General features: G+C 38.8%; 3 protein-coding genes and 1 long non-coding RNA gene across 9 annotated transcripts; 2 read left to right on the top strand and 2 right to left on the bottom strand.

Annotated features, from left to right (window-relative positions):
- Positions 1-46,616: 46,616 nt before the first annotated feature.
- On the top strand, positions 46,617-71,726 carry ECI2 (enoyl-CoA delta isomerase 2). Of its 4 annotated transcripts, XM_017828766.1 has the most exons (12): positions 46,626-46,745; positions 54,046-54,204; positions 54,288-54,477; positions 58,853-59,015; positions 60,332-60,430; positions 62,056-62,247; positions 63,071-63,140; positions 64,981-65,083; positions 66,635-66,755; positions 69,311-69,400; positions 70,220-70,363; positions 71,189-71,726. In XM_017828766.1, exons 4-12 carry the CDS (start codon positions 58,893-58,895, stop codon positions 71,342-71,344), a joined length of 1,098 nt encoding a protein of 365 aa, XP_017684255.1. In that variant the 5' UTR covers positions 46,626-46,745; positions 54,046-54,204; positions 54,288-54,477; positions 58,853-58,892; the 3' UTR covers positions 71,345-71,726. The 4 variants fall into 4 exon arrangements, with proteins under 4 accessions (XP_017684254.1, XP_017684258.1, XP_017684255.1 ...); XM_017828767.1 differs by lacking the exon at positions 54,046-54,204 and having other exon boundaries at positions 46,643-46,745; XM_017828765.1 differs by lacking the exons at positions 54,046-54,204; positions 54,288-54,477 and having other exon boundaries at positions 46,617-46,745; positions 71,189-71,344.
- Positions 47,756-49,812, bottom strand: LOC108504126. Its single transcript, XR_001877005.1, has 3 exons — positions 49,472-49,812; positions 48,729-48,783; positions 47,756-48,641 (listed from the first exon to the last, which is right to left on the bottom strand). It is a non-coding gene; the product is annotated as an uncharacterized LOC108504126 (long non-coding RNA).
- A 6,545-nt stretch (positions 71,727-78,271) lies between the features above and the next one.
- On the bottom strand, positions 78,272-103,242 carry PRPF4B (pre-mRNA processing factor 4B). 3 transcript variants are annotated; one of them, XM_017828758.1, is made up of 19 exons: positions 103,124-103,217; positions 98,192-99,385; positions 95,083-95,256; positions 94,659-94,814; positions 93,846-93,927; positions 92,167-92,377; positions 89,799-89,872; positions 88,379-88,469; positions 87,859-88,006; positions 86,491-86,628; positions 85,184-85,337; positions 84,153-84,267; positions 83,550-83,701; positions 82,992-83,078; positions 81,536-82,312; positions 80,977-81,022; positions 80,367-80,453; positions 79,505-79,550; positions 78,272-78,460 (listed from the first exon to the last, which is right to left on the bottom strand). In XM_017828758.1, the coding sequence occupies exons 1-15, from the start codon at positions 103,159-103,161 to the stop codon at positions 82,109-82,111; spliced, it is 3,018 nt and encodes a 1,005-aa protein (XP_017684247.1). In that variant the 5' UTR covers positions 103,162-103,217; the 3' UTR covers positions 78,272-78,460; positions 79,505-79,550; positions 80,367-80,453; positions 80,977-81,022; positions 81,536-82,108. The 3 variants fall into 3 exon arrangements, with proteins under 3 accessions (XP_017684247.1, XP_017684246.1, XP_017684249.1); XM_017828757.1 differs by lacking the exons at positions 78,272-78,460; positions 79,505-79,550; positions 80,367-80,453 and having other exon boundaries at positions 80,750-81,670; positions 82,031-82,312; XM_017828760.1 differs by lacking the exons at positions 78,272-78,460; positions 79,505-79,550; positions 80,367-80,453 and having other exon boundaries at positions 80,750-82,312; positions 103,124-103,242.
- A 318-nt stretch (positions 103,243-103,560) lies between these two features.
- Positions 103,561-126,447, top strand: LOC108504090 (zinc finger protein 808-like). Its single transcript, XM_017828714.1, is given in 11 exon segments — positions 103,561-103,956; positions 104,038-105,133; positions 111,287-111,417; positions 112,965-113,218; positions 114,748-114,810; positions 116,044-116,162; positions 118,457-118,547; positions 118,550-118,582; positions 121,460-121,526; positions 125,080-125,092; positions 125,592-126,447. Coding segments are annotated over 8 exon segments (873 nt in total). The 5' UTR covers positions 103,561-103,956; positions 104,038-105,133; positions 111,287-111,417; positions 112,965-113,016; the 3' UTR covers positions 125,877-126,447.
- The last annotated feature ends 17,732 nt before the right edge of the window (positions 126,448-144,179 follow it).

Raw genomic sequence — 144,179 nt, 5'->3', positions numbered from 1 at the left:
CGATGGTGCTAAAAGCTGCCTGCAGGATAGTGAGTATCGTAGGGACACACCATAAAATGCCCTGAAGATTACAGAAAAGCAACAGAATGAGGAAAATCAGAGGTTAGGCTTTCTTGGTGAAACTTGCAGTTTGTACAAGTCATTAAAAATACAGGATGCCAGAAGAGAATCTTTGGGCTCGTACTTCAAAATTTTCAAAAGCTATTAGCTTTTATGGAATGGGAAAAACATTTTGAAATCTCAGAAAATTATACGAAACTGCATTTTTTTTCCCTGTTCATTTTTTTTCCTTGTATAAGAAGGAAAGATGAACCTCTGGGCTGGCATTCAAAATCCCTGGATTCAATTCCTGCTCCTCCTGGGGCTTCCTATGCAAATTCTCGTTCTCCTGCATTCTTCCACTTGCAAAAATGGGAATATTTCCTTTATCCTACCAGACATCCAATTTGCCTCTTTGCCTGCACACTTCTTTCTGTGTTTCCATTATGGTGTCTTTCTTGAAGGGTTCTGAATTTGGACAAATCCTTTATCCTTTCTTAGAAGTGTGTTGAGACCAAAAGGAATTTTAGATATTAGTAAGAAGAAATCAGTCATGCTCAGGCCACATTTCAAACTTCATATTGAAACAGAAGCATTGCATGAGATCATAAATCCATCAGATCTGCTGAGCTATTCATATTTGGAAGGATTCAGATATTTTCGGTTATCTCAATTATTTTGTATTTTAATAGCAAGAAAACTTGGATTGTTTAAAATTTATCCCCTTCTCAAAGCCATTCTGACTCACTGGTCGCAGATGTATCAGAGAAGACAGGTAAACCACATTTCTGGAACAATAAGTAACCCTGCTACAGCAGAATGTGATTCCAAATCCTGATTCAAGAAAACACTTAGACCTATATTTCAGTCCCTTTTTTGGGGTAACAAATATGATAACAAGCCCTCTCATGTGAGAATGTTCTCTGAGTTGAAGCAGCGTGTAGTAGCCTGATGTGGAAATGTGCTGAAAAGAGAACAAAATTGACCTTAAGCTTGAGTATAATACAGCTTTATCTGATGTCATCATAGCTACTGATTGTGGTATAGCTGCAAGCTAGGTCTGAACTTGATTCCTCCCTTACTGGCAGATTGGTATGTTATCTGGGACTGCTTCAAAGAGCTCTCCTGGCCCAGCTGTGGGTTTCCACCCCTACATTTACCCTGGTTCCTGTAGTCACACAGCTGCAAGTGGAGATCGCTTGTTTTGCTGCTCTGACAAATATTCATCCTTCACAGAAAAGAGAAAGAAAAAGCGGGGGGTGAGGGGGAAGAAGAGAAAGAAGGATAAAGATTTGGTTTGCCTCAGATCAGAAAGCTGAAGCATTTTGCCCCATGGCCACACAATCACTAGGTTGAAAGGAAGGAAGAGTGTGGGAAGTTACAGTTGCGGGTAATGGATGGGGACTGCTCATATTCTTAGCAGCCTGCAGTCACACTGTATTAGGTGTAATGTGAAACTGCACCCTTGGTTGCTAAGAGAGATCTCTGCTAGCTTTCTTTGAAATAGCATGTTGGCTAAACTCCTCAACAATACTAATGTACATCACACATGGGTGCTATTACAGATCTCTGCCATTCCGGCTTTACTAACCTGAGCAATTCGGTTAGCCAAATGTTAACTGCTGCTTCCTCTGCTGCTTCTTTTTGCTTTGCCATCATGACTTTTTGTGTCTTTAGTTCATACCACTTTAAGTAATCTTTTCTCTACCTTACAGAAAAATACTGATGCTTCAGCTAACTCTCTTGGGAATACGTCTGAAAGAAATCCACTTAAACTAGCAATGACCACAATAGAGTCCTAGGAATTTTCACTAAATGTGAGTGATGAATGGTCCCAAAAATGGTCCATTTGGTAAGATTTCCCTATCACTATTACAGAACATACATCGAAATTATAGACATACATCGAAAGACACGCATTGGAATCAAGCAGTGAGAGTACATGATTACTACAAATGATACCTTGATGGCTTTTTGGTTTTGTTTTTTTTCAGAATTATTTCTGATATGCATGCTGTCAGTGCGAATACTTTTCATGGACAAAATACCTCAGTCATTTTGGGTTCATTTGGTTAACCTATTTCAAAGTCAACATTTATGTACTTTCTTTTCAGATGCTCATTTGTTCTTGTATGTTCTTCAAATCTAATTGGCAAGTGATTACTCTTTAATAAAGGATAAGACTTTGCAGATGCAAAAGGGAAATTAAAACATGCTGCAGGTCATCCATTTTGTGATAATGAAATCATCACTTTGCATCAAAATGCAACGTTATTTTGCCTACTTGATTTTATGCTTAAGCCAGTTTTTCTGAAGTGTCCAAGTGAATATGCATTTCAACTCACTTTGATAAGTACATTATAGTAGGTAACATCACTGACAACAGTGGTCCAGATTGCAAGGTAGTTTCCATGTTATGACACTAATGCATTCACAGCTTTCTGAAAATACTCACTTCTTGAAGTAAAACTTCGTATTCTTAAATTTCTACCTGATGGTGGTCTGTCTCTATAGAGAAGAGTTATGAGGGAGTGTTGAACTGTGTGGAAAAAGGAAGATACAATAAACACATTTGTATTTGTGAGTTATTTTACTCACGTGCTTCTGAAACTCTCGGAACCTACAACCTAATCCAAAGCCCATGGGAATTAATAGAAATACTCACAATAACTGCAGTAAGCTTTAAATCAGGTGCACTGTATTTAACAGTTACCCTTGTTTGTCTTAAGAATATTACTTGGTTTTGAATCAGAGACATAGTGGACTAAAAGTCTGCTGTTGTGGAGATAATAGGGAAGATTGTGGTGGACCTATTGTTTGCTAAACCTGGATAGGTTGTTTGCAATAGACTTGTCTAGACACAGAACATCGTTATTTACATCACCAAATGTCACATCAGTCTATTTATATCAGAAAAAGCAAATTCACAAAAATGTCTTTCCCAAACACACACCACTTTAAAGTAATAGTCATGTTGGTACAAAAATTACATGCTCAACTCGGAAGCATGGAACAGCTAAAAATCCTTACTGACAATGAATTAATGTTTCTCTCATTGAAATTACCGGGCATTCATCATCAGTAGGAGTAGGGCAAGACTAATAACTAGTGCTTTTGCAAAAAGCCCTTTCCATATTTCTATTTTTTCATATTTTCTATCAGAAATATAACACTAGCTGAATAGCTATTAAACTTTTAAGTTCTCTGGAAAAGAGAAAGAACGAGACCATCAAGTTCTTCAAGCTGAAGAACTTTTGGGCAAGTCGTTACCCAAACATCCAACACTAGGGAAAAAAAAGAAATCTGTGTGCACTTCTCCCCCCACACACGTGGCTAGTCTATTATTAAATCCTCAATGAAATTTGCATAGTTACAAACACAGGCAGTCTCAGTAAATGCTAAATGAAAGGAACAGCACTTAAGGTGGCCATCCTTAAGACAGATCAGAACACATAAGGGGGAGAACATGAGCTTCTAGCAGAAAAGATCCAGCACCACAGAATTTTCTTTGCAGCCTTAGATTAGTGATTCGACAAGGATTCTCCTCAACACTTTGAAAATTCCAGCATCTAGTATACAGAAGTCATCTAGGTGCTTCTTTAACATCAGGAAAGAGAGACCAGTGCCTCCATAGTATTTATTCCTGCCTGTCACAGGATGAATGCCTAACCTACTGAAGCATGGTACAAGTCTAGATGACAAGACCACAGAGACGGACAATTTTCAGATGAAAGAGGAATTCTCCTTCTTCCCCTCCTAAAGACTCCCTGTTTCTTAGTCTTTCAACAATAAAATTATCCCTGACTACAAGAATAATGGCATCTCCCTACTACGTAGGATTGATTTCATAGAGTCATACATGTAAAGATGGAAATTTAAAAAATAGGTAATTACCTAGAGAAGACAGACAAACCTCGTAGCAGAATCCTGATAGAGAAAGCCTCTGTCTGTATGTCATCATATACATCCATTTAGAGCAGGAAGAACTGCTTATGTAGTCAAGCATAAGTATCTGGCTGAGTATTAGGTCACGTCACCAACGATTTTCCCTCTCTATCTTTTAGGTTAAATGTTTTGCTCACTACTGTTGTTAATCTATTCCCTAAGACATACAGCTACTGTATCATGAACTTTGTATATGCTGATATTACGGGAAACACTCATTTTCACACCTACCAACTGAATTATTTCAGCCTGAATGTTGTATTAACTTAGGTCTTTCCATTTAATATCATGTATCTAAAACACACAGTTCAAACTGAAGTTTTTAAATAAATATTCAGTACTTGGCAAATAAACCTTCTGAAACATATGCAGAGCAGTCTTTCAATGTAATTCATTTGATTATTTCTATAGGCAGATATTCAAGACAACATACTTTGTTCAACATTTTTGTACCTGAAAACTTTTACCTTGAGTCAGCAGATACAGATATTTTGAAAACTTTATGTGTGAAGAACAACACCTTGGGATATTAGTGGTATATTAGTACACCTCCAGAGCAGTATTATACAAACCTATTCAGTGTATTTTCAAATATTTTGATCCTTTTCAACTTTCATACAATGTTTTGTGCCTTGGAAAGTATCCCTTGGTTTTTTCGCCATGTTTTGCAGAAGTCAACACGTGCGCCTGTCTAAAATAGAGCAGGACTGTGACTGAAAGTAATCAAAAAGAAATACTTGAGACATCCTGTAAAATGACCCAGGATATCCTAGTTTCTCCATTTTCATTTCCAGTTTACAAAACCATTTGTATTCAAGAGCCCAAGCAAAATTCTCAAACTAGACATCTTTAAGTTAGTGGCTTAGCTTCAATTAGCAGCTAAATAAAAAAGTGAGATTTTCAGACATTAAATCAATAGGAACTCCAGATACCTGATATCATAGGTCTTTAAATCAGTCCTGTGTGTTTAGATGGTTGAAGATAATGACTAATTTTCAGAAGAGCTAAATGGTCTCAATTAGAAATAAACATAGTTACCATCTTAGGGAAGCACACCCTGTCATTATAATGTATTAACCTATTCCTTTATATTTGCCATCTTTAAGTTGGATAGCTAGGGTAAAAAGAAACATTATGTCTTCAGCAGAACAGATCCATCCAGCATGTATAGGGCAGTTCTAACCAGAACTAAATTGTGCCCTTTTGCACATTGATAAAAAGCAGGAATATGTTTGCTGAAGTTAATGGAATGACTTTCATACTAATCTAATCTAATATGTTAGACATTTTAGTGAATTTTCAATTAAAAAGTAAATACACGGTTCTAGAAACAGGATTGCTGCAATGTTTTTGAAATGCAAAGGGAAGAGAAGAGATAGCAGCAGGGAAGGCTTCAGCTGCAACATGAAGTTTGGAGTTTCTGCTGCAACATCTCTATAAATAATTCTCATAATCAAGGGGACGACTTGACTTTACAGGCATTGAGTTTCTTCATGTTGTTACCAAGACGTTCATACACAAAACAAGGCTAGAGAAATTTTGCTACCTATTAGAAAGAGTATCAGCAGGAAAGGAAGTTCCACCTAATTGATCATTAAATTTAGAAGAACAAAACACTTCATCAACCCCACTTTTCTTGCAACATACTGGACTTTCTCCAAGTTTACTGCAAAGCAGAAATGTGACACCTTTTGTCAATAAGTGTAGTGCTACCGTGTTCAGGGCACCAAAAATTTTGCTTCTAACAGAAAAAGGTTCCATGGAAACCAGTGAGCACCAATGAATATTTGACAATCATCTATTTTTACTCCTAGCAAGTCTAAACACCATAAAGATAATTTTGTCTCGTTTTTCTCAGAAATTATTTTTCTTAGCATTTGAAATAAAATATCGTATTTCTAATTTATCAACTGGATTTTCTATGCCAGGAAGTAGATAAACAAAGTTCTTAAACATATTAGAAATAATGATTTGGCCTGGAGACCTGGAATTTCTTTCAGTTCTACACAGCACTGGACTACTGTCAGAATTACATAAATAAGTAACTGTAAACCATGCAATTAAAATATGACAATACATATTCAGAAACGAGATGATTTCTTATCCTCCAAACATTTCTGAAAGGTTTTTATTTCAATGCACAAGCTATTTCAGTGAAATTGATTGGTCACACCCAGCATTAAAGGTTAATCTCTTCCAGTGTGAGGAATATAGCATGTACCTACTTTTCACTCCCTTGTATAGGTCCACATAAAGGTTGTCTCCTTTATTTTTATTGAGCGTTATATCTCTGCACAGAGTAGAATACCAGCATGTCAGCTGTGTTGCTATGTTATGGCCAGCATAAAAGTCCTCCTGAGTTTTTATACTGGATCTATGTAAAATAATAAACTACTTTGAAACATTAATAGATACAACAGATAGGGGCAGAAAACAAAAAGGGACATCTTAAGTTCTTATAGCCACTTTAAAAAACTGTATCTGATACACAGAGATTTAAATTATTTCAGTAACTGGTAATGGAAATCTAATTAATATAATGAAAGGCTTATCTTTCTCAGGCTCTTTATAGTTTCTCAAAATCCTAATCCAGTCACCAGTGAAGACAACGAGAATCTTTCCATTCACTTGAACGTGCTCTGGATTCCACCCCAACATCAAGCATCCCTGCTCACTTCAAGCTAGAATTTTTCTGGGAATTTTGAGTTTTGTATAATGCTTGGGCTGATTTCCCTTCTTATTTCCAAGCTAAAACATGGTCTTCAGTCTCAGATTAGTTTTCACAGTTATCTGTGTTTCACATAGTACACTATGACTACTGGATCTAGGAGAGGTTTATCCTCTCTAATATTGCCTATACTATGTAATAACTTCCAAGGATTCCATAGTTATCAAACTAAACCAGTTGTCATGGTTTAAAACCAGCTGACAACCAAGCCCCACATAGCCATTCACTCACTCCCCCACCAGTAGGATTGGGGAGGGAAGAGGAAGGGTAAAAGCTAGAAAACTCATGGTTTGAGATAAAGACAGTTTAATAGGGAAAGCAAAAGCTGTGTGCACAAGCAAAGGAAAACAAGGAATTAATTCACTGTTTCCTATGGGCAGGCAGGTGTTCAGCCAACTTCAAGAGAGCAGGGTCCCATCACACATGACACTGCCTTGGGAACACAAACACCATCACTCCAAATCCTTTTTCCTTCTTCCCCCCCACTTTATATACTGAGCATGATGTCCTATGGTCTGGAATATCCCTTTGGACAGTTGGGTTCATCTGTCCTGGCTATATCTCCTCTCGATCTCCCTTGCATCCCCAACTTCCTTGCCAGTGTGGCAGTATGGAAAGCAGAAAAGGCCCTGGTTCTGTGTAAAAACTGCTCAGCAATATCAAAACCATCTCTATATCATCAACACAGCATTCAGCACAAATCCAAAACATTGCCTCTTACAAGCCACCATGAAGAAAATTAACTCTACCCCAGCCACAAACAACATACCAGTTCTTTAATAAAAGAACTATAAATAGAGCCATTACAGCTGCATTTATTTTGTGCACATTTCATCCATATTCATAAAACTGACTCTGTGGTTCTTCTCCCAGATTATTATTTCATGCAACCTGTGCTTCCCCTTGGAGCTCTGCACCAGTTCTGACATGTCTGTACTGTTTCAGGAAGCAATGGCTCAGGAGTCCTTGTAGATGAGGAACTGGAGATTTTGTTTTGTTTTGTTTTGTTTGTTTGGTGTCCATTTTTTTGTTGTTGGTTGGTTTTTTGTTTAATTAAAACATGTTTAAAACACTGCATCATTTTAACTCAGTTAATTCACAGTGGCATAGGGTTCATGAGTTTATGTATTTTTCTCTCTGTTGTCTTGGTCTACCATGACCTTCATGTCTTTTTTTTTCTTTTTTTCTTTTTTTTTACAATATTAAGACATAATTTTTTTCGTAGAGAAATGCACTCCTGTATATATACACACCCTATAGCCCAGCATGTAATATTTGTGCTTCTACAATGCAGAAGGACTAACAAGATCTAATCAGTCCAATCAGTGACAAATGCATATCCACACACCTTGTGCTACAGACCACATAGAAGACATAGAAGTTAGTCACACTGTTTGAGAGGTTTTTACAATACATTTGTTCATCAGCACTTGCATAGATTTTAAAGTAACCATGACATTCTTCATGCAAGTTTAGAAACCTCTGCAAAGAAATCTAATCTAAGATACTATCTAGCCTAGGCTGTCTTTTCTCTTTTTATTAGGTTAATTGACCAAGGCCATGATAAAAAAGAGATCCCCCCAACACAAGGTTATGTTTTTCCAATGGAATGAAAAAGGTTACAGTAGAGATATTTCACTGGTTTGCATCCAGTAGCATGTATTATTAAAGCATCAACTCATATCTGTCATATGAAGTCATATTTCTTTTTAATTAATGAAATAAATTCAAGTAGTGTTACTGTGCCATGCCTTTCAGAAGATTTGTCAAGAAAGAGGCATCTTTGACTATTCACTTAGCAAAGGAGTTATACTGTTATATTCCTGGCAGTTTTGGGACAGGGGAATAAAACAAACTTCCCTCTTTTAAAGCATACTCGCATCCCCAGTAAAGCCCAAACCCTCTTTGGGCAGCTCCAGGGCTCAAAAAACACAGCTTTGAAAGAGTAATCTGCGCATTGAAATGTAAATATTCGCTACAGTGTACTGTACACAGGAATTCTGAAGGAAAGCAGGATGTTGAGCATATTTATTCATTCATCATTACCCAGAGTTCTTTGTCCGCTGCTTCACAGAAATGCTTTTCAGTTTGTTTGAGTTCTGGAAGAAACAGAGCTTAGGCATTGCTTTGGAATAGGCAAAGTTCTTTTCTTGCCTCTTGTAGAGCACTAAAACTCATTTGAAGGCTTGATTCAAGAACAGATGAGTCAGCACCTTTACTAACAGATTTTAGACCTTCATACAAAAGTTGCAGGTTTGGTTTTGTTGGGAGAAGTAACAGAGCTGTAGGCCCATTCCCTCCTCCTTTCCATTAGCACAGCTTCCATGCTACAGCTGTGGTTGTGTAAAGGATTTAAATCAGTTCCATTTGTATGTTCAGACAATGCATTTGAAGATGAAAGATGGGCAAGTAAATGCCAACATTGAACGCTGTTCCTGATCTATACAAGACATTAATTTTCATTTTTAAAGAGTCCATTTTAGATGACATTGGCAAACCAAAGAATAGAATTTTGCTATACCTTATTTCCTACTGGTCCTTTCAGAAAAGAAAAAACAAACAAACAAACAAAAAAAATCTATAGAAATTTAATTATATGTTAGCACAGAAGGACTTTTAAAACAGTATTTCATTCTGTTAAAAAGAAATATTCCTTTGGGGCAAATATGATTTTGTTTCAGCATTAGGCATTTTTTTAAAAGAAGGAAGTTTAAAAAAAATTACTAAAATTTCAAGAGAAAAATTATAATGTCATCTTTTAAGGATGCTGAAATAAAACATTGCCTTACATTCAATTAACAGTTTGGCAAATTTGTGAAACATGTTGATGTTACTCCTACTGTCTCCTCTGAAGGGAATTCTAGCTACGATAATGCTACTCAGTTCTAGTGGAGAGTCTTTAACGTAATGTAGTTTACGACTTTGTAATTTTTCTGCCAAATGGAAACAAATGTAAATAATATTCTGAATAATACGTGCAATTGTGATGGTGAATCATTCTTCTTTCTTTATGAAATGTTTAAGAAACATTAATACCTGTGAAATAAAAAAAAAAGATATCTTAATAAATCCTGAAAATTTTAACAGGACACTTGAACTGAGAAAATTATGGTCACATTATCTACTACTATAAAATCATGACAAATCCAAACCAGACTATTTCAATATAACTGAATTAGGTTATATTACTGTTCCTGAACTTGACTTGTTTCTTTCAAAATTATGGCAGGTTATCTTTCTTAGTAAACTCTACACAAATCCTTTCTTTTTTCTCAACAGCTTTTTCACTCTCATGTATTCAGAATCCATTTAGTGACTTTAATGACAAAAAAGCTTTCACTGTTACTAATAGTTAAGATTCCACAGTTGATTTTTCCTTCTTGTGAACAATGCACATAATTTTTTACAGCATTCAAGAGATGGAATAGGTCAGGAGAAGTAAAAAGCAATTCCGTTTGACCTTCACATGCCAATAGGGGCAGCACTAAAAGCCATCTGTATACTTTTAAACAAAAGGCAGTTTACTTCCTGGTGCTGTTCTTTGAGGTAGAATCTGTACCTTTGTGAGTCAAGAGCAAAGAGGCAATGGGAAAGTAAACAAACCCAGTGGAAAAATAAATTATCTGTGCTGCAGCTATGCATCTTTACACTTCTTAGTCCAGTGGCCAAAATTCAGTTGAGCGAACTGCAAAAGTGAAGAGTAAGTTCCTGCAGAACACACAACAAAATATAATGTTGAAGAGTGGGACAGAGTGGGTTTGAAAAAAAATGTATATGGGGACAATCTCCAAGTATCTTTTAAAGAAAAGAACCTTTTTAAAAAATAATGTTTAACACCATTTGTAACTAAGATAATAAAGTAATTAATTAGATTAATTTGGAGCAAAATTTGTGATGATCAATTTTACTACAAGACTGAACTGTTAAGAATTTCAATCTGGAACACAGTGAAACCCAGGCAGTGTAACAAGTTTTAAGAGAGTCAGAATTTAAAAAACCTCTTCCTGTTCTAATGGGATGATTATACACTGAGTTTTGACATGGGATAAAAACTCGTACTCTGTCTAAGAACAAATCCTGAAATTAACCTGATATTTGGAGATTTCAGAGGAGCTGATGATAGACTTGGAAAATTTGATGGTGATGGAGGAAGTACATGCACACAGCATGGATACTGAAAGAAAAATCTAAAAAACCTCCAGTTAATAGAGAAGAAGAACTACTGGACTTGTGAACAGAAAAAAAAAAAAACCCTTACTTCTGTGAAAATAATATACAGTGACTTCTGAAGAGTAGTTTAACCCAGCTGTAACATTTAATGTTCAGAAGAATTAAATCCTCAGCTTTGAATAACATTCACAGTAAATTAAACTGGCAGTTATGCAATGTCTGGAGTACATCGTAACTACCCCATGATTACCACAGCCAGCCAAACGCTGTCCCCAAGCAGGCAAAACTTCTAACTGGGATCAAGGTTTTTATCCAGTGTTTAGTCTCCTTTGACCTGATTCATTTCACCACCCTTACTTCGGAAGTACGAGGAAATTTTTTTTTCTGTGAAAGCCAGTGCAGATATTTGAGCCAAAACTAAACCTGATGCAACTCAAATGATGTCACACCAGGGATGGATTTGGCCCAAATTGTCTGGGGAGGTTAATGTTCTTCCTGAACTGGAGATCAGTGTTAATTCATCTCAGCTCTTTAGCTTTGCTGCAGCTATGAATGCAGGCCAGGCTACGGAGCTACATGATCTGGTTGCAGTAAAGAGGGGAGCACAAGTTTGCTGCTGCTGGACCAATAACCCCTTTTGTACTTTTACAATTGTGACAACCCCTTAGTTTCTTTGCAAAGATATATTTCTTTAAAAATGTGACAAAATCTTTCCTACCAGCCACTCTCTTTTGGGTCCCTTCTGCTCCTTTGGTTGGTAGCGTTTCAAGCCAGTCGCAGCTCACAAACTGCACCTCAACATTTCCTTAGCAATGGTTGCTGCCATATCTCCTGCACTAACCACCTTTGTAGAAACAGGGCTATCATATGCTATTTTAAAGGCTGGATTCTGCTCTCTTATCCCAGTTCATGAGAGGGAAATGGTGTGACACCATTATAACTAAGAGAGGAATTTAGAGCTAGTACGAAAAATGCCGTATGGCCAGGAGTGCTTGCCTCCTGCATTTCAAATGTTCCTTGTCTGAGCATGCATTCCAGTAAGAGCTCTATGAAAATACAGATGAGCAGTAATGACTTCTCATTTAATGACCTTTCCCCCCAAGACAGTTATTAATGGTGAAAACAATTTACTGCAAGTTTGACACGTAAACTGTAAGACAGCTACGGAAAGAGTCTGGATGTCCTGATGGCAATGCTTACCACACCTTGCAAAAAAGCTCAGGCAGCAGCATTACATGTCTCAATTGTGAGGCAGACAGGAGATGCTGAGTATAGAGAATGCTTATCTCTTCAGTCCTTGTTAAGGAAAATGAAGGCATTGACAGATAAACCTCTGGACCTCCTCTGTCACAGCTTCTTCCTTCCCCAAAACAGAAATCAGGAGGGCAGAACAGGAAAATAAAGATGGCTCTATGTTGTCTTTCTGCTTCCATCTCTGTGGGCTGGCTGATGAGCTGCTTTATTCTGAGACAAAGAATGATCTGCCCTACATCTGCCATCCCTGGAGCACAAAAGGGTGTTTTGGGCACACGTTGTGTACTTCCAAGAGTGGCCCCCTACTAGTGGGGTACTTCTAAGAAGGCTAAAAGAAAGATAATGCTGTGACCTACACACCACCCAAGGAAGTCCTGCTTCATGATCCCTGTCTGATAGCAAGGTCAATCATCTGTGCAGGCATAAATGAGTCTCATGTTGCTTTTAGCCTGAAAAATAGCTGAAAGGAAGCCTCACTTTTAAATTACAGTTGGACAGGGACACCAGATTAACTCACTAATACCAACAGTATTGATAAATTCAAATCATCAGAATCCTATCCAGCATTTAAATCATATTTTAATAGTATGGTTAATAAGTTAAGCTTCCAGTCAGCTGTAAAGTATGCAAGCTTTTGGTTTGCCACTGGAAAAGTTCCCAATTCTTGTTCACAATCAGTGTCAGATAAGCCATCAATACACCTTTTGCAATACAACATCCTTGTAATCTATTAAGTTCCTGCACAATCTCACCACATAAAATGCTGTGACATAAGCCAGTTGTTTTTCCTTTCAAATGAAACAAAGAACCTTTGGTTCTTCTGCTTCTCTCTTCCCTACTCCACACCAAGTATACATTTTCTTACTTTCCCAACCTTCAACTAAAATTCATGGGCTGCAATGCTACTAATTCCATCTGGTTTTCCCCTGTGTGATTTTCTTGATCTGCAGTATTTCTCACTCCATGATGCCCCTCCAGATCTTGAAAAAGGGGAGGCTTTTGTTGCTTCAGCCAGCAGTGAAAGAGGTAAAGCCATGAAAAACTTACAGATTTTTTTTCCCCATGTTAAATGAGTTTGGTTTGTCTTTAGGAGGTAGAGATCATGAGAAGCCTTCTTCCTCCTTCCTCTGAGAATACTTCTTAGAAAATGTCATGTGAATCCCTAGCATTAGTCAGAAGGATAAACAAAAAGTTGAGAATTACCAGAAAGGGTGTAAAGAATGTAACAGAAAGCAGTTTTATGTGCTATATGAATCCATGGTGCACTCACAGCCTAAATAGTGAAGGTATTTCTGATCATTCTAACCCATAAATACTATAGTAGGATAAGACAGTAGAGGGCAGAAAGGATGATCAAAACATTGAAAGGCTTTGCTCAGGCAGAGGCTGAGGCCCTTTAGTCCAGAGAAAATACAATCCAGGGAGATTAGCAGATAACTAAAATATCAAGACTGGCAAGCAGAACAACTATTTCATCTTTTCTCAGAAAAAGAAGGAAGCAAGAGGCTCCCAGTGCAAATTACCAAGCCTCAGGATTAAAAAATCACAGAGGGAAGTGCAGAATGCATTGCAGAATGAAGCAGTGGGAGTCACTGACACAGGATGTTACGGAGGTCAAAAGGAAGATTATTAAAAAGAACTAGATCACTTCATAGAAAGGTCTATAAAATTCTGTTAAATGTGACAGTCTGGATGTTAAGACACTAATCTAAAAATCCCTCATCCCCTGTTGTTAGAAGATGGAACAGTATGTCACAGGGAGAGCGTATTTACCTTCTATCCATTTCCCTAAACAACCAGCTCCTCTAACAGGCTGAAAGCCACCTTTCAGTCTCATCTGATAAGGCTCATCTTTGTGTTTCTTTCTTTTTTCTCCCAGTAAGACTGGAAGATATGGTAGAAGTTTCCCATCTCCTTTGCTGAGCCTTCCAAAGGAAGTAATGCCAGTGGGACACTTTGAAGGAGAGCCCTTGCTCTGAGATGCTAGTAAATGCTCTGGCTCGCTATATGAGAATGATGAATCCCAGAATACATAGGTTGCTGTCTCAGCTTTGCCCTTGGCCTGCTGCATGCCTCGCTTGGTGATTATCCCAAAGCTTAGTATATTCTGTGAAACAGAGATTTGTAAAGGAAAAAACACATCTATGTTACCAAGAAAATACAGCTCTTCCTATCATGGGTGTCAGTACCTTGGGAGAGACAAGCATAGAAGAGTAATCCAGAGATTTAGGGTGATACCGTAGACACAGATGTTTTCATGACTTTGGAGTCACTCATTTCTGTGCCTTGGTTCTCAGTCTAGAAGATAACAACAGTGGGGTGGGGGTTTTGATTGTTTGTTTGTTTTCTTTTGCTTTTTAATTCTGCAAAGGTTTTACGTGGCTAAATATGTCAGATATTTTGATAACAAGTGAGACAGAAACCATAAAAATACCTGAATTTACACTACATGCCTGCAAATGGAGCTGAAGCTAAGTCCAGCTCTGACATTTCCAAATGTCTTTTGCTCTCCCTGATTTAATGTATATAGTCTTTTTAAAAATATAAGTGGAATCTAGCATGGTTCACTAAGAGTACTTCTTTAGAAGCTAGAGGGTGAATTTGCCCCACTTCATGTCAAACCATTCATACCAGATGGTTGCAATGTCAATGTAAGGACAAAGTCAATGCAGATTTTAGAAAACAGCAGTGTTGTGGAAAGAGTGCTCCCTCTGGTTATTTTGCTGGAGAATTATTTGCTTACAGCAGAAGAGAAATAGGGCAGAGGGCAGTTGGGTTTACCTGCATTGTTTTCATCATTACAGTCAGGACGAGGGTTGTTTGTCAAATACCGGTTTCTGTTCCCCCATTCCCCAAGGGCACACGTCCCTGACACGCTGTGTTAGTTTTCTGGGGAGATGAGGGCTCTTTCTCGGGGGCCGTGCATTTTCTGGATGCAGTAGGGAGGGAAAGGACATAGTTCCTTTTCCAGTATGGGTTTCATTCTTTTTACCTGCTACTTCAGCCATGTTGTTTAGGAGCAGAGACTCAAAATGACAGACGTGACTGAGGCAGCTGCTGGAGCCAGCACAGCCTCCCTCAAAGCCCCCTGATCTGACACAACAACAGTGCAGCGTGCTGGCAGCCCTGGAGGATTACAGCATCACCGCAGAGTTTCTGTTAACCCTTTGGAGCTCACAACCTGCCGAACGATGGAAAAATATAGACAGCACCCAGCCCCGGAGGCAAAGCGTCTCTCCAGAGGCATCATCTTAAATAACAACACACTTGGACGGTACCTGTTGCTAGTGTGATGCAGTCAACTCTACGTGCCTTAATATAGTAAAAAAACTGGAAACTATCTTCAAAATTTTGCAAATGGAAAGAAAAAACCCAAAGAGGTCATGCCAAGACATCAAGTGGAGGTTACAGCAGTAACTTCAAGGGTTATTGCTTCAGGAGGAGAGTTAACACAAATTATTTGTGCATTCACACAGGGAAGTAGCGTGCCCATGTTCTGGGCACTAAGTCAGCAAGTACAAAATACTCAAGTGCAGTGTGCTTGATTGCTGAGAAGACATCTTCACAAACTATAAAACTATATATTGCCATGTTAAAAAAAAATAGTGCCCAAGAGAAGAAGAGAAGTGCTGAACTGAAAACCCCAGAGATTAATAATCTCAATATACATCTTTGGGACTGTGAGCTGGCGCTTCTGCTCCACAACCATGTCATGATTCTAGGGTGCTCTCCCAATCTAGGTGGATACTAATTGGTATCATTATGATACCTCCTAGTTAATGACAATCACACCTCTGACTGCAATACTCTTGCACTTCAGGGCAAACACATATTGACAGTGCTATGTCCACATTTTTCAGGGGATTATTACACCCTCCCTGTAATGACAGCTTCTTAGAGGAATACTCTACTAACAGCCTGACCAAGGACCAGGAAGATGGCTTTTTGCACATACCAACCCTGAGCTGCTTTTGACCTTGACAGTATAGGTTGTTTTTCTTCCAATACAGGTTAATCATTTTATCCCCTTTATGGTGGTGCAATAGAAAAAATCATGAACTTTCGTTACAGGCTGTACCTGCAACAATCTGCAATTCATGATCAGGAAAAAATGCCTGTTTTCTGGGACAGCCCATAAAAGGTTTACAGATAACAAACATGAAAAATCAAGACTATCCTACAGTCAGTCCTAAACCCCATTTGTTTTCAGAAAGTGATGTTTGCTGGAACATGGGATTTAACTGATACTTTAATTATTGTTTATTTTGCTCCTCATTCTCTTTCTTCCTCCTTTGACACCTAAATATCTAATATCAGGTCCTTTTAAGTCTGTCATTCAAGATCCTACCCCTCCTTTCCCTTCTTTAAGAAATTGCCACCTCTTCCCTTTTTATCAGGATGAGAACACAGATCATTCCCCATGCCAGCTTTTTTTTTCCCCTCTCATCTGAAACTACTTGTAAAGATGACATAGGTGACGTTGGATGGTGTTGGTTGAACACTAGTAATTAGTCATAGGCCATCTGACATCCAAAACTCTTTTATTCTTCTGTTTTTCTTACATTTTTATTTGAAAAAGGAAACCTTTTCCCCAAACTCCCAAATGTACTAATCCATGAAGCATTCCAACAATAAGGAAATGAATATTTAATTACTTTAATTCTACTATCTTATTGAAAGCACAATTTCAAGCAAGTTCATTTTACATGTGGTCATATTAACGCAGGCAGTTTCAGTCCCCAGGACTCATCATAAGTGCTGAAGCCATGAATAGATCTAGGTGTAAGTTGCATTGTTCCAGTACACTGAAATTCTGACTGTGTCTAGTTAGCACTGTTCATAACAAGTGATAACCAAAGCTCATCCTGGCCCTCCCAAGTAAAAAAAAAAATAAAAAATAAAAAAGCTTTGCACCTACAGCAAATAAACTAGATTTCAGTAGACATAGAACACAGCTACAGACTCTATATTTTGTCCAACCAAAATAGGTCAGTTAGGAAGCACTCCAAAGTTGCACAGAAGTTGGCATTTCTGATTATTCAGGCTGAACAATTACAACAGGCCAGTTGTCAAGCACAATTTGCAAAGGCTCTTGGCACTCTGGCCAGGGGGGAATTCCCCAATTTATGTTATAACACAGACAGCAGCAGTAACATTTTAATCAGGCTGTAGAGCCTGCTGGGAAGCTCTGTTATACACCATTGTTATGCCCAACAGGACTGCAGTTCAGTATGGCTGGGGAGTCTACAGTGGGCCATGGTTCCTTATTACAGCCACCACAGATGTCAATGAAAAATTAAAGAAAATATGCTTCCCCTCTCCCTTGACACTTACACATTACAGTAAGTGACTGTAGTAAATTACTCCTTCTGCATAGAACTCTAAGCTATTTTAAGACCTATCTGCTCTGCAAATAGATCAGGGAATACCTTGTATGTTAACAGGGGAAGTCAAAATTAAGAAGCAGAGATGAAGGTCTTAATCTGGAGGACTCACAAGACATGGGTGAAAGATAGATCCCAAGAGCTCACTTTGGGCACTTAAATGCATGTTAAGCATGAGTTCTCCACCTATACTAAACTTCTAAGATATGTTAGTGAACACATCTTTGCAATCAGGACTTTAAAATCAAAGTAGAGTTTCTGATTGGCTTTTATGTCAAAACCATTCTGTCTTTTAAAGACACCAAGGAATGGAAGGGCAACAATATTAGCTTTTATCTCATGGTCTAGTTGAGGAGGCTTCAGTATAAATCCAAAAATACTTCAAGGAAAAGAGAGGAGGAACAAGAAGAAAGAACCATAAATCTATGGATTTGGCAGAAAAAGTAGTGTATTTAAAAATGAACAACAACAAAACCACTGTTCAGATGGAATTAAAAATATATAACCTTGGAGTTTATATCCTATAATAGTTCCTATGTTCATGTTTTAAATACATGAACTAGTATCTTTCTTGAAGCAATTATAGTATCCCTAATTAAATTATGAGTCTTTTACAGTAATATCAATTAGGTCTTTAAAAAATCATTATTAATTTATCAAGGAGACAACTTGATAACGTGGTGAAGGCAATAAAATAGATCAGTCTGTAATGCCCACTACTAGAGGAAACAGACTTCATTTGAAAGTAAACAGACAGTGAATGTCCACTAACCTGATGAGCTGCACTGATTCACTCCTCTTAGGATAGCATCTGCCTTATTAACATTAAAACTTTCTTCTTTTTGTGTTTTTTTCCCTGTTTTCTATACACACAGCCATGAAAAAAAATCATATTTTCATAGAGTATGACCTGTATTGAAGCTGTGTTATAATGGGTTATTCTTTGCTGTAAAATGCATGTTAGTGTGTGTGGAAAGAAGATAAGGACATAAAATAAGTTTGGAGGGAGAATGAGAACTGAAATTAGAACAAACAAACTGAAACAAAATAACTTCTTAATCGAGAGGTATTTTAGTTACTGAGAGTGAAGTTTCCAGATGATCCAGAAAAGAAAGGAATATTGGGAAATACCTCTGCAAAGTATTTCTGAACAGCAAACAGATGATTGGGATGGGTTGTGTGTGCTTGACAGAAGCTACTCCGTGAAGCAATAAAGGAATACTAGACAACTAGTTGATCTGCTGGTGGGTTTGGATGGCAGAGATCCGTATGTACCCAATGTGGCACTTTATGGGAAGGAAAATGTACAAATTCTCTGAAGAAGAGGAATATAGACAAACATTGCATGACAAGCTTCCCCACTGCCACAGAATCATGCAGCTCCTTGTTTCCCAGGCTATTACAGTGGAAACTGTATTGATATATATATGTATTTTTAAAACAAACATTTAGTATTTCTCTCAGTTCTGCTTGTTACATCCCATCAATTTCATTACTTCTTTCTGCTTCGTCTTTTGATCATATTTCTTACATTGTTTCCTCTAAGCATTCTTCTAGAGACAATTTCTTCATCGGGGCCCAACAAACATCTTCCTGATTTGCAGAAGTGTCATCTGTATTTACATACATGTTCGTGGGTCAAAACCCAAGCTCCGAATCACTTCAGCATTTGCCCGCAAGGCCTTGGTGATGTCGACATACACCAGGGTTGGGCCGTGCACAGAAAGCATAAGGTAGAGCTCCATCTGCTGCTGGAGGGGCCTCTCGCTTGGATCGTCACCGCACAGATTCTTCCAAATGCATTTAGGGAAGGCACAAATCTCATGCCACTGAATGGTTTTTGGCAATTCTACGCAGTCTGCTGTTCATATAGGCTTCCAGATGAGCCTATCTGCTTTGCTCTCATGCCCGGGACACTTGGGTACGTCAAAAATACCCTTGATGAAATCAGCCTCTGCCAAATGAAATCTTCAGAATCACAGAATTGTTATTTTCTGCAAGGAAACAACTTGGAAGATTTCTCATTCATTTTAACAAAAAATTTGGGGTGTTTTGGTGACAAAAGTCATCTGAATCCTCTGAAATATGATATAAGAAAATGGTTCCCACTCTTCCAAGTGTCTTTGGAAGAAAAAGACTCATGCAGGCAAAAGCAAAACTGGTAACTAGATATTAGAGACTCACAAAATATTACAGTGGGAGCATGAATAATACAAGACAAAACTAACCAAAAATTTTAAATATAATTTTTCTCTGTTAAAAATTGTCTTTCTTTACAAGGAATCAGCTACCTCACAAGACTGTTCCCATTGTGCTACAGATATCTGAAGTGAAATAAAAATAAAGCTATAGAAGTTAAAAGCATAGATTTGGGAGCAAGGTTTTTGTAGTCTAACTGGTCAAAGCAATATTATTGAGGGAACTAGATAAAGTTTTTCTAGGAAAACTGGCATTTTGCAAGGCTTATTAAGAACTGTGCTTTATAAATTATAGTAATAATAAAGACATACACCATACCTAAGTAGAAAATTGTCTTCCTAGTTTGAAAATAATCGCAGTGTGAAACAATGATTTCAATATAGCTGAAACAATCTGTTATCCTCCATGACAACATTCCAGATAATCAGGTAAACTTAAAATAGTTTCAGGTTTGGATGAAAACTAACGTTTCCGGCAGGTTTGACCCGATATAGAATGTATAAAGGGCTGCATATTCAGGCCATGTATTGAAAAATATGCATTTAAGCTATCTCATTTTGCAGTTAAGTTCCAAAACATCATTTCTCATACAACAGGATCAGGACACAGTAAGACCTCTTGTGTAGCACACAGACAGTCACTATCATAATGCAGGAATCTGCAACAGAAGCTTGTGCAATACACCAAGAAAGGTAATAAAAAGAGAAGAAAGACCTACTAAGCTGAAATAAATGGGATAAGCACATAAATCAAATGCTCATTGATAAACTAGTTTGACCAAATCCAGGCAAGATGGAAAGAGTCTTGCAAATGGCAAACCTCCAAAACAGTGATGCCTTACATAAGGTTCAGAGAATGTTTCCTTTGAAGATAAAAGTCACCAAAGTGTGAAATCTGTGATCATATAGGAAGCAGAAGGAAAAAGCAAACCAGACACAAGCAAAAATTACTCATGGCATTTTCACTCATTCACATGCAACGGACAGCTCCAGGGGAAAAGACCAATAACTGTATGTACTTTAAATAAACTGCATGTAAAATATACAGTGTTCATCCTTGATAGAATACATGTGTCCCTTGTCAGTCAGGGACTACATTTGCATTTTCTCTTTATTCTCTGAAGTCTTGATAGAATGAGATTTTATAAAATTAAATAAGTTTACTCTTCTTTGCTAAGGAGTGTCACTGATCTTTTTAAAGAACATTCAGGAGCTTCATGTAGCATTTAGCAACTTCAGGAAATACCATCATTAGTTAGAAGAAGCATGTATTCAATTTTGAATTAGATGGAATAAAATTTCATACTACTCCTGCTGAAATTTCTTGGGTGAAATATTGGATATGTGATTTCAAGAAGGCCTGGCTCTCACTCATACAAATAATCCAGGTAGGGTAAGATTGGTGGATTTTCTGAAGCTGCTTAAAACTAATTTTCCCACTGCTCTATCTTCCAGAAATGAAGTATTACCAATCTTGACTAGGGACAGACCTGAGGAACAAAGCCTGGCTCCAAAGATCAATTATCCTCAAAACATGGCAAACATTTGTGTTTGAATCTCTGATTTGTTTTCCAATAAATGAGATACAAATTTAAATGTCTGAATATGATATCTTCTAGCTAATGCCTGTTGCGTTGGCATTTAGAAATGTGAGTGCTTCAGCACCTCAACTGAACACATATTTAATATTCTGTCCATTTTTAAGCAGGTGAACAGTCTCATCGGTTTCAGCAGGACTACAGTCAAAATAGTATCTCTTGTGTCTTTTAACAAGACAAAGAGCAGAAGAATGGCTGACCTCCCAGGGCAAACTCAAAACATAGACAGCAGTCCTTTCCAATATGCAGGAAGTTGAGTAGGCATGGCAGGAGGCTGTTTTGGCAAATGTCACTCCCATTTGATGAAGAAAGATCTGGGAAGTTACAGTTCTTGAGAAGAAAACACAGCAAATCTTCCTGAACATCATTGTTGGACAAATGAAGGAGACAAAGGTGAAGAGATGACTGGTTCAGTAAATAAGGGTATGAAAGTGGATGTCATTTACCTTGACTAAAAGGCTTTTGACACAGTCTTCCAAAGCATCTTTTCAACCTATCTGGGAAAGTATGGCTTGCGCACGTGTAAAACTAGACGGACGACCAGCCTTGAAGGACTGAAAATTTGAAGGGTAGTTGATTACTAGTGATGTTTCTAAGTGTTGATCTTGGTACCAGTATTTCTTAACATCTGCCTTAACAAACAGGACACAACCAATCACTGTCTGTTACCAACACACTACTGACAATAGGAATGGTCTTGGCTATAGGGATGGACACCATCCTAGCATAATGCTATTGACAGTGCCACCAGAGAGCACACACAATAATTGGATAAAGAAACACAACAGCACACATCCAATATGTAAAAAATGAACTTACTCAATATTGACTTCAATTTATTTGCTGTTCATCTGCCTAGACACTTCAGAGCAGGAAACAAATGTACTTTCTAGTTTTTTTGAGAACCATGTCAGTTGTGACTAGGACCTCAGGGAACTATCAGGTGGAGCACATTAAAGTACTTACAACCACAGATTAGGAAACCTTTCTCATTTCCATAAAATGGCCTCCTTGTATACAAGATTGGAAATCCAGGATGGGATTTTTTATGGCTAGGCAGACTCATCAAAAATGTTTCAGATTTGTCAAATTTTTAATATGTTATTAAATTTCCATTGTTTTAATACACTGTTTTGATATGTTTCTATTGCAGAAGTAAATCCTGAATAAGGTAGATGAAAATTATCACTTTCCCTTTGTCTTCCTTCCTCTATTCCAGACTTTTGGGTAACTATAGGTGTCTTAATATGATTTGGCACTGTGCTGTGCAAGTTAGGGTATCATGTTGAGTTCTTTCAAAATTTTTATTCCCAAGTTACCAAACATATTTGTCTAAGAATATATACTGTATATATGAAAATATATATGAAAACACAATGGATTTATTATTGCCATTTTTCCAATTCTGTAAATATGTGAATAGTATTCTGAGAGGTCCTATCAAATGTTAATGTAAGTGTTGGGAAATCTCTTTAGCAAAGCTCTTTTTTTAAAAATTAGAAAACGTTTTGTCTGGGAATACTCTTTATTATTCATATGGAAGTATAAAACATTTATAAAAAACAGCCAAACAAACAATACCAAAAGAGACTTCAGGCCTCCTGCTAGTGTCTGCCATGACTGAATGGAAGTTGTATGAGACATTCCTGCATGACAGATGGTGTTGGGCATCCCTCTTGACACATACCTCTTCAGTTTCTGACTACTGCAAGAAACCTAACTATACAAGGGCTTGTAGCCTAATAATTAGTGTAGGTCTGTGTGATGGTACAGGAGCACTGCAAGTTTTGGCTGTTCTCCTCGTTTCTGCCCTAAGCCTTCATGAAAGAACACATTGTGGGCATCAGATTAGCAGCTCCCCTATGCTATATGTATCCAGAAAGCCTTGAGGTGTGTGCATCTCCTCCCAAAGGCCTCCTTCAAGCCAAATACAGTCATCTACAATAACACTTACAACAAATGCCCTTATTGATGAGAAAAACCTTGGCCGCAAAACACAAAGCATCTGCTGCTGGATTCTACCAGAATGGAGCTCCCTTAAAATATAAAAAACCACTCCTCCTAATTTTTCTATCCTTTTTTAACTTGAATTCATTCCTTAAGGATGGAATTGAGTCTGATCATCCTAAATGCAAATAAGACTCCTGCAACTTACCACTAACAGCAAAACAAAAGCAACAGTAAACTGCCCAGAAAAAGCAATTGTACCAATCTTGTGGTGCACTGACTAATACATATACTGTAAAATACAGATTACCAAGCTTGTGCAATGAATTTTCAGATTCATTCTAACAACTGTCAAAAGCAGTTGCTAATACCACTAACATCCATTGACTTTAGCAAAAGTGTAACCAGGAGAAAATGAAGCACATCTAAGTAAGTGTATGTTGTCTATCAGGAGCATGACTACATCAAGACTGGAAACAGTGCACTGAACTTCTAATCAAAGTATAATTTGTTACTGTTTTGTCCTTTTCTAGTATATGTTAAGTATAAACACAAATGGTTAAACAACAATATATACAACAACGTACACTAAACAGTTTTTCAAGAGTTCCCCTTAAAATATAACTCTACATTTTTATGCATGTAAACAATATCTTATTACCAAACTTACTATTTTAAATGGGGTTCCTTCAAAAAGAACACCTAGACTTCAGCTGACAGAGTAAATTTCCTGTAGAACTGAGGAGTATTGAATTTTGGATCCTGTACAAGGCTATGGATTTATCTTTTAAAAATACTCAAAGGACTGACTGAAGTCACCGCCTTATTAATGAACATCAGGTTTTGTAATTATAGGTCAGAGATTCATTTTATCCTGTGAAGTTTGTTTTCAGAACAATGTCCTCTCAAATTAGTCCTGCAGTTTACCAACATTAGTACACTTGACCTTTAGCGGCTGAAGCTTGTGGCTTTTCTTAAAGGCCTTCCCTGTCAGCTAATGACTGGGGAGACAACATGCATTTGAATTTTACCATACTTTAAATATATTCTTTAAACTTAAGGCACAAATACCTTATAATTTGAAATATTGTCTTTCTTGCTTGCTCAAAAAGGATGCAAGGTCACAAATTGTGTTATGATTTGTTCATAAAACCATTCATATAAAATACAGTTATTACTCGTTTCAATAGCTGAGCTGGGTACAAGCCAAATTCTATTTAGTTGCATTTATGTAATCCTTTCAGAGTCAAGGGGAAGTCAAAGAATTGGGAAAGCCAAAGAACTAGGCCTTAAATTTTTCAAAAATATTAACACTCCCGGAAAGATAAACAATAAAGTAATCTGATTGAATCCATGGGACCATTTATAATAAAGTCTGCTGGCTCTCAAGATCTTGGCTCTGATACACTTCTACCAGCACCAATGATGAGTAATTCAACTGAAGGCAGTGTAAAATGGGCAAGAGAGACCACAATCATGCCTTTTGAGCTCAGTATCAACCTCTTCAATCTTTTATTTAAAACAAAAGTTTTTCCCCTTGATTCATATTACAGTTTTCTTCCCAGATATCCTGGCAGAAAACCAGTCTCTCTTACTCTTTCTTTCTCTTTTACTCTTTTTCCTTAGAGGTATATGGAAATTACATAGCACTTAGAAAAGCTGCCAAGGACAGTTCAGCTCTTAGTGTCTCAACAAGCATCACATTTCACACGTTTCTTAACCAGCCTTGATGTAATGCAGGAAAAATCAGATGATCTTTGGCATGTGCGAGTGAAGGACAGACCAATCTATCAGGTCAAAGCTACAGCAGAGGGAAGCTGGTGTGAACACAAGGAGTTTACTTTCCTGGAAATATTTCAGCCTTGAAATTCACCAATAGCACTCAGAAAGAATTTCAAATCTCAGAAAACCAGACAGGAAGCTGAATACTTACCTCTTTTGGACCTTCTGAATCTCTCTGTGGGCAGTGGTCTCTTCCAACCTTAACCATTCTGTGTGATTTACTGCCAAACTGGTACTGACTGGATGACTACGCATCAGATTGGCTCCTCATTTCTGCCTCTTACCTTCTCATGTACAGGTACTGAATAAACAAGGGGCTCCAGGAATCAGTAGGCCTGCAAAGAGGACAAGTCTATTAAAGGCCAGGCTGCTGGGAATCCAGATCGGGACAACAGAGAACCATGGTCAGCAACAAAAAGGAAACAGGGAAATGCCTGTGACCTCCATTACAACAAAGAGCACCTTCAACCTCCATAGTGCTGCATTAGTGACAGCTAAAGGTAAGCATTTGCACCTGGAGGAATCCTAGTCAAAATAAAATACAAACCAGCTGAGCCCAGTCTTTTTCCTTATCACCCTCAGAAAACTGGACTGGATCCCTTACCCCATCACTTCCTCTGTGCCTGTCAGGCAGAGCTCCATCATCAGGCTGTACCTGCTGTAAAAGTGGATGAATCCCACATTTAAGATCAGCATCAGTTTGCATTGCTGTATTTAGGAGACCTCCTTGTCATTCCAGGAAGTGGCAATTACTACTTGCATGAAGACAACCTTAACAATTTTTCAGAAAATTTGGAAGGAGGGTAAATAAATTAAGAAAGGACATTTTTAACTCTGGTCTGTAAAAACCTGAGCCAAAGACTGCCAAAGACAGCAAGAAAAACCTGGTGCAGAACCTCTGCTGGTGCAGCTAAACAGCTAACATCTGTACTCTAGGCAGAGCTGCAGCCTGCAGACAAGAGTGGCTCAAAGGACTAATTTGGAGTTATCTGTGGTATAAAGGAAGCTACAGATACAGATAGATTTTCAAACAGGGTTTTTCCTCTACAGTGGTCGTCAGTTGACAACAGCAGTTTTTTCCAGGAAACTGTATGAAAATTCAGGATAAAATAGGAGTGTCCTTACATTGATCTATTTGCAACATATGTCCCACAGCTTTTTTAGCATCTCCTCCCACTATAGATCTTACTTATTCATGTATCCAGTCTCATTATACTGCATCTCAGACTCCTGTAAAGGCTTGTGCACCTTCTTAAATTTCGTCATTCTAAACCCAGTTTTTAGGAAAAATAAGGTTTTGGTCTGCTTACAAGGGTCTTCCTACATGAACTAAGATTTTTAAAGTACTAAAAGTTCTGCAAATTTTATTCAAGTAAAATGTTGAGCCACCCACAATGAGTTCAGAGGTAGCCAGTTTCTGTTGTGACTTACTCCTTTGCACAATGGTTGAGATGGATTGAGACAGGAAGGGCAAGTTCTTACTGCACCAGCTAGAGCAGCAGAGAGGCTTCGGAGCATGTACGAAGGGAGGGAAGGAAGGCAATTAAGAAGAAGGAGTACAGTTTTTCAAGATGGGAGGAGGATAATAAACTCTTGTCTCCTTTAGCAGAGAAACAGAGGACCAGATGGAACATTGTAAGTTAATGTATTCGAGTGCCCTGGTAAGGCATTCCTGCTAACATCAAGGTTATTCTATTGATGACCAACTTATGCCTTTGTTCCTGTGGCAAGACTGGGAAGACACATATGCCTTTCCCTTATTTAAAGCAAGCAAGTGATTGCTTGTTGATAATAAAGGCAGATAAAACAAGATGTCTGTTTCATTCTTTTCTAAGCAACCCTTTTATCTAATTAAATCCAGTTCATGTGCTTTTCTTCCTCCCTCCCCCAAAATCTTAAGACAAAACCAATGTAGTCAAGACCTTCTTTTCATTTTCCCTTTATTAAAAATGTTGATTTAAAAAAAATTGGGATTTCCTTAAAATGTCACCGAAAGTTAAAAATAGGAAGATACCAAAAAGCCTTTTATAGTGCAATCATAGCAGTACCACATCATTGTCGGGCACCACAATTAAAGTGATCCATTATGACAGTGATGTGATACATCTCTTCATTTGGTCTTTTGAGACGTAGAAAAAAAACTAGTACAATTTTTGTTCTGTCAATCATTTTTTCAAAAGGGGTACTCATATACTTTGAGATGGTAAGGTATTCTTTTCCTTAGATGTTGTGATATGAGTATTTTTTAAACACATTTTGAGGTGGTAAAGTAACATTATTGTATAGCCACTAAATCTGCTAAGACAAGAAAAGAAAGACTAAGAGAGACTCTAGGATATATAATACTTCTAGCTGGGTGCAAGAACCACAGTTTGTTTGGAAGACTGTGGCCAGGATAGTTATGTTGCCTTCCGTGAATTACATAAGAGTTGCAGGTGTGAAATTACTTTTGATATTTAGATAATTAAATTAATTTAGGAGACAAATTCACGTTGACATTTGTGAATGTGGCTGCTGCTACAGTTCAGACTGATAACTAAATGTGAAAGCCCATTAAAGCTGAAACATCTAAAGAGGCATTCCTGAATTATATGAATACTGTGTTTTCTTTACAGTGAAGGGCCATCACAAGAGAACTGTTTTCTTCAAAAACCAATCCTGTTACATGATGCATAAATGATTATAGGAGTCCACCGTACACTAACATCTAAGTAAGTTAATCTCAATTTATAATCAGCCTAATTAAGATATTCATGAATACTTTGTTCCTTTATTCTATGTGAATTAAGATCAAGGAAAATTTCAAAGTTAAAGGAATTTTCAGATGCATTTATTAGGTAGATAAAAGGCAAAAAATTTACGATTGCACCAAATCTTGAATATGCAATGAATTATGCTTGTGACTATGAACCTAAGTTCAAGCACTTACAGGTATTTGAAGTACTGTGTTAAAAATTAGCAAGAACCCTGGTGGCCAGCTGGTAAGACACATGCTCATGAAGCTCCTCTCCAAGTTGATTTGGCCATGGAGAGGCCAAAATTGTGATGTTAATTGTAGTGGTAGGAATGACTGGAATACGGGACAGTATAAAGGCCATTTGTAGAAGGTGTACTACTGAAAACACACACAAATTGACCAAAGAATAAACTGAAACTAGTAGAATTTGCAGTTTTTCTAACACCAGACTCTGACACCCTGACCTGGACAGAAGATTGCTGTGCGAGACCTTGTCCTCCTGCTAAAGTCAAAGTTGACAACATCCATTGCTCCTTCCTCATCCATAGATCTAGTCATTTCATTATAACGAGAATCGGGTTGATCAAGCATATCACCCTTGGCAAATCCACACTGCCTGTGGGAAGTGTGAGAAGAAGTGACCTTCTCCTTCGTGTGCTGAGAACTGGCTTCCAAGAGGACTTGTGCCATAGTTTCCAAAGGACATAAGCAAGCTTGAGCTGTCTGGTCTCATGTATTTGTACAGGTTGAGATTTCTCAAGTGAATCCTGGCTTGATCCTCCAACACTACCTCTCGTTTTTGAACCTGTCTCTGGTCAAAAACGCTTGGGAAATGCTGGTAAAGGCAGAGGCATTTTTTAATCTGCTGGCACCCTGCACATTCAGCCATGGGGCTACATTTTCATCATTTGTTCTTTTTGCGGCTTATGTAGCAGTAAGCGTGCCCTTGATGTCTATTGTCTGTTTCAGCTCTAGCTGAATTTTCGCTATCCTACTATGACCCACGCTATGGTGGGCAACTTCTAACTTTTCCCTGCTTCTAGCCTGCTTCTCTCTCTTACATATGTTCTTTTTGCATTGGAGCTCAGGCACATGTTCCCTATCTTGTCAAGCCAGTCTTGTGATATGCATACTCATTTTCCCGAGTCCTGGTACGGCCAACACTTTACTCCTCATGAACAATATCCTGAACTCCTTTGCTCTTTGGTGGTGCCTTCTACAGGATCCCACTTACCAGCTCCTCCTGAACAAGCCAAAAATCTGCTCTAATGAAGTCTGTGTTCTGCCCCTTGTTCTTTGCCTACCTCACCCCCTCAGGATCTTGAACATCGCTGCTCCATGGTCATGGGGGACAAGGCTACCATTGATCCCACTAAGAAACTATATGATCTCAGTTAATAGCATTCAAAGGGCTAAGGTACTCAATCCTACAACAGAGGTAGTAAAGATTACTCCTGTAAGGCTGAAGTCCCAGGACTCAGCATACTTGCAAAAGAAGGTTTACTGTGCAGCAGAAAATGTGTTAATTTTCTTTTTCTTCTTAAAAAATATAAGAAATAGCAAAGGCTGTACAGCGTGTTTGTATGGATTTCATTATTTAGGGGAATTTATTTCACCTTTTGCAAGATACAGTTATCAATTCTGCCATGCCACATAAATACATTTATTCTTTATAGAATAGGGCACTGGAGGATTTTGAAGTCATGCTCTTATCCACTTTCCTTTAAATGCCCAGCCATGACAACTGTACCAGTCTCCTATGAATTCACTGGCAGCTGTTTATTTCTTTATCCTTCACTGTCTTTCTCCACCCCGTTGCCTCTTAAATTGTAAGCTCTTTGTGGCAGAAAAGCCTTTTGTTCATTGTTTAGTGGTGGGTTTTTCTGGACGTCACCCAGCACAATGAGGAATGAGGTTCCTAAGCTTTACCGTAATACTAAGCAACACATTCATAATTTTTTCCCCATTTTTATATCTATATATGTGACATTTTAGACCTTTTTTACCCAGCTCAGCCAGATTCCAGAAGCTGCTATATTCCCAAAGATAGCAGTTTCACCTACAGTGATTGTTCCAAATACTCTTCTTCAAATAACATGTAACATAAATGCTGACTGATATGTCATCTACAGATACAATCAACTTTCTGAAGAGAGACAGAGGCACAAAAAGATGACCATGCTATGGGCTGCTTTTGCCCGAGAAAGAAAACTGATCTTTGTTACAGTGAGTGGTTTTGTTCAAAAATAACAGAAAGTCTAAAATAATACGATGTTGTTCTTCATGATAGAGGAAGACAGTTCTTATTAACTGCCACTGAAGTACTGACATATTTGTGCTTAAGTTTTTACAGCATGCAGTTAGGCCCAAAGAAAAGTTACTTTTCACTTTTGAAAGCTTTGGAACACCAGAACAACAGTGTTTCATCATGCCTTCAGTGGCACACAATCATGAAGAATAAGCTTCACCTTTAAAAAAATTACATACTCCCCACAAACATAGGTGTACAATTTCATGGATGATGAAGAAAGTAAAAACAGGTTGTCTCTAAAGGCTTCATTTCCTCTTTTCACAGGTTTTCATGAACTATTTCTTCTACAATTATTTAGTAAGTTGACTTCCTTCCAAAGCTTAGCAAGTGCTACCTAAAATGCCACTAAAGTTGGAGGCATTTTAGAAGAGAAACAAATACATAACTCTTGCCTCTGGAGATGACACTACTCAGGCCAACAGAGAGGTGGTCCAACAGTACTGACAGTCACTCTCATGCCAAGTGCTTCAGTGTTTAATAATATGGTCTACAGCTACATAGTCTGTTCAAGCACAATCAAAATCATGCAGGATTTCAGGAACACTGATGAATGACTCTATATTCTCATTTGTGCCTATATGTCAGACCTGTTTTGTTGGGCTGATACTTTGAGTGGAACATCTTTTTGTTTCAGCAGTGACTATCTATTCTGAGCAAGATTAAATAAATTAGTCTCTACTTTCACCTATGTGAATAAATTTTCCAACACTTCTAAGCGTCTGCAAGTAAAAATTAAAAAAAAAAATTTCATCTTTCATGAAGCCTGACTTGCATAATATTTTTTACTTTGTGTGCATTTTTCTTGAGAGAACATCTTATGCTCTGAAACATGGATTTATGCCACATGAATCTGTCAAAATTTCAACCATTTAGTCCTGTAAAATGTATTAAATATGTCTGTAATAAACTTCAGAAGCAAATTCACCACGTTCACTTTACACTATGGTATTTTTTCAAAAATAGAAGAACTAAGAAACAAATATGTCTGAAGTGCAGCTTTAAAACTCTTGTGGCTTACACATGCAAAACGTTTAAGGTGTATGACTCAGAATTTGTTTCTTTTATAATTTAATTTTTTTTCCCAAGTCTGCTAGTTTTTCTGAGATGCTCATAATAACCACTTTAAGACACAGCTTCTTTTTATTGCATGTGAAAAAGAAATAGCTAGATAATTTGAGTTCATTTTTAGGGGATTCTGCAAACAGCAAAGGATTCTCGTGTATAATCTTACAAGGCTGGATTTTCTGGTTTGTTTTACAATGAGAATAGGGTCCCTCACATCTCTACTACTTTGCAGTAGCTATTTCAGCTGATGACTCACAAGGGGAAAGAGACTAATGAAGCAACAGTTTTCCACCTCACCTCATCAGTACTGGCTGTACCAGGACATCATGTGAGACAGAAGACTATGCTGCCTTTTTACAGCCAAGATCAAGTCCCTTAGACTGATAAAAATACAATTAATCACCAGGGGTGACAAGTCTATTTATACGGGTGATCAGAGGCTTATGGTATACAAGGTGGCTTTCCATATGAACAGCTTCTCGGAGATGGTCACCAAAATCAATAGAATGTGGTAAAGTTAGTGTTTTTTCTGCATCTACTGTTATTTCCATAACACTAACAAGTAATTGATGCTGTTTACAATAGTACTGAATGCAGGTTTGAAGGGTAAGTGCCAAAGGTATGAAAATAGCAATGAAGACCTAGTGCATACCATTCTAAATGTGAACATGTAACAGCTTCAGAAGATCCAGGTGTCCACCTAGTGTTACTCCAAAGCATAAATTTATGGGATATTCCCCTAAGAGCTCCGAGAGCTCCAATCGCATTGTAAATCCACATTTTGCCTGAACATCTGAACTAGACTTAAATAAAACAGATTCAATAAAGTGCTGCATCCCTGTTCTTGGTGAAAAGGTGTTAAAATATTATTGTGTCAGAAAAGCAAGACAGCTGCAATTCCAGTTAAGAATAAATTTCTAGGAAGTGACAAATTTCATGTGAAACAACAGCACGGAGACAAAATATTTCTTTTCTCAGACAAGAAACAAAAAAATTCAAGGTGCAAAGGAATCATGAAGAATTAATTACTTCACTGTTATAGTCTCCCTCAAGTGGACACTTCAATGAAGCAGCTGTACTTATGATGACATGTACCAAGAAAAATGTAATACTATATTTCAGAATTATTCATTTTCACAGATCACATGTTTACTGAAGCATTCTTTGCTTACCCATGAGATTGTAACACTGGAAACCTAATTTTTTTTTATGTTTCTTCTCTGGATAATGCCCATCATGACTGTATAAGTAGAGGCATTTAATAAAAGGAACTGGATGCTAGAAGTGTAATTACTGAGAGGGCCAGACAAGCTGAACTATCCATGATATCTCTTTGTCTACAATGTACATGCAATATCTTTGTCAGATAGCGATTTGGTTGCCTACCCGCATCGAAATAAAAGATTTCTGTTCAGACTGTGTTTCAAAGCCCTTTTGAAAGTACTCCCTTAGTCCAGGTTCTAAATAATGCTTCTCAGATTTTAGGGGTATCAAAAGGGTTTATTTTTATGAGAGGAGTAAGTATTTCACAGAGTTGCTGACACCAGAGTACTTGTATATAGACATTTGGATAAACACAATACAATTGAATAATTATTCCGAACTCTTGCAGATGACAGAGGCTTGGGATTCAAAGAGACCAAGAGAATGTTGGAATCTTGTTATAAAATACTCAAGAAAAACTGGATGGATCCAGCAAGCAGTGATTAGGCAGCTAATCACTATTAGCCTGTGAAATTAGTCCTGCTGTATTTTCTTCAGAGCAAAGAGACAGCTTCCAGATCTGCCTAGGAAGAAAAGAGAAATGTTGTACTAAAATACCTACTAGAACTTTACATGGGCTTGAATCCCACCTGAGAGAAAAGGGTGTAGGACTTTCAGGAAGTAATGCCATAGTCAAACAGAACAGGTTTGTTTGGATATGTTAAGTGTTGCTCTAGTGTTCTATTTATTGCTCCAAGAACCTCCTCCCAGTGTAGGTTCAATTTCTATAGATAGGGATTAAAAGCCCAGAATGAAGCAACCTCGGGAAAAGGAGCAGCAAAGAATGCAAGTTGTGCTAAAACCAGCCCCAGGCCAGGTTGGTATTATTGCTGGCATAAGTTTGAGCCAAAGAATAAACATTGCTAATACTAATTTGCAGTTTGTGGAAAGGGCCTGGTCACTGGCAAAGCAAAACAGTGCAAAAACCTAGAATTGATGTGGTAATCCATACATGCTGGGACACAGCAACAAAATGTGCTGACAGGTACAACAGAGACTTACGAAAATGTTTGTTTTAAGAACACATATGCAGATCGCAATATGATAGACTAATACTTTCTTGCAGAACTTCATCAATAAACTGCATTTCATTAAATGCTTGACTAAAAAGGACAGTTTAGAAGATATTAAAAGCATAAACATCACAGAGGTATCTGTAAGTATTTTATAGTACTTATAAAGTACTTAAAGCAGCTACTCTCTTTATGCTAGCCAAAGATCAATGTGAGGAAGCCTATCTCCTCAAATTATCTGTGGAGGAGAGATATATTCCTGTTATTTTGTTCTCAGTAGGTATAAACAAATCAGTCATTTCTGAAGACACAAATATCCCAATACTCCAACCAGGAGAGTGCAGCAATGAAATCTTGTATAAAATACCAGAAAAAGAGGGAGCAAGGGAAAAAAGAAACCAAAGTTTAATAAGAGAGTATGCTCCCTTGTAATCAATACCTGCAAAGCAGTGATCAGCCTTTGCAGGATTCCTGTTTACAAGTTGCATCAGCAGTGCAAAGGAAAAATGAAAATGATGTAGTTTTCGAAAGCAGGCAAATTTATCAGCAGGACTCTTATGAGCTTGAGGAAGTCTGGAGTTTACCCAGCTCTGTCTCAAAATTTGCAGGATTTCATATGGCATCTGTATCATAGAACTACAGAATGGTTTAGGCTGGAAGGGATCTTAACTTCCAATCCCTCTGCCATGAGCAGAGACACCTTCTACTAGACCAGGTTGCTCAAAGCCCCATCCAACCTGGCCTTGACCACTTTCAGGGATGAGGCATCCACAGCTTCTCTGGGCAACCTATTCCAGTGCCTCTCCACCCTCACAGTAAAGAATTTATATCTAATATGTAATCTAAACCCATCCTTTTTCAGTTTAAACCCATTTCACTTAAAGTGCAACAGTTCATATTAGTGAAAGCCATTAGCAACTCTTCCTCTCCAGAAAGTTTCTAGTTCACTCAAGACAGCTCCTGCTGTGAAAAACCTACCTTGTATCACCTTGCAGTCTATGCAAAGGTAAAGCTGGACTTGGGAGATTTCTGCAGTATTGGCCCATGGTATCAATTTCAGACAACTAAGCGGCTGGCTTGCAGCAAATGGCCTAGAAGACTGAGCTGTATTAATGATAAACTTACACTGTTCAAATAAACAATGAAGTAAAAGGTGCTAAAGATCACTTTAAGGTGGACTGGTGGGAAGAGAATTAGTAGGTTGTCTCAAATTTACATTTAATTCCTTATAATTAACTTACAGTACATCTAGTGGCCTTTCTCCAAGAAGACAGATACATGTTTATTTATAAAACAATGGGCATGTGTCATATTTCTTAAATTGTGTTAAGAATCTTTAGTCACTAAAGAAGCATGGTTTAAGCATTACATCTTGTGTTTGCCAGTAGGGAGGAGGGGAATGTCATTAAAAATACACATCAATGCTGCTATGTTCCAGGTTACCAAAGGCTACTAAATCCTGGAGGTAGAGTTGTATTTTCAGAGAGCATCATTAAATTTATGATTCAGATGTAACCGATTGCTAATGTTTCTGATTTTACTTCATTTACTTCTTGGGGTTGCATTGCATCTTGCAATCTGAAAATTATTCTACGGGAAAGCAAGCATGTAGAACACTCTTATTTATCTCCATTCTGTTACTTTACGTATTTGACAGACCATGAGTCATTTGATTAGGTTGGTTTGGTTGGGTTTTATATCGTATTTGATTATTTGTGCTGCTCTAGTACAAAGGATACCACCTTATTATCTTCCTTGTCCTCATTTTCCAGTGCTTTACCACCAGGAGGAGCTGTAGGGTGCCTCGTAATGAGATGGAAAACTCCCGGAAAATTTATCTTTGAACAGACCCGCAGCAAGCATTTGATCCAGACTCGGCCACTACAGGTACAAGCATTTCAGCCAACTGCTTACAATTGCTTTTATGATCAGAATAAAAGCTGCTAGACTCTTGTCCTCTAAAATTATCCAATGCAATTTCTGCCCCTTAAAAAATAATTTTAAGTTACTAGTAAAAAGATTTAGCTATTATTCCTAGCTTCCAATTCTTCTCCCAAATGTAGGATTAGTGGAACTGACTGTTAGTGTCACAGAATCACAAAATATGCTGAGTTGGAAGGGACCCACAAGCATTGTCGAGTACAATTCCTAGCCCTGCACAGGACCATCTCCAAGAGTCACACCATGTGCCTGAGAGTGTTGTCCAAATGCTTCTTTTACCTTTCTTCCAATTCTCCTCCCCATCCCATCAGCATGCGTGTGTGTGGGGCATACGTGTGTGTAGAGTGAAAGGCTTTTGTTGCTTAGTTGCCAGCTGGGGTTAAATCAAGACATACTTCCTGACTAAAATTGCATTTCAAACCCAAACTTGCCTTAAAGCAAAGAGACAAGGCAAAGAAGAATTACAAAGGAAAAATGTTGTGTGTTAGGGCAGCTTCCAAGAACATCATCAACACAGAAAAACATCACTAGTACACATTTAAGAAGGTATGACTAGCCTCTGACACCTGAGCTTTGCAGCCAGTTCAAGCACAGCTCCTGACATGGACCTACACCATACCCTCGTCAACAGGCTTGTGGTGGCTAGAGCCTGCTAGGTCATCTAAGCCCTGGGCTGTGGGAGAAAATTAATTAGCAGGACCCAGTCTTCAAATTACACTGGGTACCAGCTGAATGCCCCATTGCACTTATCTCCAACCCAGCTGTGATTTACTGCTAAAACTCCTTCTTTCCCTAACATGCTCTTAACTGTGTTCTAAGTTTTAGCTATATGAAGATTTTGATACATGACTATAGTCTGGGAAGATCAATTATACTTATACTAGAAGGCAATTCTTTCAATTTTGGATAAATATATAGAAAATGTCGATATTAATATAAACATCAAGAGTGAAAGAACACGATGGCAAATCAGCACTCAAATAAACCTAAATCAAGGCTGCTATGCTGCCATCAGACATGTATTTTATTTCGCTCTGCTGAACAATCCCACTAAGATCAGCAAAACTAGAGACCATGTTACAGCACCATATCTTACAAAATTGATGACTTCAGAAAATTAATCGATTAGGAAATGAGCTATACAACATAATTACGACCAAAATAAAAGACTGGTGTCTTTCAGTGAAAAAGGCTTAACCAAGATCTAGTGGCAATTTTGAGTTTTTAATGAATATTGAAATCCTTACCCAGAAGAAAAACAAATAACATTCATCTTCTCTTGAGCTTGCAATCCAGGCCAAATCTAAACCAGCTATCACTGCCTGAGACCCTGTTGCCATGGCCACCAGCCAGAGGTCCTTTCCAACCTGGCTGATTCTGTGATTCCTTTAACTTATCACAAGGGCAGCAGTAACTGGCCGGCAGGAGACAGGGCAGCAGCCACAGGCATCCTGCAGAAACCAGCTGTGCACTGCGAGCAGGGAGCTTGAAGGAGTCAAGGCTGAGAAGACAGCTCAGAACACAATTGCATGACATGAAGTTGCCCCATTCTCTTTTCCACCCACCTTATGCTATTTTTATTGCCATTAAAATCAGTGTAAGAGGACAGCTGGTACATGACTTAGGAGCTGTGGAAACTGCAGAATGCTTGCAAAGCAATTCTTAAATAAATTTCAGGGTCTTTTGTAAGAGACACAGCTTGAACCTAAGCCTATCAAAACCTGGTTGGGTGCTTTCACGTGTAAGTTACGTGTCAAATTTGGGCAAAGCCTACTTTTCTTGCTGTATCCCTTTCCATGCCATTTCCTTCACTTGGATGTTAAAATAAGAACAAGCTCTTTAAAAATGTCTCAAGAAATGAGGATGAGTACGTACCCTTGGGGGAATCCTATGGACACCATCCCTCATTGAGAGGTTATCCTGCCTGCAATATGTGTCACCTCTAAAGAGAAAAGGGACTGAAATGATTCCTCTAAACTTTGCAATTTGTACTGGTGAGATTTAGGCAACTCCCTAAAGAGCAGATACATTTTAATGTTGTCCTTCTGAGGTCTTATTCTCTTGGAAATTAAAAGCTGGGAAACAATAGGAGGTATCTCAATTTTTTTGAGGCATAGATCTCTCAAATGACAGCAAGTTATATGCCACTTTTGGATGCTGAGCCAAGCAGGTATATGCTACTCTGACTGTAGTTATAGATGCTTTTCTATTGAGAATGTTTTAAAAGACCAGGGCCTAGAAGTTAATTTGTTGGGCGGTTTATTTTTCCATCTGGTGAAAAAAATAATTGTGACCACGCAGGCCTATCTGCCACCACTTCCTCAAAACCACTGTTTTACTAACTCTTCCTAGTATCATCACCAGAACACCTCAGAACGGATTCAGTTCTCAATGTGAAATAAACTGAGACTACAAAAATTATAAAATAGAAGTATTTCAATGCTCTGTTTCATGCCTGACAAATACGAAGTGCCTGACATGCTGAGACCATAGCCAGCTCCTTTGACTAATGTTGTCACTGCTATGTCGTTTTACTCATTAATAACTGTATGTGGTATATTGATTTACAGTTGTACAAGACATTTACTCCTTTTGACATGGAAAGTCTTCTTGCCTTGTGTCTGTACAAAACCTAACACTATGGGGAGGAGGCCTAGGACTCACACTACCACAAGGTAAGCATTAAACAATGAAAAACAAAGCTTGGGCTTAACTACCCTCCAGAAGAGATGAATGCTCCACATAGTTATATATTCATTATTATATATTATTATGTATTTAAAAAAATAAAAATAAAAAAATCCTTAACTAGAAATTCACTACCATTCAAGGCCGTTGCTAAGCACTAAATATAAAATTGGGAGGATTCTAGTAAGCTACAGTGCAGTGGATGAGACCAGAACATTCTGACAAACATTTTTTCAGAAAAAAAAAATCCCAAATAACTCACACTAATAATCATTATTTTTCACACACATTGTGTGTGATTACTTTGGCTACCCAAATTAACCAAAGACTTTTCTACAAGTAAGCAAGAGAGATGCTATCAAGGAACGTGAACATCCTGGTGATACTCTGGTCTAGACAAAAGCAGAGAGAGACTAAGGGTTGTGGAGGTGCATTGTAGATATCAGTGAATAACCATCAGAGGATAGTATGAAACCTGTTTACTGAAGTGACATTATTTTATAGTTTATTTAAAACTTTTTGGTTTTCACCTTAGATTAATTGTCTGAATGTATTACCCAAGCCTTATGTCAGGAAAGGAGAGAAATGGTAGGAAAGCTTTGTAGCAGGTCTAGTAGAGTAATTATCCATCAGATAAAATGGGATAGTGGCATACACTAAAGATCAAAGCAATACAGATACATTTTGCTAGACTATGAAGTTACAGCTTGAAAGAATACCAACAGTTAAACTTTGTTGGGAGACTGTGATTACCTGACTTCCTCAAAGCTAATGCAGATAGAGATGGAAAGGAGTCTGTGCTCCTTCAGATGAGAAGGCCATTACTATCTCAAAGAGACCCATGAGAGAAGTTTTGAGGTGAATTTTGCCTTTACTGGAACAGAATTGCCCTACATGAAGAAAATCAGACCAGAAATCTTCCCTTAACAGAGGGATATATTAAGTACATGCTGAAGCATTTGGGGAATGTGCAGACAAAAACCATGTTGAATTATTCAGCAATCTAATTGAGACAATCCTGCAAATGGTGCAGGATGCAGTCTGCAAAGCAAATTACACACTGAGCAAACAAAAGGCAGCGTGTACATCCTGCAGTCTGGATGCTGGGTGAAACTGGGATTCTTGAAGTGCTGGAGCTGTAGGAGGTGCAGTCCAACACTGGCAAATCCGAGTCTTAGATAGTTTAACTGCTCTAAATTTATCCTGCCCTGAATTCAGCAGTTTGGTAGGAGTTATTAGATAATTGGTATGTTTCCACTAATGTTCATGCTAATAAAGCCAGGAAGAGATCTACCATAGTTAGACAGGTCACCACATGGAAAGTGAGATACATTAACCTAGCGAGGAAACTAAGTCTTTCTAACATAGGACGTAGTCCAAATATAACTGTTTCAGCAATCATGGCATCTCAGACAGTAACTACACTCTGAGTTGTGTCAGCTTCACTATTTTTGTAGAGAGAGTAAATCAAAATGGGAAACTGGTCCAGCTGATGGGTTTTCTTGCGTGGGTTATTTTTTAACTGGATCAGTTCTCTGATCTGGTTCACTGAATGCCCACACAAATACTGGTGTCAGCACTGCACAATGGGCTGTGCAATGGTGAACACAAACAAGCAGAAGTGGAGAATGCTGCCAGTTAAAATACATCAAGGCCCAAAGAATCCCACACATGAGAAAAATGTTTACTACAACAATTGTTTGATAGAGGGTGAAGCTCATGATGCAGTCTTTTGCTTACTGGGACCATTAACAGTTTCACTTTCTCTTTGTCAACCAAAAAAAGTGTAGGGATTTAATATCTTCCCCCACCCCTCTTTCAACTTTCATTTTTACATGCTAATTGATGCAGATTACTATCGCTTTATAACAAGCTTCCTAGAGGAGCAAGGTAACAGCCCCATTTATACCTACTTATAGATATACTTCCTGCAAAATAAAACATTTTAGCAATATAAACAGCCCAAGGGAGAAGGCATATCAAATCCCTCAAGGCTGTGACAGAAACTGAAACAAATCCCTCAGAGGTGGTGTGTTAACGCATTAATGTCATAAACTGACATCTCAGCACTGCTGCTGAGAGAAGCAATCATGCTGCCTGTCAGGCTCCCTTACATCTCTGTCCGTGGCACCAGCATGCGCATGCATTTATCTGTGTAATGAAAAGGATAAGGGGTTTGTTTGATCTGGGTCACAATTAACCTTCATTCATTTACTTACTGGTTTTTCCCTGGTTAATTGTAACTCAGATCAATTCCCTGAACTTGGTCAATGCTTGGCCATGAAAACAGCCATGTCAGCAGAAAAGAAGGTATGGGAGTGAACCAGGAGGGACTGAGGAAAATAGAAAAACTGCTCCTTTCAGTAGCACTGTTTGCTTATCCTGGCGTAAAGTTTAAACCGAGAAATGATGGCTCAAAATACTTTTTTCATTTCAAGCGAAAGCAAAAAAATAGGAGTACCAGTTCTGTGGCAAAAGTGTTGGCCAAGCTCACAACCAACACCTGCATCATTTAATGGTTCAGGAAACTAAAAGAGACTCCAGCTTAGGAAGATTTCAATTCCTTTAATTAACAACAATTCTGTCATTTGTTGATTCATATGTAAAATAAGACTTCTTTAACTACATGTCTTTATTGAATTCCTTCCAATAATGTTTCTTTTCCAGGTGCTGTTAGAGTGAAAACCCAATGCAACCCAACATACTACTTTAGATGCATTCAAACAGGATTTTCTCATTTCCTGCATTCCGCAGATTATTTTTAATTAATATCTTTCCAGTATTGACAAATAGGATATGATATGTAACCTTTCACAAATAGTTGTAGCACTTCAGAATAAGAGGATGAGAATGTACACATTCCACAGCTTGTTAATAGGGGTTGCAAATCCACAACATTTTAAAACATAGATCTTTCAAAAGCTAAATACACAGGTTTGCTGGTTACCATGTAAACCTCTACCAAATATCTTTGAGATTGTTTTGTATGTTATTTCCTAAAAAAACATTATTTGTAATTCTATTTTTGCTTCTGTTCTGGTTAAGTGTCTTTAGAATTATATTCCTGTGTAGTTTAAATGTTCAGTCAATAAACAGAGCAACCTGCTGAGGAAAGGGTAGCAACACCAACACACTAATTACAGAGAGAAGTCTCACAAGATTACCAAATAGTTTATTTAAACATGCAACTATGACTTGTAAGAGCAGCTAACTGCTGGTGATAAGAAGCAGAAAAGTTACTGTGATGACTACAGAGTATATAGCCTTCTTCTGTGTCTGAATACTGAAAGTAAATAGTGAACGACCAAAGTAAATAGGAATCTGCCCATGTTCTACTTAAGGAAAACTGCACTAGACCCTGCACTAGACCCTGCCCAACACAGACACCTCCTGCAACTGTATTGTAAAGGGATCACAAAGACTGTACAGTGAAATACTGAGAGAAAATATTGAGAGACATTACAGCACATAAGAGAAGTACTAAGCAGTAAAAATACAATCTGACAGCTGACTTGATGGCACACTTGAGGCAAGCCCTTCAAGAGCGGCAAAGTGCCTAAATAATTGTAGTTCTTCTCAGATAGGAGGCTTAGCCCCTCAGAACCTCATTTGTGAAAATATTTCAGTGAGGTAGGCCTAAACTTGTAGTCCAATACACAGGATTTTAATCAAAATTATATGTGTTGTCCAACTTAACTGAATGCTGAGAGTTTTGGAAAGATTCATGATTTGAGATAGAAGAGATTATGTTTTTATTACATAAGAATGATCTGCAGCTAGATGGGACAAATTAATTTGCATTCATGGTAAAAGAACTGCAATGGTTTGGAGTAACAAGGATGTTTTTGGATGGGACATTAGTACAGAGAGCTCAAAGCATGCACCGAGTGGTGAGTGGAGATGACTAAGAACTCTGTGTTAAGAACTTGGTATTTTAGATCCAGACTAAGCACAATGGTGCAAAAAGGCTATTCCTCCAGAATTACTGATTGCTTGAGAATGAACCAGCAATCCAGCCAAGAAAAGTGGAGTAGAGCACTGTAAAATTTGTTAGCTCCTGATCAGAGCTCGTGTTTGTATTTATTTGTTGGTAAAAATCTCTGCTTAAGTAAATAGGTCCAAGGCGAATTTCCTTTTGAGTTTCAAGAACTGAGCATACCTTTCATACTGAGGAAAGAACAGGACCCACCTAAACAGGAGGTTCCAAAATCAGACTTACAAAGATGTCAATGATTAATGCCCTTTGCTAACATTGTAGTTTTCTACACTATAGCAGCAAAACTAGGAAAACCCCTCTCTCACGTTTGTCATCATCAATACAAAACCCATGCTAACATCATCACAAGTAAGTCCTGCAGGATTTATTGAACTGATTTTCAAGAGGAAGGTGAACAAATCATCAAGCAATTTTTCTGTTAAATATGTATTAAAGTTCCCTGTAGTGATAATGCAAACCCATTTGTCATGGAAATCAAATTCTGAATAATAAAGTACATGACACATCTGCTTCCTGGATAAACAAGTTCTATTAAAGAGAGAACAGCTGCCTTGTCATGGTAAAGAATGGCAAATATTGAACTCCTTAATACTGAGTTCAGTTCTGTGACATTACCAAAACATAATTCAGAAAATTTACAGGAAAAACGGTTAAACACCCAACACAAAGACTACAGAAATTATTGTAAAGATGCAAGAATTATCATTACAGAACAAAACCAGAAAATATGATTGTACTGGTCATACTGTAGAATATTGTGCAATCTTGAAAAATGTGGAGATGCAAATGATACAGTTGTCATCTCAATGTATCAAAATCAGCTCTGATTATGTCAGTGTGGTTCCTCCTTTTCACCACAAAGTTACACAAAACACTTTTTGTTCAGGCTTGTATCAACATGTCAGAGAACCTGCAATTATGTGAAACACATAGCACATTAGTATAGATTACAACAGCCAATCATTCTGCAACCAAAATATCAGGATCCAGTGGTCTGAACACTTACTGTATGATTTTGTGTTTCATAATAAGGGCACAATATTTTATCTAGCACACACATACCTCATATTTATTATGACAGGACATATATGGCAAAATGCACTTGCGCACATTTATAAAGGGACAGAAAAAAAGTGTGTAACATTGAGACACATTGAAAGCCCATCCTGTGAGGTTTGTGACTTTGCTCCCCCAAGATCACACTTTTATGAGTAATAATACATTGCAAAGAAGAAATAGTTAAAAACATGCTAAGAAAATAAGTCATATCACCTATGTGAGGAAACAGTAACACCACCAATAGAATAGAAAGAGGTTTATGTGACGTATTCAGAAAATGGAGGGTTTTATGTTTTAGCTCACCTGAGCAGCCAGATGAATCCTAAGTAGTTTAAAGGAAGACAAGAGAAGAAAAAAGAGAAAAGAAAAAAGGAAGGGGTCATCTGGAGGTATAGGTTTCTAGAGACAGACACATACAGCAAATTGCACTCTTGTAGATACAATACATGGATTATGATATGTATCTTAGAGAGATGATGAGAAAAAGAAATCACTGAGGTTACTATTTCTCTATGTCCCTCTCTGGTGAGCACTGAATACTGTTGGTGTCTGTATTTAATCCTAGAGCATACGGTGTCTGTATTTAATCCTAGAGCATCTTTGAACACAGAGATGCCTCTTTTGCTGTCCTCAGGTAAAACTGAAAAATGCTGATGCTTTCTCAGAAGTTCCAGTGTGATTTTATTAAAAAGGCTGGCCTATTTAACCATCATACATTCAGCATAAAGAAAGCAGGCAAAATAAAATCTAAGTTATTTAATCTCAGATATTTAACAGCAAAAGCTTTCTGCAAGTGAGATTGGGTGAGAAGTATTCTCTCAAATAAAGCACAGCTGCTAAGCCTGGTGTTGACCTGCATAGAGACAAGAGAAAACACACTTCAGGAGACTATTTTTCCTTGGCATTTAAATGGGTGAGCTGCGTCTAATGGGTCTCTTTCATTACTGTTAGTTGTCTTCAACTAAGCAAATATAGAAAAGGCTTTTATGTTTTTAAAAGGATAATAATTTAAAGGCAGAGAAAATTCAGGAGAAGCACTTTTTTTTTTTCCTCCTCTTGTAGCTTCTACACAGTAGCATAAAAAAAAAGCTTTACTATTTTGAACTAAAGGAAAGAATATGAGAATTTTACCCAAGGATAAAAATGCAAGGAAAAACCTTCATTTTACCATTAATAACAAAATGCTAGAGAGATCTTTGCCATTGGGATTTGTTGGTCAAACAATAAATCTGAAGCAACTTACTAAATGAGTTCTCTAGGGAGCCCTCTCTAGATTCAGTACTTTAGTGCTAACAAGATTACTACAGTAAACTTTCAACTGATATTCATTACATTACATTTCTGCAATGATTTTTCTGGCCTTTTCAAATGACAGGACTAAAATCGTTGTGTGCGTAGGGTTTCAGTATAAAAAAAAAGTGCTATTTGACAAAACAAATGCTAGCATTACAGAGCTAAATTCTCCTCTTATTCACAGAAAACCTTGTTCCTATAACTCAGAGCAAAATTTAGCCTTTAGTTTGGCTTTACGCATTCAAAATACTGTCTCTAACAAGTTACGTACTTGTAAGACATGAGTTTTGCTTGATTCGGGGTAAATAAGGATATAGATCAACAAGAGCATTTCCTACAAGACTTTTGGGAGGGTGCTTTTAAAATCTTCTACAAATGTGAATGAATTTCACCTCACAGCCCTGTGTAGCAGAGAAGGAAATTGCCACCGAGAGGCTAAAACACAATTAAATACCTCCTTTAAGCAGGTCTGCTAGAAGTGCAAACCAGTAAAGGTTGTGCCTGAAATTGAGAAATGCTAGGCTTTTGGACCTGTAATCATGAGAAAAATTCAAGGTGTATCAAGTTCAAAGAAGAAGACCTGTACTTGAAATCCAAAGCTATGTTAGAAAAAGTCAGCAATGTCAGATTTGGCCCAGGTCACACGTCATGGGCTCTGCAGTATGAGAGGAAAAAAACATTCTGTCCTGATTATGAGTCTCTAACACTCACATACAAATTTGGAAAACTGTAATCAAACATTTAAGGAAGAACAACCCCACAGTTCATTAGTGGCTTCAAAACATTTATCCTTGATGTAGAACACAAAATCTTAAATGCATTTACTTTTGGGGAGAGGGAAAATAAAAACAAACAAAGAAAGGACTAAAAGTTGATTTTATTGGATGTATTTTGAAAGGAAACTAACAGAGCTGAGTATCAGAATTGTAAGGATTTTCACAGCACCTACCTAAACACAGAAACATCTTTCACAGAGCAGGCAACACTGTCAAGGAAAAATTAAATACACCTTCAGGAGCTGAAGATGAAAGGAAAAGCTTAGCAATAAATAGTTGTATCTTTTAAGTTAGACAGGGCAGACACCAGTGTTTATTCTGCCTTTACACAGCACCAGCTTCACTGAGATACAGGTACCAGGAAGACCGGCAGTCCATCATGTGATTTGTATGGAAAAACAACAATGCAAACATTTTAGGAGATACCGAAATAGAAAGCTAATACAATTAGTGGCCCTGAGTAATGATGTGATGACCATTACAAGGCACTTTTGGGTGAGCTAAGCCAAGTCCATGACTTTTGGCCATGGAAGTGTTCTAGTTCCATGTCCATTCATTTTCCATTGACCATTCTGGCGACCTTGGCTGCCCACTGAGTTTGCACCATAGCCAGTTCTATTTCTGACCACAAAGTGATCAGAACATGCAGCATGCTGAATGGCCAGGTCTTTGTTACCCTTGCTGTGAGTGAGTTTAGGGTCCTAAGCAGTTCCTGAAGCGCATTTGGACACTCACAAGTTTATGGGACTGGATGGGATTCATCCAGGGGAGCTGGAGCTGAGGGAGCTGGCAGAAGAGCTTACTAAGCCGTTCTCCATCATTTATTATCATTTAGTACTCAAGGAGCTGGGATTTTTTAGCTCGGAGAAAAGGAGGCTCAGGGGTGACCTTATTCCTCTCTACAACTACCTGAAAGAAGGGTGTAGCCAGGTGGGGGTCGGTCTCTTCTCCCAGTGACAGGATGAGAGGACATAGCTGGAAGGTGCGCCAGGGGAGGTCCAGGTTGGACATCAGGAGGAATTTCTTCACGGAAAGGGCTGTTAAACATTGGAACAGGCTGCCTAGGGAGGTGGTGGAGTCACTGGAGGTGTTCAAGAAACTTCTGGACGTGGCACTTAAGTGCCATGGTGTAGTTGACAAGGTGGTGTTCGGTCACACGTTGGACTCGATGATCTCAGAGGTCTTTTCCGACTTCAGCGATTCTGTGATTCTGCGATTTCGGGCATGGCTTCGGAGCGCTGCCACACACCTCAGTGCCCAGCTGCTCGTACCGACGGACCGCGACTTCGCCGCCCACCGCGCCCCGGCCTCGCCACTTCCCTCGGCGGCTCCCGTCGCAGCCCCGCCCGCAGCCCGCCCTCCCAGTGCTGGTGGAGGCGGTGACCCCCGAGGAAGAAGCGGGCGGCCACCACTGCCCCAGCAGATGGCGCGGCGGCTCCGGCAGGGCGGGGTTTGCTGTCTCCTCCTCCTCCTGCTCCTTCCCTTCCCTCTGGTTATGGCGTTCCCGGCTCTGACCTTCGTCCCGAGTCTGTGCTGGCGGTCGCCGTGCGGGATAAGGTGAGTCCCGATGGCTCCAGGGGTGCCCCGCGGAGCCCCTCGCGGGGGTGGCGCGGCCGGGGCGGGCAGCGCTGGGGCCGGGGGTGTCCGTACCCTGGGACTGGGCAGCCCCGTCTCCCCGCCGCCGGGGATCGGCGGGGAGACCTGGTGCTGCCCTGCCTGTGCCGCTGGATCAGCCGGGTTGACGTTCCCTGCATGGCCCCTGCCTTAGTGCGCTGGGCCAGACGTCGCTTTCATCCTAAAAACTGGGGAGATAGCTTTCTGCCTGAGCTGGGGACACCTCCAGCTGTACCAACCAGCTGTAACACTCCGCGTAACCTTCTCCTGTGGAGAGGAATGTGTGCTCTTGCTGCCAGCTGATCTCGGTTAATCACATTCCTAACCAAATTTACAGTTCCTAAACACTGGGGAAAACTGTAACTCAATTCCTTCCTTCAACTACAGTTTAAGCAATGCTAAGGACATTATTTTTAGAAAATGGTCAAAAATTAGATAGGCAAGCACGAAAATAATTCATGAAGAAAATTATGTTAACGTGTTTTTACATATTTTCAAGCTTACCTTATTAAGAAAAAAAGAAAAAAAACCGAAAAAAACCAAAACACCAAGGTCCAAAACTTTATTATTAGGCACACTGTTAAAACAATAAAGGCATGGATGAGGGGCAATGTTTCTTGTTTTCCTAAGCTTATTCAGTTACAGAAATCTTCCAGTCTCTGAGATTTTTTTTTTTTTTTTTAATCTCATGGTAGTTTACTGAACTATTACACTTTTTGTAAGTGATCTTCAAGTCTGATTTAAAAAATAATTGCAGTTCAGGTCTAGTACTTCCCATTAACATGCACCCAAGCTCTGCATGTTCCAGATATTACAACTGAGGTGGTAAAAAGTTTTCCCTCTCTGGGGGGAACAACTGAATATTGGTGTGTTGTGGTTTGTCAGCCAGCATCTTTGAGTAGTGGTATAGTAGCCTGTGTGCCAGCACCTTTGAAGAGTTTGTTTTGGGAATTGCGAACTTATTGCTGTGTACTGTACAAAATTAAGGGCTTGTTAGCCATCGCTCTTGTGGAAGTGTGCTGTAAGAATTTAAGGGCTTGTTGGCCAACACCTTTTCAGTCTGAATAGTGGGCTGGTTGCCAGAGTTATGGGGACTGTACAATAAGTTCCCAGACACATGTCCAGTGTCTTTGCTCAGCCTGACAAGGATTTATAATGAACATCATGCCCCTGACCAGTGGGTCGGGACAGCTGCCCCTGTCAGCAGCAACATGGTGGCAGAGGCCCATCCTCTGATGTGGTGGCGGTGACCGAGACTTCCTGTTTGTCCTCCAGTCTCTCTAGGGCCCCTGGGGTTTCCCTCTGGTCCCCTTAACACCACAGTAAGCTGCTTGGAAACCCTTCCAAAACTATTATGGTGAGGGGAGGTGGTGATGCAGCAACAGCAGATGCCTTGTTGAGTGCCTGGACACCCATGGGGATGCAGAGTTGGGGCCACTCTTTCTGTGCCCTGTCCTCGCTGTGTGGTGGAGGGACTGCCCTGAGGAGAGACAAATGAGGCTTCTCCTGGGAAAAGCCTCAGCAAGGGGTCAACTTCTCAAACAAACCTGGATCTGTGGTGTGCTGAGGGGAAGTTGTCCTGCAGGCAGTGGTACAGGCCAAGCAGGATGCAGTCTGCTCAGGATGCTGCACATCTGAAGGACACCATGGGTTTGGACCTATTGTTTCAGATTTATTAAATCACAGCCATCCTCCAGCTGGCTCAGCGACGCCAGAAGAACAGTGTACATAGATTGAATCTTGGTTTTTGCTGTAGATTTAAAGCCCTCAGGATCAAGATGGTCTGAGTTGCCAGGCAAGAGACGATTTCATTGCTGTCTGTCTGCAGGGGCTGAAGGGCTGACACCAAAAGAAACAGAGCTGAGATGAACCCCTGTGTCTGCAGAGGCCCCCAGACATCCCCTCCAGCCCATGTTCCCCACTCACTGCTGCAGATCTCATCCACATAGGCATGCTTTGGTCCCTCAGGTGCTGTCAGCCCCTGTCAGCCCCTGTTCCCCAGTGTGCTCCCAGCAGCACAGCCCCTGGCCCTGCCCTCCTCCCCCTCAGCAGGGATGACCCCAGGAACCACCAGTAGCTCATGGGGGTAGAACTGAGCAAGGTGGCCACCAAGCCCACCTGTGTGGGCAGGGGTGGCAGAGGGAGGCCGAGGCCCAGCATGCAGCAGCTGGGGCTCGGGCAGCTCCAGGGCTGCACTTCCCTGTCAGTGCAGGAGCAGGGATGGGGGCCAGGTTGCCCAAAGAGGGACCCCAGGGGCTGGGGCTCACCAATGAACCTGGTGGCCGCCTCTTGCAGAGTGGCCTCAGGGTCCTCGAGGTACATCAGGCCCTGACACAGGCACTCTTCAGCCCTGCTCCTGTCCTTCCCTAGCTGGAGAGAGCACAAGGACTTGGGCATGTCACAGAGCCCCCCAGTTGGCTGCAGCAGTCCCTCCTGGCAGCACTCACTGTTGCCGAAAGCCCTCTCTCCCACTGGGTGCAGGGAAGGGAGAGGGGCCTGGAGATGAGCCCTTGGGGCTCTGTTCTTGGAGCACATAAACTGGAGTGCAGCTCCAGGCTCTGGGCTGCAGCAGGGCAGGTAAGGCCCAGCTGCAGAGCCCACACCCTGGGCTTTGGGTGCGGGGCAACCCTCACCCAGCCTGCTCCCTGGTGCTTTTCCTTACCAAGCACTCACCAATCCTCCATGTCTGATGTGTCTGCACCAGGTCTTTGAGCTCCCTCCACCTCAGGAGCTTTGCAGCAGCAAGGAGCTCTTCTTTGGCGGCCTGCATAGCAACAGGTGAGATAGCATCATGGCTGGCAAAGGACACCTCTTGACTTTGTTCCTGGGGTGATCCTGCACTTAGGAAGCTGGGGCTTCCCTTGACAAAGCATCTGGGTGTCTCTTGGGAACAGCCCCAATGGACTGAGGCTCGCAGCCCTGCCTCTCGAGGTGGCCCAGAAGGCACATATCAGGGACAGCAGAGAAGCCTGTGGGGATGTGCCTGTTCAGGCTTTGGTGGTCACAGGCTGCTGACAAGACCTACTGGAGCCATAGGGCATGTATTGGAAATGGCTGTGCCAGCTTCTCCATCCCTGCTCACGCTGGTTCTGTGGGGACCTTTCCCACAGGTTGTGCTGGGGAAGGGCTGCCCACTGCCAGCAGCCCTTGCCCTACTGCCTGGGCCCCCCAGGGAGGGTCAGCCCACCCCTCTGTGTGACAGTGCTCAGCCTTGAAATCTGTATCTTGGCCACCCTGGGGGGCTGGCTGCTCATGGGAAAGAGCAGCGGGACCAGTGCACTCCATATACAGTTCTTCCATCTCTTCTTGTTCCTCACCACCGCTGACCCCACGTGGTCTCTGAAGAGGCAGATTGAGGACTCTCAGATCTCGCTGCTCTCCTGGCAGGAAGGAGGAAGGGTGAGCTTCAGAAACAGTGGCCACCTGCCCATAGTGAAGGGGGGTGGTGATCCTGGCTGAGGGAGATGCCCACAGTCAGATTCCAGAGCAGGGAGAAGTAGCATTGGGCTGCAAGGCCCGGAAGCCACAAGAGCTGAGTGGAGCAGAGCCTACTCCGAGTGCTCCTCACAGGGCTGGGCTGCAGGGCAGCTGTCATTGCCCAGTGCCCATCTCAGGTCCCACACTCCCACATCAGCCTTACTATGTCAAAGAAGCACGGAAGGTTCTCCACCAGATACTCATTGGTGGGGCTGGCCTTTTAATTCTTCAGGTTTTGATGTATCACATTTTTAATGATCATTGTGATGTTTTCCTTGAGATCTTCAGTGCCAAGCCACAGGAGCTCAATCATGTTAGCATGAGGAGCTCCATTTTTCTTGCTTGTATGACAGACAGAGGGTTTTTTTTGTGATGAGATTCATGCCTGGAAAGCTCCCCAGGCAGCCACCAGGCCCCAACATGGCAGTAAGGGTGTTTGGAGCAGTCACCCCACCACGTGACTCCCAGCCCACGCCAAACCACTGCCCTACCCCCAGCCCCAGACCCCTGGATGCCAACATGGCTGTCCCTGATGCCATCCTGCTCACCTCAGGTCGGGTGTCTCTGACAGCATGAGGAGGCCTTCAAATACCTGGGAGGCTGGGAGTGTTGGAAGCTCCTCATCGATGTTGAAATCGTCATCCAAATCATCATCCAAATCATCCAGCTGAAACTGCGTGCTACTGTCACTGGGGAATGGCCGTAGAAGCAAGCACAGTAGTAAGATACTGGCAGAGTCTGCAGGGCTCGTGGCAGGGGATCAGGTGTTTTTCTGGTAACTCACAGCCAAGTCAGAGATGGAGCTGCTTTCTGAAGAAGAAGAGCTGGGACTACTGGGCAACCAGTTGACCTAGAACAAGACAGAGAATGCTCATAATATCCTGCGTGTCATCTTGGGCTCAGAGAAGATCTGTGCTATGGTTGCATGGCCACTGCAAGGCAGAGCACTGTCAGCAGGGCTGCCTTGACCACAGCATGGCCTGGGCCAGCCCCACGTGGCTTGGGGTGCCTGGGGGCCCTGTCTGGGCAGGTAGGAGGGGGATTGAGGTGGTGTTCCCCATGGGGCTGGGAGCAGCATGGTGGCTCTGGGCTGGCTCAGCCAGCTTTGGCTGCTGCGGGCCCAGATAACCCACCAGGGCTGGAAAGCCTGGTGGGATGGAGAACCCTGCTCCTTAAAGGTGTCCTGCAGCACTCCTTGGGTCTGGGAGCCAGAGAGTCTCAGAGTCCCTCTCTCCACAGCGACCAGGGCCAGTACCTGTCTCCTTGTGGAGCGATGCTCAACAGTGTTGTGACTACCTTCCTGGGGAAAAACTCAGCTACCAGGAGAAGCAGCGAGTCAAAGCAGTGCTGCTTTGGTCCTTCCTTGATGCTTTGCAGGCTTTCGTGCACAAAGCTCACAATCTTTGGCACCTGGAGGGGACACAAGTGAGGATAGTGCTGCCACTGTAGTGCAGCCTCAGCTGCCCTTTCCATACCTCTCTTCTACCTTAAGGTGCCTTCAGGTGCCTGAGACACCTGGGTTTGGGAGGGAGGGATGGAGGGAGGAACAAGGCCTTAAAGGGCTGAAGGGCAGGGCAATCCAGCCACAGGCCACTTAGATCTGTTAGCAAGGGGCATGGGTTATATGTGGCCACCCACAAAAAGTGTTTTGTGGTATTCCAGCAGCCTGTGCAGTTTTTTTCATTTCCTCCATGGCTGCAAGGATGATGTGTGTCCTCTCAGAGCATGTGAGGTACCTTTCAAAGGGCTGTGGCAGGAAGAAAGAGAGTAAAGATATCATACAAGCTATCTAATAGTGCTGCTTTGCTGGGCATTGAGAGCAGCCCGGGCCAGAGGTGCCCAGCAGTGCCATCAGCACTGCCCACAGTCACTGTGTGTGGGAGGATGAGAGCAGAGGGTCCTCAGGCTGAGGGAGGAGATCTGGGCTCATGGTCATGGGGTGCTGGCCCTGCAGAGGACCAGGGCTCACTGGTGGGCAGGAGAGCTGGAGCTGCTGCTTGGGACACCAGAGTGCTGCCCTCGGATAGTCCCTGCTTGGGGACAGCAGGAACCCTCTCATCAGGGACAGTGAGGCCATGTCAGTCCCACTTAATCTGGGTCCCTTTGCTCACATAAGTGCTCTGCTGAAGGCATGGACAAGAGTCTCAGCAAGGGGGGAGCTTATTATCTTGGTATGGTACTTTTTGGAAGTCGTCAGCAAGGAGCTGATTTCACCTTCTGCATGGTGTGCACAGCGTTTACCTCTTAGCCTTCTCCTGCCTAAAGAGCAGGGCAGACATGGAAGTCAGTAAGACAGAGTAGCTTTGCCATCAGGCTTTCCAAACTACTCTGAGATCTGCTTGTGAGATGGCAGGACAGGAGATTGTGGAGGGTGTCAGATTGGGGTCCACAAACTGGCAGGATTGAAGATGGTGAAAGGAGCAGGGAAGAAGAGCAGCAGAGAACAGATCCAAGACATGAGGAGTGCACTCGGCTTCTACAGCGAAAGAGAGCTGGGATAGTACAGAAAGCAGCCAGAGGGGCAAAGGTGGTCAAGCAGAGAAGCAGAGCTGTGAGGTGATGTCTGTGTGCAGAGGGATGAAGGCCACCACAGTGTCCCTTAATTTTTTGCTTACGGATGAATTCGCTGAGGTGATGAATAGCCTTCTTTGCTATAGGTCTCATTTCTGAGGATTGCAAAAGGAGAATATGTCCCAGCAGCTGTCTGAGGAATGAGATCTTGATGTCATCACAGTGGAGTCCTCTTTTTTAAGGTGGTCCTACGTGAGGGAGGAAGAAGAGCAGCAGGGCTGAGGGCGGGCAGCTGGTGCCAAAGCCTCATACCCAAGAGTGTGCTCAGGGCTGTATCCCTGGTGAGTCTAAGCTTTGCAGGGCTCTGTGGCCCTGTCTCCTGGAGCAGTCATCTGGGCAGCAGCCCTGCCAGGGAGAGCAGCAGAAAGAGGGGCACAGCATGGCTGGAGGGTTCCTAGGCCTTACCTGCCGTTCGGAATAGCTGTCCATCCATTTGCTCAGTGTGCAAATCCTCTCCGTGGCTGCAACCTGCACCTCAGTTCTCTCATACCTTGTAAAGTCCAGCAAAGAGAAGCTGCTGGTGAGCCCTGGGAGCAGATACTCACTCCAACAGCAGCAGCGCAGCTCTGCTCCTGGGTGGGACTTGCACTGTCCCTCAAGGCTTTCTCTGACCTTGAGCAAAGCCTGTAGCGGGGCTCCTGCCTCTGGGGTCCCTTGTGGGCCCAGAACAAAGGCCCTGGGCCAAGCTTTGGCTCACCCCCACAGGGTGAGGAACAGCCCTGGGACTCCCACTCTTTGCACAGGCCAGACCTGCAAGATGTTCTGCAGCTCCTTGTTAATTCTTGAGGGAGGAGTGTTCGATACTATTGCCTTCAGCATGGAGTCCGTGGCTGCCAGGGTCTGCAAGGAGGACAGAGAGCGGTGGCAGTGATTCTTCACCCCCAGGAGACTGATCTGAGCTCCCAGTGCCAGGGAAGGAGAGGTGCCCGCGCTGCCCAGGAGACACCTAGGAGCAGGCAGTCTACTACAGGTAGAGCAGCCTGCAGTACTGGATGTGGCTGGGCCCTGGGAAAGGGATGACGGGATGAGGGCAGGAAAGCAAAGCTGAGACCCTGCCCTGCCTTGGACCTCTGGTCACGGGGCAGTGCAGGATGGCCAGAGAGCAGCCCAGAGGGACTGGTGGCTCCTGCAGCTCACCCAGCACTTACCTCCTCCCTAGACTTCTGTGTCCCCCTTACTGATATGTTTTCTTTAGGAAGGAAGAGAACAGCACTGAAGCAGGCTTCTAGGAGTCTTCTCTTTTTGCCCTCCAGCACCTTTTCCACTGGTCTGAAGAGAAAGGGCTCAACTGGACAATAATGGTGGGCTTCCAAGATATCCTGAACGATTAAATGGCAACAAAGAGATGTCTGAAGTAAGGAAATAAATATGAAATGATTGTCAGCCTGGATGTTTCAGGTTCAGGTAGCGATGACCAGGATTTATTTCTGTTTTCAGAGTGTACAACAGGCGAACTACCCAGTGAATGATCTTGCAGGAGTGCGCAGGCATTTGTCATGGACTGTCACTGCTCTGCCAAGTTGTGACTCCTCTTGCTTCTCGCTCTCTCGTGGGAGCTGGCTTTTTACCCAGCTAGGTGAGGTTGCCGGGCCCTCACCACTCTTCTATGAGTGTCGCTAAAGCAAAGGTAATTTGTAGCAGTGGGGCAGTGGCAGCTAATTGCCCATACAGGGTGCAGGGCAATAAAGAGGAGGGTTTGTGTTATAGTTTCATACTTTTTGGTGAATTTTCCACAGAGAGCCTAGTCTCTGCTAGGGTAAGATAAACATCAAGCTTCATTGTTTTTCTAGCTCGGGCCTTAATGATTGTCCTATCGAAAAACTAAATAACTTCGGCACACTGGCTAAATCGCTTAAGGGAAGCCCCATCCCCGCTGTAGCAGAGGAGCTCCTGTTCGTGTGTCCCCGCCCCTCTCCCCGCTCCGGAGAACTGTGAGAGAATCCTTGCGGTGCTCACCCCGGGAGGGAAGGGGGCCGAGGGCCGTCCCACACAACCTCTGCTGTCACGGAGGCTGCCATTGCCTCGTGGGGCTTTTGGGTCTCCCCGCTCTTCGCCGGACGGGCCGGCACCTCCATCCCTTGCCAGCAGCCGCCCCCATAGCTGAAGTGAAGGGGACCCGGCCCGGCGTGGACTGTCTGGAGCGAGCGCTGTCGGAGACGGCCTGCCTGGAGCAGCTCCCTGTGCGCTCTATGGGCAGCCCTGTTTGCCTGGAGCAGCTCCCTGTGCGCTCTGTGGGCAGCCCTGTTTGCCTGGAGCAGCTCCCTGTGCGCTCTGTGGGCAGCCCTGGTTTTCCGCAGCAAGCAGGAGCAGCCCGCGGGCGCCCCGTGCTGGTTGTGGTTATACCTGCGCCGAAAGGCAAAAAGTCCTTAATTGTGTTCAGTGATAGTTTCAGTCACGGTATAGTTCTGTTTTGTTACATATATATATGTATGTGTGTATATATATATATATATTATTTTTTTTTCAGCAAAGAGCTGTTATTTTCTTTTCCACACCTTTTCGCCTGAAGCCTCTTAATTTCGAATTTGTAATAACTTAGAGGAAGAGCCTGTTTTTTCCTATCCCACCCTCCTTAGCAAACATATTTGTCTTCTTAAATTAAGACACTTTGTGAAGGAAATTATTTAGCTTTGTTGCAGTGAGTAGATGAGAAGGGGTAATACAGAGGGGTTTTTTGATTGCCTTTCCTAGGCTTCTTTTTTTGCTTGGATTAAAACAAGTGCAAGTTTGATGCTGGTGGCTTGTAGGTCAGGTTCCAGGCTCTCTGCCTGCCTTGTGTGGTTTTGGCAAAGTCTTGTATGGCCACTAAAATGGGACATGGATTTGCTCAGTGAGTGACTAAGAAGGATTCAGTGTCACAACAGGGGAGCAGCAAATGAAGGGAACAAGTCATTCCCATACTGTACTGCAGCATCCTCTCCTCTGTCTTTGGGATTCTGGCATGGCGTCACTGTGTAGTCCCAGAGGTGGCAATGCTATTGTGTCTGCTGAGCGGTGTCAAGTCCTCTCCTCCTTGCTCTATGATCTAATTGGGGTGAAGGAGCTCTGTTCCTGCTATTTGTGTATGCCTCTGAAGAATGAAGTCCTGCCCAAGGTGAATAAAATGTGAAATAACTTAATCTTTCTTTTGTGTTTTCATCCTTTGTTAATTTAATAGAGAAATAATAGCATTAGCTTAGCCTTAACATTTTTTAACTAAGTAAAAACCGAACAGCAAAGGAAAGTCACTCTGAATCTGGACTTTCTGAAAGATCATTCTACTTTTCCCCAGCCCGATTTTTTTTATTCACTGAATTGTTTTTTCGTCCTCTTCTGACTTGTCCACTTTGCATCCTTAATAAGGAAGAGAACTTGTGACCTGCTAAATGCAAGAAAACCTTTAACCATAAATATATGTGTGTACATACCTTCAGACCGGCTGCTGTGTTGTTCCCCTCTCCTCAACTGCTCATCCTCAACTTTTGTTAATTTTTGGTCATTATCAAATTGTATATAAAGGAGAGTCTTAAAGTCTTTTTATAATATTGACCACAGCCAGGCTGGAGTGAAGTCCACATTGTAAACATGGTGTAAGCCTATAGATCCATTTTTAAATACTGAATCCACTTTAGTCAATGCCTAGATTGACAGAAAAAATTGTAGTAAATACACAGATCATCCTGGGGACAGCAGCAATCAAGTAATTCCAAGAACGAATAGTAAAATTGGAGGAAAACAAAGCAAAACCAAAATAAACCCCTGCCCTTCCCACACTCTCATTTTCTTCTTCCCGTAAATGTGACTTCAAAAACATGTTTGGGAATAGGATCTGAAAGTAAGTGTCATGTTCTGGGCTTCCAGGACAGACCAATCAGAAATGCAGTATTAAAAACCTTGTATCTGTATCTGTTTAGGTACACTTCTTCCTGTTGAAGGTCTTTTATCAATCCTGGAAGTGAAGTCTCCAAGTTGGCTAGATAGCATCCAAGTTGGTTAAGAGATGAACTTGTTAAACTCTGACACAGTCTTCCAAACACATCAGTTTGAATGTTAATTAAACTGGCAGATGTTTAATCCTGGTTTGTCTGGGTACACTGCTATCTTAATAAAGGCCTACTGATCAATTGAAGTAAAAGGACTTTCTGTTCCTGCAGCCATTTTTGACAGCCTATTCCACTTTGTATTGTTCAGATAGGTTTCTTTTCACAGGCATAAGATTTTGAAGCAGATTTTGGAATTCTTTCATTTTGAAAGAATTTCTCTGTATAACAGAAAACATTCTTTCCATGTCTACCATTCAAACTTGGTATCTCCGAAATACCAGGAACTCTAGATTTTATTAATACAGACGAGCTATAATAGGACAAAGACCCAATAGATCTTACAAGCATTTTTACAAGACACCTAGACAAGCTATCTCCATAAAATGAAAGAGGAATAAAAATGATGGCACATAGTTGGCATTCTTCACACTGTCTGCCTGCAACTTTTAGGCTTGCAACTCATAATAAATTTTCTTTACAAAATAAGAGCAATGAGGATATTTATGAGTAGGCAGTAGAATTTCTTAAATTCTCGTTAGGTGTGTATAAAAAGGGAGAGTTTTCATGTTAGGTATGATTTTTAAATGATGGTTCTGTAACTGAAATATTAACATTAAATAGGTTAAGCATTCTATCAATCTTCATTTGAAGTAATCATTGTTTTTTCAAACGTGACTGGTTACGAAATCTATTATATATGATGCTCTAAGACAACAGCTGTATCAGTGAGTTAGGATGGGAAAAGCTGGGCTTTTTTTCTTCATTTTTAACTAAAATGGAGGAATGTTGATAAAAAAACTGAGAACATTTTAAAATAGTAAAAATGCTTGATGTATATTGCAATTTAACCAAAGAAGGCTGTAATGATGTGCTTTTGCCCTCTTGAAAGAAGCCAAAGTTATTAGACTTCTTGGCTTTTGATTCCTAACTGTTGAAGTAAACCTGCTTTTACAAAGCATTATAGAGTTGGGTTAGGTTTGGTCCTTTGGAGTGGGGTTTGGTGGTTTTGGGGGAGATTTTGACAGAACTACCTTGTTCTGATGGAAGGTTGAAGGTTGAAGGTTCTTGATGGAAGGTTGTTCTCCCAGAATATTTTGACCACCTTTTTTTTTCTTAAGTGTCTACAGGCTGTTTTACAGCCAGTCCTTTTCCAAAGTACAGTTTGAAATTAGTCTTCACTTATGCTGCCCTGACTGGAGACCCAGGCTTTCAAATTGAAGTGTTTCTAGATAGAAGCACACACACTTGAAAAGATCACAAAGAACAGACTGGCTACATGCTGTCAATATGTCTATTCATAGGCACATAAAGCTGTTAATCGTAGAATCATTTAGGTTGGAAGGGCGTTTGGGATAACGAGTCCAACTGTTAACCCAGCACTGCTGAGTCCACCACTAAACCATGTCCCCTGATGCCATACACACACATCTTTTTTTCAAGTTACATCCCCTGGTGTAACTTGAAGCTGTTCCTCTTGTCCTGTCAGTTGTTTCTTGGGAGAAGACACCAACTGCCAACTGGCTACAATCTCCTTTTAGGTAGTTGTAGAAAGGTAGGTCTCCCCCAAGTCTCCTTTTCTCCAGGCTAAAAACCCCTAGCTCCCTCAGCCATTCCTCATCAGACTTGTGCTCCAGACACAGCTCTCTTGCCCTTCTCTGGACATGCTCCAGCACCTCAGTGTCTGTCTTCTAGTGAGGGGCCCAAAACTGAACACATTCTTGAAGGTGCCAAGTACAGGGGGATGAAATTTAAATAATTAATACAAAGTGATAATTTCCAAAGGTTAATTATATTGCAGTGAAAGCAGGCTTCTAAAGCAACTTTCTTGTAATTTTTAGTTATCTTGCTTGTTGATGTTTTAATTAGTGTGATATGTATGTTTTATGTATATTTTAAATGTCTTAAAAAGCAGCATATTTGTTTCTCCCCCAGTCTTACACAAAAAACAAGTAATGGGATTTTTTCCCCACTTACTCACAGACGAACACTAGCTGTTTGCATTCCAGCGGTTCACCTGCACATGACTGCAGCCACCATGCAAGTCAGCCAGAAGGACTTTGAAAAGGCTCAGGAGCAATTGAAGCTTTTGAAAAAGGATCCTGGGAACGAAACTAAGTTGAAACTCTATGCCCTGTTTAAACAGGTAGGCTTGATTTATTTCATTTTGTAAGGAGCATTTATAACCTGAGGGGATGGACCTGTAAAATATTTACTTGATTTAGGCACTGTTCAAATGTATTCTGTCTTAACAAGCTCTTCATTTCAAGTGCTTGAATTCTGTTCTTGAAATGCCAGTCCCTTAAACTGTACCTAAATTCTGAGGGAAACCAAACCTGTTTTTTCTTATAAATCATGCTTTGAATAGAAACCTGTACTCAAAGAAATAGAGCCAAATTACATCCATTGTGTGATGCCTTCCATATAATAATATAGATTCAGCTTTGGAAAATGGCTTATGCCTAAGAAAAAAAGAGTATACTGTATGCTTCCTCTTAAATTTGTTGTATTTACAGTCAGCTGTGCTTATAATATAATGATGCTGACATTTGAAGGTTGATTTCTGATGGTTTCTTCTCTCTGTTTTTTTAGTATGGTCATTCTAGGTTTTGTTTGGGTTTTTTTTGGTTTTGTTTTAAATTCAAGGAACCATTCCACCACACTTTGAGTGAAGGTTATCCTTTATTACAGCACGGAGGGAGACCTTTGTAAAAATAGCTGCAGGTCCTTAGTGGGGTTTGTACTGGTATTTGGGGAAGTATTTGGGATCAAGGTTGGCTGCAGGGTCACTACAGGCTGTGGCTTTTTATATTGAAGAAGGCAATTGATAGCTTATTTAAATAAGATCTTAAAGACAGGTGATGGTTCCGGGTAGCTTTACTAACTACTAATAGTGAGCTCATAAATGTATTCTTTCTTTCTTTCCTGCCTCCCACTTGAAATATTTCTTTCTGATAGTGTACTTTTCCTCAGGAAAACTGATCACAGAATACTTCAGGATAGCTCAGAACTCTTGTAGTTCAATTGGTCAAACGCCCTTGCTCACAGTAGAGCTAACTTTGAAGTAAGATCCAACTTAATAGATCCTATGCAATGGTTTCTTTGTTCACACAGCTTATGAGGCTGTAATTTTCTTTCTAAGTATAAAACTTCTGCAGTTTTTGAGGTAGGAGAGCTTAAGTGTTTTGGAAACCAGTGTCTCATACTGGGTGGCTACTTGTGAAAGCCCAGCACCAGGTGTCAGAAAATAGCAGACACTGAAAAGTTCATGGTATGTGAACTATCTGGATATTGTCCAACTACTACTAGGTATTGTCCAACTACTACTAGGTATTTCTCCTGTCTCAGAGTTAAATTCTGTATCCAGGTCAGATAAATATTCTGAATAGTTATCATCTTTTCTACCAAGGCATCTGAACTTTAATCATGGGTTTAAGTAAGTTTGTTTTGCTCTCTTTTCAGGCTACTGAAGGTCCCTGCAATGCTCCAAAACCAGGTATGCTGGACTTTGTCAAGAAAGCCAAGTGGGATGCATGGAATTCTCTTGGCAACTTGTCTCAGGTGACAATACCTATAATTTCACTTTGTAGATTACTCTACCTTGAAGCGCCTGATCTGTAAGTGAATGGCTGATGTTTATTACATGCTAATTGAGCAACTTTGCTTCAGCCATAAAAATGTTTTTGCACTGTATTCCTCAATCATTTCACTGCTTCAGTGTTTGGAGATTTTTGTTTAGTGTGTAAGCCTAATTCTACTTTATTACTACCAGCTTGTATCAATGTAAGAGATCTTACATAGATCGTGATTTCCAATGAAAATACTGCTGTTCTCTTTGAGAAAGATGGATTGAGCTTCTCAGCTCTTACAACAAAACCCAAATTTCTGAATCTAGCATATTAATAACTTTGTCATTTTAAAAAAATCAGTCTCTTATGCTGTTGACTAAAAGACTAGAAAAAAGTGGTGTATGGAGAGCCTCTCTTTATTCTTTTTTTCTCAGTATATCTTGACCTCTTTAATACCTTTCATAACCTTTAGAGAAGTCAAGTGAAGCAAGCAGGAAGAATAAAGATGCAGATACACATAAGCATTCCTTTTTCATGCAGACTGTAGTAAAGTCTGACATCACATACAGCTACCAAGGTTTCTTCAGTTATTCTTTAATGAAGGAAACAAGCTTTTCAAATCAGCCGTGTTACTGCTACATTAGGCCTGCTGTTCAGCAGTAGTTGTTGAGGTCAGTCAAAGGTATTCCTTAATACAGAGGGGTTTTTTGCATTTTTTTTGGTTTGTTTTAAAAAAAACATGCTTGCATAATTTCATGAACATAATACATTCTTGTCCTGCTTTGAGGTTTTTGGAATGTATTTTAATGTTTTTGTGGGGTTTTTTGATGGCCCTGCTTTTAGGAGTAGTGAAGAAACACTTAAAGAAAAGAATCTGGTCTTGATGTTAGAGTGGAGAGTGGATAGACAATTTCATGTGGTACAGATTATGGATTATAAAATTTTTCAAAGTATATTATGCTTTCAAGAAAATAGGTTGTAACAACCAAGAACTTAAAATTCTTTTAAATCACTGTTTAATGTAGAGCTAAGGAGACAGGATTCTTTAGTGTGTCATGCTAGTGCTAAATGAAAACTAGTGTCTTCAAGCAATTTTAAAATGCCATAAGACCTATTTTAGCACTTTGATTTTCAGACCAACATATTCTAAAATAAAAGCTTTGTTGGAGAAGTGTTTCACTGGAAAGAAGAAACAGAAGATCCATGGAAATGTGTAAATGCTGGGAATATGACAAAGGTCATCCTAGATGTGGATGGGAGTACTTCACCAACAAAATAAATCTCGTCATCCCAGCATTTATGCACTTCTACTTTTGTAGATCTATCGCTGCTGCTTTTCAGATGACTTTAAGCTTGTTGTGCAGTGTTTAAATACAACATGTTCCCCTTATCACCCCCCTAATTAGAATGCTTTATAATTGAGATTTTTATTTTGTTTTGTCTTGAAGCACAGTCCCCTTCCCCGTCATTTCCCCCCAGGTACCCATTTTATTAGTACTATAACTGATTTACATTTTAGCCTTTCGTAATATTGTGTGTGGGTTTTTTTCCTATTCTTTTAATATTTTTTTCTTTATTTCCTTTTTTTTCTTTTTTTTTCCTTTCCTTTTATTACAGGATAATGCCAGGCAGAAATATGCTGAACTTGTCTCAAGTCTGGTCTCTGCAGAATCTGCTAGCCAGAAGAAAGATGCTTCTCCAGAAGAGGGCAGGCATGATGGCTATGAAACATTAATAGTTACTACCAAAAACAATATCACAAAGATAATGTTTAACCGACCTGATAGGAAAAATGCCATCAACCATCAGGTAAAGAAATTAACTTGGGAGGACTAATGATTTTTTCTTTCCTGGGTAAACTATTGAAATTTTAAAGAATCCTCACTACAGGTTAAGAAGAACTGACTGAAACATGGTGGTCTGAATTTTATGAGGGGCTGGTATCCTGACTCCAGTGACAACCTAAGAAATAAATATCCAGTACAAAATGAAATAATTCAGCTAAAATGTTACAGATTAGGCTTTTTTGTGTCTCTTGATTTCATTCAAACTTAATATAGGATTATGGTCTGCAGTAAACTAAAATGGCAAACTGCAGGAAGGCTGGCCTGTTTTGTGCATGCAAGATTTGACTGCAATCTGTGTAATGAAGCATTTGTGCAGCGTTTGGCTCTGCACCGTTGCAGGCATGTGTAGGTAATCTTACACGTCCCACAGTTATCTTCATGACTAAGTCCATGTTGGAAGCATAATGATCATGGTGTTTAACAACTGCAAAGATACCAGAACTAGGGTCTTTGCCCCACTGCTGCTAACTTTTTGGTATGTTATTTTGCCCACTTAAACTACTTCTCAAGTTTTAAAATTAGCTTCCAGTCAGCGTTTATTTAACAAAGGACCTTATATTGTCCTTTAAATTTGCATTGGAATTTTTCAGTATTGCAAGTGCGTGTCTTTATGGTCAGAAGTACCTCACATGTAATACTTAACTTTCTGTGCATGCAAAATTTTTCAGTACTTTAAAGGACTGTAGCTAATCTGTCTCTTGAGCTCCTTGTTGTCAGTGTCAATCTCATTTTTGTGTTCTTTTGTAGCATCACATTTGTACTTTGTTGATTTTCCTTTTATGCAGATGTACAGAGAAATTATCAAAGCACTTGAAGAAGCTGGAAAAAATGATTCCACCATAGCAGTTATTACTGGTATGTTTTGTATTATACCAAAGTATAGTATTGACATGAACTATCTACATGTATTTAGACTAAGACTGAACTGTGTGAGGAAATTCTTTCTTCTGTTATAGATCAAAGATTTTCCAAAGTGCCTTGGCAAAATTACTTCAAGGTGGCATTTTGAATTCTTTAGCAAGCTTGCTGTTACATCAAAACGTGTTTCTCAGATGAGAATATGGAATACTCCTAAGGGCTTTATTACTTCTGAGTAGCTGATATATTTGTTCCACAGCATCTTTGTTACTGCTTTTGGAGTTCATTGGTATGAGTTTAGTCAATTTTCTCTACCTCTGTGATACATTTGGAACACACTTAAAACAAGCGTCTGAAATCCTGTACTGGCACAGCCAGTAGAAAGTTTGCACTGCATATTTACCAATGATCATCAGAAAAAATGGTATTTTACATTCATTCTCTTTTTTTTTCTATGGCTGCCACAGGAAAGGATTGGCCAGGGAAGCTGCAACCTGGCCGAGCTGCGTACATCCCTGTCACCAGATGTATGCAGCTGGATGACTGCAGCACTAGTACTGAAAGGGCAGCCCAAACTCATGCTGCCTGTGAAGTCTAGCTACTCTGGGGACACATCCTTTTGGTTCTCTAGAGGACTCTTTTGGTCTGTTTCTTATGCTGACTGAACAGCGTGGTGGTGAGGACAGTCAGCAGCGACAGCACTGAGGGCAGGCACTGCTTGTGTGGCCCATCCTCATTGCACATATGTATGTCTTTTTAGGAAATTAGCCAAAACTTGAGCTTTGGCTGGCAAAGTAGTGTGAATTCAAGGTGAATTTGGTCTTAAACCTGCTTACTCTGGGGTAATTGCATGCATATTTGTCTCCACTGTCTGCTTTACCAGCGGCTGGTTCCCATTCCCAGGCTCCTGGGTTTCCTTTCAGTAGCAATGACTGGGCACCACAGCCCTTACAAAATAAAAAGGGTAGTTCGCACAACTGGAATGTCTGAGTGAATAGCAAACACCTCTGCACAAACCTTTCTACTGCATTTTACATAGTGAATAAGAGCACTGCAGTGTAAAGTAATGGATGTGCCAACACATGAAAGGTCCCATGCTGTGAATGTCCTCATGAAATACGGGATGATTTAGACAATTAAGTCATGCAGTCTAGCTTTAAAATGCTCCATGCTTTTTTGGTGGCACCTCAAACTGACTTATACATTCACTAACAGGTTATATGTTTCTTGCTGAAGAATCCATCTTCCAGTACAATGATTTCAATGCAGTACTGCCAGTCTCATCTGTAGAATGCTATACCTTTTCCTAAATTGATCACAAAAAATGTGAAACTTCTACCTTGTATGAAGTAGGTTATTCTGTCTACTTTTGATTCCTTCATCAGTTTGAAGGTGGATGAAGGGAGATGCATCAACTTACATTTCCGTTGTCCTGTTCAAAAGAAAAAGATTCTCACATCTAACTGTTAGAATGATTGCGAAATGACAGAAAAAAAAAACCCTGAGGAAGTATGCAGGGAAAGAAACAAAATATTTTTCCATCTGATGCTGTTAGAGAAAAAAAAATTAATTTTCTGCCTCAAATATTTCACAGTTAATATTCTTTGGCTTTTTACAGCCAAAGAATTTTTTTTCAGCAAATTGTCAGTCAAAACTCCTTTTTATACCACAGATGTCCTTTAAGATAGTGTGTATACTTTGAGAAAATCCCTCCAATTGCTTAATAATGTTAGACACTTAGTATGAAATTTCTTTTGTGAATCTAATAAATGAAAGCTTCTCTTCTCTTACTTACTCAGAAACCACTGGTGCATTTACTCATATGTGTTCTCTGCAGGAAATGGAGACTACTATAGTAGTGGAAATGACCTGAATAATTTTGCTAATATCCAGCCTGGAGAAATGGAGAAGATGGCAAAAGATGGAGCAGTATTACTCAAGTAGAACATCTTGGTTTCATATATGTATAAGTTACTGTAATGGGTTAAATATAATTTGCAGGCTTTGTTAGAAAACACAAGTGCAAGGACCCAGTTATGCTTCTGTTCATCTATTTAGATGACGGTGTCCAAGAGCTCACCGTGGGCATAAACAGAAAGATAATGTGGGAGGAACAAGTATTAATTGTATGAAATAAATGAGATTAATATTAGAAGTCTTTTTAAGTACAGTGATGCTGAAGACTTCATTTCGTTTTTCGGTCCCCAAAGTACATGCAGATATAATGACAACATCATTGTTTTAAATGTATATGAAAGAAATTGTGGGTTTTTTGATATCCAACAGTGTCCACACTAGCAGGACATGTCAGATTCCTTCAATGACAGACTTCTTTTGAATAGAGACCAGTTGGAATGAACTTGTTCAAAATTACCAAGTAATTCTGAGATCTTGGCTCCATCTTGAAGTGAATTTATCTGTTAAACTAATTTATTTTCTAAGGCCAAGTTGATCAGGGTATCATCTGACACAGAGGTTTTGGGGACAAACAGCATGTTTCTTTTTTCCCTACTTGAGCAGATTTTGTCTTCTCTTTTACTTCTGTATGTGATGATTGCATTTGGGAGATGCTTGCAAGTTTGATTGTTCCCTCAGGCACTCGAATTTGATGGAAAAGCTAAAATACACAGAAACCCAATGCTTTTTATTTATATTTTAAAGATGAACTGCAAGTAAAGTACTCAGCTTTTACTTAGACAAGCTGTCTGTGGATCACACTTACCCCTCGAAGTGATAACAATGCAGTGTGAACCTGTTTTGAAGCTGTTACTCAGTGGTACCTGGCAGGTGTTCCAGCCTGCAGTGCTTTATAGGCTGTTCAGCACAGTGTAGAGCCTCATGTGTGCTTTACGGTCTTTGATCTTGCTCTTGTGAGAAGCTTGTGTTTGCTGTGCTGTTACTATTACACAAACACAGTGCTTCATTACAGCTGATGCACAGAGATGTCAGGGAACTGGAGTTCTTAAAACACTGTTTGCTTTTGGGAAGTGTTTTATTTTGAAACAAAAGGCTCCTTCTCAAACCTGTGCAAAAGAGCAGCAGGGAATTCTGTGTTGTGGTAAAATCACAATTTTGGTTCCTCTTGGGGCTTTGCTGCAGAACAGTCTGTGAAGGGGATGGCTATTTCAGGGGTGGAGTTGGGATGGATGTATAGGCAAAAGAGTGTTTTTGTTAGTGAAATGTATTCAGTAACTATAGCTGAAGAGGAAAACACTTTCATAACTTGATTGCAGGAACTAGGAAAGATCTGCTGATATGTACGTACATGTTTGATTCTTAGTTGCTAAGGAAATGCAGGTGTTTCAGATAGTTCTTATTTTGTCAGAATTCATTTCTGAAAGGGTCAAAAACATATGCTACATAGTTTCTATCTAGCTCATGGGTTTTGTTATGCAGTATGTAATCACGTGTTTTGAAAGTTGTTTATATTGGATGAAAACCACTTGAGATGTCTCTTGCATCTTACATTTTCTCTTTACCTTTCTCTCTAGAGACTTTGTGGGTCATTTTATTGATTTTCCTAAACCACTGATTGCAGTGGTAAATGGCCCAGCTATTGGAATTTGTGTAACAGTCCTTGGGTTGTGTGACATTGTCTATGCTTCTGACAGGGTAAGTACATTGCACAGCTGATCCCAAGACAGTCTTTAAGCCTCTTTCTCTAGCAAATACTATTTGATTTGGGGTAATCTTGGGAGAAAAGAACACTTTAAAGAAGTCTAAATGCATTTTATGTCACATCAAGAAATGCCTATATTAATTACCAGCACAGGGGTGCACCAACCACTGGTTAATATGCATGGAATTTCCCTGCTGTGATTATGGTTATCAAGTTACTGTCTCCAGTTTAAAGGCTCTTTTCTAAGAGCCTCTCTTCTATCATGATGTGAAATGATGCTTGTAAGGTTGCTCTCAGGTGTGGGAGGGGGAGCAAAAGTTTGTTATGGAATGGAAGTTCAGTAGCTGGCTGAAGTGATCCATTACTGGATCACTCACGGCCGATGCACTCCTGACATATGCTTGTATAATGTGTGGTTTGTTCAGTCTATTCTGGTCCCCAGATCTCTTTTTTTACTAGAGAATTGTTGGATTCTCCCTCTTTTGCCCCTCCCATTTAGTCTATTTTTGCTACAGGGTGAACCTATTGTTTCTATTTCCTCAGTTTAAAGAACAGACTGTTTTCATCCTCCCTTACAACAGCTGTAAATATGCTTAGCCATCAGCATACTTAGGCTATTAGATATAGCTCAGGTTTATCTTCACTCTCTCTGTCTTTTCTTTTTTTGAGCTAAACAGCTGCAGTTTGTTCAGCTTTTCCTCATGTGGCCTGCAGTCACATTCCTCTGGACTCCTTCCAGTTGTTCTGTGTCTCTTTAAGCACAGTGGTACAAGCTGGACACATCACTCCAGCTCATCTTACTCATGCAAAGTGAAGCAGAAGAATTTCTCCATATTCTGCAGACTGTATTTCTGCTTTGACATCCCACATTGTTATTTGATTTATGTACTTGTGATCTGATATAACACCTGATATAACAACTGTAAAGTTGCTAGTGAAACAATTGTTCCTGTTGTACAACATATACTATATACTAAGTTATTCCTGACAAACTTTAACTTATCTGTACTAAATAGTGTCTTCTGACTTATACCTCTCAATTTTATTAAGACTATTTGGAATTCTAATCACCTCCCCTCAGCATAATATCTCCTTACAGCTGTAAGTTAGTATAGATTTAGTTGAAGTTTAATCCAAATAAGCATTAAATGTTTTGTCCTGTTAATATTATCCTTCTTTCTTGAATGGCTTGAAATCCATACTTGAATTAGTACCTTCCTATCTGCACTGGTTCAGCTTTTGCTTGTGCCCTTGGTAATAGATCTTGGAGTATTTCTGTAGGGTCTAACCTAACCTTTCATTTAGGTTATCATTCATGGAAATTTTCCAATTAACCTCAAGTTTATCAAACATTTCTCCAAGGTGATTGTTCTCTGTTCTTCCCTTTCCAGGATTGTGAACTCCCATGCAGTAAGGTCATTTTCATCCAAATTACTACTTAATTTCACACTCTCCAGTAGTTTCATTGGAGTGCTTTAAGCATTGACTACCCACTCCAGAAATGGCCAGCTTTGCTATGTTCAGGATCTGGTTTTATTCTCAGCCAGGTATTCCCAGAGCAGATCATTACCAGCCACCTTTGGGACACTGCACAGCACAGTCTGGCAACAGATCAGTTAATGTTGCCTTCTGCACTGGATTTTGCTCCAGTGCATGGGACACCAGTTTGTCCCCCAGAATATTTAATCTCCCATTGCTTAAGCATGTCTAATAACAGTCTGCATCCTAACAGATGTTGTCTAGTCTTTTTGTACAATGTTATAAATGTCACTTTCTTGCTAGGAAGTCTGTTGATCTGTCTTACCATGTGGCCCTCTGTAGTATAACAAGGGATTCTTTTTCAATGAAGATTCATGAAGAGGATTCAAAACCTTCTGTTTCAGTGAAAGCTCCTTTGGCAACTTTTGCTCTCTTTGTGATCAGTTCATATTTTTAAATGGAAATAAAGGCAAGCATTTTGTCTTTCTTGCCTAAAGTTGATGCAAGTTGTCGAAACAAAATTCTGCTGTTCAGTTCTAACTTGCCACAAATGGTATTATTTTGTGTGACCCCATGATGCATTTCTGGCACAGGCTCTTTTTAGATTTTCATAAAATTAGAGGAAAGAAGATTCAGTGACTTGAATTCTTCAGGAGCAGAATAAACTTAGTGTGACTTCAGAAAGGCAAAAATACTTTTTACCTTTTAAGTTATTTGAAATATGTATTTAATGACTTAGGGCAGATGTGTATGAGCATCCTTTCTGTAAAGATTTTGCATGTACATATTAGATTCTCTAAGTGCTGTATTCAGATAATGTAACTTCATCACTGGGGTTGTTATGATAAGGAAATTGAATTATATAGACAAAGCCAACTCTTACCTGCATTGAGAGCATGAAGCAGTGTTAGCAGATGACATTTAAAGCCTATCATGGTAACAGTTCAAGTGTGGCTTTGATTAACTCTGTCACAATAGAAGCTTTAAAATGAAATCTAAATCCTAGTACTTTAATTCTGTGCTCTGTTGTAAGGTTTGCTTTATTTTGTTCTTTTTTTGTTTTCCCCAGGCTACGTTTCACAGCCCATTTAGTCAACTTGGACAGAGCCCAGAAGGATGTTCCTCTTACCTGTTTCCAAAAATCATGGGCTTAGCCAAGGTAAGAATATCTGCACTGTCTGTGGGATCATATGACCTTTGTGTGTTGGTATCTTCTGACTGTAAGAGCAGATGTGGTCTTCTGTCCATACTCTTATTTTCTCTGTCTACTCTAGAAATAAGGAAACTAAATAAGAGTAATTAAAAAAAATGGAAAAAAGACAAGAGAGATGGCAGAATCTAAATTTTCTTTTCTCAGAACAGAGAGAAAACTGCTTCTTTTGATATCCCACAGAAAAAATCTGTATAATTTTAAATACTTATCTGATAATGCATGCATTAATACAGTGTATTTTTGTTGACCAGGGTTTAAATCTGTAAGGAGCAGAGCAAGTGCTTATAAACATCCAAGTATCAAGAGTAGTATGTTCAGTGAGACATAGCCTGCCAGTACATGTTCTAGAAATCTTGGAGTCACTGCAGAAGTGAACAAACACATTTATGGTGAGGTAATTTCAGATTACATCCTTGGAGCTCTGCTCAGAAAGACATGTACACTCTTAGTGAACATTAGGAACTGTAGGCCAGTCACCAGTGGCATAGCCCAGGGGTTGATACTGGGTGTAATACTTACTTAATCTCTTCAGTATGGCCTGAATGATGGGACTAAGTCCCCTGCTTGAGCAGGGGCTTTGAAGTAGACAGTATCTGGAGGTTCCTTCCAACATCATCCATTGTGTGATTCTGTGTTCTTTTCAGAGGGCAGATATTAACGAGCAAGAGAGTAAAATAAATGTGTCATGGAAGTGTGTAGATTTCCTGTCAGATTACTCAAGTTTTGTGTCTTGTTGAATCACACTTTCTACTTTTCTTCACATAGGCAAGTGAGATGCTGCTTTTCAATAAAAAGCTGACTGCAGCAGAAGCCTGTGCCCAGGGACTTGTGACTGAAGTCTTCCCTGACAACAGTTTTCAGAAGGAAGTTTGGGCAAGATTAGAAGCTTATGCAAGCCTCCCCAAAAATGTCAGTATTTTACATTTTTCTCCACCTTGTAAGCCTATAGCACTCCCAGTTCTCCTACCAAATGAAACCACTTGGTTTCATTCCATCCTTAACTGAAATAATGAAGCTCTATATATTTTCCTTCAAGCACAGATCTGTCCCTGTGCTGCTGGGAAACAAATACCTCTCTTCTACTCTGTCTGCATCTAAGACAGTGTACTGTACACAGAGATTCAATGGCTGAAAATCCTTCAAAATGAATTAATTAATCCATCTGTGCAGTCTCTTTATGACTGCCTTGGATGCCTTCTCTTAGGTTTTTATTTTGGCAATAGTTTATTTTTAAGAACCTTACCACTGGGTCTGCAACGTTAACTGTACTGTGTGTACCGTGTGCACTCAAGATGACAGTAGGTGACTTTAGTTTTTGCTGAATCCAGTCATCCTGCTAGCTTAGGTTTTGCAAAACTTCTTAAGTCACAATGGTATTAGGTTACATTGGACAAGAAGAGACACCTGTGCCAGCTGCTGATAATGTGGGTTCATTTGACACTGCAGACACTGGAGTGGGTTTCACTTCTTATGGCATCTACTGTGATTATGAGCACTTAGTGGGCTGCTGTTCTGCTTTCCATAAGCCTCCTCCACCTTATTAGCACTTTTAGTAATTAAATGCAATAAAAACTTCCAGTGAAAAGGTTGACTAAAAGCTAAGAGGTGCAATATTAATACAACTGGATTAGGATTCCAGTGTGGGTTTTGTGTTATTTTTCTGAAACTTTAAATTAAAGTATAGAAAAAGTATAGAATACTTAACTTCCTAATGTTCCTCTTTTCCTCCTCCAGTCCTTGGCAGTGTCAAAGCAACTGTTACGAAGTATGGAAAAGGAGAAGCTCCATGCAGTCAACAGTAAAGAGTGTGAAGTCCTGACGGAGAGGTGGTTGTCTGATGAGTGTGCAAATGCTATTGTCAGCTTCTTTCAGAAGAAATCAAAACTCTAATCTTTACCAGTAGAATCTGCACCATCTGGCAATAGCCTAATCTGCCCTTATCATTAATGAACTTTCTCTTCAAATAATAATTCTTAATACCTTTTGATGTGGTGTATTTCTGTTCTCAGTACTGGGTTAAAACTGGTTCATAAAATTAATACACTGTTATGTGCCTTGGATCTGTTATGGAAATTCAGGCTGGGGGAAAAAAGGTTCATTGTTCTGTAGGCATCAGTGATGTTTTGGAACAATACTAAAGCAGATTGTTTTCCAAAATTCAATAGTACCCTATTTTGATAGCTCTTCAATAATTATTAGTGATTCTTTTTATTTATGTATGGGGAAAGAAATACTATATTAATGAAAAAATAAATAGAAATATTTAATTACTGCTGTGCTTATTGTTATTCCTTTTGTAAAACATCCTCAGTGAGAGGGAAAGTAGTTTTTGGGAGGCATATTAATACAATAGTCTTACAAAAAAGTATTCACATGACTTAGTGTTCATCGCAAAGATGTTTGTTTTGAGCTTTATGGGTCCAATCTTCAATATATTTTTCCATTAATTCCCTCATATGACCCCTTTTCTGTGAAAAAGTGTGATGTGTTTGCTTTCCTCAAGAAGAAATGCAGCCATTGATCACCTGTTGATGGATGAAATAAGAGAAACAAGGTTTCCTTGATCAGTAGATGCCAACGTGCCTCTTACAGCAATGGGAGATGAACCATTACTCTCCATGAGTAATGGGAATAAAACAACATTACCTCTAAGAAATGGAACTCCTATGTGGTTTTTAGTTAACTTTTTGAAAAGTTGAATCATTATCTCATGTCACTTAGGAATTTCACTTCAGAACTTTTATGTTCACATATACATTATCCATCATTAGTGTAATTTCTTCAGTAGGTACTCTGTATACTCTGATATTGGTTTTTGTTATTAATGAAGTAGTATACAGCAGGGAGGGTGATTTTTGCTTGGCTGGTTTTCTTTTATTGGTACTGGGTCTTCCAATTTAGCACTGCAAGAACCTCATCGGTACTTTCAAGTACAAACAACAATTCTTGCGCACCACATATTCTGATCTATAGGAAATGCTTATGCAGATTGAAAACTTCAACCTGAACTTTTAAAATTCACTTCCTTGTTTTCCCTAACTGCATACGCAAATAATGGTATCTCCAGTTTCTATCCCTCATGATAATGAGGGATAAAAAATATGTTCACCTTAAGATTTAGTGATGTGCAGAGTTTTATATTTTTCAGCCAGTAAAATATCTATGGCAAATGTATTTTTTCCTGGTAGTTTATATAAAAGTAGTATAGGTAATCTTACAGATATGAAATAAGGAATTCTTTACCTACTGATATGAAGGTTAGTTTAAAAATCTGCAAAGGATCTGCATAGATTAAAAAACCAAAAATTAAAGTACTTACAGAAATTCCATGGAGTTTGTAACAACATACCTAAAAGTAGATAACAAAACAATTTCTAAGTTACTACAATTTGCATTGAAGGGATATTTTTGTTGTCTCTCAGCACTGCTGAATGTTGTGCTATTTCTTTTTGACATTTAAAGTTATGAGATTTGTGGAACATTTTAAAACATTTTTTAAAAAAGTATCTGAGCAACAAAAGGGCAGAAGCTAACTTCTGATCTAACTGTTCCATTAGCCCTTATCTTCTAAAACTGTGTGACTTCACAGTTCTTTTGTGACACAAGGACAGAATACTGGTTTTTTAGCAATGTCTACCATTGTAAAAGAAGGTTTCGTTAAGTACATAAAATTCTGCAGTAATAAACCAGAACAAAACACAGTCTGTATTTGTCAAGGACAAACAGTATCAAACCGATCTAATTTCCTTCATTAGTGTGCCTGGCTTGGTGTAGAAGTGGACAGCAGTGAACGTAATTTATTTTTAGTGAGGCTTTTGTGCTGTTCTGCTATGCAGCTGCTATAAACAATTCCAGTAAATGGGATCTAGATTAAATCACAATTGTAGGGTTGTAGAATTGGCTGAAACACTCTACTAAGAAGTAGTCATCAGGTTATCAGAGTGAGAGGGCATAGACTGGGATCTGACAGGAATCACAGAACAGTTTGGGCAGGAAGGGAGCTTTAAAGATCATCTAGTTCCAACCTCCCTGCAATGAGTAGGGACACCTTCAATTAGATCAGGTTGCTCAGAGCCTCATCTAACACAACCTTGAATTTTGCACCACATCTCTGGGCAATGTGTTCCAGTGTTTCACGACCCTCATTGTAAAAGACTTTGTTCTTATAGCTAATCTAAACCTGCCCTGCTTCAGTTTAAAACCATTAACCCTTGTCATATCGCAGCCGGCCCTGCGCTTAAATCCAAGTGTGATAATGGCATGTATCTTAACATTTTCTGCAGTTCCTTTTTCTGAGCGTGTTTGTGAAGGATTTGGATGTCAGAAGAAAACATTATTTTACAAAATATGTGGCTAACACTAAGTTTTAACAATTATGAGCTGGACTATTCATAATCAAAAGTATGAATTTCAATGAAGAGAAGCACCTTTCCACTCATACTACTATGGCTGCATTTTCTTTCGATGATGCTACTGATTATCTTCTAGCAATGCTGAAGTTAGATGCCCCAAGAACTGACATAATTGCTCTAAAATGGTTACTTGAGAACCATTTCAGTAATGATTATCTTGTTTTAGCAGAACCTTACATATGTTTGTTTCAAATGTAGTTCTTGCTAATTTACCCATCAAGGACAAACAAATTCTGCCATATGGGGTAAGAATACAAAAATCCCCTTAAATTTAGCACTTCCTTGTCCCAGATCCTCTACTTTCTTCATGGTTCTTCATCTCTGAGAATGTGCTTTCCCTTTGAGCTTGTTGGAAGAGATAAAGAAAGGCCAGACTAATGGAGTGGAGAGGGGAATTGTCCCAAATTTTGCTACTCTGTGCTATAGCTAGCAGAAAGTACATGAGTAAGTTTTGGAAGGGGGTTTTATTGAAGTATGCTTTTGCTTGATTTTTGTAAACTATATATTCCAAAATATTTAGGAAGAATCTCTGTGAGATTGCATTTCCTGTTGCAGTACATTCTTGTAGCAGTTGTGCCATCTGCTTCTATAGTAAATCTGGAAAAGGAATGAAAATATGCTTGGTTGTCTCTCTTGGCAGTCAACTGGAAACTGGGAGAACCATGATGGTGGCTTCTGCCAATCTCTTCTCCCCTACTTTGTAAAATCCTGTGGAAGTTCAGTGGCTTAAGCAGTGCTAAGTAAAGGCAGATAATATTTTACCTCTGTGGTGGATATTAAAGCAAGAAACCACTAAAAATTGTTTTTAACTTCTTTCGCTTGCATTTGATGCAAAATCAGCTTAAACCAAATAACAGTTTCCCTTGTGCCTTTCAAGCTTCATTTCCTTTTACCATTCCTATTGCAGATAGACACATTGGTATCAGTTTTCTTCTTCTGGCCAGTATTCTGGCCAATACTTAGGATATTCTTCATGGGGCACTGGGCTTCTTCTGGTTATGGGGAAAAGGAGATTGGAGATAGAATGCTTTTTAGACCAAAACCAGACTGCTGTGTTTGTTGGTTTCGGTTTAGATATTTATTTCTTTTTGCCCAGTATCTAGCTGTGTTATGAAAGTTTGGATAGTTTTTAATTCATAACATTGCAGCACATACTCTGAACACGACCGTACTTTGCCACAGTAGAATTTCTCTCATGGAGGGTCAGCTGGGAAAAAGCAAGGAAGCTAGACAGTGACACATTGGCAATAGTTTCTTACCTGTGTTTTGATGTGGTGTGCACCTTCCTGTGGGAGTCCCAAACAAATTTGGAAGTTAGTGGCACACGATTAGGTTCAGTCTTTGGAGCAGAATGTGATAAGCAGATCTTCTGTGAGATGATTTAAATTGCTCTCTGTTGCATATATGCAACTACTATAAAATTTATTACATGGTATGAGAATCTCTGGATTATTTTTAGAGGAAAAAAACCTTAAGGAAAAAAGAAGCGTGATCTAGGCATTATTTGGGATTCTTATGTAAACATAGCTGAGTTCTTTATTAAGTCCTTATAAACAGAAATAGATTGCAAATTACTTGCAAATAGGAATGGACTTGGTATATTCGTTATCATGAGCTAGCAGAGCAATTTGGGTCAAGTTGTGAAACCACCCATTTCCTTCCTTGTCAGAGTGCTTGGATATTCTCTGTAAAAGAGTAAGGTACCTCTATGACTAAATTTGCTCTGCCAGATTTATTTAAACCTCCTGGGGGAAGAAAACAGATAGGCACTTTGCACATTTCAGATTTAACTTAAGAACTCACAGAAAGAGTAACCAAATTGTCATTATCCTGTGGGAAGGAGATAACCAAAGGAAGAGTTGTTGCAGGCAGTCCTCATGTTCAGCCATAATGTGGCATCTTCATTCAAGAGGCTGGAAGGAAGAGCGCCTTTACCGGATTCATCCAGCTGGCTTAATCTGTCTGAATATGAAATCCAGAGTGAATTTTATCAAATTGTTTACAGAATTCTGTGCATTACCTTTGTAGTTGTTTAGTGGGTACACAAATAACCATGGTGTGGAGGTCAGCTTGGCTTTAGTCGAGCAAAACTTTGTTCTTTCCCATGGAAAAGCTGCAGCCCAAATGTGGGTTTGTTCTACACTGAGTATCTCATGTGGATGATGTTTGTAGCATGAGCTTTGTTTTAACATAGGAGAAAGATTTGTAGAATGTCTGAGCTTTAGGTGTACTTAGATAAGCTAAAGCTCCTTTTACAGGGAACATGTGAAGTTCAGCTTCCTCATTTGAGAGCAGGGTTTAGGAGCAGAAAGAATACAGGTTAATTCACAGACGAGTGAGTGTGACAGCTCAAAGCCACCGTAAATGGTATTTGCAGAAGAAACTCACTTTTGTCAAAAATCAAGAATATTAGTTCTGCTGTTCCTCCTTTTAATGTGTTCAGCACTGTTCTTACTCTTTCCTATAGTACAGCTCAAGTTCAATAAATTGCAGGAAAAATATTTTCCCACTATATAACCACTAACTGAGGGGTTTATACATTGGACAAGAATTATGGCAGCAGCGATGCTGCTACGAAATGAACCTTTACAAATGACAGAAAACAACACCAAATTGTCAGTCCTCTCCAAGCTGCAGGTCATCTGTTCTTGCCCTGTGCTCAGAGCATGGCTAACTGCGGAGGGTTACTTGGTATCACATCCTGTTCAATCCTGGCTCCAAGGACAGATGTTTCACTGCCTGAGTAATCTGTTCGGTATGTGCTGCTGGCTTCATATCACATCACCTTCACTTCCAGCAGCCTACAGGACAGGCTGCTTTCCTCAGAGCATTTTCCTTCCAGTGTTATCTGTAGAAGCTGCACCAATCCATTTTTAGATCCTAATACTCCAGTCAGGGTGCAAGGAATGAAGTGGCTGTATTTCCAGCTTGTGCTAATTACCCCCCTTCCACTTCCCATTTAGGCAGGGAGTTTTCCAAGTGGTAGAGCAAAGAGCATCAATGTCTGTTTGAAAACTGGATATGCAGAATGTCAAACCCAGGCTATTAGATACCCTTTATGCTGCTTAGACAGAAGGTGACGTAGGGTGATTACCTCTTTTCACCAATGAAGAAATTCACCTGCATCCTCTAAGAAATCATACTTCTGCCAGGTAACGTATCAGATTCTGTGATAAATCTGCCTCTGCAAAGTGACAGGTCTATTGTAGCTGCAGGTTTAAATTGGCTTTCAGAAACTTGTAGAACATGTCAAAGAGAGTTTCACTAAATCTATGAAAAGATCCAGTTCCTGTAAGAATATGGGATTAGGTTTTTGACGTGTTACCGGAAATCAAGAGTGCTTTCTTTTTTGAAGAGCTTTCTCTGCCTTAGTGTGCCCAGTAACCTTCGTTATTAACTTCTTGTTTCTCTGTAAAGCTGTATAGCCTTTCTTTTCCTACTATTCTTGGTAGCTAGTATCAGTCCCATTCTTTAAACAGGGTATACTTCAGTTGTCCTCAGTGACCCTAGTTTATTTTTACATGAACATAAAGCCACCTTTGTTGGACTCTCACTTGAGAAGTCACACTTTTAAGACTGAACCATGAACAGCTGTAGACAGTGACTGTATCAGTTATGACATATTTATTTCTACCTGCCCATAAGCAGCCTTAAATTGAACCTTTGTAAATACTCTGTTTTCACTATTTTATGAATAATTATCTCATACCTACTTTGTAGAAAGATCTGGGCCCCAACCATCAAAATCAATGTTTATGAAGAAATAATCAAGATAATGAAGAATTCAAAAGGTGTATGACAGAAAGAAGGGCAAAAGTTTTCATTTAGAACAAGTATTTGTCATAAGTTTAAATTAAGTCTTAGTTATTTAAGGACATGAAAGTCTAGGAGATGCATTTGGTAGTCTTGCTTCTGTACCCCCACACAAACATAGTTAAGATTAATAATGTGACATAATTGACAAGTTAATAAAGGAAAGCACACACTCTATCCCACTTCACCATGCTGCTACTCCCATTGGACTGTTTTTTTTTTCCTTATAAAGATTAATCTGTATGTATGACTTCTCTTCACTGTACTCCAATGCAATTCTTTCATCCCCTGACTCATACAGGCTATTATCTTGCTATAAAAGATAAAAAAAGGCACAGGGAAAACCCAAAGTGAATCCACATGAATTATTTGGTGCTGAGAGGGCTTCCAAAACTGGGGGAGAGGCAACCTAACAAAAGCTCCATTTTACATACTTAGGAAGCCTTCTTCCCCAATTTCTTTAATGCCTCCTACACCTGAGCAGATAACCCCATTCAAAGAATTATACTTTATTTTTAGCATATTTAAAAATTGTTCATATACTTCACAGCTTTGTAGTAGGACATTTTTAAGCACAACAGAAGACAGGATGTAAGCAAGTTTCAAGCATAGTTTATTAATTTCAAGCAATTGCCACTTCTCAACATCCTCCACCCGCATTACAACTTTACACATACTGTAGAAGATCCCTCTATCTCCAGCAGTATCACAGACTGGTCTGCCTTCTGTGTGTGGGTCAATATACACATAAAGGTTCTTCAGAGGTTTAATGCCACTTACCCTATGTACGGAGATAAAGTATTATTAAAAAGGTTTTAAAGGAATCATTATCTTCTACTAGAAACTTTTAAATGGTAATTAATACTTAAACTATAGTAGTATACTCCAAGGTAATAAAAACACATTCTAATTCCACAGGGCTGGAATCTTGTTTTTTCTGAATGCTTGGCAAACTGAGTATGTGAAATATGAAGCTCCTTGTCACCATGAGGGAGAAGGAAACAGAAATCAGCACAGTAGCTTCAGCCAAACTTTCTGTACAGAGGACCTCTGGTGAAGATACGAATTATATCTTTGTGTACAGGAGGAAAAGATTAAGTTATCCTCCCTCTTAGATCAGCTGAGAAATAGTTCACTCTGTAGCACAGCTGTTCTGCTTGCACCCAGCCACAACCATGAGAATTCAGCTGACTGCAGTGGCAGCTGCAGCTACTCTACTCTCCTCAGAGACCTCAAGCTACTGGGACAGGTATTGCCCAAAACTGGAGGTGTTCCTTAAGAGTGTCACAAAGTCCTCAATTCCAGAGGTTTTTGAAGCCAGAGCTAAAGATCTTCTCTTGTTGCCAACAAGAAGTATCAGCTGCATGAGGAACTGAAATCCACTTGTTTTGCATAACCTCTGCCAGCTAGTCTCTGTATCAACAACTAAGTTTGACAGAATTAAAATATATAATGAACCTACTGAAGTCAAAGAAAAAAGCACAAAATCTGCTTAAATATTTACTTAATGCACACATTTTAACCAAATATAATGGCTGATTTTTTCCTAAGTGTCATAGACTTTGTTCTGATCATCCTATCATTTTAAGAAAACTACATTTAAAGGGTAATGTTTATTTACCTACTTTTAATCACAATAAAAAAAAAAATCTCTCCAACCAGAAATGAAACAATCTATGTAACAAATTTTAATACAGCAGGTATGTTTTAGCACTTATCAGTACTGCAGCAGTGTTAATCAATTCTAAACTGAAATGCTGGAAACTAAAAGTTTAAGACAGAACTAGATGAAGAGTATTTTTCATATCTTTTATAGGACAGAAACCTTTGTTCATGTCTTCTGGTAGCCATCATCTTCTTTTGAGCTGCACCTACAACACAAAGAACAAGTAAACGAGCAACTTTATGCTTCTCCAGAATAGCTTATAACAGTTCTGTAGGCATTAAGGGGCATCTTTTCTACTGCTTTGTTTCTGTATCACCAACTCATTTCACTGTTTCATATCCCTATTTTAAGAATAAAGTACAAAGCAACAGAAAGAACACGCTATTACTAATCTCTGCAAAAGTGCCCTCAGAAGCGCTGCCTATGTTGTAAAAGTGCAAGTTATACTTTCTGTATTTAACTACTAAGCAACTAGTGTTTCACTAAATGTGAAAGCTAACTTTTTTCATTTCCTGTATGAAAAAGATACCTTAATATGTGGAAATAAGGAGAGATTGTTTTTAATTAGGGATTTTACAAAATAAATTGAGAAGAGACAGGTTAAAGGTTCCAAATAGGCATACAAAACCACCCATCTCATGCTTGTTTTCGTAGTTAGTTCATTACATCTCCTCGGTGGGGTATTCCCCACCAGCAGAATGACCTGCTTTGTGGCATTTTTCCATTCTTGAGTGCACTAAGAGTGCATGATTGTTGCCATTATGTACCTAGATGGATACAAAAATCCTTCTTAGTTCAAAGTATTATAAAGTATGTGAAACCAGTGGGTTTTTCACAGCTTGTTTGAATATATTAATAAAAAATGAAAAGACGAACTTCTTAACATCATCAAAGAGAACATTAAAACAGCAGTATGGACCTGAAAAGTTTGATTCTGTTTTCCTCACCCTGTATAATGAACTGTCTCAAGCTTTTTTAACTCGTTGCTAAATGTTTATCTACACATGCTGTCAGAAATAACCTTGTTAGGAAGGTGAAGTTGGTGTCTCAGCAAATCAGACCCATGGAGTAGGCGTTGAGTGGCCTGTGACTCGCTTTCCTTTTTTCTCTTTCAGCACCATCAAAAGGAAAAGTGAGAAAAACAGCACAAACATTAGTTAAAGCCTGAATTTAATCCCATGTCCTACAGGAATAATTTAATTACAATGAAAGCAGACAGACAGTATCTGTAGGGTTTTTTGCTTTGCTTTTGTTTAAGCAGTGATAATTATATATCCAATTAACATAGCCTATTGCTCTCCCAAAGATCATAACATTTAATAATTCCTTTAATTAAATGATTAATAGGAAATGCAGGAGTGGGTCTTACGAATTACCTGATTTACCATCACTGAAGACAGATTCTTTTAAAAATGGCTACAAATGCCTTGTTCACAAAAGACTTTATTATCTAATGATGCATACTGAAAACATACAGAAATCTGCATGGTCCACTTTACATGCAGCAGAACAATCTTCACTTTACAATAAGTAAGTGTCAACTGTTTTATGCAAGAGACAACACTTTAAAGTCACATTTCTTAAAGAAAAGCTTCATTTACAAAAGAAATAAAAGGTAAAGAAGCAATTACCGCTTTTAAAAAGCAGCTGCTTTGTTCAAGAGTGGAAGGTTTATGCCTGTATTGAAAGACAACATGATCACAAATAATGAAAACAATGAACAAATGAAACACTTTTAGCATAAAGCAGTACACTTTCAAAATGACATACAAATAGTTAAAAATTTCTTTATGTTGTCTATCTATCCTTTAGATATAAGGTCTTTCAAATGAGATCCCAACATATGTAATTACTAAATGAAAACTCTTCTGTAAGTATTGGTTCTATGTCATAGTGAACTGTATTTAACAAAATGTATACAAAGTCTATAGCAAGTTGATTAAAAAAATTAAAGTAATAAGAAACAGTACACTGAAGGCGCTCTATCCATCAAGTGCGCTCTCTCCAAGTTTTATATGTGATGAACAGAACAGAAGTTGTAACTATGCCACGGTTGCAATGCCAGAAAATAAAACAAGATCATTTATCAAACATGCAGGGAATTCTGCCACAATGCTATTGTCTCTCATTTGTCAGTTGTTCCAGTAAAATAACAGCTTAAACACCGGTGATGTTGATGGGTTAGCTTACCTTCAGTGTACTGAAAGTTGTACACAACCTGCTTTAAAAGAGGAGACCATCCCTGCGGGCAGGCTCAAGAAGGAACAGACCCCCTTCGGCACTGACTACACCAAGGGCATGCTGCTGTGGCCTGCACACACACACCTAGGAAAATGTGAATATAAATAGCATTTATGCTGGCCATTTTTTAAAGACAAAAATGAAGCCAAGTCTGCTTAAAACAAATCAACCACCCAGTATTACTGCTCTCTTTTTTTCTTTCTTTTTTTTTTTTTATAACAGACGCTTTTTTCTTTTTATAATATATACGAACTGCAACCATATACATTAGCATTGTACTTTTGTGCAGTCTTGGCAATTAAAACAGTTCTACAGTGAAAATTTTCACATAAGACACAAAACAGAATTACTCTAACATTTCTAAAAGAAATATCAGCCTTGATGTTAATTCAAATGTATCATTTCTTCCTCAACTTTGCAGGGGAAATATTTATGTTTATATACATTAATAACTGCTGTGAAATTTCTTCAGTCTTTGTGTCTTAGTTACTCAAACCCTTTGAACAGAATTCTTCATCTGGTTTAGATTTTTTCCTGGATGAAGGCATGCTGTAGAGCCTGGTTGATGCTAATCCGTTTAGCTGGGTCTAGCATTAGAATCTGGTCCAACAAGTCCTTTAGCTGGTGTACTTTTTTACGCTGGTCTTCAGGGAGTCGTTGGCACCCAATCAAGTCTGCTAATAGGTCCTTGGTTGGATTAATGGTGCTCATAACAGTAACTTTCTCCTACGAACACAAAAATGGCAACCTTGTAGAACAGAAATAATGCACAAACCCCCATCCATCCCTTTTACAGAGCTTCAGCAGCAGCTTTTCTGCAGGCTTGTCTCATATCTGAGCAGCAACACCCTTCCACAGTACAGCCTCATAAACCATCGTGTGGGCAGAGAAAAGAGCGGAAAGAACTTGGTCGGGGGTAGGCCACCAACAGCAGGTGCATACATGAACCCAACATCTCAGCTGAGAACAGAGGAGAAACTTTCCAGATATGGAAAATTTCCGTATCTGACCACTAATTCCGTGATTCTTGTTAAATATAATATGTTACAATGATACCAAAATTAATAGTGACCTCATACAACATAAGCACATCATACTGATGCTGGACATTCTTCTATAAAATGAAGGCACAATTTTCTTTATTAGTAAGAATAGATTATGTGGAGATATCCTGTACATCTACCAGATTAAACCTAGATTTCTCTTAATTGTGTTCTTACACGGTAGGAAAAAATATCTTTTGGCATTTTGTAACTATATAAATCAGTCCATACTGCTGCAAAAGGACATATTATTAGTTTACGAAGTTTTTTTTTAATTAAGATGTCAGGGCGTGTTTGAAAGACTGTAACAGTAGGAAAGCTTGGAAAAAAGTAATGAGTTAATCAACGCATTGAGGACTTACCCTTTCTGTCACTTTATCTACTTCTATATACATAAAGTTGAGATTTTGATCAAAGTGCTGATCTTTGAACACACCTTTTCGAATCATCTGGAAAATGAGGAAGAGGTAAGAGTTTCAGGCAAGTTCTCTGTGTCTTACGTATTTCGCAATTAGCATCCATGTCTACTAACTTATCACAACATGAATAATTTAATACTAATGAAAAATATACCAAAAAGACAAGAAAAAATCTCTAGATTGAGTAAAAAAAATACAGTTAAAACCAGTTGAAAAAGGACAGTATCTTCCATCGACTTACGTATTTTTTTTTCAGGTCAGTGCTTAGAAGGTTTCTGCTTTCACTTTATACTTAGTCTATGAAAAAGAAGCTGTATACTTTCACTTTATAAGATTTTAAATCAATATCAATTACACAGTCAGAGCAACATCTGATACTTACTGTTAAGAGAAGATGTACATGATAAAAAACAGAATTCCAGGAGAAAAAAGAATATATGTTCTACTGTTCATTGCAGCAGTTTCAGATATTAATTAAAATAATGCACTTATTTTTCTTACCTTGTTTGGCATCTTTCCTTTGAGATCCATGGCAAGCTTCAACATATGATTATTGGTTTTGCCAGGAAACAGTATTTTTCCTGTATAAAGCTCATATAACGTGCAGCCTACAGACCACATATCTATACCATAGTCATACATTTTTCCTATAACTGAAACAGAGCAATACCAGTTAATTCCACAATAGCAGCCATACAATATCACAAAAGCAGACAGATGAAAAAATTATGATTTCTAAACTATATTGGTGCTGCTCCTCTTAGGAATTAAAATAAAAGAAGCATGCAAAATTTTAAAATATCGCTATTTTAGAAAGGGATACTTTACCTACCACCAAACTAATCAGCAAAAAACCAAGTCAGAACAATTACTACAAATTAAAACAAATTAAAACTATAACCCAACAGAATGACATCTCCCCATCCTCACTGAGCTGACCACCACCACACATGAAAAGTCATACAAGTGCTTTCAAAGTCTGAATTTCTGACTGCCATCGTATTTCCAGAGTCATGTTTTGCTAAGACCTGAGGGTAAATTTAAGTCGAATTCTCATCTGCTACTTGCTATGTGATGCATGTAGAGAATCCAAAATGTACTTACTGATTTCTGGAGCTCGATAAAATCTACTAACTAGATAGGGTGTGATGTCATTATCTGCAACATGTGAAGCTGATCCAAAATCACAAAGCTTTAGTATTGTTTTAGACTCATTCACCTGAAAATTAAACATAAATATCTATTAGCATCATTTGCAGACAGAATTGACAACAGCACTGTGAAAGTGATAATATATTTAAGTCAGAGGTAAGACAAATATTCAGCCTTTAAATTGGAAGTTTCCTTCCTGTCTGTATTGTAATAAAACTGTAAAACTTTCTCAAATTGAAAGTGACAGTTAATGCCTTCAGGTCCTACAAAATACAAAAAAAAAAGAGGTCAGTTTCAGGTACTTTTTCCTGATCAAAATATCCTTGGTGGACCCAAATTTCATTCCAGGTACTGAAATTTGATCAGTTTAGACTTGAAACTCCAGTATCCAGAGTACCACTCCTAAAACAGCATATTATTCAAATATTTCATGCTTGCATAGTAAATTTTAATGCTGTGATTGTAATACGAAGACATTCTAGATAAATTAAAAATCTGAGCTTGTCACAGGGATGACCTCCAAGAAAACCAAAGGAAATCTCTTGGATTTCTCTGATGTAGCTCCCATGCCCTAAGACAAAAGAGGAATTAAGGACCTTTCCCTGTTATCTCACATAAACAAAATCTCCATCCAGACTCAAATAACCTACTTCCATTTAACACAAAGGAAGAACATTTTTCAACTATCAATGGAAAACTTCCAAGTATTTCTCCTAAGAAAAGACACTGTCTTACTTTGGAAAATCTGCTTTCTATAAAGATACAAGTGGATTCACGTTCGTTTGAAAAAGATTTTATTTAGATGTTTTATTATATTTCCTACTTGCTATTTATATCACAATATCATTTTATATCGAAGTATAAACCTGAAATATTTTCAGTAATTTTTGACTTCACCTAAATTAACCAAATGATATAAATTTCAAATATGTCATTGTACACTATATACCGTGCAAAATAAATTTCAATTATTTCTTACTTACCAAAATATTATCTGGTTTAATATCTGCATGTAGGATATTGCATCTTTTAAGCAGTTTTAAAGCCAGGAACAACTGCTGGCTGTAGGAACGCACTGCTTTAATATGGAGTCCAACATCTTTCCCGTACTTCTTCAACACCTCTCGTAAATTCATACTGTTAAGAGACAGGGAGAACGAAAGAATAGAAAGGATCTTAACAAAGAAAAACACAGCAGCCTCCTAAACTGTAAGACAAACTTGAACAAACCAGTTAGCTTTAAATATCTTTTGAGAAAAGCAGCGTTCAACTTAACATACTACTGTTAGCTACAGCAATGAAACAAAAAGATTGGTCAAGATCTATCCCATACTGTATATACACTGGACTGACTTAGTTCAGAGCACATTTTTATTCAATTTTAGTTTGAGAGGATTTATTTGCACACGAACAGCATTTTCTTAACAACTGTAAAGCCTTTGAACTCATTTTCTTCAGAAATAAATGAAAAAGAAAGCATGCAAAAGTTGAAGAGAATTTTTGGCGACTTAAACAGCAGATAAAAAGACCATAATTCCAGGACAAAAGCATAATTGTATATAAATAATATACAAGTGCGTTATAAAGAGATAGCGCAGCACAAAAAAATTAATTTGTTATATGGGTTATTAATGGAAATACCATAGTAATTTTATAAAATTTGCATTGTTTCACCATATAACTTATCTTCATCCCAAATATGGCAAAAATTAAAATATGACATACACAGAAAACATAGGATATGAACAACAAGCAGGAATGGGGACTAAGACAATTAGCATATCTGTATCTATCGTGAAACTGTCTACAATTAATGTGTCAAAGGAGCTTAATTACTTAAACAGAAAGTGAACATGAAAAGAAACCACTGTAACAATTTTCTTCCTCAGACTGTTTACATATATATACACATATACACATTCTTCACAGAATATACAGCGTTTGCTAAACCTGCTCTGGGCTTAATACAAACCCTTAAAACAAAGAATTATGAAAACTAATAAACTTAAAGAGCAGTACTGGTGAGAGGAACCACCTTTAATACATTATTTTGTTTCAAATATTTTCCAGGCAGAAAGCTTACATCAATGCTTAAAGGAAATCAGAAGTAGTTCAGTAGTCTGTGGATTTGTGCCTCCAGATAATTATTTTTTGTTGTTTGAAAGTTCCATGCATTCTCGAATCTTGGCAATAGAACAAAGTACCAAAACAATAGCCTAAACTGGAAAGGTAAAGAACACTCAGTACTACTTTACCTTTTACAGAGAACCCCAAACATTTGTCATCTTACCTGAGTGGCTCAAATACCAGACAGAGATGTTGTTTGTGGTAGAAATGCCTAAACAACCGCAGACAATGAAACTTGTCATCAGGATCAGCATCATTGAGTTTCTTTAAAAATTCCAGTTCTTTTAGGCCAGTTTTTTGCCTGAAAACAGAGGAATGTGATTACAAAACAAAATCAGATAAATTCCAATAGTTTTTTAAATCTAGATATTCACTTGTGTGGTTATAATTATCCAGGAATGAAAAGTGTCTTGTCATTACTTAATGTACCACATATTAAAAAAACTAAAATCACAACAGGGGTTTGGTGTCAGTGTCTACACACTGGCTAAGTTTATTTAATTCTCATCTTCACTGTGCCTTGTAACCTACTTATCCCTTCCTCCTCACTCCCAGTTGCATGCAAAGCTAAAACTGGATTTCCTCTTGTAATATGACACTGAAATTTCAAACAGCACTCACCTGAGAAGTCTATTTTTTTTTTGAAAAATACTTAATCACATCATTAAAAGAAGATTTAAGCTGAACTGATTATAGATTCAATTACACACCCAAGCTTAATATCTATACAACATACCAAACTAAAATAGCTTATCACTCCCCTTTAGTTTTTAAAACTTTTCTAGATACTTATTCACATAACTAAAAATAATCCAGTTATACAAAAAGTAAGACAATTCTCAAAACTTCCAAGGTAAAATGCATAGAAAAGATTTTCTTTAAAGTTGTCTGTAGCAGAAGAGGACATAATAAATGACTGCAGAAATACTGCAGCAGATACTGAAAATGAACATTGAAGACAAGTCCTCAAATAACATAGTTTAATAGATCATATTTGTTAATGTTCATTCTGAAAGACCTCATTTTTTTTTATTTCAACAGTGAGTCTCATCCCTTTTTATGTATATAGAAAAGATACAAAAATAATTAATGTATGGAGGTTGTTTTGTAAATTGCAGATGATTGACTGGGATCCAACCCACAGCCTGCCACATACAATTTGGTCCATCAAAAAAAAAAAGGTTTTTTTACAGTCCAGGACTCCCATCTCAAAAAATTTAAGTCCGGGCAGGCCTCGTAATTAACTGTAACCTTGTTCCTTGCCATGGCTATTCCCTGCAGTTTTGCAAATGAGAAAGTGCCTGAAGAAAATGCAAGTACCCTTCTTCCTGCGATAGCTGTAAAGAAGAGTGGATACATAGTCCTCAAGCGCTTCCCATTATCTGGCTCAAATTTAGCAGAAAAGGCAGGAATCACAGCTGTAATCTGTTACTTCACTTGAAACAAAGGGAGATTCAAATCACATCATGAAAAAAACCTTCCAACTGTCACACATGCTTTATTATTATCATCAAACAAAGACACTACTTACATAAGTTCGTTGTTCCTGATGATTTTAACCGCTACTTCTTGGTTTGCTCTCGCCATGTCCCTGGCTCGCACTACGTTACTGAAGACTCCCTGACCAGTGTAACCATAGACATTGTAACGTTTATCTAGAACTTCACCTATATTAACACCTGAAGGATAAAATCAGGCAATTTCAAATTATGAGTGACATATGCAATGGAACGTTTCATGAAAACTTGCATGAAAAATAAACCATTCTCTATAATTACAAAAAAACAGGGTAAATGGCAAAATCCTTTAATTTTATGGTGTACAAATTATTGTGGAAATTATGGGGAACAAATGGCTATTCTGTAAATCTGGAGTCCTTTGATAACTCAGGTTAAAATGTGCATGCTCATTTCATCCATTACATTACACAATTGGAGAGTGCTCTGTGGTATACCTACATTAGAATAACATTTCAGTACTTTTCCATGAGGATTTTCCCCATTCAGCACTCTCATTCTATCTGTCCCTACTGATCAACAAATACCACTTACGGTAATAGCCTTCTGCATCAGTCCAGTTATCCCTGAGATTGGGGTTTTCTTTGAAGTCTTTTCCAAACCCAGCAGCCCTTAGACGAGCACTCTGAAATAAAAAGAAAAGTAACAGCTTTGCTTGTGTGCTCTGTGTTTTTCCTTGATGTTTACTTACCAAAGCCCTTTTCCCCCTACTGAAACACTGTTCCTCTCCCCAATACAAACACACTTATCTTGTAGGAGGGAGAAACAACTTTACATAAAAAGCTATTTACATACCAGTATCTAAAGTCTGATGCAAGGAAAGAGGATGAGATCAACCAACAGAAGCATTATTAAACATAAACAGGTAAAGTTCCAATTAATACCCACAAGATATTTTTTACAAGTCACATTAGAATGCACATTTTGGACCATCTAAGTAAGACTTCTTATTTACAGTATGTTTAAAATAAAAAATTTAGCAATTTGCAAGGAAAATATAACTCTTTAAGCCTTGAATTTTGGTTCATTCAATGGCACTTGTTTCATACTATTATACATAAAACTGTAACATTACTACAACTGCTGCTCACGTCTCTTAACAGACTTGGCAATATTTTATCACAAATTCCAAACTATGAGTTGCAAAGAATATCTTCAATTGAACAACGGTTTCTGGAAGGGGGAACTGCTTACTTACAAGCCATATAAATCCTCACTTGTAACTTCTGAATTTTTAAAAATACACCCTCACACACACATTTGTTATAATTCATTATATTGGTCATAAACCAAAATTAACTGGAAAATTTTTAAGTTAAGAAGAAAGTTCCTGTCTTGACTTATTTCTTAGTGTTGTCAACCAGCAACAATGCAAGAGGATTTATAGAAAATGGCACATAAAGTCTCAAAACTAGTCACTGGGCTACCAACATTTCCAGGTCACTTCAGCACATGTAGAGAAAAGCTGATGGAATAGTGCAAAAGTAAAACCACGAAATATATCTTTCCATCCAAAAAACCTCACCAAACAAACCACCAGACTATTCCAACATAGCATCATTAGACAATTAAAATATCTTATGCATTTTTTAGTTAATCACACATGAACCTCTGAAAACAGAACAGTGCAACATGGTAATGTTAACAAAAAGCTTAACTTATAAATAGGTTCATGTTTTTGCCCTATGCCATTATAGGTCCTATTCAAACAGCAGGTGAATTCCCCAATTGCTTCCTCTGGTAAAACTCGCACTAATTTCAGCAGGTTTTATTTCAATGAAATACTAATTAAGAACCACTTTGTCCGACTTGGCTGATAAAAAGATTCAGAACCTACAATCCACTTAGCTGCACATGCTTTTACAAATCAAAGTTCCCACAGCACTCAAGTGACAGTGACTAACAAAAATCAAGCAGAAAGAGATCGTACATTTAATCTCCAAGAATTACCTACATCAAAGTATGCAGCGAACATATCATCTGATTCTGTGAACATATCAGGAGCTAGCAGTTTCTTCTGAGATGAACCTTAAAATGAAATTTAGATTACTCAACATGAAAAAGATGTCGAATGATAACTTTGCTACCAGTATAATTTGACACTTGGTATTTTTACAACATAGTCTAAGATCGGTAAGTTGGCAAACAGGAAGCTCTACTAATGTTTCTAGCAAATACCATTTCACATATTTCACATTCTAGAACATAAAACTCAGACTAGTTCTTTAAAACATTCAAAAATTTTACTTCTGTGAAAAACTACGTGTAATAGCTTTCAAGTAATTCACACAGCAGAAAGGAAAAAAGCTAAATATGTACACAATCCCTACAAATAATAACAATATATACATATAAAAACAAGTATAAAACGACTGCATATATGTAACAAAAAATAGTCATGTTTTCAATATACAACTTCAGGCTTTTCTACTAATCACATGGTATTTTGGAAAAAACCAAAGTTGTAAAGCCCAGACGTTGCTTCTTTGGAAAATGTTTTCTCCAACTCTGCCAAAAAGGACCTGGTGTGTAGCTTTTTGTAAAATACAATGTTTACTATTGTGTTAAATGGAAACATTTTTAATGTGGGCAAGATTATCCCTTTCTCACCTTTTAATCATCTTTAAATCCCACAGACATTTTACTTGGTTGATAAGATAAAAGCAAAGAAATATAAATTAAGTACATAGTAGCAAAAGCAAGCAAACTTCAAACTGTTTCATAGCACACATTATGGCAGCAGCCCTTCCTGAACATGGCAAATCACAGACACTCCCTTCAGGATACTAAGCAATGGAGAAAAATAAATGGTTAAGCTCAGAGGCTTCAGGGTCTCGTGATGCATGTAACCAACCACTTCCACACAAAACAACTAGACTGAAATCTGACAGCATCAAAAAATCAGCCATCATGCTGATACTGCTGTTTCAAGATATAGACCCATCACCTGACACTTGTGGGGAGACAGGTTACACCACTGTTCTGAGCTACAGACCCTTCCAGAAACTTCCTCAAATTTTCTTTTTAGTTCCCATTACTCACACTTGCATTGGGCTACAATGAGTTATTACCTAGTTTCTTAGCAACTTTTTGCTCTGGCCCTGTAAAAAGTCAGGATAGAAAAAGAATGGTTTTTGCAAAGAAAGACACTTCACTGCTTTCAGTTGTTGTTACAGCCACCTCCGACCCAGGATCCCATCACTAAATGAAAAATTCCAAGACTTGAGTGTAACGGATGTGTTTTTAGAAACCTTTTTCATGTGTCTATGTGGAAAATGTCTATGTAGTTAAGGGTTATATTTTTCATATGCTTTAGTACACAAAATTAGAAAGCAGTACATGCTTAGACAAAACTCAAAAAATTTATTGTCTGTTACACATAAGAAGACTAAGTCTAAAGTCGTGGTATGCAAATAAAGTGCATAGGACAGTTCTTTTCACAACTGTTGTAGGAGAACAATCTGAAAACACACTCCTCAAGGGAACACCAGGACAAACTACAGAGCAGTACAGCAGTCCCAAAGAGACACAGCTTCATTAAATGGAAGAGAAGCATCCAGTAGAAGACAGTGTATTTAGCCCCCAAAGATATGTGTGGTGCATGACATGAAATACAACCCACTATCCAACTATTTCCCTCTGAGGGGCTGGGCAGGTTCCACAGCCCTTGTTAAACAGTGCTCTTGCAACTAAACTGTAAAGAGAAACTGAAGTAGTTTAAACTATCTCATGTATAACCACACAGCAGCTAGACACACCTTTGACTACTTGGAAGATGTACAGTAATCCACTTTCAAAAGACAAAAAAAGCAACAGATTTTCAATATTACACTGTGCACTCGGAGATGCTCCATTTTCCCTTTGCTGCTGCTGGCAAAAGGCAAGTTTTATATCAAGATTTATTTTATTTTAATATTGCTGTACAATTGATTATATGAAGGGAAGCATAATCTCCAGCTCACCCAAAATAAAGACTAGGCTACATTAAGCTTCTAAGAAAACAACATGCATGAGTAAAAAAAAAAAATTTGGAAGGGTGATTCTTAACTATAAAGACAGACATTGCTATTTGCTCTTCCAAAGGTATAGCACAAATTGTGTTAAGAGTTATTAGAAATATAGAGAACAAGTTCTACTCATATTATCCTTCCTAATGAGGAAGCTTTATTTTAATCTTTTATTTTTAGTACCATAATATTTGTGAAAACTTTCATAAATTCCATCCAAAATGTCAACCTACTTCCAAGTCTGGAAGTATGTAAAGAAACTAAGCAAATGCCTGAGCTTTCAGAAATTGCATTAGACAGATTTCAGAATCTTACCGTTGTTCTGTTCAACTGTCATGAGGTTGTGCTTGGCTTTTACTGATGCTTCAAATGTGTCCACGTTTTCCCGTTCGTACTCCTTAACATCAGCAGCTACTCTTTCTAGTATGTCGTCAGGCGAATTCGAGCGACTACGTGTACTACTTTGAGGACTGCTTGGTTCAGATGGTACAGATATATTACTGTCTTCTGTCTGGCCCTTGTATTTCTAAAAATAAATTTAATTTTTAATGTCACCATCACAGCTTATCACAATTTAAGCATTTTCATACCCACCCTTTCAACGGCTTGTGCTAAACCTTAATCTTTGCCTTCAGAATCACCTACATCTCTAAAGACAAGATTATTTGCAGAATGGGATACAACTTTTGAAAATTGACTTTTTTTCACAATGCATCACAGCCCAGACCATAAGACTGAAAAATTCATGGGTGTCTTTAGGACTTCACATTTCTATAAAAAGCGATTATTATCGAAAATTAACTACTTGGTTATGCACAACAAACTGTCAGCAGCAACAGATTTATTACTAAGCCATTCAGGCACACAAACGTTGAAACAGCCTCAGAAGAAAAATTAATTATGTCTTGCATTCTAAAATCTTTCCCATTTTTATTAGTGTTACGATAGAGAAAAGCAGTTTTTTAGATTCATGTTTTTTATTTGAATTGGAAATCCTATTTATTCATTCATTCATGTTGAAAAATTTCAGAAGCATTAAAAAAATTCAAACAACATCTTTACAATTTTTTTAGCCTTAAGTACTACAAAATTATACAAACCTCACTTCCTACCCCAAAAGCTAAAAACCAAGTTGAATATACGCTGATACCACTCAGGTATCAAAGTCAAACTATTCAATAATACAAGCAGAGGTTTTCATTTAGGGAATGCAGCTCTGGAATTTTCTTCCTGCATGCACTAACATCAGGTGTAACAGGCCTTTAATAAGAATTTATATGGTTTTTCTCAGTCATAGTTTTGAAGGATTTTACAGTGGGCTTTGCATAAAGCTCAAATCAGGAGTGGTATTTTTAGTGCTACTTAAAATAAGCAGTACACTAAAACCGGTGGTTTTGTACATCATTAAATAAATATGCTACAGCATTTTGCTTGCTATATTCTGATTGTGTGCCAAATTTCACCTTTGAAAAGAGATACCTGACTTGTGCTCTACAATTTCATTCCCTTTGGTCACAGCTCCCTGTCAGGGGTCTCAATCACGTACTACATCTGTGACTACTGATACATGTTCCACCTTAAGGGAGGAACCCACGCCAGCGGCTTTATGAAACTTTGGAAACCGACAAGGACAACTTCTACTTGAAAAAACCTGATATATAACTTAGAGCTACACTGACATTATTATATCAGTGATATAGCTACGAAGAAACTCTACAAATGAAAATAATGTAAGAATATTTTTAACATGTCCTAAGACTGTCAGAGATGTTTAAGTGAAGCAAAAAATGACTCACAGAAGAATCACTTCAGTCTTAAAAGCAATGCTGTTTCAATAGAAGTGTAAAGTTTAACAGAGACTAACATTTACAATTAATTAATCGGAAAAATATAGCGACAGTAATTACTATTGTAAGGTAGCAATAGGCAAAGAACCTTACTTTATCCCAACATTTTACACTACAAACATAAAATTAGTGTCTGTAACCATATACCTGAACAATTGCTTGTCGCTGTAATCTCCTTTGTCTTATCTCTGCTTCTTCATCCTCTTCTTCCAAATCAAAGTCTTCAAGACTATGAAAACATGATTATTTTTTTATATAACCTCATAAACAGAAGATTATCTACTGAATGCTACCAAACACAGTTCTTTGGTGTAGAAACCACAGAAGATATTGAACAATATTGTTCAACTGACTCAGAAAGCTACTGTGTATTGAATCCCAGTGTGTATATTTACATTTCCTTACAGAGAAGATTTATCTCTTAGTATCTCATTGGGACATTCTGTAGATCATTTTTAATTGCAAACAATTAACAGCAGTCTTTTAAAAGAAAACAAACAAAAAACCTTCTTCATTTTCACTGCAGCATCCTTTCCTTAATAATTTGATTAAGAATGCATAGTCTTGCACAACTGAATAAGTAGATATTTAGCAAATATAAACACAATTTGCAGACAGCAATGAATCCTTTCAGCTATTACAGTTTTTCCTCGAGCAGTAAGCTTTAGTAATCACACCAAAAGTTTTCACAAGATACTGATCGAGCTGAATTAACAAACCTAGTGATATATCATCCCCTCAGGTCTGCCCACCAGCCAAGGTCTTGATATTTTTCCCATATTCCAAAGTTTTTCAGAACATCTCAGCAGTAATTTGACAAGATCACAAGTACTAAAACATGATTAAGGTTTTAGGTAACAACTCAAAAACTACACCATGAAGATAAGTATTAGTTCATTCTCAGTAATAGTGGAATTATAGCTTTTCAATAATCAATGCAAGTTAGAAATTAATTCTTACTTTTCATCTGATGAAGACTCCTGTTCAGCTTTCATACCCTCAGAAAGACTACCTTTAAATTTGTCTTCTTTAACTTTGCTTCTGCTCCTACGTCTATGGCCACCACGTGACCTGGACCTCCTTCGAAGGCGAGATCTACTTCTTCGGCCTCTATCCCTGTTGATAGTAAGAAGGATTTAGATCTTGGGGTTTTTGGTTTGTTTTTTTGAAGAAAAGAAGGAAAATCTATTCATAAAACATAAAGGTACGTAATGACTCCAAGTAATAAAACAATTTAATTCATGGAGAATAAAATGAATTCAACTATGTTAACACATACAAACATGGACAAAAAACCCCCATAGTCTTTACAGACAAGATAGCAGCCCTTACTCTTGCAGTAATGCTTTACAAAACACACTTGAAAATACAGGGTTGTGTTTACCTTCTCCGAGGAGATCTACTCCGCCTCCTTGGAGATCGGCTACGCCGAAGGGGTGTGCGAGATCTCCGTCTAATGGGGGACCGAGACCTTCTTCTGGATGGGGACCATCTGCTGGGTGGGCTAACATCTTTCGATCTTTCGCGTCTTGACAAAATATCATCTCTGGTCCGCGTTCTTAAAACAGAGGAAGAGAGTGGTAGTAAAAATCAGGAGCAAGCTGAAAACAACAAAAATCACAGTTCCCTCTAAATACTCACTTGAAAAAGTCTTACTGCAGGTGAGGGACCACCAGATGGGCTTCTGAGAGAGAGATGGATAAGTATGCCATAAAGGTGGCTGCCCTTCCTGTGTGTCTCTCCCCACCCTGGGAAGTATGTGCCCCCACATCGGACTAGTTCGGGACAAGTATGGAAACAGCTTGCTAATTACTACCATGCAACTAAGAGAGGTTTTAAAACAAAGCTTGTTTTTTAGGACTTACATAAATAGTGGCCTGTTTTCATGTTTATCAGAAACAGTATTTAAACAATACATAAAGCCCAAAACCTTATTATTGAGGATTATTTCAGCATCTTTACAACACAGTATTGAAATTTATGCTTAGGATCATGCTACTTCACAGTAGTGACATTGATGTCTGTTTCAACTGGGGCACTGGAGCTGCATGGCTCCAACATTTCACACATTCTAATACAGCAGATGAAAACTAGAAGTCTTAATTAACACGTAAACTAACCCTTCTCAAATTAAAAAAATAATTCAAGCTTGATTCTATATACTACTCAAAATTTGTTCATTCTTGTGAATTCACAATTATTCAAGGAAAAAAATCCTTGATGGGACAACAACATTAAAAAGCTTAACTGCAAGACAGCAAGACTTCAATCAAAAACTGGAATGAATGTAAGTTAAAAGTGTTTAAGAACTATTCTAATGAGACAGCATCAGAAATTCTTTGAAAATAGGTCCACACTATTTCAAAGAAAATGTTGCTACTCTATTTAATTTTTTTTCTCCACTCCTTATTTTTCAATTTTTTTAATCAAATTGGAACAACTTATTACAGATGCTATATCTCATCAATGAACAAAATATCTGGGGTCTGAAAGATTAATTGCACTCATTCTGTAATTTTGTTTGTTTGTTTTGAGACAGCTGGATCAGCTTCAGTTACCTTAGCTATATATAATGATCAGGCATACAAAACTGATGCAAAATAGTAAACACTGGGGCAGAAGGAAAATTTACACATATGCAGAGTATTGGCAGTTTCTATGAAAAATTACTGTACTCAAATGCTTGAATAGGCTGATACCTTTAGCCCAATTAATTTGTATTATGTTCTTGTGAACAATATTACACGAAAAGTCACAGGATGAACTGAGTTCCAGGCTTCCTGGCTAATGAAGTGGTTGTACTGCCAAAACCCAATCAAAATATCTGTTACAAAAAATAAACCAGTTCAGGCATCACAGGGATGAGATAAAAAGTAGAAGCTGATTAAGAATTCATAGTAACATCATATAATAAATAACTTCAGTCAAAGACCCGAGAAGTATCGTACATGATTAGAACACTGGAAACAAACTTAAATTACTGGGATTTTTTTGTCAAAACTCTTCATGAAACCTCCTGAAATTCTCTGGCAGTTTGAGTAATTACAGGTAGTTAAAACTCTAACATAGCTGGAATTAGTTCAGATGTCCCACAAAGAAACATTATTTCTGCAGATCTGCAAACACTTCCAGCAGAAAATATTTCTTAGTCCCCCACTCACATGCTGCTCACCACAGAGTTACAGGATTTGACAGCAAAATTCTAGACACATGCATCACTTGAAGTGTCTAGACAACCAATTCAAACTGGCTGCAATGCAAGCTGTCATGAAGAATGAAAACTGAAAGATGCAAAATGTTACAGAAGAAAAGTCAAATACTACGCCAAAAAAATAGGTGGTTGTGCCAATACATTCCTGATGCACCAGAAAGCAGCCAGACAAACTGCTAGCATTTACAATATTTACCTAATCTGATTCACACCACTGGGGCCATTCTCCAAAGAACCCGAAGATACCCTGTACCTGAAGATACCCCATACTTGAAACCAGAGTAACCTTCAGTGATTAAGGCTGAAAGACCTTCACATTTTTTTGGTGCTTATTTACTGAGCTCAGTCTTTGTGGTTCTAATTCCAGTTTAAAATTTATACTTCTTCGTTCTTAATTCTCAGACTCGGTGAAGCTAAATCCCATGATAGAAAGTTTCAAAACATTCATTATGCACTGCTGAACTCTTCTGCCTCTTGAACTTTTTACAGCTAATGAGTTAACTTCCAAAAAGGCATACACTTACATTGTTCTCTTCCTGGAAACTTACCATCCAGGCATTATTAGCTTTCATAGCAATTTCAAGGTAACTGCTTTCTTAGGCTTAATTGTCTTCTTTAAACAATGCCAAGGCTAAACCCATACACTAAATAGATTTCCATTCTTCTCCTTTAAGTGTATGCAAAACATGTTAATTATATACAACAGTCTGATAACAAAGCAACATTACCATCCCTCTAGCAGATGAAAAATACACAGTACTTTTAAAAGAAAAAAAAAAAAGAGACTGAGAGGGACATCTTGATATAGAAGATTTGCTTACATTCATGCATACTGACTCTATCTTAGGGTTTTGAGTCGAAAATGGGGTTAATTACCCACTTTTAGCCAACAGTAATATGTAAAAGTAGAGAGGACTCTCACTCCAAAGAAATTTCTGAAAGCAACAGAACTACTAACAAAGAAACAGAATAGAAGCCAAATTCTGAATCCAACTAAGTGATAGAAAGGAGAACATCGAGTTATAAAACTTGTTCCCAGTAATGGTGTGAGCAGAAAATAACTTAGCACTTTAACAACCACAAGCTGCATTTGCCTGTCTGACAGCTGGGAGTATTTTCAAAAAAACTAAGTACATACAAAGTAAGCTCACAATATAACGCACAACCTGATTACTTTTTTTAATAGCTATTTTCAGAATAAAACAAGGAGGTAAGCACTGAACTAGAAGATATTTTATCCCATGATGCATTTTTGCAATGGCTCATGACATCTTTAAGCTACCTGGGAGAAGAAAGACGCCTCCTTTCTGATTCTCTTCTTTTCCTTTCTGCAGATCTACTCCTCAGTCTTCTAACTGGAGACCGGGTTCGAGAGGGGGATCTACTCTGTTTAGATCTACGATCATTAAAGAGAGGGGATCTGCTTCTTCTTGACTTTTCACGTTGTTTGGGAGATAAGCTTCTTCCTTTTGGGCTACGGCCAGGTCGTCTGGGGGACCTGTTTTCTTTCCCTGAAGAAGCATCTTTAGAAGGAGATTTAATTGGCTTTTTTTCTTTGTCAGTCTCTGATCTCCTAGGTTTTCTATCTTTGGACCGTGATCTTCTATCTTTGGATTTGCTTCTTAGTTCTGTTGGAGATTTAGATTTTCTGCCACGATCTCTGCTTTTGTTTTCATTAACAACTGGAGACTTTCTGCGATCTCTTGATTTACTTTTATCATCAGCCTTATTTCTATCCTCTGGAGGAGATTTAGACTTTCTGTTTTTCTCCTGAGATCTCCTCTTAAGCATTGGGGACCTAGATTTCCTTGTCTGATCTTGAGACTTACTTCTCTTATAAGGGCTTTTGGATTTCCTCCTTTCTTTTGACTTGCTTCTAGTTGTCTTCTCTTTGACTCCATCAACTCCTGTCTTGCCTTTCTTTTTGTCAGACCTATGCCTAGTCCTTTCTTTTGATTCACTCTTACTTGCTTTCTTGGAACCAGTTTTATTGTCCACAGGTTCTAATTTCCCCTTAGTGTTTGACTTTGCTGTAGGTCTCGTTCCATTTCGTGCTTTTTCATTAATCTCCCCCTCTTCTTCAGATCCTGACTCATAACCTTGTAATATTAATCCCATCCCAGATTGGACTTTTCCTTCCATTAATTCATTTTCAAGTTCAGCTTTCAATAATGCTCTTTGTTTCTCCAAGTCTTCCAGAGGAGCTAAAAAATCAATTTTAGTTCTTTTAGCTGGTCCACCTTCTTTGTCAGAGGCATCAGCCACCTCTTTCCATTTATGTTTCTTATGTTTGTGTCTGTGTTTATGTTTTTTGTCCTTGTCTTCTTCTGAAGAATGTTTATGTTTCTTGTGTTTACTTCGGTGTTTGTGTTTCTTTTTTTTGTGTCGGGTGTGCTTGTTCTGAGGTTGGTCTGCCTCTGATACTTCCCCATTTTCTTCATTTACACTTTTCTCGGATGCCTCAGCATCCTCAACCCTGCAAAAAAATAAAGAGATCAGTACTATCAACTTGCTGCAGTCTTTCATCTCATGTTAAGTCAACAACCTTTTTTATCACAAAAACTAACTGGCATTTAATCACTTACCTTTGGGAGAATTAAAAATGTACGACTCATTTAACTAAGTTGTAACAGCAGATACAGTTCCTCACAAACAGACAGTTACTGCTGCACAGCAAAATACTACAGAAGGAAGATACAGCAAATGCACTGACAAAACAAGATATGTGGGTGGAATCAATGCTCACACCTTTAGATTCAATGCTGACAATATCTGTTAATAACATACAACAGTGCTGCATATTTACATATCTTGTCAGTCCATCATTATCTTTTTCACTTGCTGTTCCACTCCAATGCCTAATCCAAGCTATGGATTTTAAAAGTATTTTCCAATGGTAGAAAACAGTTGTGCTCCAAAGATCAAAATTTATTTCAAGGGATGATGCTGACCAGCTAACAAAACCTTCTTGTAAAATCTCACTCAGAGCTGACTGACTCCCTTAACTGAAACTTCCTTCTGTAAGTGTACACACCTGTTAGAAAATCAAGAACTCTTCTTACACATTTGTATTATTTATGCAAGGCAGGGAACACTATTGAGGAACAGTATAAATTAAGGAAGTCTACTTTCAGAGCAGCTTTCTGACACTATACAGCAGATAGCAGCTTCGAAAAAAGTGTGGTAATCTTTCTACCTGTAAAATGGCATTGAGTGAAACAGCTGAAAATAAGTCTGCAGCAGCAGTGTTTCTTCTAAAAAGAATAGTTTCAATTAAGTATAATTTCTTCAAGTAGAAACTTTGAAAATGACAAAATTTAGACTTGATGTTACACATTCCCTTATATTATCTTCCATAGATAGTGAAACTGGCTTAACTACAGGTTTTTTACACTGTTTAGCAAATACCTCCTGATCTCCTTCAGAACATCAATCAAGTTACTGTCTGTGTTAAGACAGACATTTGCCTTTTGAAATCTGTTTCCAAATATTACAGGTGCCAGAGCTCACCTTTCTACAAACTAAGCTAATACTAGCTCACTAAGCAAACTAGCTAATACTTTAAGAACTTAAATGTTGCTCTTTCTGTATCCCAGGCCTCATTAGTTGAAAACAAATCCCCTACACATGACAGTCAGAAGCAGGAGGTGAATGTACACAGAAATGTCAAAATTGTCTTCTGAACTCGACTAGTTTCATATGACAGTTGTTTCTGAAGGTTATGATCAATGATCTGGTAGAACAAATGTACCAGAGATACTATAAGCCAGGTCTAAAGGACGGCACCTCACTATAAATTTGGTTAGTGTCATCCTAATTCAGGACAGGGTCTTCAAACACGCACAGTTACTGACTCTCTCCAGCTTGAGTTAATGCAAATTCTAGAACTAGTAATAATACAGACTTTTCTGCAACATACACTAAAATTATTTGCTAAAACCATTAACATTTTAGTGCTCAGAAATGAGAAACTTCCTAAGGGACTGTTTGAGTTAAAAACATGCAATATTCAGAGACTTCAGACAGAATGCTACACGCCTTTTCTTTTAGATCTTCACCACTACTTCTGCTTATTCAAGGCACATAGAAAGGTTTTTTTCTTAATTGTATCCTCCTGATACTGCACACCATTATGACAAGAGAATATCAGAACAAAAGAGGAAAATCTGCCTTAAAAAGAACTTACTCTAAGTTGCATTGGGTAGAAAAGAAAAAAAAAAAAGGGAAGAAAAAGTATTAAATGCAGAACTTCCACTTGTATTTGCAGTCCCGAGCAAGTATGTCTGTGATATAAGTTGGTTAAAGGGCAAAGAAATGTCAGAAGGAGAATTTTAAGGGCACTATGCATCTTTCAAGATTTCTTTAAGTTGGATACAGGATACTGTAGCAGAGTCTTCCTTCTCTTAATAGCAGAAAGTGACACTGAAACCTTTAAGGAAGTTATTTTATTATATCGCATGTATTTTAAAGTTATGTAATAACCTCATCTTAAATTCTGGAAAAGTAAGCTGGCAGAGAAGGCACCAGATGAGATATAACACCCTAGCAATATCTCAGGCCATTACAGACTGCCAATACAACTGCCAGCTGCCTCTGTAACTCAACAATAAAATTACTATTAAGTTCATTAATATGCACGAAATAGTTCAGATTTTCTTCAGGTACAGGAATATGTTCATTTCAAGTAATTCCATCCAAATGTGGATAAGCTTTTACTTCATTTAAACGCTTCAGAGGTGTATTGACGTGGATGAGAAACCTTTTAAGAAGATTTTAGAAGGAGTTGAGGTAGTTTAGTATGTGCATGTTTAGGCACTAATGGCTTTAAATAGAGACAAATTGTGACCTGATCTTGTTATAGCCCTACTTTTTCCTACTTCAGAATTCAAAAAGAAGAATGATAGGAAGTTCATAAGGATTTGCAAAGAGATTTCACCCATCTTTTCCAAGAGATTTCACCCATCTTTTCCTACATACAAGGTTCCTATCATCAGCTTCTATCTCATCACTTAGTTAACTTTCTCTATGCAATAGTAAACACTCATGTGTTTTACATAGTTCACACGTACACCCACCCTATTTCCTCACTCGTTTTCCACTCCCACGATCAACGATAAAATCAAGCCTCAAATCAAAACTTTTTAAGGCAGAAAAAATACAGAAAGCAGTTTATACAGCTAAAATATTTATACAGCGAAGAAGAGCGATAGAGTAATCATTAGGATGTTAACTCTGGGCAAAATTTCCAGAAGACTGTGTTCACGAGCTCCTGAGTGGGGACAAACCCAAACCACACGGCACTAACCAGGGTGCCAGGAAAACGCACGCCCGGGAGCCCCGGTCTGGCGGGGAGGCGGCAGCTCGATCTCCGCTTCCCAACGGGAGCCGGGAGTTGCCAGTCATTTCGAGGGCTGGAAGGAGGGGCTGGCGGCAACAAATCGCTTTCTGCTTCCCGCAGCACAGGCACTTTCCCTACCGCGAGAGCGGCGGGGCCCGGGGGAAGGAAGGCGGGCGGGAGGTGGGCTCGCCGCAGGGCGGGCAGCGGCTCCGCGGCCCCGGGGCGCCACCGAGGCACCCGCTGGCCCGGAGCGCCCCCGGCCCCGCTCGGACAGGGCGTGTGGGGGGGCGGGGTGGTGTGTGAGTGGCGGGGGGGGGAATCCCGGGCAGCGCCGGCCCGGACCCACCTCAGGATGCCCAAGTCCTGCGCGCCGGGCGGCGGCGGCCTCGCAGCCACGCGGAGGAGGCGCCCCCCCAACACACCCTCGATCCCCTGTCCGGCAAACCCGGTTCCCCAGCGGCGATCGCCGCTCCCCGTGGCCGCAGCGCCCCTGGGGCGGGAAGGCGCACGCGGGACTCCCAGGGACACGCGCCCGCCGCTCCCGGCGCCGCTTCCCTTCCCTTCCCCCTCCCGCGCGGCCCTCCCGGATCCACGGGCGAACGCAGTGTCCCCGGCCCCGCCGGGTCGCCTCGCCGCGAGCCCAGCCGCTCCTACAGCAACCACTCTGCCCCGGGGCGGCCGCCTTCCCCCATCCTACTCTCCTCATCCCCTCCTCCTCCCTCGCCACTTCCACCCGGGCCGCTTCTCGTCCTCCCCGTCCCGTGTATGTATCCCCCCGCTTCAGTCCCCTCGCCCGCGCTTCTCCCTCCGCCTCCCTCCTCCTCCCCGAGACGCCGCGGTGAAAAGACTCCCCCCCAGCCCCAGCTAGTCCCTTACTCGGGCGGTCGCTGCTCGGGCTCGGCCGCGGCGGCCATTTTGAACTTCCGAACTCCTTCGCTGCCGCCGCCGCCGCCGCTGGGAGGGGGGGGAGGGCGCGGGGCCGGAAGTGAATCCCGCGCGCGGGGCCGCGAGCGCGGCGGAGGCTCCGCCTCCTCCCCCAGGGGCGTCAGGGGGGAGGCGGCGGGAATGGAGGCGGCTGGGAGTGAGTGGCGTTGGCTGGGATATCCGGGGGTGGGGAGCGGGGGGGCGCTGGAATAGGTTGTTCAGAGAAGCTGTGGATGCCCCATCCCCGTGAGTGTTGAAGTCTGGCTTGGCTGGAGCTTGGAGCAACCTGTTCTAGTGTCCCTGCCCATGGCACAGAGGTTGGAACTGGATCGTCAAGGTCCTCTCCAACTCAAACCATTCTGTGATTTCATGGTCTTGTTGTAAGGCGTTGTTCCGCTTAATTTGCCTTTCCAGGCTTCTGGGAAAAGGCTGGTGGGCTTTGGCGGCGGGATGTTGGGCTGTGTTTGGGATGTGCATGTGATGATGGCTGTTGGGTTGGAGGGGTGCAGATTTCTCACCAGCGTGCTTGGCTTTTAAGATCAGTATTAGATTTAAAATTACTATTGCCGTGGTCTCTTAACAGGAGCTGCTGTTAAACTTAACACAGAAATGCCATAAAATTATTAATCTGTATTAATTCTTAATTTCAACAGGTGACTTGAGTAGTCATTTATGGCATCGTTGTTCTCATGAAGAATTCTCACTTCTTTCAGATAGTCTTAAAATCTGTGGACATCCCGAGGACTGGAATCTGAATTTGGATTTCACTGCACGTTAGCTTTTTGGTAGGACACTTAGAGTGCCTTAGAGACTCCTTAGAGTTTGGATAAGTGAATTTTAACTCTTTTGCTTATTGTCTTTTGTAGATTCGTCTACTAGCAACTACAGAAAATTAATGAATTTAACTACGAATACCAATGGTTTCTGTCAATGCACCTGCACATCACCTCAAGGACATCACAACATGCCGCTGTGCTTTTTTGAAGCCCAGATTGCCTGGTCTGGTGGAAATATTTCAGGTGGAGATATACAGGTGCAAGCTCTGCCATTTAATAAGGAGGATCAAAAGTAAGATCAGGATGCACCTGGCTCAAATGTGTGAGACAGATATGGCAGGTCAAATTTCAGGGTATCCTAAAATGGACGAAAGTGAAAATGAGTCATATAGCATGGGAGATGAAAATAATGAAAGCAAATAAACTCTTGCAAAAAATAGCTGTTCTGTTGCCTGTGTATCAAATGCCTCAAAATATGAGTCCTCGCTATTGTAAGATGAGCCTGAGCATAATCCTCATGCCTCTCACTCCTGTGAACACGTTGTTTGGAGAAGCAGCAGCTCATTTGCAGCTTGAGGAACCCTGCGGTGCTGACTTCTCTTCTATGTTCCAAGAGAAAGGATGGAGAAGCCCAGTCTGTGAGTCTTAGCATCTCTATCATTTTACAGTGTTAGAACTCAGACCTTTGCTGGAGAGGTAAAAACTGCTAAAGCTGAATCGAGGTGTAAACATTACAACAAAAATAGCTGCAAGCTTGATGTGAAGGGTCAGCTCGTTCTGTGGAAGATGCTTGTGCCTTAAAGCTGGGTTCTGAGAGAAGGCAGCACTTTTGCAACATGTGCAATAGAGCACTAGAGCCAAAAGATGCTGAGCGAATCCATTGAAAGGGTCATGATGTGGATCGTGGTTTTAAATGTATTTATTGTCTCATGACCAAGTGGATCTTAATGGAAAATCATTGAAAAATCACACAAGCGGATAAAAGAAACCTACCAGTGCCTCATCTGCGAAAGTGCTTTTATGTCACAAGATGCCTGGAGAGTGAATAAAAACAACCATTAGAGGAAACCTCGTCCCAGTGCGTGGTCTATCTGTCGTCTTCTGAAACTGAGCAGATGAGAAATCTTCATGTAGCTTGCTTACCATTATCGGGATATGGTTAGATGTCCGCACGGTGATTTTACCAGTAAGTCAGATTTTGTTTTTCATTCTCGTAGAGTTGCCTCCTCAACTATAAACTTATCTGTGCAAATAACTTTATTTGGTCAATACAAAATTTATTACAGAGTTTCAGTGTGAGCTGTAAGTGTTACCATCAGAAGCTACTGTAAAATATCTTCATGCTAGTTTAAGCGAAGAAAATGTAAGAATTGCAAAAATTCTAAAAATATGTTGTAAATGTTCACATTTAGATGATATTCCTTCATTCTGAAAAATCCTATCTCATTTTATATTTTGGATTCTGAATGTTTCTAGGAGTAGTTGACCATCATATTCCAATTATTTCAATATTATTAGCTTTTTAATGGCTCTAACATTACTGTAAAGGTACTTCTATCAAGCTTAATGCTTTTTTTAGCTGTTTCAAGCTTTGTGACACTGCTAATAGCTAAATATTGTCTCCATTTATAAATGGAAGACCTTGACTGAGTAACATAACCTGTGTCTCCTAAATCACAAAATGACATTATTCCAGTATTCTTGTACCATTTACCTTTGCATTAACTATTGATGTTGCTTATTTACTTATTATACTTTTTTATATTTTTTCTCTCATTAGTTAAATAATGTTTCTGTTACTAATTCCAAGTGTTCTGCCCTCAATAAAGCTATGCATTTAGTCAGTAGGTAAAATCTTGAAAAATTGTGTACAAAGGTAGTCTGGGCACTGTTCTGGTTAACCTTTCAGTGTTGTGGGTGATTGCAGTGATTAATTGATTTTAGCAAGGTTTCCATGCCTGCTTCTGTTAATATGAACAAAATTCCTGCTTTATACTTTGAACTACTGATTTGGTTCTGATTGCTCAGTAGGGCTTAGTGAAAAAACAGGGAATTGTGAAATAAGGTGATGGCTCATGGGTGTGCTCTGGAGTTTGTGGCAGTGGTCAGGTAAGAAAACTGAGAGTGTTAGGAACATTGGGGAATGTGCAATGACAGGGCTTTCAGTAATTGTAGCCAGGCCAAGCATTGCATCTGTGTCACAGTAAAGGTTTTGAAGGGTTTAGATTGGTTATATGTTACGCAGGCTAATTTTGGTGTCTTCATTGTCTTTGGCATACATTGGGTTGTTATGAGGCTTTTTACTGTTTGAAAGGGCCAGAGATAGAATTCTTATGGAAGGTTGTAGCAGGCTTTCTGGTGAAAAATTGATTGAAAAAACAGTAATTGTTAGAACTAAAAGCAAAACAAGTATTTTATTTGCTTCACAAAGACTTACAGCATCTCCACTTGACTGTGTGTCACTGCAAGCCAACAACAAGGCTGCAGGCCAGTATAATTTCTTCTCTAAGGGATTGGGAAGGAAACCACATGGAAAGACAGCTGCAATTCACAGTATTTCAAAATAAAGTTGACTACAACAGCGAAAAGATTCATGAGTGTTTGTACAAACTATGTTTTTGTAAGTGAAAGGATATCTGGTTTTTATTAACAAATTATAAATTGCCTGTTGAATGAGTAATTTCATTCCTTTTCGATGGGAGACGTGGGGATCAAAAATCCATCTCCCTTACAGCTGAAGTGAGAAAACCTGGGACTAGATTTTTCGAGATACTCTTTTGACAATTTCCATTATGTCTGGGGGCAATGAATTTTGAAAATTATAACTTACCATTCACTGTTATGTTAACATGCAGAAAGTTTACTTAATTTTAGCTTTTTGGTGAAAAATTTAATAGGTTAAATAATAATTTTAAAATAGTCAGTAGCAGTATAGAATTGTAAATATTTTATATTTGTTCTGATTATTGTTTACATTTTTATGATAAATGTGAGCAAAGGAAGCCTTTCTAAATATTTCTTTAATGCATGCTAATTTCTATAAATTTTTGAAGTGGAGAAGAAACATTAAAGAAACTAAGAAACTTTCTAACTTTTTTCAGGTATTTCATTCCATTAAAGGAAGCTTCCATTAAAGGAAGAATGTGTAACATGATAAGAAACTGTCCTTTGCTGATTTGTTGTGCTTGCAGAGCTAATAAAATGGGTGTAAGAGCCTTCCTGCTTGCTATGGGGGTAGTTTTGGAAACAAGTTTTAAAAGTAGCTTCGCACTTGCATAAGCTTGTGTTTAACTTAGTAGCACCTTTCAGCTGTTAATTGCTAGTTATTTGGTACAATATACTTGTTGTAGCTTTTGACCTATGTGAAAGCCTAAGTGGTTACTGGGAAAAAATGTACAAATTGCTAAAACACTGAAGTATTCTTCCTAATTTCTTACCTGGGACAAAGTTATCAATTTGTCATTCTGGGAGATTCTTGTATGAGATTATGTGATGTTATTTGTTTTTTACTTTTCTAAATTAAAACAGTTGTTGATAGTTGTGTAGGCTGTATGGTGACAGTCTTCTATCTGCATCAGGGATAGAGGCAAAAGACCAGAAAGATTATTCACGCTGCCTGTCATAACTTTGGGCCTTTGAATCTCAAATCTTATAAAAGTGTTCAGAAGTTGCTACAAAAGTTGAGTGATTTTTATATTAAAACCTTTACAGGAAACAATTAGTGATCTTGCTTCCATTTCCCACTAAACTGAAATCCTTTCTGCAAAACTGGCAACCTCCAACCAGTAGTTTCTCCAGACCAAATTTAGACTGTTAGCAAATGTACTTAGAAGAAAATGGACATGTAAGTACATTGTGTACACTAAAAGTAATCCTTTGAAGCTTGGGTATTTTGATGTTTTCTAAGTATCTGTTCCTTCAATATTTTTCATATGCTTTATATTTTACATCAAAATAACTCCACTGTAAGGATTTATTTTGCTAAATCATTTTCAATTGTGGTTTGAAATCTTTGAGAGCTCCTTGTTATTGTGTTTTGATTTGTTTTTTTTTTCTGTTTTGACATTGGGAGTGCATTAAGCATTCGTAGAGCTGAGCTAACCTTGGATTTGCTGCCAAAGGCCCCATGGTCAAATTATGTCTTCATAATCAATGATTGCTCTTTATTCTGAAATACTGTGCATCTCAGCCAAAGTTGGCGTCATGTTACTTAATAAGCACAAAATACTTTTAAACTACTTAGGAGTTCAGTTTGAATATTTATGTTAATAATTGTTTAACATGGATAAATGTTTTTCTTCTATTTTAAATTAATGTATTTACTCTGATTTTAACCTGTTGTAACAAACTGTGGCCCTTAATACAGCCAAGGAGCGGATTAAGGTCTGCAAACATCTGTGGAACCACAGTTGCATTTTCAAAGTGTATCGATGTACTGAATGCAAGATGCCAGAGATGATTTTTCCAGTTATTTTCCCTTTTTTCCCCACTGCTAAATATTTGCTTAATGCAAGTGTACGTACAAGTAAATTTGTTTTAATTGGTGGAAGAAGGCTTTAAAACTCATTAAGGTAGATTAGAAACTGTGTTTTGAACGGCAGGGGGAAGGACTAGGAACTTCTTACAGTTCTTACAGTTTGCTTGAAGGCACTAAACAAAGTGGGCTGTGGGCTGTGGCAGCTGCACTGAGCTAGCAACTGAGCAGCTAAGTAGGTAGAGGAAAAAAGAAGGCAACAACACTCAATACAGGGAATCTGGATGCAGGACATGATGAGATGCTTGGATTTTTGATAGTTTTTATGTTGATTTGAGTTTCTGATGGGCTTATTTTGGCAATTGATAATTGCTTGGTTGCATAGCTAGTTGTCTGTTAGTTTAAAAGGAAATTCTTCCTTGTTAAGTTAGTAGTGATAAGTTTATCTTCCTTACTGGTCTTGCTTCATCTTACTCAGTGACAGCTTTATTTCCATCTACAAGAGGCAGGTATCCTTTCTTCATACAAGGAAGACTGTATTACATCACACTTTTATTGTTTGTTGTATTATCAGACTGGGGGTGGGGATACTGTACTGCTTAACATGTCGAAGCTGAAGAATGCTTCATGTCTGAAGCTTTTCTGGATTTAGCTTTGTGTCAATGTAACTGGAATAACACCAGAATTGTAATACTCTTAATGATGACCAGGTTCAATATTCAATTTAGATCTGTTTCGACCCAAGAGTTCACTCTCTTTCTGATTCCTTTTTGGACATTTAACAATGTCAAAAGTGCATGTTGCAGTTCATGCTGTTATCAGTTTCAATTCCTCACATCTTGACCTACAAAGACCTAGACTTGTGGTAGAACAGAGCTATGTGAAGAGACTTGTCCCTGTGTCTCTGATTTTGGACTGCTGTCTTCGGTTAATCTCATTAAGTGAAGCAAGGTGAATCTTACTGGAAAATGTATAGCAGCCTATCAATCGATATATATTAACTTCAGCTTCATCAAATGAGCAATTCTTATGCCTAGCTTCAATACTTCTTAAGTCCTAAAGCAACTTTCAAAGAACTCTATCTAGCTTTGTCTCTTGGAGGGTGAACAAAAATGGAGCGGGGGGGAACTGTGCATTCTTACACCATCAATGTTTGATTTTCTAAGTTTCTTTAATAGTGGTAAAGGCTGTACATCTCTAGCAGCAGTTCTTCATGCTGATTTATACATACCCTCCCCAATATTATGTTAAAAGTGGCTCCTTTCACTGAAATCAGTAATGAATTTATGATGTACCTACATCTCTCACTTCTGTATTATAACTGCACACTTTGTGTTTAGAGTTATGAAACCACACTGCTTTTTTTTTAACTCTAGATGATCTGCCGTGTTACCAGTGTTGTTATTTGTTTAAAAGATACTATTTTCACTGGTTCTTCTGTCTTTTTTTTTTGTTTGTTTGTTTAAACTGTTTTGACTGAAATTTCTTACCATGTTCTTTGCCTACAACTAAAACTTTTCCTTTAAGAACAAATCAACCAAAATGTTTCAGCCGATTTTCTAGAATACATATGGAGAAAACCTTCTGTTCATAATGTTTTCAAGTGGAAACCATAGGACTGTGGTTACCTTTTATTTAAAAAGCCCTAATAGTCCATGGCTTGCAGGAAATATATAAGCATTTTTCAGATGGTGTCATCTGTTAGAATAGACAAAAGGCCACATTCCTGATGCAAAAATCTGTTGAGATTTGGCATCTTCACAATCTCTGAAAAATGCAGTGAACAAAAATGATACCTTACTTCAGGAAGCTGGGTGTGACAGACTGTTTTAGGAAGGCGGGGACAGGATCTGAGAAAACTTGCCAGTTTTCTTTGATAGTTGGCTTGCAAAGATTTTTAATTCTTTTGTAGACAGCATATAAAAAAAATTGAATACTGAAGACTGGTGGAGCTAGAAAACCTGTGAGAAGTTACTAGAGGAAAAGGCTGAAATGAGGAGATGAACTTAAGCAGAATTTGGCATGTTAGGAAAATCGCTACTGGGACAGGGCAAAGTGGGCAATGAGTAAAATAATGGGAAGTCTCAGAAAATGAGAATAACTTGGGCAGCAGTTTGGTCTGAAGTGGACAGAAAGGATTTAGTCTCAGACATGTGAACCAGCACTAAAATAATAGGCTACACAATCAATTCTGTGTACTATTGCTGCCATTATTCAAATGACAATCAGTTCAAGCAACAGGGGTTTCTGGCCTATACATATGATCCCCTTTTGTGAAATCTGAAATTTATATTTTAACTTCTTAGGTATTTTGATTTAAAAAATAAAACCTAAAACCCATTAAACATTTAAAAGAAAACAAAACCACAAAAAGAAGTTAAGAAAACTCTTGACACAGGTTAAAAAGCCAAGTACTCATCTGTGTGGGTGGGTACACTTGAAAAATCTTCAATTGCCTGACTTGACTGTATATAAATTTCTGCTTCCAGTGATCCTTTTGAAATTCAGTGTGTAGAATGGGTACTGCTTCATTTTTATTCTCTAGACAACAGAGAAGATACACAAAAAACAATGAAATTAAGGTTACCAAGGCAACTTTAATTTTGGCAATTCCTAATTTTTATTTCTTGGTTTAGAAATCTCAGTGGATTGAAATTTTATTTGAGTTTTTTTAATATAGATTGTATTTTGTGTTGTGGGAGATATGTTATGAGTCTATCTTAACATACTAAAAAAAATTACAAAAAATGGCATCTTCTTTAGCAGCTGCTGTGTGTTCTGAGTTACTAGGCTGTACATTGCTATACACCATGTATGTACCATACATACCATGGCTATATAAAAGTCCACCTATTTCTTCCTTAGGTCCTGTTACATGTAAACCCTTTAGGGTCACACTGGCTTCAGCTCCATCACAATATCCTTACATGTGTTGGTGGTGCCTTGACCACTGAACCATGCTGGAGAAACTGGTGTACACTGAATTAGAGGGTCAGGTAAGTGTTTGTTTATTCATAATGCTGTCTTGTATACAGCATATGAAAAGAACCCATAAGATTTTGAATAATTTTTTAATCTGTAAATGGTCACAAAATTGGCAATTTATTCTTCCTTTTCTCTCAGTCATTAGAGACTCCATAATCCAGCAGTTCTTGTAATCTGATGCTTGCTGTGTCATCACATTAAAAAGAATTGGCAATTTAATACATAAGGCTTGATGAAACTGGGTGAGGAAAAGAAGTCTTTATTTTTTTCTTTCTGTAAATAGCAGTGTGCTGAAATGTCTCACATTACCAGGTTCCGGTTTTTACAAATCATCTTCAGAGTGGGTACAACTGTTTTGAGATTGATTTATTTATATAGCAATTAACATCAGATTTTATATCTTGTGTATAAACTAGGGGGGAGGGAAAAGAGAATTTTGGGTACTTTGCTACTTTGTTGCTAATACAAAAGCAGTAATATACAAACTGTCAAATTAAGTGATTCTGTGCCAAATAATGCTGCAGATTAAAGTATTTCCCTTACTCTGAAGCAAACACTGGCTATCTTCTCAATCATGTATTACATTTTTTTTCCCCTAGTTTTATGAAGTATATATGCAGCACTGTGTTTCTTAAGCTTATATTTTAGGTTGGAAATGGCTGACATTTCATTGATGTTTGTATTAGTCTTAACAGTGTAATTAGAATTCTATGCTATTTTAACAATATTTGGATATTCATGACATAAGTCAATTCCTTGCAATATAATGACTGTATTATGTAAAATGGTTGTTTGTTCTTTATCTACACATATAGTGATCATTAGAAGTTTTGCTGAGGAAACTTAGAAAAGGCAACTACTTAAAATGTGTGTTGTTGGATAAAGCCTTTGGATGATAAATACATAGTAATCTGGTAAACCAAATGGATTCAGGTCAAATGAGATACTTTAAAATCATGCTTTTCCTTCCTGCATTGTCACTTTTGAAAGGAAAGGGATATTTATTGTTGTGGCAAGTGTGTCAAACACAGTAGTGACTTTCCAAATGCTGTCATTTTTATGATTATAATTTGTGTTTACCTACTTTTGGTTTTATCTTTTGTTGAGCCAAGCAGAACTTTAGCAATTTTATAATGCAATTGTACATCCAGTAATGACAATCTGTACTTCCTGGGTGTGTGTGAATGGCAGTTAAACATTTCTCTAAGTCACTTGCCTATTCATTGTATTTGCAATATATGCAAAAGTAAAATAGAGCAGTTCTTTCCTCAAAATCACTTCTATTTAACTTGGATCTAACTTTGTCCTAAAGGGTAAAAAACAGACAAACAACACAAGAAAATGAACAAAAGACAACCCCAAAAAATGGCTTTTTTTGAGAAGCTCTATTTTATGTGTGTTTCACAAACATAATACAAAATGAGGAGCAAGGTTTATTTTCTCTACAACTTTGTCTTTCATCTGAAAGTATAATATCTGAGATTTTAAAGTCTTTCCATCACTGATGGTATTATAAAATACTGGTTGATAGTGTATTTTGTGTTTCTTTTTTAATTAGTTTATGTAATTTATATGTTAATTGGCAATCCAGAGAAGCATTGAAGGAGCGTATGGAAAATCACAGAACTTCTACATCAGTTTTGTCTTCATTTTGGGACCAAGTATTCAAAACCAGACATCAAATGAGTGGACATCACAAACAAATCCATCATAAAAAACCAGACCCACAAATGAAAGAGAGGGACAGAAGAAAGAAGCCTGAAGATAATCCTGTGTGCTCCAACACAAAAGCAACTAGAAAGAAGGATTCAAGTTAATTTAAATGCAATACCTACAATAGGTACCACCTCTATTACAGCAAAACTTGCTATTTTGTTCCTTCATTGCAGAACTTTTGATAGTCTGGCCCATTTATTTGTTTACTTATTTACTTACTTATTTTTATAAGAAAGTTGCTCCTGGATAACCTGAACAAAATAAGGTACCCTGTTCAAATAGCTGCCTTCTACTTGGTTTATGATATAGTACCAGGCTTTTGAAAAAATTAACCAGGCGCTGATCAAAAGGTGCTGCTAAAGGTTTTCTATTACATTTTGTTACAAGGAACAACAAAGTGGAATCACTGAGATAAGCTCTTGGAAGAGCCAAGAGAGGTGCTGTGAGACTTCTTGGAATTCTACAAGTTAACTAGGTGAAAAAACAGCTTCCTTTGTAGTCAAGGCTGCATTTTTAAGAGGCATGTTTATTGAACACCAATTTTATTAGTTAGTGTAAAATTCTACTTGTCTGCAGTTTCAAGAGTTAACACCAACACTTTGCCTGACCTCAAGTGCATCCTTTCTTCCAAGGAGAAGTTGAGAAGGCATTTGATGTTTCCCTATTATTCTGAAAAGATCTCTCTTTTTGATGAAAAAATAGTAATATCTGGTAGCCACCTGTCCATGAGTTGACATTACAAAATATTCTGATAACTTTCCTAATCTTTAGATAGAGAAGTTTGTGTGCATCTGTTTCTCTAGGTTTCTTCTAAGTATGTGAATTTGGTTTTGGGCGTGTTCTTTTCTCTGTTGTTGTTAATGGCCATACATTATTAGAAAACGTTTTCACAATAGTTTAACTAGAGAAGTCACTTCTACAGTTATGTATTATAAATTAATTCAAGTTGTCAAACTTTTTTCCCCAAATAGCTTCTTTATCCCACTGTTTTCTAGGGCTGAAGTATTTATCTATACTGAGTCTGGATTTCCTGGTTTGATGTTGGTATTGCTTGCATGGAAAGAAATAAACACATGTTTTAGGAGCTTGCTGAAATTGGTACAATTAAAAAAAAGAGGCGAAAGTGGAATTTGGATTTGGTTAGTCAAGGGCCTAATTACTTGAAGTAAGCTAGCAGCTTTGTTAGTAGGTAGTGAGTAGACCAGAGTGCTGCTGATGTACCTTTCACTTAGGCATCCATCTTTTGTTTGGTTTTTTTTTGTTTGTTTTTTAAATGAAGCAGTCAGTTAAGAAAACTTGCCTCTGTTTTAAGTTGGAGAAGTATAAGGTTAAGCACATTACATTATTGTATCATTGCCACAGTTATTTTTGAACCAGTGGAGTATGACAATCCAAATTTTTTCTGAGGTTACATGTTAAACGTGTCATCTGATGAACGCACTTCCTTTCTGTTTCGAAAGCAAAGGGCACATTTTGGACTGGGTCTCTGGACCTCTCCCTGCAATGCTGCTTGTAATTACTGCAAAGATTAAGAACTTGAGCATAAGAGTCCTGACTTGAGCTTTGCTTGACTTAGTTTTGTACAGTAAAACAAACTTCATGTCAACACTGTTTCTTTCTTACAGCCCCCCTGAAGTGCAAACTCCTGGAACCAGCAATTAGCCCGTGGCTGTCTCTTAATTCTTTCTGCTGAAGGCCCTGACCCCGGGACAGAACAGGATCTGTCTCCAGTTGTGGGGAGCTCAATTGCACAAAGCTCCAGCCACTCTGTGTGTCCTGCAGCACAGAGTGAACAGCTGATGGCAGAATGACCTCCAGACAACACTGCCATGCTGACTGTGACTCCAAGCACCCGGGCTGTGCCACCACACAGAGCTCCAGTGTGCCAAAGTAAGTAGCCTCATTTTCTCTTTGTCCCAGCATTGTCTCCCGTTATGCCTAACACAGTCACTTGGAAAGCATATTTGAGAGTCTACTGATGCTGTAAAACTTCAAGAAATTCTTTTAAACTGAGAAAGGTCTGCCGTCACAAGGTTACCAGTGAAGTGTTCCTAACGGGACTTGGAAAACCAGCTGTTTTTCCTTGCTGTCTTGTTGCGCTTTGTTTGTTTTTCGCCAGGAGGGGGCAGCAAATGAACAACGTCCGAGGGGAATTTTTACTTTTCAAACGCTTTTCTAGTGTTCTTTTTTGCCTGAGATCCTCAGTGTGAGCTACATACCGATGTGAGAGTTTAAAATGATGATTTCTACCTATTTTGCTACAAGGATAGCTGGAATGTACGAATTGGAAGTCTTCATTCTTTTTGGTATTAAGCAGTAAAATTTATTTAGTAAAATCTATGTCAAGTTTATAAAAAGCGCAGTTCTGTTTCTGTATGAAGGTTTAAGATTTTTATGACTGTGGCAATTAGTTCTGGGTATGTTTTAAAGGATAAAATAACCAAAAAACCAAACCCCATGACAATATTAATTAATGTCACCTAAGTCTTACTTAATGTGTTTCAAATATTTATTTTCTATGTTGCAAGTTAATGTAATATTACAATTCAGAATAATGTTCTCACAGACGTTTTTCTCTCATCAGAAAATAAATCTGAGGATACACTAAAACTAATGATGCTTTTAATTCATGTATAATTAATGCATTCATGTACAAGGGTGGCTTGTGTATACTGCTGACAGAGCATGGGAGTTAAAGTTCTGAATTCACAGGGAATTCTAGTGATGCTAAACAATATAACCAAATTTTATTGCCTTATTTCAGCCACAAAGTACAGTTTTGTCATCTAAAACTTTATGGAGGCATACCACATTACTGATTGGGAGTATAGTGGGGATTTTTTGTAACTTTATGGGAAAATGCTGACTACTACCTGTCACTGTGAATTTCTTGAAAATGTTTGGCTGTGGTTCTGTTTAAGTTAGAGATCAAGGAGTTAGCAAGAAGCCACAGAGAGAGGGCAGTCTATTCTTTTCAGTTGCTGAGTTCTATCCAAGAGTTCCTATAAAAGAAGGGCAGATCATAGTGGCATCTATGAATGTGAGCTCCTATAATCAGCGTTCAAAAGCTAACTGGGAAGAATGAAGCTGATTCCTAACAGGACTGATTTATTGATAGTATTGCCTTAATGGTTTTCATTAAAATCCTAAGTGTTATAATGCTTGTGGGACCTTTATGGAGTCTAAAACTTGATCAAGGGAATTCAAGACCCTTTGGTCTAAATGGGTTAGAATGTCCCACTGTATAGATAGATGCACCTTATCTATATGTCAGGAATGAAAGGCTGAATCATCCATATTCCAGGTTCCTTTGGACTTTTGTCCCTTAACTTTAGAAGACTTAACCAACCCTCCTTTTCTCCTTCAAAAAAAGAGAACATGTCTGTTTCTGGGGATTTTGCACTGCAAGTGCTGCCTACGATGGTAACTTTATCAGAATTCTGAAATTTTCATTTAAAGCTATTAAATGGGCTGGAAATAGGCAGTTATGCTTACACTTTCTTTTTAAAGAGTAATTGAAATAGCTAGAAATTCCAAAAAGCATTACTTTTCTACAAAGCATTTCAGAAAGACTGTTCTATGAAGTCATTATGAAATGACTTTAAATGCATTGAATATACAGTTATAATTCTCATTTAAATGAGTAGAAATGAAAACAAAAAATATTTTCCAAGTCCATGAATTGGTATGTTACCCCTTTGAACTACACTTGGATTCACAAGAGTATTACAGAAAATAGCCTCTGCATTTTTGGGCTCTGCTTCGTAGCTCTAAAAAGGTTCTGCCTATCCTGTAGGAGTTAAAACTCTAGATCTTTGACTTTTTGGGAGGTTTTTTGTGGTGGTTTTTCTACTTTAAAGATGAGAAATGTTCAGGGAAGCGGGGGAAGTTATTACAAATAGTTACACAGAATGGCACAGCTTGACTTTCAGAGTTGGCTTTCATCTTGAAGCCTGCTGTTTAAATCCCAGATTTTTCCATATTGGCCCTTGGTTCTACTGAGGTCACTGTTTTAGCACCTTCTCTTCATCAAACACTTCAACAACTCCCCTGAGTAGTTAAGTTCTCTCATGCAAGTTAAGGGCTTTTATTCTTTGAGCAATGTAAGCTTCATTTTTGTTGTGCAAGAAAGTGTTAATGCACACAAACAACTGAAGATTAAATCCCCTTTTGCATCTTTCTTGTTTGAACACTGTTGCATAAAATATCAACTGTATGATTCACTCTTACTTTAGAATTAGCAGAAATACTTTTACCAGTAGAATTCTTGAGTATAATGTAAACTAATTTCCTTGTTTTTTAAAATGCTTTGTTTTCAAAATAGCTGGACTTTAATTGCCTTCATAAATGTTGTGAAAATAGCTGTGTTTTCATTATAAAGTGTTTAAAGAATGAGTAATCCTGTTTATTACATCCAACATGTGAATGTAATGCATGTATTTGGAAATAGTATTTACTCAGTAATTAATTATTTACAGGTATGTGTCCTTTTGCTGAGCGCTTGTCAATAATCTGGATAGAGGTGCACCTTTTCAAACCTGCTATACTTGACTTCCACAAGGCAAAGATTTTAAACTTCTGTGCTTGTCTTTGTCCCTTTGAAATTACTGTGTGTTAAAGATGTGACTTTACAGCATTAAAGACTTGTGTTTGAATTTGTGAATAGCCAGTGCTTCCTCTGTTGCTGAAATTTGAGGAACTCTAAGTGCTTAGATCTATATGGTTTTGAGGTATTCTAAGCATGGTATGGGGAAGAATCTGGAAAATCAAGGATTTGGAACACCGCATCTGTGATCTGCATCGGTCTTTTCAAATGTTTTACAATTTTAGTTCCTAGGAATCCTCTCTGTGTATAAGCACATACATAATTTTTGTATGCTTCCCCCCCCCCCTTTTAAATAAATTCCACTTGCAGGCCTGAAAGAGTAGCAGATTACACAACAGAGATAAATAATTTCTAGAAAACTTAGGTGGACCATTCAAACATAAAAATACCACAATCTCATATGATCATGTTGTGTTATGCAGTATTGGCTGCTAGTAAATTAATTTGACACAGCAAACTATCATTTGGGGAATATAAGTAAATAATTGAAAATTAATAAACTAGTGACTGAAGTATTTCGTTGTATATAGGTTTGATAGGAATCTTTGTGCTCTTCTCCATAGTGATATCAATCTTTCCTAACTAATAGCCTTAAATACTCATGATAAAAGGCATTAAAAGCCTAAATTAACACAGTAACTGAGAAATGTAATCCCTTCAGACCACTTATACAGGGAGAATAGATGATGATTTTCCAGCTGTGACAAGGTTCATTTCCTTTTTGACAGGAAGCATTCTTACAGTTAGCTCTGCAGAAACACATGGGAATGCATGCTGGCATCAAAGCCTTTCATTGCCAGCACTGTGTGTAGGAAACAAGGTCTCTCTGATACAGCAGATGCAAATGCATACAGGTGGATTACATATATGTCTTCCTTATGTTACCACTTAGGTAAACTGCTTAGGGAGATAAAAAAAAAGTACTGTACAGTTGAATATTGAATGCTGTGTAGGAGTGATTCTTTTGTGACATGAAAAAAATTTATAGAGAAAAGCGGTATTTTTCCCTCTTATGTTGAATATGCAAAAACCAAACACTGTGATCCTGATTTAACAAAATAGGCAAATTTTTAACAGAAATGGTTTTTTGGATTTTTTTAATGGCAGTTAGGCATATTGATCTTTAAGGATATATTTGATGCTGGTTTAGGGTTTGTGTTCAGAAGACACCTATCTAAAGATATAGATACTGCAAAGACAAAGATAGCTTATGTTGCTGGCTTGTTAACTGAAAAGGAAGTCTCTGCCAGTTCAGAGGGATGTGGGCTTTAACCAGTTCATAAGTCTTTTTCTGTTCTGGTACTCCATGGCTAGGGAAGAAATAGGAATGTCTTCTCAAAACTTTTAAAATCATCTTGCATGTAATGGCATATTTCAAGATTTTCAGTATAACAGAGTTGTTTTTCCACCTTGACTACATTCCCTTTCATTTTCTGGAAAGCTTCCTGCTTCAGTTTTTTTTATTTTGAAATTTAATGTTGAATCTCTGTCAAAGGCCCAGCCTCTCTGTGTCTTATGCTCTGAGGTTCTTTCTACCTCAGTCAAGTGATTTGTTTACATAGACTTTGTATTGCCATGGTTATATTAAGTCTACCGTTCTGCCAGAAAAGGCACTCACATTAGAAATTCCGAATTACACTGAAGAAAGTACTTTGTAGCACTGTCTGCTTGGAACTGTTGGATCCACGCCATCTTGTTGGTATTTAAAAAGTAAAGCCTTCCTCCTTTCTTCTGAACTGAGCATTTTATAGGATTAGAAAATAAGTTTAGCTGAATGAATAGGATGGAAACGTGCTATGTTGTGTTAATGGCGTTGTGAAAACTGCTACTTGTTATGTGCAGTGGGTGGGTGGACAGGGCAGTGGGGCCAATTCGATGCTTGTGGTAATATTTAAATAAAATAGCTTGTGGAAAACTTATCCTATAGGACCTGGCAGCACAGTGAATTAGGGAATATCCGCCTTTGTCCACATTGGCAGAATTAACTTCCTGTCAAGTTGAAGAAATGGAATACTGTTGCAGTCGTTTGGCAGGAGTACGGCGCTCCCAACACTTGAGCATTGTGGGTGGTGCTGCATCCCATAGCGTTGGAGACACGGCATCACACATGGTGACAGAGGAGAGTAGGCAGATGTCTGGCAGGAAACATAGGTGTGAAGGGGGCTGATAGACGTCTCATGCTACTGGGACAGATGGCTCTCAATCTCTGTGGTGGCAAGTGTGCTGTGTCTTCAAAGACAGACATTTGCTCTATTAAATATTCTTAGCTTATGTGGAAGGCAACTGACAGGGCTTCTAAAGGTACAGAAGAAGGAGAGTGATGGACAAAAAAGTGCCAACTGACTTACACTGGGAGCCTGGCTAGGCAGTGTGGTAGGCACTGTTAATGGTGTTTAGGTGCGTAAGTAGACAGGTGACCAAACCCAGACAAAATAAATTAAACTTATGCAAAAAATGAAGACACTAAGTTACTGACTAGAAGAACAATTGCAAATCTAGAACTGTCTCCTATTCCTTGTTATGCTGATGACCACTTATGTGACCCACAGCAAAAACATGTAATTAGTTTTAGGAAGCTGCTTATTACCTATGAAAATATAATTTATTGTCTAGATAACCAAGCCATTGACAATTGCTCCTGAAAATGGCATCAGCCCTTTCCTGTTTACTTCTCTGTTGACAACTGGGGGTAAGCATAAAGAATGCTGGCTATGCAGTAGTCTTGCAATGTGATATCCCCTGCAGTAATTCTTGAAAGATAACAGTAATAAAACTGGCACAGTAGACTTACTTGTAATAATGTTGGTGTGAAATGTCTTGAGGAGAATTGTTACTATACCAGGGTTGGAGTTAGGACTTAACACCAAGGATTCTTAAAATTTGTTCATTTCTCACTATTTTTTTTTTACTCAAATGTTTTCATTGGCTATAAAAATGAAAATAAGTTTGCCTATTTGGGGGTTGGACTGAATGACCTCCATTCAACCCTGACCTTTCTGTGATTCTATTTCATTTTTTTAGTCTGTGGTTAGGTTCATTTCAGGTTTTCCACTGTAAGACTAATTTTTCAGAATTTTCATACAAATATGAAGTTAAATATTGTAAATTAAAATTTGTCAGTGGGAATGTAAATGAAAGGGGAAGCTAGTTCTTTAAGAATATGCATCTCAATGTTTTTATTATTGAAAGTCATTGTTTTCCTTTTTCATTGTGACCTAAATATTGTCCTTGCTATCCTTAGAGAAAATTCTTCATGTGTTTTCTTCATTAAGTTAAAATGCCTTTACCTTAATGTAATTTCCTATCACTTCTTGAAAATTTCCTGTTCTGCTACATTTCCCCTTTGTGGGGGATTTGTTTGTTTTCAATTGGTGACATAGAGTACACCGAAAGTTGTCCCTCTGAACTTTAATTCAGAAAAAAAGATCAAAACTAAATTTTGAAATGGTTCTGGCCAGTCTTTCTTGATCAGACTTATGGTTGAAGCCAAATTTAGATGAGGTAGGTCTGCTACTGGTAAAACAGACTACAACCTTTTACTGCCCAGACCATTATCTAAGATCATGCTTCATTAGCAACAGGATCATATAAAAGATGAGCTGTGGCATATAGCACTCATATAGGTGCTATAAATGCTAATCTGGTGATACCTTTCTGAATTTCCCACACACACTTTGTGTTCCCCTGGAAGATACGGCATCCTTCATATTTTGCTTTCCATTTCCTGGTAGGCAAGAAGCCTTTCAAATGTGAGGTCTGCTCTTGTGCCTCTATAGTGGCACTTGAAAACACGTGCTAGTGAGACACCATGTGAATGTTGACTTCGTTCATATAGTTGGTAACTGTAAACAGTCCCTCTGTCAGACAAATTCTGTACATTTGTTGGTTTTGAAAAAACAACAACGAACCCCCACACTTTAAGGTAGGCACTCCTACCGAAGTCAAGCATTTACATTTACATATATTCGTGTTGGGACCTTGGCTCTATGAAGGCTTTTTTGTTTAAGGGAATTGCTTTCTGTCCCCTATTTACAGCTCTTTCTGTATTTAACTACCACATAGACTGTGCTGCAAGATGTATGGAACACTAACAGGGTAAATACAAAAATATCCAGTAGAAGGCAACATTATCTGTGCATGTGTGTGAAAGGGTACTCGGACAAGTGGTAATGACTTATGTAAAAAAAACAAAAATGTGTTCATTCACTAACTTTGTCTTATTTGGTGTTTTAGGTGCACCACATTGCTTTTTCACTCTGATTTTGTCTGCAGCTTTGTTTGTAGTGTTTAGATTCCACCCTCCCACAGATTGAGGAAATGATCACATTTTTGATAGTGCTAGCACATCTCATTTTGCAGTGGTAGCAGAGTGTGTCATGTGATAAGTGGGAGCATGAGCTGGTCTTAGTAAAACCAAAGTACATGTTGAAAGTATGTGCTTAGCAGCCTTTAAATGTTAAATTTGTGTGTGTCTAAACTCTTTACCCTAAATAATGTACGCTTTGCTTTGTTTATTTTTTTTGTTTTAAAGCTAAAAGGTTTAAACTAAGATAAGCTAATGTCCATGAGTCACTTCTTGAGTGGTTGGTGGAAAGACAGCTTGATTAGTTTTGGTTTGTTACTTGTGTTACAAAAAAAAAAAAAAAAAAAAAAAAAAGGTTAGTTTACTCTAGTTCTTTAGCTCTTATAATAAAGGTAATTCTGATTACGAAGCCAGTGCTCCTTTTGGAGAGCCTTTTGATGCCAGAATTAAAAACTGGAAATGCATCTATCAAAAGTGATAAAATACCTTGAGCTTTAAGTAAGTTCCTTCTTCACCAAGAGGTGTTCAGTATCTGGTAATGGAATAACAGGAAAAAAACGCTTTTTCCTAGTTTTTGCGGCAGCTGTGTAAAAATGCAGAATTATAAACATTATCCAAATGTTGTAACAAAAACCAAAGGAAATTCCTATAATGAAATGGTCACTTACTGCCTTGTTGCAATGATTTGTTTAGTTATTGGATACAACTAAGCATGGCAGGGAGCTGTCATTAAGTCCTGTACTACTAAGCATCCTTTTTTTGAGACAAATCATTCTGTAATACCTGCTGTGATATTTCATCTCTTTTTGCAGTGTTACTTTAAAAGCATATACTTTTTCACTTACTTGTAATAAGCCCTACTTACAGGAACCAATGATGTTGTTTCTTTCAAATTGTCAATATGCCTCCTTCCACCAACCTACTTTGCCCTGTTATATGCATGTTAGCCATCATATTATAAATGTTTGCATACTTAACTTTTGCTGTAAAACTGGTTCCATTTGAAATTAATAGAATTCTTCTTTAATAAATTTAAAACATTATATAAATTTAAAACATTATATAATGAGAGTCTATGGGATCAGGAAGTGAATGTTTTAACCAGTGTCTGTAAGAGTAAATGATAACACCATCTGAAAGTACTCTTTCATTGTATGTGAAATCTATACTTAAAAAATATTTAGTTCATTTCTGCGCAGTGTTCCAGACCTAAATAGTTTGGATGTTTGAAATTGCCACTTGTGAAACAATTTGCCCAAATTGGGTAAATACAGTTAGGGTTGTTTTGGTTTTGTTTTTTCTTAAGTAATTTATTTTGGGTCTGTAATAGTCCTAAGATTTTTAAGCACAATAGAATGTAGCACTCTCTGTTTCAGAAATTGTATCAAAAATACAATGAAGTGTAGGAATACTAAATAAAAAAGAAAGAAAGAAAAAACCTAAACAAACCCAACCTAGCCCCCAAGCATATTCTTTACACTAACACAGAACCCGTTGGCTGATTCAGTGTGCTGTATTCGACAGCAAGGTATAAAGGGTCTGAATGTAAGCAAGACTAAGGATGGCATAACTGCAGTGGTGAAATACACAGAGCAGTGTGGTCTCTAAATCTTTACTGTATTTTGATGTAGTTCATGAATAAATATAAATTGCTTACTGATACTCAGTTACAAAAGAATGTATCTCTGCATGTATTGACATGTGTATATATATGTACATGTTTGCAACTGGGCTGTTCACAACAATTAGTCTTTAACGCTTTTGTCTTATCAAGAGGTTAGAGCTATGTAGAAGAGGAGACGTAAATTTGCTTGAGATATCTGCCTTACTTAGTGACTTGGAAGAGGCAGATGACTGCTTCTGATGGCACAGAATCCGACGGGTTCACATTTTTTGTAGTCTTGCTGTCAAAGACTGCAAGAAGATTTCATGGAAATTGTGCAATCCTGATGATAGCAGAGATAGGGAGGGTTCTGTGCTGCTTTAAGAATAATTTATGGGAAAATGTTTAATCCTTTGTATAAATCTTAGCTTGAAAATGCATATTTTTCTATGCTAGGTCAACCAGTTAAATTTCTTGTTAGGTGTGAGAGAAAAGGAGTGTTAAGGTATGCTTTTCTATTAAGTTAAGCATACTTCAGGGTGCCTCAGGTCTTTTGCTTGGTGCATTCTTGTAATAACACCACCACCAAACACCACTACCCCAAATACAGAAAACCCATAAATACTGGCATCACCAACCATGAAGTTTTTAAACTGGTATGGTGTATACATTGCTAAGTCTAAAATTTAGTTTTAGCCAACTTAATTGTTTAATCTGACCTCTCTGTAGATTCCATTCTATATTCAATGGAGAATGATGGGCATTCCTACAAGATGTCTTAATTTCATATGAGATATTACTTAAATGTGTGGGCTAATTCACCTATTAGGATTTCTTACTGCCTGCCTACAGTTAACTTTACAGAGGAAATGTAGAAGATAATACATCTGTTGACTATGTGGGTTGAATCCTCCTGTAGATGAATTGTTTTAATATCTTACCTGATAGGTCTGCAGATAGTTGCTGTCAAAATAAATAGATCCTCAATATTTGTTTGAGAGAAACCCAAAATTCAGAGAAGCTTATGTCATAAATTGGTAAGTTTTGGAGTCTCATGTTAGGTAAATGCTGAGATTAACCCAAAAGTCTGAGTCTGGGTTCTCTTGTAGCCTATGTACAGCTGTATTCTTGGTTGATCTTGCATGAAGGAAGTGTCAGAACCCAAAGGTTTAGATTTTAGATTTGGTATTTCCTGAATCTGATAGAACTGAGGTTTTGATTAGTATCAGATGATAATTCCACTGTCTCAGGGCACAATTTTGACCAATAGTAAGTATTGGCAGACCTCACATTTTAATACAGAATGAATCCTGGACAGTATTTGTCAAGGATTAACTTGATATGGTTAAGTTCTTTAGTTTGAGGTATGTCCCTCAGTCATAGTGCAGAATAGGTAGAATAAATACCAAATGCAAGTTCAGAACTTTTCGGTATATTCCGACCAGTTCGCAGCTTTCGGTACGTTGAGCTAGAATTATATGCACATGCAAATATGTGCATCTCTGGTGTATGTGGTTGCATGCTGGTGCAATTGTATTCAAAGGATCTAAGTGCATATAAGTCCTGTTAAGACTAAAAAGTAGATTGGGACACTTTTTTTGTAGGAGTTTAGATCTTTTGTTGCCTGTATAGAGGTTTTATTTTCAAAGAATAGATACATCCAGAAGAATATCCACAGCTGCACAACTGACACTGAAATAGAAATACTGCTGAAAACATGGTGCAAACTCCACTAACTTACTCCAGTGGTAGGGGAAAAATGGTGGAAGGTGTCACTTGCTTGTGTAAAAGGAGAGGTATTTTAGGTCTAGAACCCCTCACTTGTGAATACAGCTAGCTGTAACCAAAATCAAACAGGAGAGCCGTGCTCTGGTCTAGCTCTGCTACTGGACAGAGCCATGAGATCTTGAGAAAGATGACCTACTGTTTGGCTGTTTTGGATTTGTGAACACTACAGCTAGAGACTGACTGCTTGTGCTTGTGTGGTGCTCATTCACTGCTACTGATGGTAGTAATGATGGATACATTTCTGTTTTATTACAGCATTCAGAAGAAGAGCTTGGACCTTCACATACACTGACCTCACACTGGTGAGGTATTTGGCTGTAATTTTTGCTGCTCTTCTTTCCCTGGCAAACAACTTCTCTGAAAACATATTAGGAAATATTACCTGGGTTCAGGAACCTCATTAACCACTTCCCAGCCCATCTTTACCTTCAAATTACTCCTTGTGGAACATTAGGTTCTTCATGCTTAAACTTCCACCTGAGCATCCCAGCAAATAAAGAAGCTGTTGGCATGGTCAGGCTTTTGTGCTGAAAGCCAAGGATTATCTGGAAGAAGAGAAGAAATGGCCCTTATGTGGCAATTAAAAGAACTCAGTATGGTCTTTCCAAAGTACTTTCTGTGTGGTATGGTACAGGTGGTAACTTCAGTGTGCTGAGAGTATCGTGGAGATTTATCTTGCACAAAGGTTGGATATGTTGATTTTTGCTCTGGATACCTCTTGCTCATACGTTCTGCTTACTTACTAATGAAGAGTTTGACGTTTCAAGACAGAATGTGTTGAAAAGCATCAAAGCTGACAGTGAACCCTACAGGTGGTTTGTGTATTACATCTTTCATTTTTAATACAGTCTGTATAAAACAGTAAATGATTCAAGAAAATCTACTGATGCTGTGGCATTCAATGTGGTAAAAAATATTCACTGAATTTCTTCATGGTTACTTTTTATAACAAAATGTGTCTATTATCATATTATTATTCTTCAATGTTGAAGTAAAAATAGAAACTATTGAAATATGACATCAAATAAACTTGACTTGAAAATTCAGTGATTAAGTACATCTGAACCTTATTTACCCAAATAGAAATTGCTCACTTTAAAATGGTTTTACTCCAAGACTCCACATTTATTATTTGCCTATGATGGTTTAAAAAACCCATGGGGATAAAGAACCTAGTATCTCAACTTTCTACCAGACAGAATCACTGTTCTCTTACACACAATTGTAAAGAACATACTACTGCAACAGGATAAAACTTTCCCTTCAGGTAAGTTGTAGATTTCTTGATTTACAGAAAAATGTTAGTAAGAGAGTTATGTGGAGAGAAGCTACTGGAAATTTATAGGTAGAACCTTTATTAAAGAATTAAAGAGAAACTTTTTTCAGAGAAAAAAATTCTTACATTTTTAGAAACTGATGAGCAGAACAAACCTCATCTTCCTCTACATTTGGTACAGAAGAGGTTGGAGATGCATACAAAATTTAAACGCTTTGTCCCTCTCCATCTGGAAGCATAATAGTTGGACATTTGCAACTGAGCACATACGTTATTACTAATGAGAAATATTTCTTTCTTTAAAATGCTGCAATGTAAATTGCATTAACTTGTTTGCACAGCAATCTGATGGTTCTTTAACTTGAAATTGCTTGAGTGGCAAGTACTCATTTATGACAAGAGCAGTACTTTATTCTAAAGGATTCCAGCTGCTTTTCACTGACTTTGCACTGGGGAAACGTTTTGATCCATGTTGATGTTAGGCCCAGGGGACACTGACGTAACACGTTGGTTGTTTAATAGCATTTAGCAGTGGCAAAGGGATGCAAAGGAGATGCAGGTATGTGGAATTTAATTAACCAAACTGGAATTCAGCCAAAACTCAGATCAACAGTCCCAATCTTGCAAAAAGCACAAGGAGACTCGTAATAGTTGGTAAGTGAACTGAGCTTTCATTTTAGTGTCACCTTGACAGTCTGCTTTTCTAGGGAATTTATTCAGTAAAGTTGTGAAGGATGATATATATCACTTACTAAATTACTAGTAATTGCTAGAGATTATTTCTGGCAGCATTCTGCCCTGGTTTTATATCTTTCACATAAGCACCAAGCTCAATCTTAGTATTTGAGAACAGGTAAGAGTACATCTTGGAGTAGCAGAGCTGCAGGCATAGCATGGTGCAGTTGCATGCCCACTAGAATTTTTAATGTGCTGGGTTGTTTTTTTTTTTTCTTTTTTTTCCCCACTGTTGCTTGAGGAGGCTGTATAATAGGCTTGATAAGTTAATTAGAAATGGGATCTTGAATACAAAATAACCACTTTATTTTTTTTTTTGCATATTTATTACCCTGTTGTAAATGGGCAGAAATATTCAGCATTAACTAGTTTACTGAAAAGACTGACTGATGATAGCAGGTTTTGTATGTATAAGGTATGATTTATAGAGCCAAATTCTAATCTGTTCTTTATACCAGCCTCAGGCAGTACAGTTATTCTGCAGTAAATTGAGGGATTTTGGTATGTCCTTGTAAGTGATCTTTCAATATGAATATGACATGTTCTATCAGAATTATTTCTTTGCTCTCTAAAAAAGGAAGGAAATTTAGATACAGAAACTAATAATCTTGACATGTTTCTGTTTCATTTGTAAGACATCTTGGAATTTTGTAAAGATTTTTATCAAAAATCCACACACTGGTCATAGTGGAAGACTAATGTGGCTATCATGTAAAACTATCATTTAATGATATAAAATATTTAAATGCAGTTAGATCAGCACACAATTAGTTTCTAGTCCAACTGCTAGGTATAGTAGAAATCTTCCAAGCCTGCTTCAAACTCCCAAGCACAATTTTTCAAGGAATATCTGAGTTGCTGTGCTTTATTTTCTTTCTGTGTCATCCAGCAAATGGGAATATATGTGGGTTTTTGTATGTCAGTTTATGTGAGTCTGAGGGGAATCTGAGGTAGGTTTTCTGTGTGACTGCTACAAAGGTGTTAACTGTGCTTACTCTTGAAGGAACTGTCCCCTGTATTCCCTTCTCTTCCTAATTTCCTTTGCTGTCAGGAAAGACCTGTCATAAAGCAGCAGTTCCACAAAGTGCAGGCTCAGCATAGGTTAGGGACTGTAGCATAGTTGACAGAAGATTCTTTGTTGTGTTATATTAAGGCCAAGGTTCTACTGCTATAAATAATGCATGCTTTAATTGGAAACTGCAAATGGAAATGTCAGTCTCTAAAGGCTTGTTGATTTCAGTGTAATCTCTGGGGGCAGATTCTGCTTATGTGCTGAACATGCAACACATTCTCCAAATTTGTGGTTGCTTTGTTTCATTAGTACTACCTGTGCTAGTGAGCTTCTTCCTATAAATTAAAACAAATGTCATATCTAGATAATCGTCTGGAAATTCCTATGACCATATATTGTAAAAGTTGCATAAAACACCATTACAAGACTGAGTACCCACTGATGTTAAAGAACTCAAGTTTCCATTTCCCTTGGTCAATATTGATTGGATTGTGCACCATACCTGTTAAATTTCACTATTAGTAGGGGATAAGTTTTAAAGCAGATAATAAACATATTCATTTCTTGCCAGATTTTCCTGGGTTTAATCACACTGTGCCTGATGTTAGCCACAGGTTAAGGCCTGCATGTACAATTGCAGTGGCTAAGCTGATGCTTGGCTAATTCATGAATCAGGAACACTGATCTCATCTCACAGGATGAGCACAACTTTTTGTACAATTTTAATTAAATTGATTTAAAACCACACCTTAAGGCCTCTTCTAAACATAATATCCTACCGACTTCACTAAGTATGTCCGACAGTTAACAAAGTGGTGTCTAAGTGTGTGAATACAAATCTGTGTGAAGGCTAGTAGTTTGCTTTGGGCTAGGTTGACTTTTGCATTATTTTGGATCCTTTCTGTTTGCATGCATTTATCAGTCTTGCTTTAATCTTGTTTAACAGCATCAAGATGAATTTTGCAAATTTTAGAAGTTTGTAGATACGAAAATAGTAAATGAACCCCTTCCCCCCAGCTTGTGGAATTGTAGAAAAAAGGGAAACAGATTAGGGTGGCCAATATCATTTTATTGCTGTCCACCCTGAGCACCCTAATGCCCTGTTGTTTATTGGCAAGCCTGAGCAACTCATACCTAGAACACATCTAAGGTGTAGAATTTAGGAATACAATAGGATTTAAATGTGTAGAACTCTTAAGCGATGTGGAATCCTTCCAGAAGTGCCTGAAAGCTGATTTCAGAAAATCCTGTAGGAACACCAGACTTAAAGCTTTAAGTGCCTAGAGCAAACCAGTATCCCAGTATGGGTATGTATTGAGTTATAGGTGAGCTGGGTGCCTCAGAGTTCAATCCAAAAGATGCTGACATTGAGTAGGGAGCCTTCAAGGTAAGAGACAAGGCTGAATGTAGGATTGAGTTTTACCCCGATCTTCAGACTGAGGTACCTTCAGCTGGTCATGATTAACTCATGAACTCTTACCTCCTTGTTAAATGGCTGAAGTTTGCTTTGACAAAACACAACCAGGGAAAGTTCTGGCACCTCTACCTTAACTTATCTGCTTGTGTGAAGCTATTGCATAGTGGTTCAGAAGACTTCTTTGCACAGTAGGTCAGTCTTTCATTTTCTGTGTTTCCCAAGAGAGTGCAGAGGGGTTAAAACCTTTTGGAAATGAGGTTTATGAAGTGCTCCTATGAAGATGCTGTTTATGCATGAGGAGACCAGGCTTCTAATTTCTATTTCAGAGAATATTCAAATATTCTATATTGAATGGAACAGGGTTTAGGTCACATCATTCCCATAGCATGTTCCGAGTGCTATGTTGTTGTATAGACATTCTCTTCTTTTTCTAATGGCTAAGAGTGACTGAATTAGTCTGTTTGCTTAGCAGTGGCTTCAGATGTTCTTCTGGCTTTATAGTCAGAGCACTTTCTTTAGGGATGATGGAGATAACATAAGACAAAAGAGATTTTTTTCATTTTTCCCTCACTGAGATTTCAAAGCAAGTCAGGGACAGAAGTCAGGCAAGGAAATACAGTTCTGTCTCATTCATGAGTCTTTTCAAATATACCTGTCCTCTTTAGGACAGTAGTAGAAATAGAGAAGAAAAGTAACTTCCTTCCCTTCTCATAGAAGATTCTTCTTGAAAAGAAATTCAGGATAGCTAATAAAACTAAAAAGGTAGGAAGGAGAAGTCTGACTCAGATAGAACTGCTCAAATCTGATTTTTGTTGGAGAACCAATAGTTAATGCTATTATATGTAGCTAATTCTACATTCTGCAAAGCAGTGCATTGTATTAAGTACATTATTCTTTTCTGAATCATAAATATACAGGACTTAGTGCTGTACATGATGTACACTCTTGTATTGCATTGCACCTAAATCAGTATTTTGAACTTCACATTCCTGTTCTCAAGGTAATTCTGCATGTAACAGGAAATCTAAAAGGCCAACAGAAATAAATTGGCTATAAACACAGCAGCAGTGTCGGCAGAAAATATCTTGAAAACATTTTATGGATTATGTTTTTTCATTTACAGTGTACTTGTTATTTTCAAAATAAGCAGCTCCCTGTGGACTCTTAGATGCAGAAAAGATGTGCCAAGAGATGCGGTGTGAAGATGAACCAGCAGACCTAGGGAGGCAAAAGTTCCACACTGTGGACTGCTATTCAGCATTCTTTTGGGTCATTGCCTTGGTAACTCCACACCCACTGAGTAATATGGTCATACAACAGTGACAAGCCACTATAGCCCCAGGAGAAGGAAGCTCTTTTTAAGTTCCTAACCAGGCATATGCAGAGGTATGCCCATAAGCTGTTGCTGTAAGTGCTGACTGCATCTAGTTGGTGTTAATTTATTCAGGTCTGAGTTGTACTGACTAATAGCTGTTAGCAGGAGCAGAGGAATTTTCCTCTTTATAGGTGGGGCTCAGAGCATTGTCAATTCAAGTCTTGCTGGAGAACAGTGTGCTGCTGTAATTATTAGTAATTCTTATCCCCAAGGAAAAGAATCTGTAGCACTCCTCTTGAGTCATGAGAAATATTTTGGCCAGAGTTTTAGTATTCTTGCCAGTATGAGTTGGCAAGCAATTGTGGCTCCTTCTGTCTATCTGTTCAGTAGCCCTGCCACTCGTGTTATGTGTGCTAGCAGCCCTTGTCCAGAATGAGGTTGGTCAGGGAGTCGTTCCCACATTTTTGCTATTGACGCACTTGCTGTGAGACCACGTCTTTCTCTCGCTCCTAGTTTTTAGGAGTGGGTGTGTTCAGTGTTAGAAAATGCCCTGCAATGATAAATAGCTACATTACTGTTTACTGACGTTCTTTGTTCATACGCAAATACAAGGAAGCGACAATCAAATGTAATCTTATAACCTAACACTGAGAAAGCTTCACTTCCTTAGTGATAGTCGGTGTGGCTGGCTCAAGGTGTTTGACTGTTGTCTGAATTTCGGAAATGTTGCCTTGGTGATTGAAATGCCCTTTCTTCACTTGCCAGCTGCTGCATGGAGGTGCAGCAGTTCCATTTTCATGTGGCAACTTTAATTTCTTTTTTCTTAACAGAAAGTGAGTAATGCAGCACACCTTTAAAGAGTTGCAATTAAACCTGCCTTAGTCACTGCTGGAGGAACAGGCAGAAACAGGTCATTTAATAGAAACTGTCTCCAGTAAAACTGAGGAGAACATGTCCTGTTATAGATTTGAGGAAATCTCTTCAGGCAAAAAACCTGCTTCCTAAGGATGGACTTTGCGTGGCCTTCCTTCTATTGTGCTTTCCTTCCTGTAGATGACAGATATGGTTAAATGCTGGTACGAGTCATGTTATTCAGAGTAAAGCCAGGATTCATGCACCATTTCTGCAGGCAATGACTTTATTCCACACCCTGCTAAAAAGAGTCATGCTGGCTGCTACTGAATCTTCTCAACCTGATCTTATATTAATTTTGAACTCTTCTGGAGCCAGATGCGTGATTGATCTTTCCAAACTTTAGTAGCCTAAGCAGTCATGCATTCTATCTAAAATTAGGCACTTGGATTCCTTCTAGAGCCAATGGAGGTAGTATTTATTTCCTGGGAGTAATTAATCCCACCCTGACTGGGGTGGTGGGGTAGCAGCGTAATTTCCAAGATGTAGCCACAGCAGGAAGTGTTCTAACAGCTAGCACCTCTGCTCTCTACAAACTTGACCTCGTGAGGATCTACCATGGAGTCTTTTTCAGGTTATATTTTCAGTAAAATGAAATGCTGTCAATAGTCAAATGGATTATTAAAACTCCTTTTTAGGATCTATCTGAAAATTGCAACGGTATTTAAAAAGACCAGTCCCTGCAGCAGTCTCATGCTCAGTGTGGAGTTCAGGTAAGTAAGAAAAGCGGTATTGTCCATCATATTTTTCTCTACTATATTTAGGAGAGCTACTTAGAGTACGATTGGTGAAGGATGCTTACTACATGTCCGATCTGAAGGAAAAGTAACACACTGGTATAGATTTTAAGGCCAAAAAGAGGTCATCAGATTAACATCTCCCAGAGAGTATACAGGCCATGTTTAGCTCAGAAAATAAGCTACCTGTAGCCATAGCATAAAATTGCTTTTGTAATATTCTCACTTAAGCAATTTCACAAACAGCAAAAGTATTGAAGCCTTGTTCCTAAAGTATGTGTATGCGTTTCTCATGTCCTCCCATGTGGATTCTTTGATGTCTAATTCTGTGGCCTGTTCCTCTGGGAGGAATAAGAGATCCTTGGATTAAGAAGAGATCTGCTGGGTTAAGAACTGGCTGGATGCTGGGCCCAGAGAGTGGTGGAGAACAATGCTGCATGCAGTTGGTGTTCAGTAACCAGTGATGTACCCCAGGGATTAATGTTGGACCCAATCCTGCTCACTGTCTTAATTGATGATCTGGATGAGGAGATTGAGTCTTACCCTTAGTGGATTCGTGGACAACACCGAGTTGGGTGGGAGTGTTGATCTGCTGAAGAGTAGAAAGGCTCTGCAGAGGGACCTGGACAGGCTGGATAGATGGGCCAAGACCAACAGTATGAGGTTGAACAAGACCAAGTGTCAGGTCCTTCACTTTGGCCACAACAACCCCATGCAGTGCTACAGTCTGGGGGGCAGAGTGGCTGGAAAGTAGCCCAATGGAAAAGGACCGGAGATGCTGAGCAGCTGTGGCTGAACATGAGCCAGCAGTGTGTCCAGGTGCCCAAGAAGGCTAATGGCATCTGGGCCTTTATCAGCAAAAGTGTGGCCAACAGGACCAGGGCAGTGATTGTTCCCCTGTACTCAGTGCTGGTGAGGTCACACCTTGAGTCCTGTGTCCAGTTCTGGGCCCCTCAATACAAGAGACCGAGGTGCTGGAGCAAGCAGATCCAGAATAGGTCAATGACGCTGGTGAAGGGTCTGGAGCACAAGTCTTGCGAGGAGTGGCTGAGGGAGCTGGGGTAGTTTAGCCAGGAGAAGAGGAGGCTCAGGGGTGACCTTATCACTCTCTACAATTACCTGACAGGAGGTTGTAGCCAGGTGTGGATCAGCCTCTTCTCCCAGGCAGCTAGCAATAGGACAAGAGGACATAGTCTTAAGCTGTGCCAGGGGAGGTTTAGGTTGGACATTAGGAAGAATTTCTTCACAGAACGGGTGATTAGACATTGAAATGCACTGCCATTCTAGTGAAGAGGGAAGTGGTGGAATCACCATCCCTAGTGGTGTTTAAAGAAAGACTGAATGTGACATTTAATGCCACGGTCTATTTGACATGGTGCTGTTCACCCATGGGTTGGACTTCAATGATCTTAGAGGTCTTTTCCGACCTAATTGATTCTGTGATCTTCTCTTTTGTCTATCTTCACATATCATTTAAGCATTTCATATTTTAGAAACCCCCCTACCTTTTTGCTGAATTTGATTAAACTTTGCCACTGGGTTCCAGAACTGCTAAGAGGCCGTGGACAGACTCATCTCTATGTAGAGCACAAAGACACGTTTTATTTTCATAGGAAACTTGGCAAAAAATTTAGAGTGAGGGGTGTGGTGATGTGTTAGAGTGTTGAGAAATGACTGATTTGAGTGTGGTTGGCCCCAAAAAGCACAGAAAGGTGCCTGTGTCAGGTCTCCCACCTTGCCTGTTCTCTATAGTACATTCCACAGAACTTCTGTGTGACAGCTCCTGCCAGACAAGAGGTGGTTTGTGTTTTATGAAAAAACTGTATCCTTTAAAACTGAAAAAGCAATGTGCTGCTTCTGTTCATAATTGGTCTCAGCAATGGGTCACAGTAAAAATGCTACTTATTTTATTTCTAAGTTGGTTTTATTTTTAACTTTATTTTTTTACTATTGATTCTTGCAATGCATCTCTCTGCGAGGTTAGACAACCCTCTGAGACTAGCTATTTTTCACCATGAGGGGTGTGTGTGCTGTAGTTGGATCATTCTTGATTTTATTTTTGATAAATCAAGTACATTGTGTTCTTTGGGCCCCTATGGTAGGGCATTATCTCTAGTCTTCACATTATTATGGCTCTTCACTCTGTAATTGCAATCAGTGTAGTCAAAAACAATTTCTAAATTACTTGTCAGATTCTGTCTGTAGCATGGTTTCTGGCTGGCACAGAACCTGCAGAAAGAGAGCGATATCCAGTTTCCTATCTGCTTTGCACAATAAAAATTTATGATAAGATAAAGATGGCAACATTAACTGGTTTGTTGGGTTTTTTCTTTTTTTTTTTTTTCCCCAATGTGGCTGGGAAGATGCTAGTTCAGTACAAGCTATAGAACCAGCTAATTCATGAAGTTGCATTTTTATATTTATATTTAGTTTTCCTTTTACAACTCTTGCATTCATTAGCAACCGTTTGTCGAACTGTGCTGTTCCTTTGAGATCCTCAAATGCCCTGCTCAAAACTAAGCAGCGTGTGTACTCATGAAGATGTTGGTCTATCACAACGTTTCCATTTTTCTCTCTATGAAGATCAATTTAAATTTATTATTGCCAGCTGTTTCTTTCTAGAGTGTTGTGCTGGTTTTCTTCTTATGTGATTAGTGATCCTGATTGATTCAACTCCTTGCCCTGCACAGGGATAGCATCAGGGCTCTTCTGTTATGTTAACTTGCCTGGCAAGCTAGCATCACGAAAGATTTAAAACTGTAAGCAGAAGGAGCATATGTTTGACCAGATTTTACTCTTTTAAAAATCCCCTCTGGAGGAGTAATTTATTTATTTAATAATTACGGTAATAAACAAATGTGAGTAACTTCAGAGTTTGTCTTAGTTTTATCTAGAGTGGTCATCCTATTGTGTTTTTCTTGGGTAAATGCACCACTTTTGTTTGCTTGCCACTGACACGAGCATCATCTCATTGACTGCTGAAAGCCCTTGCTCATTGAATGGTGACTGTTCCACACAGACAGTGATATGCTTAATCCTTGGTCTCTGAGTGTGATCAATAGAGTCAAGTTAACCATTTCACCTTACTGCTAAACATTAATTACTCAGAGTGTACGAGTGTCCTTTTTTTAGAAACATTTTAACCTAAAGCCTTCAGCGATTAGTGCTGACAGGTAATTTTTTTCCAGTGCTGCTGCAGAGCAAAGTTAAACTTCGCTGACTGCAGCTGTGCCTCTGGCTGGGTGATGAGTTGTATAGGTTTAAGACAGCACTACTGACAAAATGGATGGGTTGAAAATCAGATTCCTTTGTTGTTACAGAACAGTCAGGCTAGAATGAAATGGCAGTGGTGCAAGTGCATGCTAGACAGACCATATGGTCCTTACAGTGAAATGAAGTGGTGTTGTACATGTGTATTGCTAAGCATAAGGACAACAGCTCCAGCTTTCAGAACTGCTGGCAGGAGTCCTACATAGAAGAAATGTTCTCTTCCTCTATCCCTTAAAAGTCATTTAGGAGTGAAGCCAATGTCCCTGCCTGTCTCATGCTAGAGCAACATGTCCTAGGAAAACATGCCTGATTTAAAGGAGTGGACATCATTAACATTTTTCAACTATATATGCAACTAAGTTCTAAAATGGTCAGCTAAAATCACCACAAAACTATCACTTCTGAAGTACAGGACTGTAAAGGATCTCTTGGGTCATAGAGTCTTATCCCTCTTCTCCCAGTAATTAAATGAATGCTGATTAATTTTTCAAATTCAATTTTGAGAGTTATAATTTTCCTTCCCTATTGCTCCAGAGCTCTTAATTTTCTAATTCTATCTCAAAATTCTAGATCTATTTTCTATATTTTGATATCTGTTTGCATCTACTCTGATATCACTCCTTTCTCTCCCTGGTTCTTCTGCTGAAAATGCTTTTCTAGAAAGCATGCTCTCTCTACAGAGCTTGTAAGCAACCAGAAGCAACAAGAACACTTCTCTGTGTTATCTGGTAAACTGGCGTTTTGGGTGAGACTTCTGTTACAAACCATGCTTGACACCTCAAAAATGATGTTAAGTTCAAGAAAAACCCACTCTTAAGAACATGTTTACAATAAATTTAAATCCATCTCTCTGGATTGGAACCATGTGGTTTCCCTCTAGGATTCTCAAAGTATTTTTGAGTTTAGAATTGGAACTGATGCTGTTTAACATCATTTTCAGTGATGTGGACAGTGGGATTGAGTGCACCGTCGGCAAGTTTGCTGATGGCATCAAGTTGTGTGGTGCAGTTGACACACTGGAGGAAGGGATGGCATCCAGAGAGACCTGTACAGGCTTGAGAGGTTGGGCCCATGTGAACCTCATGACGTACAAGAGGTGCAATGTCCTCCACCTGGGTTGGGGCAATTCCAGCCACAAATACGGGCTAGGGAGAATGGATTGAGAGCAGCCCTGATGAGGAGTTTTGAACACTGATTGACAAGAAGCTCAACGTGACCCAGCAATGCTCAGTTGCAACCCACAAAGCCAAATGCATCCTGGGCTGCATCAAAAACAGTGTGGTCAGCAGGCCAGGGGAGGTGATTCTGCCCCTCTGCTCTGCTCTGGTGAGTTCCCACCTGGAGTGCTGCATCCAGCTCTGAGGCCTCCAACATCAGGACATGAACCTGTTGGAGGAAGTCCAGAGGAGGGCCAAGAAGATGATCAGAGGTCTGGAGCACCTCTCCTGTGAAGACAGGCTGAGAGAATTGGGGTTGTTCAGCCTTGCCAAGAGGAGTCTCTGGGGAGACCTTAGAGCAGCTCTCCAGTACATAAAGGGGGCCTGCAGGAGAGCTGGAGAGGGACGTTTTATTAAGGCGTGCAGTAACAGGACAGGGGGGAATGGATTTAAACTGAAAGAGAGTTAGTTTAGACAATATATCGGGAAGAAATTCTTACTCTAAAGGTAATGAAACACTGGGACAGATTGCTCAGAGAAGTTGTGGATGCCCTATTCCTGGAAGTGTTCAAGACTAGGTTGGATGGGGCTTTGAGCAACCTGATCTAGTGGAAGGTGTCCCTGTCCATGGCACGAGTGTTGGAACTAGATGATCTTTAAGGTCACTTCAACCTAAACCATTCTATTATTTCATGATGGTTTTATAATGGTGAGGGAAAATAATAATGGGAATGGTCAAATGAAAGGTTGCAGATCTGCAAGAGGTCTTCAGTGGAGAAGAAATGAGGGACTCAGTGAGGACATATTATGTAAGCCTGTGGGCTTTTGTGGACCTCTTGGCTGAGTAAAAACACAGGTACAAGGCCTAAGACAGTTACTTGTAACGCAGTATAAGTTTAGCTGACAGCAACTGGCAGCTGATTTGTCTCTTTTCTAAAACTGTAAAGTCTATACTAGAACTTTGCTGGTAATGAAGAGGATAGGGATGTTAAGTCAGTGGTTTAAGTGCAGTGTAAAGATTGAGGAAATTCTGGCAATTAGGTGTGTCATCTCTGTTCTAGGCTGTCCCCTGGTAAAACGTTTTCTGCCTTTGTTGCTGTATGTTGAAAACTGGGTATGGAAGGTGCAAACTGATACCTGTTGTTTTACTTGAATGTTAATATTGAAACTAATGGAAGCCTAATTTTAGTCTAGTCTTAAAAGTGCATTTTACTCTTTTCCAATTTAAGTTACTTAAAATCTTAACTCCGCAATAGTATGTTCAACATGGGGTACGAGTATCTCAGGTCTTGTCCAGACTGTATAAGGAAGGTAAGGTGAGATAATGTGGATTAGCAAAAATCAAGGTGAAAACCACATTCCCTATATCTTTTCTAAGCAAGGGCTTCTTCAACATTTTAGCTAAGGCTGACGCATCTTCAGCATTTCTTCTTACTGTATAGAAATCCTTAGTGAATAGCAATGTCTTGTTCTTATCTGAGCACTCCATTTCAGTACCTCACTGCTGGCTACTTGGGAAAGCCATTAACAGCATTTGAGATTTTTGAGATAAATACCCAATTGCTTTGTGTCTGGGAGAGGAATTTGACATGACAAATGGAGTTTGAGTAAAAAGTGTTGGTTGAACACCTAGCTGTTTGTGACTTAGTATATCCGGAGTGCAAGTGGTGAGTGAGCCAAGTCATCCTCAGGCAGAGGAACTAAAACCGAAGCCTTCCAGGAAATGTACTTCTAAAGGCTTTTTTTCCCAGCTTTACAATTTGCATGACCTTAATTAGTGACTATTCACACCTGCATTGATAGATCTCCATAGGAGATTTTCACAAATCCCATTGCCTTTTGTGTGGTGCTCTAACTAAATCAGAACAGGGATAAAAGCAAACAAGCCCTGCTGTGACTCAGGCACAGGTAGGGCAATGACAATGCAGTCATATGCTGAAGCAAATTGCTCAGACTGTAAGTGTAGCTCTGCACCCTTCCTCACCCACCCTCCTCTATCCTTACACTCCCTCTTTCCTCCTCTGGATCTTTCTCTGCTCTTTTCAGATCATGATGCTATTAGCTCTGGTGCTGTGCTCTGCCTACCTGGGTAACAGAGTGAAGTGTATGTGCATGTCAGAAGGCAAATCTCACAGGTTTGCTTTGGCTTTGCTTTTTGACTTCTGACTCCTGTGTTTGGTTATGAAGTCATTTGCTAAAAAGCAGAAAGGATTAAGCCATTAGCAATAAACCATTTCCTTCTTTTTTATTTTCCTTTCATGAAATGCTTTCACACTCTTAACCAGAGCATTGGTTCTGCATCGACCCTGCCTGAAATTGTGTGTTATGCTGGCTGCCATCCAGGAAAGAGAGAACAATTTGAACACCTCTCCATGCAGTGACAATGGAAAAAATTGGGAACTACTAGGGGAGTCTGGGAAGTAAGAAGCATGTGGTATAGTGGTTTTCTCATTGCTGCCAATGACTATAAGGGACTGGTTTCCTTCTAGCTCTGTGAGTAGAGGCAGAAGTAGTAGGAAGCCCACTTTGTCACAAATCTCACAAGGGAGTAAGAGAAATACAGTGCTGCTAGAAGGGAGCTTGGAACTGTGAGAAATGGCATTGTGTTGTGCAGTTTGACTTGCACTCTGTACATTAGTGCAGGGTTTTGACGTTAGGTCTGCAGCTGGTAGGAATCATGACAGTGAAAACAAATGTTGATGCAAGTTTCCCTTGTAATTTTTGACTCATTTTTGTAAATCATATGGCAACTGCAAAACAATTTGTCTTTGCATGAGGCAAAAATCCTAAACACTTGGATACTTTAAGTAAAAAAAGCACATCTTCAGATGAAGATGTAACTTAGATCCAGCTGCATAACACTCAACCCAATCACCTTAGTGGAAAGTAGCTCAGAATTCTGTACCACTAGCACCAAACACTGCAGCAGCATTAGATTTAGAGCTAAGTGTTTTTTGCTGTTGCACTGGTGTAGATTTGGGTCATATCCAAAGAAATTAGTGGGCTGGCACTGTTTCTACACTGGTGTAAGTGAAGAGACCAGTGGTCTCCACTGGAGTATCTGGGCCTCTTCTACAGAATCACAATTCTCTCTCTAGGAAGGGATCTATGCTGCAGACTTCTGTTGACACAGAAATATCAGCTAGGGATATGAAAAGGGGTAATCTCTGGCTAGTGGAGCCAGGCTAGGAAAATCTCCTAATACAATTGCAGTTATCCCATTGTAACTATTATATAGTTACAGGGTGACTTTCAGAAGGGTTGCCAAATGCGGTGGTCCTGCTGCTCTTCATCCATACAAGAGGTGCTTTGCTGGATGCATTGGCTGAAATAGTTACTCTAGCAAAAGGTCCTATTAGTATAGATCAGATGCCTATCTTTTAAGACCTGCCTTCTTTAGCAGTTAATGATTGGCAGGCTTTAGGCAAATAGGGGATGTGGGTTTTAGGCAAATTGTGGAAGACAGGTAAAATCAGCCCGTGTGTCATGACACCTGTGAAAGAGTAATTACAGTCCCCCTTGCAAGCACAACATTTAAGAAAAGTTTGTGTTTTACTCATAAACTATTAGGTTTGTTGTTTTGGTTTGTGGGGGTTTTTTCTTTTGTTTTTGTGGGTTTTTACTTTGTTTGTTGTTGCTTTTGTTTGGGTTTTTTTGTGGTAATTGTTGTGAAGAGGTACCAAAAGACATGAGGTATAATACCAAGTGAAGTAGAAATGTTTTGCAGAGATTTTAAATCATAACACAATGTTTGGATTTGACTGATCAAGGAGAAGCAATACTGCATCTGATCTGGATATAGATGTTTATCCTGCAACCTTACTCCCAGTGCTTTTGAAGCCCGTCTATGAACCCAATCCCAAAACCATGTACTTCCTTGGAAACAGCAGATGCTTCACATCTAACAGAGCTCTTTTCTCTCCTGTCTTTCTTATTTATGTAGCCTTTCTCCTGGTCTGGTGATCTTTTGCCTAGTTAAAAATAAATAAGGTTCCAGAAATGAATAATAAACAGGGCTAATAATAATATTAAATAAGCAAACAGATCTCTTAGAGGAGAAAAAAATAAAAAGAAAATCTAACCTTTCTAGCTATTTGCCTTATTTTAGCAACATCATTTGCAGTAATGCTTCCAGCACAAAGATTCTTAAAGAGTCATAACTCTTCTGCTCTGTAATTTATTGCAGTTTTGGACAATCTAGGCGTTGTTGCCAATGGCAGAATGGGGAAGGTGGGAAAAATTTATTCATATATGTACACTAGCACTTTTATTCATCTCTGGTTTATATGTGCCTGGAAGGAATCACATCCCTCCCCTCCAAGTATGTGGCCTTCACATGTTTGGGATTTGTAACATTCCAGTCAGTGCAGCATAAATCCTTATTAGGTAGGTCCTAATGATTCTTTCTATTCAACTGGGTGTGTATTTGATGATTCTAGCCATTTACTAGTAGAATTTGAAATAAACTTGTACTGAAACATGTAATAAAGCAACCTTTTAATTTTTAATACCTCTTATTGCATGTTAGTTTTATTTCTTCTGCCCCTTCACACTGACTTCTTAAGGCATCTCCCTTAATATGTTGCCAAATCAAGATATTGCAGAGAAAAATATCAGAAAAGAAGGAAAAAATCTGTAGAGCCAAAGAGAAAGAGGAAGAAGTTTCTGTATGTGTGATCTAAAATGGGACTGAGAACTAGTGAAGTGAAGTACCACCAGGAAAACTGCTGCTGTCAACACTGCTGGGAAGAGCTGTGATGGAACAGCTGGTTCTGGTAGGCAGATGCAAAAACCTTGAAACTCTGTTACTCTGCAACACATCTGGGACACTTAAACCCATTTTTAATTACATGAATGCAAAAGGATGGAAAACCAGGCTCAGCAGTTTGTTTCAGTGTAATACAGTAAATGATCCAAGGGTGATGTGGTGAGCCTTTTCCAACATCGTCCAGAAAAAGCAGACAAGAAAAGTGACCTTTTTCTAAATGGACTCCCACAGATCATGCACTGGATGTCCAAATATTTCATAGGCAAGCCCCCCCCAGCTAATAACATATAGAGTAAACAGCAGCAAGATTATGAGCTTCTCTCACTCATTCAAAACTGTCATCTCTGCTATGTTTTAAAAAGAATCTTCTCTAGAATTTCTACCATGCATCTCTTAAGCAGGTAACCTTTTGGGGGCATGAATTCTGATTTTAGCCTTCAAGTTTTCTATTTGCTGTTACAGTGTCTCTCGTGAGAGCCAATTGAAAGTTATTATTAAATAATTTGATATGGAGTATCCACCATGGTTTGGCATCTGCTGTGTTGCTGATCAGACTAGCACCATTGAACTGTTTCGCTTGCCTATCACAGAACACAAACAAGCAGACTTCCAAAGATCAAAGGAGATCTTTAAAAAGACAAACTGTGATTATGTCAGATGGGCTTTGTAGAAAATGTTACAACTCTGCACAATTATTGAGGAAAGGACTATTTTATTCAAAAACTCAAGACTTTCACCTGAATCTTACCTGTTGATTAATGTGGTTGTTGTTTAGTAAGCACTGCAGAATTAATGGTTCAAATAATTGTACAAGTTGCATATATCTTTATTTACTGTTGAAGTCTCTAAAATCTGATTTACTGGCAGTCTAGTAAGTCCTCTTATCACCAAATTTACTTCCTCCCTTGTTATTTGTGGAGGGACTTAAAACTAGGTTCACTGTGAAAATGTAAAGTACAGAGCAGGAATAACTAGCTACCTGGCACAGACAGGGGAGTTTTATATGAGTATAAGATGACACATTTTACTGCATCAGAAGATACAGGATTTAAAACTAGTAGCAGAAAAAGCTTTTTAAAAAGAGCTTGTGCTGACCTGATATGATGAAAAAACCTGACCAGCTCACCTGGATATAGAAATCACCTCTAAAAAAAGTTCAAGAGGCCACTCCAGTTTGCTGACTTTGAAGGTACAAGATCTTCCAGATATATGAGCTATTTTGTCAGCATTCGGAAGCATTTTCTTAAAAGGTACCGTGTAGTGCTGAATTACTCTGCTTGGAGCAACTCTGTCATTCTCATTAGCTTGAGAAATGAATAATGCAAGCTGGAGGCAGGCATGATACATCCACCTCTATGAAAGGCCCTGATAGTTCAATTCATAATGTTCAGTAGCCTCGTTATAATTTATCTTCTGGGTTTCTCCTTTGAGGGCTATTCCTGGTGCATCCTAACTCACTTAACCATCTGCAGTAGTTTGAGAGCATTCAGTGTGGCTGTACAGGTGAAATGGAAGACATATCTTGGAGATTCTTGTTAGCTTTTGTAAGTTTGCATTAACAAAACTATCTAGTTGTTCATGGTCACTCTAGCAGCCCTGCTTCCAAACTCTGCCCTCAATTCAGTGAGGTGGGATGCCAAGCTTCAACCCCACCAGGTCATGGCTGTTGGGATAGGCTGCATCAGTCGACCAATTTTCACACCACGTATTGGTGAGGCATTTGCTCTGGTGGTGCTGCACTGGGTGAGTATAGTGATGGATGGAAAGCCAGGGTAGAGACAACTCTGAGACCTTGCTGTCCTGTGTCTGTCATGGTGTAAGCACATAATGTTCTACCGAGGCAAAACAGTGGAGAAGATTCTGCAGCATAAGGCAACAGCAACCTGGTCTTAATTCTCTTTCTTTTTCTCAGCTGTCACGTTTGCTTAAGTCAAGTAGACAGTTGTATGGATAGCTTTTCGCTGCATCTTCTCCTGATATTAAAAAAGAAATTTTAAATACTATGCAGCAACCAATTTACTTCCTGACCTGATATGAATTATCACCCTGGAACTGTGGGATATAAAGTAATTGAGTTTCAAACTCAGGCTTTCTGATCCAAAGCTTTTAGGAGTGAAACAAACCTGCCTTTACAGACAGCAAAGCCTGGAGGGACCCG

Source organism: Lepidothrix coronata, unplaced genomic scaffold (assembly GCF_001604755.1).
Source record: "Lepidothrix coronata isolate B3197 unplaced genomic scaffold, Lepidothrix_coronata-1.0 Scaffold152, whole genome shotgun sequence".
Taxonomy (NCBI): domain Eukaryota; kingdom Metazoa; phylum Chordata; class Aves; order Passeriformes; family Pipridae; genus Lepidothrix; species Lepidothrix coronata.
This window is presented reverse-complemented; position numbering and strand designations above follow the sequence as displayed.

Coding starts and splice junctions, on each gene's coding strand:
- ECI2 (XM_017828765.1), top strand. CDS start 46,684: ATGGCGTTCCCGGCTCTGACCTTCGTCCCGAGTCTGTGCTGGCGGTCG. Junction 60,431..62,055: donor CTCTTGGCAACTTGTCTCAG/GTGACAATACCT, acceptor CTTTTATTACAG/GATAATGCCAGGCAGAAATA. Junction 62,248..63,070: donor AAAATGCCATCAACCATCAG/GTAAAGAAATTA, acceptor CCTTTTATGCAG/ATGTACAGAGAAATTATCAA.
- PRPF4B (XM_017828760.1), bottom strand. CDS start 103,161: ATGGCCGCCGCGGCCGAGCCCGAGCAGCGACCGCCCGA. Junction 88,007..88,378: donor TGATGCAGAAGGCTATTACC/GTAAGTGGTATT, acceptor TTTATCCTTCAG/GTGTTAATATAGGTGAAGTT. Junction 82,313..82,991: donor TAGATAAAGTGACAGAAAGG/GTAAGTCCTCAA, acceptor TTGTGTTCGTAG/GAGAAAGTTACTGTTATGAG.